A 144,179-nucleotide genomic window follows, 5' to 3' on the forward strand; every position below is an offset into this window, starting at 1 on the left:
TCCCCACTGGCACATCCAGAGACACTTTGCATGTGGCTTAGAATCAGCTCTTAAATATCAATTGTGAATCATTATTTTAATTGTATCTCTTTCATAGCTTTACTATTTCCAACAATGTTTATTTTTGTTACACTTTTTTAAATCCTTTAAATATAAATATGTCAAAATATAAATGAATATATATAAAAATCAAAGGTACAATATATAGTTTTTCTTTTAAATAATGCAGTAGAATATAGAAACTTTTTTTTTCAAATTGCATTTCTTGTAAACAGTGTAATGGGATATAGAAATAATATTTATCCTTTACATTCTTAGTAGTTAATATGTAAGATTAACCTCATAACCAGTTACTGAATACAGTGTGGTGATTTAATTGTTGCTGTGAACAATTTCACACTACCACTGTATTCAGTTTTTCAGTGCTTTATTCAGTTGATAATGGGCCTAATTCAGAGTTGTATGCTATTGCATCGCTGCTGCGTCTTTGGATGCAGCAGCTAAGCAAAATAATGCTAATGGAGCAAGTGGCGTTTGAAGGCAAAAGCCACCCATTGCCAGCATTCGAGATCTGAATTCTGCAACGAATCACAATCATGCAACCATTGGGCATTTCAGTAAGCCACGAAATCTACATCGGAAGACATAGACCCTGACTTTGAGATGCCTACAAAACAGGGGAGACTGATTTTTAAAATGGTCACTGTTGTTGCCTTCGACCTGCCCACAAATGTTCACGGCATGTCAATCATGCTGCAGCTTAGGGGGCACTGTGCAGTACAGATCCTTCACTTGATGGGGAAACATCAGAGTTGTGTGTAAACCATTGGGCTTACATACAACTCTGAAACAGGCTCAAAGAATCTAAAATGTTACAGTACTTCATGGACCTATTTAGATTTATTTCTGATGATCTTCAGACATTTTTCCTTTTCTATTTTTTCATAGTTATTGAACATTAAAAGACAAATTAAAAATGACCCTATTTAAATTAAATTCCATGTTTCTGGGTAATGTAGAAATAAATTAGAAATACTGTAAGTCTAAATTGGGAAAGGACTTGAAAAACAAAATCTTAAAATCATTAAAATTGATTGAATCATTTGACATGCAGGCAACCAAGACATAGCTAATTATTTTTAGAAATTGTAATATAATTTAAAAACAATTCAATAAAATATATTTAGCATAATTAAAAAAGCTTTACTTTGAAAGCAGGATAAAGTCTTACATTTCCTGAATGACCAAATTCAGAAATAAAAGAAGCAACTGTTATAGAAAAAAAAATATAAAAACAGTTCAACCATTTTAGGTATTTATGTTTTTTCTGGGTACAGATAAAGCCACTTTATATACTAGTTCTAATAATAAAATTATTCATAAAATTATTAGATCCTATACATGTAAGTAGTTTGTTTTAGATATTTAACTTGTGTACAACAGAACCAATTATCATATCACTTTATCTGATTACATTATACAGCATGCGCAGTGCTATGCTTTGTACTGAGTTAAGGCTCATACACACTAGATGATGTGCTGTATGAACGATATTGGTGAAAGGTCTCCCTTGAACTTTCTGTAGTGCAGGACAAACAATGTTGGGATTACACACTGAAAGATATCTTTAAAAATATCTTTCAGTGAAGTTATCCTGCCACATTTCTAAACAGACAATTATTAATGATATCTTCAGAATGGCCTGCATGTATGGATGACAAAAGACATCATTAATGACCCGCAGGAGCGTGCATTGTTGGCCGTTCACTGCATACACACTTAACGATATGAATGATATATCATTTAATGATATCATTATTCGTCTATATCATTCATGAAATTCGTCTAGTGTGAATGCGGTATTACAGTGACAATAGTCAGAACATGTGTTAAATAATTTATCTTAACAATGTGAAACAAATTGACCACACACAAAGATGTATGCAAACACATACATTTGCATGTGTGCTCTGAAAAAACATGCAATGGGATTATGCAATGAGATCATTACATGCTGAGATAACCGACTTCTAGATGTCCCCAGCAAAGATAAGGTACAGAGTTAGAAAACTATTCTTCCTAAAAATTAGGATAACACACAAAATACAGATACTGAAATATAATAGGAAATGTAGGCTTTTGTCTATACAGTACCTTAAACATGAGCTATGATGAGCAATGCTAGCCCATAAAAACTACCATTCAGTAAGATACTGTAGCATGGTTATAAATTAACATAGCCTCTAAACCAGTGACGCAAGCTGACACATTTCAAGGGCCTCATCTGTAACCCTCTGACATTCAAAAGGGTCACATAGTACCCTTAGAGCCTGATGCTGAGTTTGACTGAATTTGCTTCTACATTTTATGCATGGAAAAAAAATATTCTCTATATGCAGAATTTTATGCATTTTGTGTGTATCCATCCTGTGTCCTTAAACTTACTAGTTATCATCATCATCAGTGCACACTTGTGCAACCCCTATACCAGGTACAAAAGACACTTGTGAAAACAGATGTAGCTCCACTTCTGTCCAATTTGTATAGCTCTTACTGAACTTTGACTATGGGGTATATTTACTAATGTGTGTTTTTTTAGAAGTGGAGATGTTGCCCATAGCAACCAATCAGATTCTAGCTATCATATTCTAGAATGTGCTAGATAAATGTTAAGTAGAATCTGGTTGGTTGCTATGGGCAAGATCTCCACTTCTAAAATCCCACACTTTAGTAAATATACCCCTATGTGAGAAAACCTAAGAAAGAAAAAGATATTTGTTGCACTGGGAACAAATATTATAATAACTTCATAATGATGTCCCGTATTATCACAATCTTATTGTTATTCTATCTAGTATTGTGCAGAGAGAGAGCTACCACAGACCAAATATAGCACAATTTTGGAGGAGGAGAGAAAAATGAAGACTGTATTTGGTGCACAGAAAAAAACAAATTAAATATAACCTTTATTTAAAATCAATGAATTGTGAAAAAGCCATGTTAAAGCCCAGTTATGCCTTGTCTCTTCTAACTGTAGATTCAATAGAAATGTGTATGACTCTACATCGCCTGTACTTGTGTATGATTGGTTCCAGACCATGAACAGTGTATAACTTGTAAGATGTGATTCACAAAAATCTATATGTTAATCTTAGGATCAGGCACTTAATCTTAATAATAAGTTAAAGAAATACATTTATGTACACACACAATTCATTTAATTTTCTCTGGCTACCTATTACTCCCTCTGCATCTCCAGATCTGGCCATCCCCAAAAACAAATATATTTTTTATGAAATGCAAAATAACAAATACTTTTGCACTCCTACATACACTTAGACCCACACATTTGTCATTCCATGCCCTTCAACTATGCCTTGTAACCCACAAACTCCAATGTTGGTGAAATCTTAGACATTTTACCATACTTTGAACTTTCTATTATAAGTGAGAGCAGAGTTGTAAAAATTATAGGAAAAAAATGAACCCAATGTCTGCATCCAATGAACAATTGTTGTCTTTCTATAGGCCCATAGAACAGAAAGCCTATCAATCATGGGAAATTTAAATTTGTCAGGGCTTTCTAGCTGGTATACTAATGTGTATGTCTAAAATTGAATAAATATGGAATTGGTGGTTTACTTTACTTGTGGTTGATTTTGCATGGACTGAGCAACTTGCCACAAAATGTCTTATATACTTTCAGATATTACATATATTCCTGAACCATTTGTAGACATTTTTACCCCTAGTTAACAACTAATGTCAACTAAATAACAATTTTCACTAGTTCATACTACAGTACGATGCCAAAAATGTGCACTTACCTTGTCAGTCAGGATCAAGAATCATGCTCTTTCTTGTAAAAGTAAAGAGGTACATTACATGGTGCTGCCTGCCTTGGATAATCTTTTCATCTGGTCTATACTCCCTCTTCCCTCTTGTGCAGTGTGTGGTCACATGAGAAGGAAGTGGTTGCTCCAATAATATGACACTGAACTTTACCTATGGACCCATATCTGAATAATTCAATTACAGTCACAGTAAATTCATAAAACCAGATGGAGCCTCATCTAAAATGCTCTAATCAATGTCTAATATTTTTTTAAGTGCAAGCAATTATGTGCTGTACTCCGTAGTAACCAATGATTTTTTGTTTACTATGGATTACATGACATTATAAATCTTTATACAGTATAGTACTGCTGAAACACCACACAAAATAATAGATACAAGTTTAAATTTGTTTAATAGAATATAAATTATAATTGGTTTGTGAGCTGCAGTCACTTAACTTTTTTTACCTAATATTTTTTTAATTATGACTTAAAGATACATATTCATACAACTGTTTTCAGAGGTTGTTTTCCGGTCAAATACCAATCAAATTTTATGTACTCTGGGTCTTAAATGGTGCAAAATATCTATCTAAATTAATTATATTAAATAGTAAAATAATAATCTAATAACACTAATCTTAAAATTAATATAAATAAATCAATAGCTAATAATCATACAAAGAAAGATGAATATTATAAACATTTAAAGTAGGGTTTATTTATTATTTTTTGTTCTTAATAATAATGTGGCACTTTTATTGTGCATTGCACCAACAACTGAAAGGTATAAATATGAGTAAATATATATTTTATGTTTTTCAAATTGAAGACAATGTAAAGCCTATTTCAACACCTGGCAATTAAATCAACAGTAAGGAAGCAAAATTAAAATGAAGGTTTAGGGACAAAAAATCATGTCTATTCATTACAGCCATTTTAGAATCAGAGCATATGATCAAAACAATGTAACGTTTTTGACAAAACTGTAATTTATATTTAATTCAACAGTGTTGGAATTTATGCCATGATGCAGATAGGCAGTGGGGCTTGTGTTGAATGAAAAGCAAACCAGAAAACATAACTCACTTACCTACCACATATGACCAATGGTTACACTCCCCCCATAATATAATGGATAATAGTTTAATGTACTTGTAGCTGAACTAGCAAGTATCAGGTGCTATCTAGAGAAGATTTCAATGCAAACAAATAAAGCCCACTTACACAACTAAATATATTATCTGTAACAGAGATTTACATATAAAATAAGGGATATAGTGCCTGATTCAGCACGGATCGCAAGTCTGCAATCACACGCACCCGCAAGGAGCAAAAATATGCAAATGATTGCTATTGCAGCACTATATCAAGACACCCCTCAGCTTATAAGGCTGCCCACTTCCCATTATATACATCTGCAAGTCAGTGCAAACATTGGTAATATCGAGAAACATCAGACCCATACGCATAGTTGTGGTTAAGCTTGACATGCCGTACAACCTGCAAAGCTTCCTGTTGCCATGCAGAGCTCTGGCTGCATATACCATCATTGAGGCTTAATTATGCATGCCCCTGTAATGGTGTTTAAATTCACAAGCATACCTGCGTTCCTTTGACCACCCACTCTCTCCACCCCTAAATGGCACTTCCTGGCATTCATTTCTTTGCGCAGAATGCATACATCGACTGGTTGCATGTGTCTGTGGCCTTGCGATCCAACCTGAATCAGGCTCATAGAGCAATGCAACTATGGGGCTAGTTTCACTCTAACAGGTCTCTAGGATATCACCTCAACATTTTCTGCTCTGACTGCATAAAAAAGTTCCAGTACAGCAAAAGTTTGATAACTTATTTCTTACTACAAATAGAGATGCAGAAAAACTTTGAACTGATTAGAAATTTGATTAAATTCCACCAGTTCCTTTGCCATAAAAATGTATGTGGTATCACACCCAATTATTCCTGCTATGAATGTGTGGATCATAATTTGGGACTTGGGGTTGCCAACGGCATTGGAAGTTTGATTTTGGTTTTGTTATTCACAATTTGTGTTTTGGCTTTTTAAATATATTTATCTTAAACACTTTCATTTTAAATATATATATATATATATATATATATATATTGTCTATATGCTTATATATATATATATATATATATATATATATATATATATATATGCAAAGTGACTGCCGGCACTCCAAATACTGAGGGTATAGCATGGGTGCACATCCAAAGGCCCTCGTCAGACCTGTAGCATAGGCATAGATAGGGAATCGTTATGATTTACTGCTGGAACCATGCAAGGCAGTTGGAATCACGACAGCGGCATCCTGGCAGAGGAGGAAATCCCGATCATCAAAGGTAAGTTTATAGTAACCTACTTCTACCCCCTAACCCTCCCTTAGGGGTGCCTAACTCTAACCTTCCCCCCAGTGCCTAACCCTAATCCCCCCTCTAAGTGCCTAAACCTACCCCCCCTTCCCCCTTCCCTGCCACCTAAACCTAAGTCCCCCGGAGGGGTACCTAACCCTAAGTCGCCCCTGGGAACCCTAAACCTAACCCTCCCCCCCCTGTGGCTATCCACGCTCGGCACCCCTTTGATCGGTATGCTGGGCATCAGGCTCCCGGTGTATGTCTTATGACAGGCATCAGCATATCGACACCTGTCTTTAGACCCTTGCCAGGATGTGACAGTCGGGAAGCCGGCTGTCGGGATTAAGTCTGCCAGCTTCCCGACTGCATACCATAGATAGATGGCAGCACTCCTGGGACTTCAAAATAATGGACACAACATGCAGCTCCTTAATGCCAACATTTCAGATATTTACTACATCTTTTTTTAAGGACAAGTGAAACACAGAAAACACTCACCTATATATACACACCATCACCAACATGTAAACTGCCAGCATTCACTCTACCTCCGGTCATGGACATGACACCGGAAACAGAGAAATGGCCCAGTGCCATGGTAATAAATATACATAACAACTTCACCATAACAAATACAGGTATACATCTAGACAACACATTGAGGATAATAAAGGGAACACTGCACATACAGCTGGATAGAATAACATCATCTCATTACATTATTAACCCATAGTATACTAGTCAAAGATCCCTATCTGTAAAAAGTAACTCTCATGACTCTAATGGAGCAACTGTCAGTATAGCTCTTTAAGGCATAATCCATCTAAACTAATATATATATATATATATATATATAAAGTAGGTATTATATTGCACTCACATCTAGTACTGCACAGTCCACAGGGTGCTCCACTAGGGAGAAAAACAAAGGTGCTCCATTTAAATATCCAAACATAGGCTTTGTACAGCCAGAGAGGGCACTCACCGCAATTTAGTCAGATTTTCAAAGATATTTTTTAATATAAAAGATTCAATATCACCATTTCAGTCGACATTTCAACCCCATAAGGCTCTTTTTTAAGTCAAGTCACCATGACATCCAGCATGCTCCTGGTTAGCATGCTGGATGTCATGGTGACTTGTCTTGAAACAGACCCTCATGGGGTCGAAAAGTAAGAAAATGGTAACAGAGCAACAATAGTTGTCCAAACCACATTAAAATATGACTGAGAATTATGTTTGAAGAATATTTAATATCTAATTTGTTAAAAATAATTCAGACAATAAAATAGCATATAGCAGCAGTTCAAAGATAAAAATACATTAACATATACAGTATATAGCATAGGAAAAGATTGAATAGGAAGGTATTATAATTCGAGACTGTCGTCGACCCTCGTGCTTTGGTTTTGGATCTGCATTAACTTTCAGGTTTTGATTTTGGTTTTGCAACCATACCCGCTCATCTCTATTTACAACATAATAATACTGCAACAGCAATCATTACAAATTTAAAATCAATTACAAATAATGAATGACATTAAGGTAAAAAATTTAGCAATTTAGATTCTTAACTTTTAGGAGATGTGCAGTCTGGGAAAGCCTGATGCGTTTTGTCCAATGGACTTTATCAAAGGGGTGTTATTACATGTGGGACAGAGCTCATATTTATACCCATATCAATTAGTTAGGTGAAGGTGACATCACTTCCTGTTTGATATCACGTATAATTTATAGTGTTTAAAAACCTTGATGTGAGGTAGACATAATTCAGAAACATTAAATATAAAACCAGTGGATGGAACAATCATAGATTATAACTATGTGAATAAAAAATAAGAAGGACTTCCAGTCATTGATTGGTATCATTGCACATTCACCATACTTCCTTGTCCATGGTGCATGTTCAGGTTCCCAAAGTATTTCCTGGTTCCAGCAACCACTTAGAATGCATGTGGAATACATAGTAGCTTCCTGTGAAGCACTTCCTGTGTTATTTGGTAGGTATGATTATTGGAGTAATGGCCATCTTGGTAGAATTCAAAACATATATAATTACTGCAACGGTGTACATAGTTGGCCTTTCGCATTCAACATTTGCCCTCAAAATATTAAGAACTTGCTTTAACATTGTCATACTTTCTCAAATTTAGCAAGGGGCATATACATTTGGGAGAAAGGTTTTCTTCACAAAAAAGTAATGTGTATCTTATGGCCAATTTAAAATACCATCGGTATGCGTGCTCTCGATAACCACAGTATTCAATTTTTTTTTAAAATGCAGGGTTTTCAGCACTGAAAACCCCATGGTGTGAGAAAAAAAAACTACTTACTGACCTGTTGGACTTCTGTGGTCTCCACGGCTCCTGGTAATCTCCACTCCATCTTTGTACTTAGTAGGGGTCTGCTGGGAGTCAAGGGGGCTGCTGGGAAGGGAGGGGGCTGCTGGGAGATGTATTTCTCCCTGCAGCTACCTCCAGGGGTGCTCTCTCACACACACACACAATCACTTACACACGCTCACACATACTTACACATACTTACACACACTCACACATACTTAAATGCACTGACACAACATACTTACACACACAAGTGCTGCAGGAGACTGGGTCCAAACGCTGGAGGAAGAAGACAGTGTTTCAGAAGGTGAGTATTTACTGACTAATTATGGTAATTTGAATTCCAGTTTCTTAATTAGTCATTAGGAGGGGTCCTAGAGCATTTCCCGACCATTTTTAGCCAAAATTTGGATTTTAGGAACAATTGGTCATGCTCTTCAGGTGCGCAGAAAAAACCTCCCAGCACTCAAAAAATCAAAAACCATGCATGTATTTAAATAACAAAAATATTTGCTATCCTGTCACCTAATTGAATATGCCTCTAATAATTTAGTTGATCAAAATTTTATAAGTTCTCTAAATAGGAGCTGATATCACTGCTTAGTAAAAAAGACTAACATGGGCAATGTTCTTTATAAAATGGACAAACTGGAAATGAAAGAGTTAAATGCTTTTTCCATGGCACACCAAACAGGGCTATTTGGAGAAATTTGAGGATAGCTGTATGTGGACACATCTCTAATTTCCACTTTAAATCTTAGAAAGAATAGTGAGGCTGGATTATACAGCAGAAACTCTACCTGAACTGTATCATAGCTTGGTAAGAGAACAATGAACACATTTATCTGCTTTAATAAACTAGTGTAAACTACAATATCTTATAAACTCTTTGGTTTTGACATTCAAATTGAGGCAGCTGAGGGCCTGATTCTGACAGCGCGCGCAAGTGGGTCCATGGTGCCCAAGTGCGCATGCGCACGATGGAGGCGGCTCCATCGTGCGCATGCGCGAGACCCGAATAACGACGGCCAAGCCGTCGTTATGGGTCTAGCACCAAAGGGGGCGTGCTGTCGATGGTGATTGACAGCACGCCCCCTTTGGTGGGTGTGCCGGGGGCGTGGCTGCCCAGACAGAGGCATTCCCATGGGAATGTCTACTGTCTGTGTCCAGCCCCACTGACATCATTAGTGATGTCAGTGGGAGTGCTTTTGGCTCTGATAGAGCCAAAAGCACTCCTGGGCTTACGGCAGCGAGACCCTACCGCAGGGTCTCATCGCAAGCCCGTTGGTCACGATGGTCTTGACCATCACGACCATCATTTTGTCCGCTCTCTATAGCTGTGGGTGGTAACCCACAGCTATGCGAGTGGCCAGGAGGCCGCTCCAAAAAGGAGCAGGGACAGCCCTGATTCAGAGCGAGCGCTCTGTTAGAGCGTCCGGCTCTGAATCAGGGCCTGAGTTTAATATAGTGGATTAGCTTGAAACCTGCAGAATCTGGAGCAGGCTATTGAAGAGACCACATGTGTTTAGTTACTTATACCCTTCATTCCACTCACTTAACTACCTCAATTGCCTCCTCTATGCTAAATTTTACTTTGGGGCCCAAGAGTGCCTTAATTATTCCTTTTGTGTAAAGTGAATTCTATAATAATTAACCTAATATTAATAGCACTCATTCAGATGGTCTAACACCACTATCCACAAAATAAATCCTCCATGCACAGAGGCCCACCACAATTTTATTTTAATGTTCTGATTACCATTTTTTTTAAATAAAAACAATAAAATGAAAGTGTGCAGTACTATGCTATGCTATCAGAGCAAAAAGAAACAGTAGCAGGTATTTATTAAAACAGGCATAGAAACAGTTGCAGTGCTGTTATGGTATTTGGTAAAATGAATCAATATACAATTCTTCACCTACCACATATCTTTCACAGGCAATTATGTACCATTACCCTCTTTCACACATTGGATCCTAAAGGCAAAGACACTAGTCTAGATATGGCAATATGTAGTGAGAATCAACACTGAGACAGGCATCTTAAAATGTTGCTCACCTGTTTTAAAGTATCCGGTCACAAACAATTTGTATACACACAGTACAGGGTTGGTTCACTAGCATGGATCAGCAGACAAGGGTTAGGCAATGCAAGGTCCAGTGACAGGTTGAATAGTGTGATACATGGGTAGCTAGTAGAAGTACAGTATACAGGAAAAATGCAAGAGTGGAATCCAGAGACAAGTCCAATATTTGGTATACAGTGGTGAAAATTGCAGAAAATTATATTAGCTAACAAAGGTCATGTAAGAATCAAAGCTACAGTAGTACATGATAATACATTAACAGAGCAGACAGTCAGAAGTCGATGTTTATTCAAAATTCATGGGGTGTGCACGTGTGCAGGTTCACAGAACACTCATGTAGCACTGACTGCTAGTTTAGGTCTCATTATAAATGCTTTGAAGATGAGTTTTGCTCACAGACAGTTTAGTAGGTACAGTAGCACATGTTCAAACACTTTCAAACAACATCTGAAAATGGAAACCAATTTCAGCCTACGAACATGTCTTCAAACAGCTTAGAGCCATATTAGGCAGCTAACTTCCTGGAGTAAGTGGCACATACTTTTAATGAATGCTAAGATAGCCCATCACATATTGCTAAATGTGGCAATATCAAAGGGTTTTCAAGGAGTATTAACTCAGTTTAATCAAATCTATCATCTGCATCTATGTATCTTTCCATAGATGATCGCATTTGCAGTGTGATCTGGGCACAACATTACTGCAGACTGTAACAAAACCCCACCCACAGGGACAGGGGCTCTGAAAGTAGCCCATCCCTGGAATGTGCTGGTAATGAAGTGACCACTGACGGAGCACTCGCTCTGAATCAGGGCCGCTCTTTTTTTTTTTTAGAACGGCCTCCTGGCCGCTCGCATAGCTGTGGGTGACCACCCACAGCTATAGCAAGCGTCCAAGAAGATGGTCGCGATGGTCAATACCATCGCAACCATCAGGCTTGCGATGAGACCCTTGTGGTAGGGTCTCGTTGCCGCAAGCCCCAGAGAGATTTCGGCTCTAACAGAGATGAAGTCTCTCCCACTGACATCACTCGTGATGTCAGTGGGGCTGCCCCCAAATTGAGGCGTTCACATGGGAATGCCTCCGTTTGGGCAGCCACTCCCCTGGCCTGCCCACCAAAGGGGTCGTGCTGTCACTCAACATCGACAGCACGCCCCCTTTGGTACCAGACCTGGAGCGACAGATTACCCATTGCTATCCGGGTCTCGCGCATGCGCACGACAGAGCTGGCTGGCCCACCATCGACCCGGTTGTGAGCGCACAGCGCTTGCGACCGGGTCTGAATCAGGCCCCATGTGCGCAGTCTCTTCACTTTTGTGCCGAGATTCCAGTGCATGCATTCAGACCACACATATCCTGCGGTCATTGCCATGGGAGGGTTCCTATGGAACCCTCTCCCAGTTATTATGCAATGTGTAGCCAATAGCTAGCTGTGAGGGCCAATCTCCGGAATGCATCACATTCTGGAGGTTGGTAAATTTGGCAGCATCGCATCCCCCATAGAAACCTTTAGGGGCTGCGGCTGCCAGCGGGAATGAAGGGATTTCAGCAGGTGTTGGAGATACTTGCTGCGGTCACTCTGTCATATAATCAGGGGATAATAAATATTTGCAGTTACCCCCCAAAAATGTGTGTTTTCAGGGCATAAGCTGCAAATATTTATTGAACCTGTGAGCTACACACATTGAAGACATTTTGTGGGTCAAGTACTGTATGCAACCTATCAATTTTCTAGAAATTGTGGAGGCCCTGTCTGACATAATTATGATCCCAGACTTAATGGTGAGCGGGTTCGGTTTTACTCGGTTTTACTCAGATCTTTTTATTGGCTATCGCCGAACACGTGTTTTGGATAGCGAATGAAATCGAGCCGAAATTGCGGTAAAGTGGCGATAAGAACCGAGTAAAACCGAGTAAAACCGAACCCGCTCACCCATTATGTAGTAGTGCTTCATAGTGAATTGATAGGCTATGTATAGGTCAAAGGAACCAGGTAAGTTATCACTCTGTAACCTATTAGCAAGCATGGCATTGTGACTGCATCCTCTTTGCCAACAATCCTTCTTAATGTTTAATGTATATGGATTTAGCAACATCTTCAATTAAGTCATACCCTACCCCCAAGGATGTCACCCATCCTTCATAGCCCCAAGCTATTGTATTGCGAGTGGATTTTAAAACCTCAATTACTGTAGATTGATTGGATAGACCTTTGGTAGGAAATAAAGACATTATGGGAAAGAGAAAGCACATAACCAAAGTGTATTCAATTGTGAGTTCTAATATCAAACTTTCTAGCGTCAATACAAAAATCGTCTGATAACAAAAATGTTGCAAACAGTCATGCCTTAATATTTATTTTGGAAAAATACAAAGGGTAAAACTCTCAAAAAATATTGATTTGATGTCTAACTTTTAATTTTACTGGAACGCATAATATGTTTGCATGCACTTAATTTGCTTGCTATTTTTTTGCCATTTTTTACAGGTATACTGTAGCACAAACAATTCTCTGTTCATTTTTTTTTTATTAAATGAACACTTAAAATAAAAATGAGATAATACAGTTTTCATTACTCTTCTACTACAGAATTGGGTTAACGTATGCTAGTTTGCATTTTGTATATTGCATTAATTCTAATTGTTAGTATAGCAAGAAAGAAATCACAAATCAAAATGAAAAGTGAATGGATGATTGATTGAAGAGTATTTGTCTTCACTAAATAATTACCTGACTAATATCATGACTTGGCTGAAACATGCATTTCACATAAGGGAGAAAAAAATAAAGGAGCATCTGTTGAGCTCTAACAGTAATCTAACAATTTTGAAGTTTATTACATTGAGACCCCAGCAATGAGTTTACAGAGATGCAACTTCGTCGAAAAGCCCCATTGTTTTAAGATTGACTTTGCAGTACAAGTTCTATTAACTTTATAGCACACCACCAAAAGTATAATTAAAACAGATGGTGTTATAAACCCAACTGAAAGGATAGAGGCATTTTTACAGATAAAATGCTTTAAGTTGTGTAGCACAGCATATGTTAATTTACATTAAGATGCTTATTTACTACCTTCCAGTTCATGTTTCATGGTGATCTAAGGACTGTGTGTCTGCAATTTGTGTTGTTTTTCTGCCTTCCATGTGGTGTGAAGTTGTTACAGTAGGTCAATCATTTTTCGGAATAACTAATTTCTGTCCAACTCTCCAATGTTGCTTTTGAGTGCTTGGTGTACTTCATTCTTTTCAAACAGTTGCTTACTAAATAATTAAATTAACTGGATAAAACAACACTATATATAGTTAAAGGTTCTTAAAGAGCCCTTTACACAAATGTGTAATATAAACATCTTAAATTTAAAGGGTAATTTTTCCAATGGAAACAGTAATCAATATTCTAATTTTGGTATAGAAAATACAGCATTTAATAACATTTATGGTGATAAGTGTAGGCTACCACAACATTTTAATACTACAACTGCAAACAAATACTGTGAATACTACTGTTACTACTACTACCAGGGTCGGTGCTACCATGAGGTGAGCATAAAAGGTTACTTATACCCCTTTTACACCAGAGCTAAAACCCAGGTTATTGCAGGGTAACCCGAGTAGCTCCTTGGTGTAAAAGGGACGGGGTTGGATTCCCTGATCGAGTGACCCAGCAATCCAACCCAGGTAACTTGCAGAGTTTTACATGAGAATGACCCGTGAAACCCTGCAGTGTAAATGGCGTGATCCAGGTCACGATGACCTGGAGAGCACCACATGCGGGCCGATTAGTCAGCTTCAGTGGCGCTTGGAGATGACGTCATCTCCTAGTGTCCACTTCCACGCTGGAACAGCCGGGTCACTGCAGATCTGGCTCTGTGTGAACGGCGCTGACTCAGGAATTTCCTGGGTCAGCGCCAGCTAAATTCCAGGTCTGATCTGGTTTGGAACCTGGGATCTGATTCAGACCCGCTTGCTAGGCTGCATTTGAACATAGTCTGCCGATGTTTGCAATGTGTGCATGTGTACAAGACGCAGTGCGCGTGCGCAAACTAGTCCATGCAATCAGGAAGCATTCACTTGCAGTGCATAGCCACCTTCTCTAATGAGTGACAGGACGAGCCGTTTGTGGGTGGTGACTGGGGATGGTCGATGGAAACGGGGTGTGGTGATGTGGTGGTGCGAATGCAGGTGTGTCTGAGCGTCTTAACGCCGATTCAAAGGTGTGCATAATTAGGATGCAGCATCAGAATATATGTCACATGGCTGAATTACACACTGAAGCACTCGCAGTGCTTGTGGTAGGGTATGGTCAGCCACAAGTGCTACGTATGGATCCGATGTTACTCAATGTTACCGATTGTTGCATAAACTTCCTGGAGGCAATGGGCTTCACTAAGGGAAAGTGGACATCTTAAGACAGGCTGGTGGTCATCTAAATAAACACCGTGATCATACGCCGAGACATTGTGGGCGTGCTAATGTCTTGCTAGCGATTGCGGGTTTTGAATACTCTGGCTGCAGGTGAACGCATCCAGTGAGCGGGTTTGAGTCAAGCCTCCTGTTCCAACCTCTGGGTCAGACCCGGAATTTAGATATAAAAGCAGTATTAGTGTACTAACTCTTATTCATTGTTTCTGAAACAATAGATACACTGAAAAAGTGACATAAAGTCATTCATTCAGAGTTTCTAATGTTCCTAATGGAAAGCTGCACACTGATATGAATTGGAAGCAGCTGGCAGCTTCCTACTTGAGAAGTTGTTGGTTGCTGTTCCTCAATGTCAATAATTGTCTGTGAGAGTGGCACTGGGTTATAATCTCACTACTCACTGCCACACTCCATGACTGAAGGGAGAAAGAGATGTTGCTTCCTCTCCTTGTCATCTTCTAAGGTAACAAGCAGCACCATCTCTGAAATACAGATTACTGCCTGTGGACCCCATAATGCTTTCCCATCTGTGACTGTGTCCAAAAAATGTTATTATATTTTTGAAGATACAAGTAGAAATACTGTGTCTTTGACAACTTGGTTACTGCCCACTGCTTTTGTATATTGTTGATTTCCACATTACTGTTGCTCTGAGATTATGGTAGGGTGAGGCAATAGATGGACAGTAACAGCCCAACGGTCTAAGGAGCAGGCCGTAACTAATTTGACTACTGCCCATTTGGTCATTTCAAAACAGTGCTTAAATTGAGTTAGCAACTAGAGATGAGTGGTTTGGCTTTTGAAAAAATCTGAACACTCCTGAACCTAAAGGTGGGTATCCACTAGATGTTATGTTGTCCAAACCCACGGATCGGAGCAACTTATCTGGTACACCATCTAGTGTGTACCAATGATATGCAGAATGCAGCATGACACGTTCCTCCCCAAAGTTGAAACCAGCATCAGCAAGCGTGTATGCACTTACCGCATGCCGGGTCCTGTTGCCGGTAATATCGTACTGGGTACACATCGACTAATGTGTACCCAGCTTTAGTCTTTTGGAATTCTGCCTCAATCATGTCCAATGCTAAATATTTTGTGTGCAGAGAGCATGGTTGGAGTAGTTGGCTCTTCTTGGGGGTGTTGTGCAGGTGGAGTCAAGGAAAATAAGTGAAGGCTAATGATTTATACCTCATCTCTGTCTCTAGGCCTTGCAGTTGTGTTTTGTGACTGATCCTCGATCAGGATATAAGGACATCCTGTTGGAGAGCAAAACAGGTAAGTGTAGTAGTTCTATAATGTTGTGATATTGAAACAAATACAGGAGAGAAAGTTTAAAACTTTTAAAGAGTTTTTGGTTTGTGGTCAAGTGGAGACGTTGATTACAGCAAATAAACAGAATCTAGTTGTCTTCTATAAACAGAATCTAGTTGTCTTTTATAAAGTACATTCTATACCGTATTAGATTAAAGCTGGTTGGTTGCTATGGATAACAAATTCACTTGTCCACAAAACCATTCTATAGAAGGTTTGCAAAATGTCCCCCTTAATTCTAATGTGCATAAAGGATATATTGGGCCTGATTCAATTTTGGGAATAGAATAAAGTTGGGTACGCATGTAAAGATTTTCTGTCCAACCATCCAACTAGTTGATTGGTTGGAATGAAAATCTGGTAAGGTATGTAAGCAAATGACAATCAGCAATTTGCTCCCAAACGCCGGAAAATGGACAAAAACTGTTGTTTGAACAAATTGTTTAGATCAAACATTTAACAAACTTGTCTGACGACCATTTTCATCTGTTTTCTGGCATTTAGGAGCAAATTACTGATCATCATTTACTCCCATACGTTACCAGATTTTCATTCCAACCAATCAACTAGTTGGATGGTTGGACAGAAAATCTTTACGTGTGTACCCAGCATAAGAAAGAGCAAGTAACTGTGCATCTTGGTAAAACTATGTTGCATTGCAGGTTGGGCAGGTGTAAAATGTGCAGAGAGCTTTAGATTAGGGAGGGGTGTGTCCAAACTGACATCTAAATTGCAGTGTAAAAATAAAGCTGTCCAGTATTTGTGGGCTACAGGCAAAAGCCCGATATGCAAACAATGTATGTGTTTGCACCCCTTGCATTGCAACAAGGTTTGTCCAGGTATATAGTTACTTGCTTTATCTAAAGCTGGGCATCCACTATACAATTTTCTGTCAGATATCTGTCCAATCTGGCTGGTTGGAATGAATGTATGGGAGCAAATGACAGTCGTCCATGTGAACCCCCCGTCATTGACAACCTTCACCACTGAGGACCAGATCTACCACTATCTCCTAACTGAGGGCCTGATTCAGAGCTGGACGCTATTTGCGCTCGCTCATTCAGAAAAAGGGGCCAGCTATTTAAATTGAGCGCTCACTCTTTGCGGTCTGTTGACGCCTCTATGTGTGAGCGAGCGAACGAAACATGCACTCGCTATTTTGTAAAGACGCCCCCTGGCCGCTCGCATCCTATGTCATCTCCACTATTTATTAGATTAATTGAGTACATCGAAAGGCGTCTGAACTGCTCGTAGTGCTTGTGGTAGGATTTTCCTACAGCAATCATGCGAGCAGTTCAGGATAAGAGACAACCAAGTGATATGGCCAATGACGCTGCTTTGTTAATTATGCACACCCTTAAAATGCCCATTTTGATCATTTGGCACGCCTGCGTTTGGATCACCACTCCACATTTTCAAGCACCTTCCCCTGTTACCACCCACAAACGCCTCATGCTGTCACTCAAAGTAGCAGGCACACACTATTTTGCAAGTGCTCAATTTCCACCCGCACTGACTGGTTGGCACATGCACATTACGACACATACGCATGCGCAGATGTGCAAACATTGCTCGTAGCGAACGAGCGGCTGCTTACGAGCGGCTCTGAATCAGGCCCTGAGGTCCTAACTGCCTGACTACCTAGAATTAAATCATAGTTAGGCACTTTTACTGATACCAGGGCCCCATTCTCATCGTAATAAAAACATATGTTATGGCCACACTTTGTTTTGTATGTATGGCTCTTTTCACCTCTCCTGCTCTAACTCCTGCACATCCTCCCATACCTCAGGCTAACTATCCTACTGTCTACTCCTTCTACTCTCACTCTCCATCTTAACAAAAATCAAAACTACTCTAAAACTAATACTACACTCCTCACAGGCACACACAAACAGGAACACAGAGAGGGGGGAGTGGGTACTAATTACTTGTCAGTGGCAGCAGCCTCTTACCCTAGTGCTGGGCTGCAGGTGATTCTAGGGAGACTGCTGTAGTCTCCTCTGTCTTCATGTGCGGAGGAGTGGTAAATACACTAATCACCTCCCCCTGGATCTGCCCCTTGTTGGGGGTGCACGGCACTCACCTGTGCAGTGTCTTTTCTGCTCTTTTCTGCTCAGACACCTCCTGCTGCATTAACATTGCATTAGTCCAAAGACCCAGCAGCAATGTGAACTCTGTCCATCTCTGAATCAGGTCATATGATCCTGATATTAGTGAATTTGTACAGAATATTGTGTTAATCTAAATATAGATGAAACACACTTTGTGTTGGAGAAATTATGGCCGCCATGCATTCAACTCTGTAAAGGCCCATAATATTGATTGCTGTACAGCTCATCATTGCAGAATGGAACTCAATATATTGAGGAGGTGAGTTTTGTTATATTCTGTGGGAGATTGGAATATGCTGCAGCTATTGCAACTATGGTTCCAATGCTCTCATCTAAGCCTCCATCCTAAATAGAAGGCTATAATTTTAAGGGTAAATCAGAAGGCTTGAAAAAGTACAGTACAGTACTCCTGGAAATAAGTATCTTTGATATTTAGTACTGACTGAATACAAAGCTCAGCTTCTAATGGTCTGTATACTGTATCCAATACTGGCCACTTGTTCTTATTCTAAATGCCTTATAAGTAACTGTTTTTTAGTACCTCTGTTATGTCTACCTACAGTAATTTAAACACCATGGGCCTGATGCAATTCGAATACAATCATGATGTTCACATACTTGAGTGGCTGTTTGCAACTATGCATGTGCAATAACCCCTATGCAATAAATGTGTATGCACAAAGAAGTTGTTGTGATCGGGTCAGATGGTACCAGATATGGGGTGGCAAAGTGAAAGGGATTCGTGGGTGATAAATAAGAGGTTGCCTAAAGTTAATGCAAAAAAAAGTCTGTGTCATGGGCATATTATAGGAGTGTTGCGAGTGTGTTAGTGAAAGTGGCTGCATTCTCAGATGTAGAGTCGCAGCTACAGAAGCCATGTTCAGATGATGCAAGTGCTGCTGCTGATGGTGGCATCTCAAGAATAATAATAACCTATTATTAGAATTTAGAATAACCAGCAGTATTACAGCATGCAGAAGTGCTAAAAGTGGGAGTTTCAGGGCTTGCTCATTCAGACACAGGCTACTAAACCAGGGGAAGCTTATTCTAGCATTTGAGACTCTGGCAACAGATGCAAGAGCAGATGCAGCAGCACCCACCTCTGAATTTAGGCCCCATTTAATTTGTTTATCCTCAACTGTAGACGTCAAATATGTCCCTATGAAATATTTTCAAATATTAGCAAATATTTTATTGTACATTGTCATTTCCACTTTTTTTTTATACTGTTTGTATTAAATAAAATGAAAAGGCTGGTGTGTTCTTTCCTTTATTATCCTTTATTTTCCTTCTCTCTCATATCTCTAACTAGCTACTCTTAGAGGCATATTCAATTGTGTGCAAGAATAGCAAAAAGCCCGCACCGGCAAAGTTTTTCCTGCAGGTGCGGGTTTTTTGCTATTCTGTTAGGTGCGTGGTTTTTTAAAAAAAAGCTTGTCTTTTCCTAAGTATCCAATTAGCTTAATTAGTCCTTAATTACTCACCTTCCGAATCGCTGTCTTCTGCATCTTCTTCTGCATCCAGCGTCGGGAGCCGGCTCTTCTGCAGCAGGGTGAGTATGTCAGTGTGTGTGGTGTATGTAAGTGTGTATGAGTGAGTGTGTGCATGTGCATGAGTGTGTGTGACCCCCAGTGCGGTGTGTGTGGCCTCCCCTGGGATGGGCACTAGGAGAACTACATCTCCCAGCAGCCCTTGCTCCTCCCATCAGCCCCTGGGACTCCAGGGGCTGATGGGAGAGGGGAAGAGAGAGGGGAAGCCACTGGGAGCCGGGGAAGAGAGGGGAAGCCACTGGGAGATTGGAGACTCCCTGCCAGGTAGGTGTTTGTTTTTTTCATTTTATGCGGCAGAGGGTTTTTGGAGCTGAAAACCCTGCGACCACTATTTTTTTAATTGAATACCATGGGTAGCGGGAGCGTACATACCCGCAGTATTCCGGAATTGGGCGCGAGGTGCGCAAGGTTTTTAACTCGCTAAACCTCACGCCCAATTGTATTAGCCCCTTAGTATATCTGGACAGTTTCAATATTATTGAATCTTACACAGAATGTCAATTCAGCCACCTTACAAATGTAGCATGTAATTTACGGTATGTAGTCAGGAAGCCGATGGTCGAAGTGCCGACTGCCGGCTTCCCGACTGTGCAATCCCGACAGGGGACAAATGATAGGCATTGAAATCCCAATGCCTATCACTATCCCTATGCCGGGAGCCCGACGTCCGGCATACCGAATGAAGGTAAGCCGGGTGGCGGGGGTGGACAGCCGCGGAGGGGAGGCTTAGGTTAGGGGCTCCCAGGGGGACTCAGGGAGGGTTAGGCACCCCTGGGGGGAGGTTAGGGTCAGGCACCCCCCGGGAAGGTTAGGTTTAGGCTGAGGGGATGGGGGTTAGGTTTAGGCACTTACGGGGGTTAGGGTTAGGCACTAGGGGGTAGGTTAAGGTTAGGCAACCCTATGGGAAGATTAGGGTTAGTGGGGAGAGGGTTAGGTAAAGTTAGTGTACTTACCGATCAGGATTTTCATTGGTGCCGGTCTTCCGGTATCGGGATTTGAACTGCCGATCATAACTCCGGTGGTCATTCATACCTATCCCGTAATTTACATAACTTCTAATTTCATTGAATAATAATATTAAATGTATCTTTTACATTAGGTTTCAGTATAGATTATATGGTTTGTGAGTCTATAAGATATATACTTGTAGCTGTATGCACAAAAATACTAACTGGTCACTTACAAATGTAATTAGCTTTTCACTGGAATTTCTGTGCATTGAAGTTGGTTACTTATCAAAGTTATACCCCTTTCACACTACCAAAGTAACCTGGGTTGTTGGTGGGTTGACCCAAGTAGCGGCTTTGTGTGAAAAGGTCTCTGAAAAATAACCCAGGTCTAGTGTCCCAGTAATCCAACCCAGGTACAGTAGCAAGCAGGGTTGAACATGGGAATGACCCAGGTCACAGTCCATTGTGAACAGTCTGACCTGGGTTATTTGACCTGAGGCAAGCCTTAAAATGAGCTGATTGGTGGCTGTGGAGCAGTCACCATCCACTTTTTATGACCTCACAAATTTAGCAGGGCAGACCCGGGTTCAATGTGAACAGGGCCTACCTGGGAATAACCCAGGTCGAAGGTGCAGTGCAAATGGGGTTTGACCCAGGTATCACCCAGGACTGGCCTTTTTTCATAATGCCGGGTTGGACCCGCGGTTTTGTTATGAAAGGTGTATCAGTCTGCTGTAAAATCAGAAACCACAGTCGCCCAGCATATTTCACTGAAAAATTATATGCTACATCTTCACACAGAAAACACCTGACATTAAAATGAGAAATGTTAAATTTCTAAATAAAATGCTATCATTGATTAGCATTATCTATCAGTATTATAGTAATTTGTATGGTATGAACAATATTATTCATCACATTTTCTGTACCTTTGCTCAGTGCCAGAGTAAAAAAAATATAATTAAAAGAAAAAATATGCAGAATTATCTGGATAGTTGTTCACCTTTATAACATTATGTAGATAAAGTGCACTGTAGTTCTATGCAGTATATAATGGTTCTCTGCAGAGTGTGATTGGGGATTGATGATTGATGTCACATTTCTATTCCTCAAGGTCTAGCCATGCAATCTCAGACTAACTGCCTACTACAGGGATAATTTCTAACCACTGTAACTTGTAATAATTGATTAAGTGCTTAAATTATATCATTGGCATACCATGAAACAGGATTTCCATAGGGGTGCATTAATTTTAGAAATAAATGCAAAACAGCTGCTTATGTTGCTAAATGCAGTAAAGCAATACAAGTATGTTACATCTCTCTGTACAGCAATGCATATTTCCTGAGGCTTGTTCTTTATTATTAGAGCAAGGTGGTCATTTACTAAAGGAGGGGTAATAACTGCTATTTCATATCATCAGCAATTGACGTCACTCAAATATCAAGCAATACTTGTTTTTGTTTCCACAATGCAATATTAAGGATCAACAGTTTTTCACTGAAACTAACAGTTAGTTTTATAGTGAAATGCTATAGAAAATCACACAAAGTTAAAATTAAATGCATAAAAATAAACAGTATAAAGTTAACAGTGCAAACAATAGTAGTAAACAAACGTATACTAACATTAAAATGTATTGAGTAAGGAGGACCCTGACAAATCAAGCTGACAATCTTGATTGTATTTTTCTAAGTCCCATTGTTCACATTCTGTTGATTTAAAGCAGAAAAAAAAGTTGCTCGTCTTTTCCCAGTCCCCCAAATGGTGGAATCTGCAGAGTTTGGAGTTTGAATTTAAACTGCCCTTCCAACATATCTTACATTTAATAGATAGACAGACAGACAGACAGACAGACAGACAGACAGACAGACAGACAGACAGACAGATAGATAGATAGATAGATAGATGCATTGCAGAGTCTAACAAGATGTACAAAAACTTTATTGATGTGTACATTTCTTATATTTACAACATATAATTTCCTTATTAGTCCTGTAAACGATTAAAATGAAAATGGAGAGATACAGTTTGGAATGTTAAAGACTAGTTTAAAATGCCATTGTGATTGTGTCTTAACTTTTGGACCACACTTACCATTGAAATAGCAGCTTTAATAAAACTCAAACTGAATGATGGTAGACAATAGGCAATGACAATTAATATTGATAATTAGGACTGACAACGCTATTTGCTGGCAATAAAAACCCCAGAAATACTGTAGTAGTGAAGGACAAAACAGCACTTCTGAAATGAACAGTACTTTCAAGTCAGTCTAAAATAAACAACTGCAGTACTTTAAATTTGGAAATTACAGCTAAATCAAAAGAGACAGGGCAATTTTTCATTTAAATGGAAAGGCTATTTACTTTCTTAACCGATGCTTAGTACACTGATGTATAATGTCAAAAGGTAAATGATTTTGAACTAAATTCAATTTAAATTTCATTACATATATGCTTGAAATCATGGTTTTACTTATTTTTTGCTTTCTCTTTGAGGATCTTTCACTTTTAATAATTTTCTAGACTAATGCCATGATCTATTTTACACTGCAAGTTAACATGAATAATGCCTTTTTCATCCACTATAAACAGATTTACTATGTCTGTGAAATAGACTTATGTGGTCAAAATGGCTTTTTCATCTACTATTCTGGTGCTTTATATTGCTGTCGTTTTTCGTTCTAGTACTGTGGTAAATTGTACCACTGGTAGAAATACAACAGCCATAGTTCATTTTAGCCCACTTTAATAAAATCCACACAATATCTGTATTTAGAAATTAATATGAATTACAATTATCATCTGGTACTCTCTTTGAGTTAATAAAACTTACTATACTAAAATATTTTTAGTGTTTTTATTATTAGTCAGCAGACATGGAAGCTGAATCAGTATTGCATGCAAGTCAGTTTTGCAGATTGGTCTTTAACCCTGCATGCTAAGCAGTAGAACATACACAACTAAACATCTATGGATCTCAGCCACATCTCCATCTGCAGATGAGTTCAGTCTGATTTCAGTCAAATTTCTTGCACTAGGGACAGGGTTAATAGTGATGACGACTTATTTCAAAAGCTGGTGCAGTCAACTCTTAATCCAGTCAGAGATCCATAGCCTATATTATTATTTATTTATAAAGGTTTTTGTGACAGATGTATCAAGCCTTCTAAAAGTGAACAGGTGCGGATAAATGCATACTTCTAATTTTTTAAGACTAAATTATAATGAAAAGGCTATTGTAGTGCCACTGCCAGTGTGCCAAACTGTCATGTTCTGCCTCTTATACGACAATACCTGAATGATAGTAGTCAACCATCATTTATGATCAGTTTATCTCAGTAGTCAGTAATATGTCAAAAAGAAGGTGTCAGTACTGTATAATCACATTTTCACTGATATTTTAGTACACATGGAATGCATACATTGGTAGATGGCACAACTGGCAAAAGCCTTTCCTACTTGGCAACATCTAGGATTCTGTGGGGAAGGGTGAAGAAATCACACTTGCATGACCAACCACCTCTATCAGTGTGGTCATTTTCTTCAAATACACCTGGAAACTCAATAAAACAATGAATATTTACCATTAAAATTATGCACATCAGTTGAACTGTTTCTTTTAGAGGCCAGAGATCACCTTCTCTAGATTACCTCCTATGTATACAGGCAGGTTAAATAGCTTTCTATGTGTTCTTCGACTCTAAACATAAATTCACAGTTCAAACGCTGGCATCAGTGCTGTTGAGAAAAGCATATGTACAATTGAGAAAGTATTATTGAATCGTTGTTATATATTTCCTGTTCAGCCTTCAAGAGTTTAATGTCATGTTGGAGCTTGCAGCTTTATATGGAATAGTTAACATGTTCCTAAAACAAACTCAGTTTCTAGATTTAATGGTAAATGGGTTTATGCCATAAGGATGTTTTATAATATTGAGATGAAGTACTGAATATTAGTCACTTTTTGGTTAATTTGCAGGTTTCAGCATAGCTTGGTATGAATTCTAGAAGATGGGTGGTTTTTCCTTTTTAGTGGTCTCATGTTCAATACCTTATCATCTTCTTTTACCACTGGACAGATTGTATGGGTTTGGAAGGAGGCTAAATAGAATGGTTTTCTATGTGTCTGTGCCATCTGGACATATTAATGTTGAGCTTTGTTTAGACTATACTGTATATCAAAAAGAGCAAGCCAACTTCACTAGTTATTATGTCAGTTACTAGGGGTGCTAAGACAAAGGATCTGTATTTAATTTAGATAGTTCAGATGCTTTATTTAAGTACTATATGAGCAAATATCTGCACATCTACTTTTCTACATCTATATTTTGAATTGCACAAATAAAATGATGTCCAGTATGCTACCTTAAATCTAGTCTAGAGATTAGTTGATAGCAAAGCTGTTTCAATAATCATCATCAATATCAAAACTTGCACATGGTTTATGCTGGTGTAAATTGTACAGCTTGTAGCTAATAGTATTTCAAGGTCTGTGTAATGAAAAAAAAGTGCACCTCAAAGAGCTATATGCATACTTGCTGTACTATACTGTTAGAGAAACAGCTCTGATCTGTCTCTCCATGTGCAAGGGGATGCAAGGGCAATGAACTCTAAATATAGAAGCAAGGGCATCAATTTTGCATTAAGACTCATCTTTATGTCGAAAACAATAGAAGAGGTATATTTATTAAGAATCATGTCTGGTCAAGATTGCAATCACGGGTGTGTTTGGCCATTTTTTAAAACTCAGAAATTTACTAAAAGGAAGCATGGGTGTGAAATCATGATTCTCTCTGCAAGACATGTGTGGAAACACAAATAGAAATAAATACACCATCAGCCATACTTGCAAGTACATTCTATAGACAGGAATACAACACGGGAATTCAACAAGAATCATGATTGCAATCATGGGTGTAAATGTAGCAAACTCGGTTAAAAAATAGAAGTTTAAAATAGATCCCTTCTGGAGCAGCGTGTTTTCTCAAACATGCACAGATCAGTGTGATCTGTGCATGTTTCTGCCTGTAATAAAGCAAAGAAAGGGCTAAAAAAAATGGCATATGGTCTCCCCTTAAAAGCATAATCAGCCTCGAGCTCTGTGAGCCAGTTCTGGTTAAAAAAAAAACAACCAGCCCAGGGCTGGTTATGCTTTTGAGGGGGGACCCCACGCCTTAATTTTTTTTTCACTTTTTAAAACTTTCTTTTCACAATACACAGATGCAACCTGCACATATGCAATCTGCACATATCTCACTGACATGTGCAGACTGCATGTCCGGAAGTGTTAGGCTATGGCGAACACAGGGATAAAACACAATCACATACACCATCGAAAAACATGATTCTTGGTAAATTTTGAGTGTTTCAGCTGACAAAGTCGCATATGTACCTGCGATCCTGTTTGTTAAACTCTTGGACCAGACAAGATTCTTAGTAAATTTACCCCAAAGTCTTTTAAAATGTGTGTATGTAAACCCAAACCCAAACTGAAAGATGTGTAGCTAACCATAGCTTACTATATTTCTCATTAGGTCTGCAGACATGTATTAAATAGGGATGAGCAGTCCAGATTCTGTGGAATCCTAACTGCTCCAAACAGTGGGGATCCGAGTCCAGTGGCTCGAGTGTTCCCCCCTGACTCGGATCCCACTGCGAGGCCGAACGTCAGCCTTCTGATGTCGGATTATGTAGAGTTCGCCTCTACATAAGGTGCCAAGACTGGGACTCAGCACCATTTCACTCCCACGCTCCTCACACTGCGCACTGCTCTGCTGATAGTGATACTCACTGGCTGTATACAGGGACTCACAAGTGGCTGTGCTGGCAAAGTGACTGTGTAAGGGGGCACACTGTATGCTGATGTATGCTGCGCTATACACTGCTGATTAAGTGGCTGTGTCCAGAGACTCACAAGTGGCTGTGCTGGTATAGTGACTGTATAGGGGGCACACTGCGCACTAATGTATGCTGCACTATACTCTGCTGATTAAAGTGACTGTGTCCAGACTTACAAGTGGCTGTGCTGGCAACATGACTATGTATAGGGGGCACACTGATGTATGCTGCGATATACTCTGCTGATTAAAGTGTCGAGACTTGCAAGTGGCTGTGAACAAAAAAAAGTTTAAAAAAGTAAACTGCACTTTTAAAAGAATGTAAACTTTAAAAAGAAAAAAAAAGGACACATTTTTGGTGCTATATCCCACTGTGTATACAGGCACTGTGACTCCTTGAGCCTTAGCCCTCTGTGTATATAAGCACCGTAACTCCTTGGGCCTTAGCCCATTGTGTATACAAGCACCATGACTCCTTGGGCCTTAGCCCATTGTGTATACAAGCACCGTGACTCCTTGGGCAGTAGCCCTCTGTGCATAAAAGCACAGTGACTTCTAAGGCCTTAGCCCTCTGAGTATAAAAGCTCTGTGACTTCTTCGGCATTGAGACGCTCAGGCACACCTGCATTCACACCTCCACTCCACCGTTTTAATGGCCAAACCCTGTTACCACCCACAAATGACTTCTGCTGTCACTCATTATGCTGGGCAGTTTATGCGCAGTGAGCGGACGCTTACCGATCGCTCGAATAGGTTTGCGAATGCGGACTGCGATGCATACACATGCGCAGAATGCAAAAGTCATCTGGCTGCGTGCAAACACTTCCTAGCGAATGAGTCTGAATTGGGCCCTTAGACCTCTGTGTGTACAAGCACCATGACTCCTTGTGCAGTAGCCCACTGTTTATAAAAGCACCCTGACTCCTTGGGCAGTAGCCCTCTGTGTATAAATTAAAAGCACCATGACTCCTTGGACAGTAGTGCTTTGTGTATAAAAGCACCATGACTCCTTGGGCCTTAGCCCTCTGTGTATAAAAGCAACGTGACTTCTTGGGCCTTACCCCTCTGATTATAAAAGCACAGTGACTCCTTGGGCAGTAGCCCTCTGTGTATGTAAGCACCATGAATTATTGGGCAGTAGCCCTCAGTGTGTGTAAGCACCATCAATAATTGGGTAGAAGCCCTCACTGTGTGTAAGCACCATGAATAATTGGACAGTAGCCCGCAGTGTGTTTTCAAGTTTCATCAATATGGATCACGACAACCAACTGAGTGTAGAGCAGAAGCAGAAAGATAATGCTAGCAGTGCAGCTGCTGGAACCAGTCATGATGATAATTCTAGTCATTCACTATCATCTAAAACTGTTGCTCAAGGGTGTATAGGCTTTCAAAAAATGAGGGTATCTGAAATCAAAAAAATTTCACACAGGTACACAAAAAACCTCTAAAGGTTAGTGCAGAAAAACAGAAAATTGGCAATATACCATTCACCAATCGCAGTGGCAAGGAAAGGCTCAGACCTTGGCCTTTATTTTTTAGTGGTGGTTCTGAACCTGTCAGTGAGGCATCTTCTGACTCTCATGATGATAATGAAAGACCTTTAAGAAGAAGTGTAAAAAAACTGAAAACCACTAAGGCAGTAGTGCATTCAGAAACACAAATGGCAGAAATCCCTGAGGAGAGTCTAAGGGATACATTTACTAAAGTGAGAGTTTTTAAAAGTGAGTTTTAGAAGTGATGTTGCCCATAGCAATCAATCAGATTCTACTTAACATTTAACTAGCACCTCCTAGAAGATAATAGCTAGAATCTGATTGGTTGCTATGGGCAACATCACTTTTAAAACTCACTTCTAAAAACTCTCACTTTAGTAAATTTACCCCTAAGTGTGTCCATGAGAGCTATGTGTGAGCCTGACCTTTCAGAGGACCCACCTTCCTCAGTTTCTGCTCCCTCTGTATTTGTGGGGATGAGCAGCTTAAGTATTACAGATGACATATAAATTGAGGATGCCAATGTGGAATTGTAAGAGGATGAGGGAAATATTTTTGTGGCTGACACTGGCACTAATGAGGATATTGAGGATGAGGATGTTGTTTGTTTAAGTCAGGCATTGGTGGAAGCAGCTCTTGGCTATGACACGAAGAAGGCCATTGTCATGCCTGGGCATAGGAACAACAAATCCACCTCTTATGTCGGGAATGATTTTTACCCAAATCCTGACAACATTTGTTAAGCCATTTGTAGCCATTGTGGACCCACTGTAAGTAGAGGTAGGGATGTTAAGCATCTAGGATCCTCCACGCTATTACATTATCTGCGCAAGCTCATGACAAGTATTTTATAACATCAGAATCTGGTGCTAAAAATATAACAACAACCAGTCCAGCATTATTTATTTATTACCAGTTTTTTGTATAGCGCATACATTTTCCGCAACACTTTACAGAGAATATTTGGCCATGTACATCAGTCCCTGCCCCAGCAGAGCTTACAATCTATATTCCCTATCACATGCTCACACACATACACACTAAGGTTCAATTTTGTTTGGGGGGCAATTAACCTACCAGTATATTTTTTGGAGTGTGGGAGGAAACCAGAGTACCTGGAGGAAACCCATGCAAGCACAGGGAGAATATACTAACTCCACACAGTTAGGGCTGTGGTGGGAGTCAAACCCACAACTTCAGTGCTTTGAGGCAGTAATGCTAACTACACCATCTGTGCTGCCCAATAGGGAGAAGGGAGCTAGCATCAGCTAGCTCCCTTCTCTCTATTATATCCAAGCATCTGCAATCTCCACCACCAACACCCTCATCCACAATATCCTCAGTAACGATCACAAGTAGTCCTGCATCCAATTTGCTAGGTTTCTCATCCCCTTTCCAGGACTCCTCAGAAGAATCCATGAGTGCTAGGCCTGCTGCTGCTGCTGCTGGGGGTGGATCTTCATGGCAGAAGTGGACCAAGAAGACTACTAGTAGTAGCTTAACAAAACAATTGACTGTTAAAGAATATCTTGCAAGGGGAAGCAAGTATGACAGCTCTCACCCAGCAAATCACTGATGCCATGACAACTATGCTGGTATTAGATCTGCGTCCAATATCTGCAAGTAATGCAGTGGGTTTAACAAAGTTAATTGAGGTCCTGTGTCCCCGGTACCAAATTCCATCTCGGTTTCATTTTACCCAAATAACCATTCCTCGGCTGTACCAGGACATTAAAAAGAACCTAATTATTGCCCTACAAAATGCCATTGTAACAACTGTCCATTTAACCACAGATATGTGGACAAGCGGTAGTGGGCAAACTAAAGATTACATGACTGTGACTGCCCACTGGGTGGGTGAATCACCTTTAGCAGCAGCAGAAACAGTATCTAACAGTATCTAACAAACAATGCCAGCTCATTATGAGGCAGGCTACTCTGTGTATCACCGGATTCGATAAAAGGCATAACGCTGACAACTTCTTAGAAGAGATGTCATAGACCACTGGCTTACCCCACTTGGACTCTCTTCAGGATTTTTTATTTCTGATAAAGCAACAAATATTGTGAAAGCATTGCAGCTGGCTGAATTTCAACACATCCCCTGTTTTGCTGACACAATCAACTTAGTGGTGCAGGTTTTTTAAAAAATGACAGTGGAGTGCAGGAGATTCTGTCTGTGGCTCGAAAAATGTTGGGACATTTTCAGAATTCAGCAGCAGCATGCAGGTGATTGCAGTGCCTGCAAGTACAGTTTAATGTGCCCTGCCATCAACTGAAGCAAGAGGTGGTAACAAAATGTTTCAGCAGATGGAGGAACAGCAAAAAGCAATGCATAGCTATACAACAAGCCATGACATTGGGAGAGGAGGGGGAATGTACCTTAGCCCAACACAGTGGAGAGTACTTTCTGTCTTGTGCAAGGTGCTCAAACCATTTGAAGTAGCCACATGTGAAGTGAGTGCTGACACTGCTAGCTTGAGTAAGGTGATTTCCATAATTAAGCTTTTGGAAAATCAGATGGAGAAATTAAAGGAGGTGATTAAACAAAGCAAATCAACAAAGTTTCCCGGACTTGTAGATTAAGTCCTTTATTTGCTTCACCAGGAACCATGGGTGGATATGATCTTGAAATCTGATCACTACATGTCCCTTCGAGTACTGGAAGAAAAAAAGGCAATTTGGAGGTCCTTGTATGAACTGGCTTTGCATTACTTAAGGTGCCCACCCTCCAGTGTGTACTCAGAGAGAGAGTTTTCAGCACAGCTGGGAACTTTGTGAGCAAACGGCATAGGAGGATACTTCCTCAAAATGTGGAAAAGATGATGTTCATAAAAATGAACTGGAAATTCCATGAGGAAGACTTTCCCAGCAATTATGTCACAGTACAGAGTCTTCTGTAATGGTGGATTCCACCGGGGATGAATTAATATTGTGTGACGATAATGTACACACTGATGAGGGTGAGGATGACAATGATGATGACATCTTGCCACTGTAGAGCAGTTGCCTTAAGCTGATTGGTAGCTTGTTTTGTGGGGGCCCAAACAAACCAAGCACTTTAGCCACAAAAGTGTCAGTCCCTGTTGCTGAAGTGCTTGGTTTGTTAAAGTGTGCATGTCCTTTTTAATATCCAACATAAGGGTTTATGGGAGAACCCAAGGACAATTTCATCTTGCACTACATTTCATTTCTGCCACTGCTGTATGGCAGTGTTTCATAGATGTGCTTTAAAATGTGGTTTCTATGCTGCTGCACCACTATTCTGTCACTTAGTAACCAGTCAGCTCACTGCAACCTTTGGCCAATAATAGTAAAAACAATATTATAAGCTGTGAGGTAGTCTAAATTGACTGAAATGACTGGAAATTAATGCTATTGAGGTTAATAATACTCTAGGAACAAAAAAGCCCAAATAATGTGATTTAACTTTTTTTTGTAAAATTTTGTAAAAAAATCCAAATCCAAATCCAAAGCCAGTCACGGCAGGTTTGGCAAATACAAATCCAGACGATGAATCATAGCCAAATCCAAATCCAGATCCAGCAAAAATGGTCCGCTGCACAACCCTAGTATTCAATTATGGGGGGGCTATAGAACTATAATGGTGGGATGGAGGGAGTTGCAAAATATCAAAGCAGGAAAATATAAATTACATTGTTTAATTTAGTAACTACTGCTTTTTCAATATCCAGTGAGTTACTTACTATGGATGTCAGCTGGAAATAATAATAGTTAAGGTAGTGCCTCCATCCAAGCCAATTTAGGATCCACTCAGGGCTGTCTTGAGATAACCCTGAGGAATTATCTAGATACTAGGATGTTTGATTGTGTACAAGCATATTGTTGAATTATACAATTAAATCAATAAACAATATGAGTTTTTATTTTCCTGCATCTCTTGATGTCCGCTACTAAAAAGGCTAAATGATAAGGTAAGTTATGCCATTTAGCAAAATAACATCTACTGTATTTACTTATAGAAAAAAATGGAAATCTCCATAGAGAATTCTGGAGGGAGGGGCATGGTGTTTATGGGGCTACACCTCAAAAGCTATTGGAGGTACCAGGCTGAAATTTGTTTCAGGCAGGTAGAACTGTCGCTCGGTGCTGCATGCCAACTTTCAGGGCAAAAAATAAAAAAATTAGGATTTGGAAACAATCTAAATTTCCAACTGTCAGTATTTTCTGACACTCTCAGGACCACTTTTCTGCTGTTCTCTATGGGGGATTTTTGGGAAGGCATAACTCAGGGTAGGGGGCAAATTTAGACTTGGGGTTTATTTTATTAGGTATCTATTTTTTCCAGGGTAAGGATTTTGGTGTTCAGTTATTGAGAAAGTTACAGTTTTTAAAGTATTACCTCAAGAATGTGCCATTATAAAGATAAGAAGATTCAATACCTTGTGAAGCCTCAGTAGGTGCCTTCAGCAGGTATACTCACTGTGGCTCCACCTGGGTGCACCAAGATGGCTGCCTTTAGTGGTGGAGCGACCCGGCAATGAAAGCGGATGGTGTAAGCAGGCAGTAGCAGAGGTGGCAGTGCAGAATTCAGCAGCGGCAGTGCAGAAATCAGTGGCGGCAGTGTGGACATCAGCCACGGTGGTGCTGGTATCAGCAATGGAGGCAGTGTGAGTGTGAGCAGTGGTCAGGAAGGCATCAGGGGTACTGGCAGCAGTGCGTGCATTAGTGGTGGGCTTGGATCTGAGAGGATCCAGTCCTTGCCTGCCATTCTGCAGAGTTTGGCAGCGGAGCCCTTTTCAAAAATGGCACCTCAGCGCCATTTTCAAAATTCAAAGATGGCCACTGTGAGCCAATAATGGCTCGAGAATGTCATAGCTTTGCCACCTCAGCTGGCTTATATAAGAGCTGCTGAAGAAGAAGGACACTGGAAGTCCTAGTGGGCGGTGACCATTAAAAAGAGCTAACACAGGCTGCCGCCCACTAGGTGAAGATGCTAAAGCCCTGGCGGGTTGGTACCTGCTAGGTGAAGATACCGAAGCCCTGGCAGGTTGGTGCCCAACCAGGTGAAGACACCAGAAGTCCTAGTGGGCAGCGGCCATGAAAGAGCTGACAAAGCTGCTGTCCACTAGGTGAAGATGCCAAAGCCCCGGTGGGTTGTCGCCCACCAGGCAAAGATGCTGAAGCCTTGGTGGGTTGGCGCTCACCAGGCAAAGATGCCAAAGCCCTGGCAGGTTGGTGCCCACCAGGCAAAGAAGTCCTAGTCAGTGGCGGCCACAAAAAAGAGCTGACACAGGCTGCCACCCACTAGGTGATGATGCCGAACCCCTGTTGGGTTGGCACCCACCAGGCAAAAATGCTGAAGCCCTGGCAGGTTGGCACCTTCCAGTTGAAGATGCCAAATTCCTGGTGGGTTGGTGCCAACCATACGAAGATGCCAAAGCCCTGGGGGGTTGATTTGATGCCTGCCAGGCAAAGATGCCGGAAGTCCGAGTGGGTGGTAGACATGAAAAAGAGCTGACACAGGCTATCACCCACTAGGTGAAGACACCAGAGCCCTGGCAGGTTGGCGCCCACCAGGCAAAGATACCAAAGACCAGGCGATTTGGCACCCGCCATTCGAAGATGCCAAAGCCATGGCGGGTTGGTGCCTGCAAGGCAAAGATGATGAAGCCCTGGTGGATTGGCATCCATCTGGCAAAGATGTCTAAGTCCTGGGGTGGTGGAGCTCCACAAGAAAGAGCTTAAAGCCCGCCACCCCCAGGTGAAGGTGCAGACAAAATAAATTTTATTTAAAAATTCAGTGTAGTTTGTTCATTTTAATATTACCATTGGCCTCTAAATGCCAGTGGTTTTTCAAGTACCAGCATGCGGGGGAGGCTTGCTGAGACCTATAGTTAACTGCAAAAGAGAATATTCCTTAAAATGCACCACATTACACAATCAACCTGGCACCCACTGCCCAAGGGTGCCGTGGATAGCCCCGGGTTATCAGCTTGGGCCTGGGGTACTCTTGAGAGGGGGACCACTTTATTGGGGGGTCCCCAGCTCCCCAGGGATTCCTGGCCTGGACTGACTAGTGGTCAGGGTTAATGCTTTGGCTGGGGGGCCCAGTGAAAGGGCTCCCCTGGCAGTGGTATCAGCCCCCCACTAGAAAAAGTCTGGCTTGCCACCTGCCATGTGAAGATACTGAAGCCCTGGCAGGTTGGTGCCCACCAGGTGAAGATGCCGAAAGTCCTAGTGGGCGGCATCCATGAAAAAGTGCTGACACAGCTGCTGTCCATTGGGTTAAGATGCCAAAGCCTTGGTGGGTTGGCACCCACCAGGTTAAGATGCCGAAGCCCTGGCAGGTTGGTGCCCACCAAGCAAAAATGCTGGAAGTCCTAGTGGCAGGCAGCAACAAAAAGGAGCTGACACAGCTGCTGTCCATTAGGTGAAGATGTGAAAGCCCTGATGGGTTGGCATCCACCAGGCAAAGGTGCCAAAGCCCTTGCAGGTTGGTGCAGACCAGGCAAAGACGCCAAAGCCCTGGTGGGTTGGTGCCCACCAGGCGAAAATGCTGAAAGTCCTAGTGGGTGGTGACCATGAAAAAGAGCTGACACAGGCAGCCACCCACTAAGTGAAAACACTGATGTCCTGGCAGGTTGGAGCCCACCTAGCAAGGACACCAAAGCCCTGGCTGTTTGGCACCCACAAGGCAAAGGCCGAAGCCCTGGCGGGTTGGAGCACATCAGACGAAGATGCCAAAGCCCTGGCAGGTTGGTGCCCACCAGGCGAAAATGCTGGAAGTCCTAGTGGGTGGCAGCCATGAAAAAGAGCTGACACAGCTGCTGTCCCCTAGGTGAAGATGCCAAAGCCCTGATGGGTTGGCACCCACCAGGCAAAGGCGCCAATGCCCTGGCAGGTTGTTGCACAACAGGCAAAGACACCAAAGCCCTGGTGGGCTGGTGTCCACCAGGCGAAAATGCTGGAAGTCCTAGTGGATGGTGGCCATGAAAGAGAGCTGACACAGGCTGCCGCCCACTAAGTGAAGACACTGAAGCCCTGGTGGGTTGGCGCCCACCTAGCAAGGACACCAAAGCCCTGGCAGGTTGGTGCACAGCAGGTGAAGATGTCAAAGACCTGGCAGGTTGGTGCCCACCAGGCAAAAATTCTGGAAGTCCTAGTGGGTGGTGACCATGTAAAAGAGCTGACACAGGCTGCCGCCCACTAAGTGAAAATGCTGTAGCCCTGGCAGGTTGGAGGCCACCTAGCAAGGACACCAAAGCTCTACCAGTTTGGCACCCACAAGGCGAAGGCGCCGAAGCCCTGGCTGGTTAGTGCACATCAGACGAAGATGCCGAAGCCCTGGCAGGTTGGTGCCCACCAGGCGAAAATGCTGGAAGTCCTAGTGGGTGGCAGCCATGAAAAAGTGCTGACACAGCTGCTGTCCATTAGGTGAAGATGCCAAAGCCCAGGTGGGTTGGCACCCACCAGGCAAAGGCGCCAAAGCCCTGGTGGGTTGGTGCCCACCAGAAGAAAATGCTGGAAATCCTAGTGGGTGGTGGCCATGAAAAAGAGCTAACAAAGGCTGCCGCCCACTAAGTGAAGATGCCGAAGCCCTGGTGGGTTGGCGCCCACCTAGCAAGGATGCCAAAGCCCTGGCAGGTTGGTGCACACTAGGTGAAGATGCCAAAGCTCTGGCAGGTTGGTGCCCACCAGGCAAAAATGCTGGAAGTCCTAGTGGGTGGTGACCATGAAAAAGAGCTGACACAGGCTACCACCCACTAAGTGAAGATGCTTTTGAAGTTTGAGTGGCAGAAATTCAATAGGTGTTGTGAAATTTCAGATCATGTCTAAGAAGCCTTAACAGGAGACGTGAAATCATAAGGGTTATTGTCTATGGAAAATATATTCATATGCATCAGTTGTGGATTCTTTATTTTGCAGCCCCAAGGGAAGCCAAGCTTATGCCTTCCGGCACACAGAGTCTGGGTGAGGGGCACACGCTGCTCATCACGCATGCTGCATAGCAGAGAGCCTGTCACCTGTGGGACGATTTGAGTGAGGATGAGAGGAGGACACTGCTTCCTCCTCTCATCCTCACCCACAGTGTGTTCCCCATTTCCCCAGGCATCCCGGCCTGGGCTGACTAGCGGTCAGAGGTAATGCTTAGGCCGCTGGACCTGGTGAAAGTGTTTCTGTAGCTGTGGCATTACACCCCCACTAGGTTTTTCTAAAACCAGGACCGGCTTGGCTGAGCCAAGTGCTGTTTGTGCTAAATACAGGGGACCCCTACATCTTTTGTCCCCTGTGTTTTGACAACTAGGACTGGCTCTGAAAAGCCCGATGCTGGTTGTGCTAAATACAGGTTACCCCTATATTGTTTGTTCCCTGTATTTTCACAACCAGGACCAGCTGTTAAAAACCCAGGGCTGGTTGTTCTTTGGGGGGGAAGGGGCATGCTGTTTTCTTTTTCACTATATATTTTTTTTTTAACACAGATGCACTAATGGATCTCACTGATCCATCTCTGCATCTGTGTCTTATTAATTTTTTTTTTACAAAGATCCATGTAGCACAGACCTTTCACAATAGTAAGGAGTATGGCATGTCTGCAGGGATTCCTCAGTTTCTGTAGTAAATCCTATGTATTTGAGACATTTGCGTGCAGTACACAGGTGTTTTATTGCAGACCAGTCCGATGACTGCCACCAGAAAAGGGACCTCTACGATTACTGTGTCCAGAGACTTAGTATTGAGCTAGCTACACACTGTAAGATTGTTTTGATCGGAACAAGCACAATATCTGTGCTACACACTAAGCAATTATTTATTAGAAGCTACTGATTTTCCACCACACCACACTGATTTTGCACATGTTCACCCACAAGGAGAATGGCATAGTGACAGGAGAACACAGGAAATAGCAGATTATTGAGAATGCATACACACTGTTTGATATTAGAAAATTGTGGCCTAGATTTTCATTCATGGCCAATCGATTGGATAATCGAAACAATGCATTCGTGGATATTTTTAAATTGTTTTATCTTTGAAACACTAAAATGATCGTTCATACATATTACACAATAAATCAGGCTGATTACCTGATTATTAGCAAATTGGCCCAATAATTGTAAAGTGTGTAGCTAGTTTTAGCGTCAAATCAACTCATTCATCTGCATCCCCTTATCCTTTAGGCAGAGTATGCAGTTTAGCAAGAGACTTCCATGTGAATGGGGAACTTTCTGTCTCTTCCCCCTATCCACACCATTCTTTTCCCATCTGCGCAGCTCTATCTTCTGCTCAGACCTCAGTTGCATAGACTGCATGTGTGTATTCCAATGATCACACAATGCTGTGAATTAGCAGCTCCACCATTTTGTGAGTGACAGCAATCTCACACTGTGAGAGTGCTGAATCTGCAGTTAACCACAGGGTATGATGGCAAACCATATCTGTATTGCACAAGGAACATGTCCATTAAGGCGTCAGCCTTAGTGATTGGAATTTAATTGCTTTTTTTAGTTTGAGTGGTAGAAATTGAGTAGTTTTTGTGAAATTTCTGATCATATTGAAGAAGCCTTAGGGCTGGATTAAATTAGAGGCGAAAAGTTGCGGCCGGTGATATGTTTTATGCCCCTGCAATCTTTTTGCCTCATTTGCCTGTTTGTATGCAAAGGTATCGCATACTTTTACAATGTGCATTCCCACTTTTCACCCTATTCAATTCCAAAACAGGTGCAAATGCAGCGAAAGGTGAAACTAGCTAAAAGGACTGCTGTTTTTGGGGATATCAGTCTGTACCCCATAAAAAGCCTAACTGACTCTGGAAATCAATTTAGAAGTGTATTAATAGACCTAATACAAATATTTTAGCTTCTTAAATTGAGTCAAAGGGCTGTTATTTGCACACTTGCTTAAGTGTGGATAAATTATAAAAAGCTATTTCTTTTGTGAAAAATAATTGTTGTAGTTAAATTGGGGGTTCATTTAAATGGGTACTACATGTTGAGTCTTCCATATCCAAAATTTTTGGAATCAGGAGTATTTTGGATAACGGAATATTCCGTATTTTGGAATATTTGCATACTACTATATAATTAAATATCTTGGGAAAGGGACGCAAATCTAAACACAGAATGCATTTATGTTTCATATACACCTTATACACACAGCCTGCAGGTAATTTTATACAATATTTTCAATAAATTTGTGGCACAAACAAAGTTTGTGTACATACATGAAATTAATTTAAGCTTCATATAAACCTTATACACACAGCCTGAATGTAATTTTATACAATATTTTTAATAATTTTGTGCTTTAAACAGAGTTTGTGTACATTGAACCATCAAAAAAACAAAGGTTTTACTTTCTCAATCATTCTCAAAAAATTCTGTATTTTGGAATATTCCATATTTTGGAATATTTGGATATGGGAGACTCAACCTGTAATATATTTTCATGTCTATAAAGTGCATTATAAAAAAAAAGGTTTAAAAAAACACCTGGTGCAGCCACCTGCAATCCTATAAAAACACCTGTCGTATCCATACAGCACCCCAAAATACCAGACCCAGTAGTTTATACCCATTTTCAAACACTTTTGCCTTTTTTGCCACAAAAATAACGTGTATTTTGGGGTGAATTTAGATAATTTTATTTATGCCTAATTAGTCATTAGGAGGGGGGGTGTGTCCAAGTCCTCACATTTTTAGGCAAAAATAGGGATTTTGCACATCCGAAAACCGTGCTGGAATTGAAATAGGGCAATACTTTGGAATGTGGCAAAACCATCTCATTGGCGAATGTTGTTCGCCGATCATGGCTTTTTGCCTCTAATTGACTATGGCCCTAAATGGGACATGTGAAACTATACATTTTTTTTGGTCTATGGAACTACTACTATAGCTAATTAAAGAAAGTTATTGCTGGAATTCTACCCTACAGCATTAAACAAGTTCAACAAATACATGCTGTATAAGCAAAGCCATCTCCAAGTTAAAAGTTTGAACAGTGATTTTTTTATGGCCATTTCAGGCGGTGCACATTAAGATGAATTAATCCAAAGCAATGTACTGTTCATAAAGAGCTGCAGATGCTCACTATGTTTCAGTGTAGTTTTTCCTGGAGTTAGATTGCAATGGTGTTTCAGAGTCCAGGAGCCTAGCAGAGTAGAATAACTATTTCTCGTATAAGCATTTTTCTGACAGGCATCAACTTTGCATATGTATCTTTTATTATAACAGTTTATAATTCTGCTTTATGAGTGGTTTATTTATAGAATTTAGTCATATATTAATATATGTTTATTAAATTCTATGAAGCAATCCAATTTATATGCTCGTTGTGGTTTACTTTAAACTTCTGCAAATATTGAATTAGTTTGCTGCCTTCTGCAGCCGTTCACTTTTAGTTGTTTATATAGTAGGTTAACTGATGAAAGATACTTTACCCAAGTAAGACCTTGAAAGTTTTGGGTAACAAAATTGTTAATTTATTGTTAAGTAAGTCCGCTTTGAGCAGTGAAAGAGTGTATTATTTCCCTGTTTCATATAGTTTACTGCCATATGGGCTAGACTGTCACTAACTGAATGAGGTGTGCTGATTTTACATCTACACCTTTCTTTTTCCACAGTATTAAGGCCCCAGAGTCCTTCTACAAACACACACACACCCGTCTATCTTGGAGGGTGGTGTCCAGATTTTTATCCACCCCTTAGTCAGCGGAGCAGTCCCCTCCCGTATGACCACTACCGCTTGTTTAGAGATGACGGGCAAAATTTACCCAGCGGCGGTTTGACTTCGGTTTCTATTCTAAACTCTGGCAGTTTGGTGGTGGTTTCTATTCTATTCTAAACCCTGGGGGTTTGGTGGTAGTTTTGCAGTGGTTTCTAAAGGACAGCCCTGTTCTATTCTATTCTAAAATGTGTTTTGATGGCAGTTTTACAGCAGCTTTGGCCTTAGTAAGTCAGCAGAAAGCAAAACCACCATCAAACCACAATCAAAACACATTTTAGAATAGAATAGAACAGGGCTGTCATTTAGAAACCGCTGCAAAACCGCCACCAAACCCCCAGGGTTTAGAATAGAATAGAAATCGCCACTAAACCGCCGGGGTTTAGAATAGAATAGAAACCGCCGTCAAACCGCCGCTTAATACATTTTGCCCGACATGTCTAGCAGCAGCTCCACAAGCCTGGCTGTAACTCCTGCCTCTCTTCATCCAAGTCCCACAAGCACTCTCCCCGTGTCAGAAAGGCTCCATTCCTCACCTCCTCCCACAGTGTAGCCACTAAGTATATTGCATCTTCTTATTTGCATCACCCTCTTCATATAAATAACAATTTATAAGACATAGGGTTCTATTCATCATTACATAATTATCATTAGTGATAATTATGTTTTGAACTTTCTGCGAGTACAAAGTACAGTCCGGAGTTGTTCACCATGCCTCTTTGCCCAAAGTATCACTTCCGAAAAACTGCTTTTTTTGCGGGGTAAGTTTTTCGGAACTGTGATACTTTCCTCCTTTTAGCTTCCAGCCCACAGTCCTTTATCTCCTCTCTCCCAGCCAGCAGTCACAGCCCTGTGTCTCCTCTGTCACAGACCCCGCCCCTGCATGATCTAACCACTTTTCCCCTTCTTACTGTATGTAAATCCTCCCCGGGCCCGGTGTCTGTCCCTTTCCCCTATCACTCTCCTCCTTCCTCGCTGGTGTCCATCCCACTGCCTCTCTATATGTAAGTCCTCCCCTGGTGTCTGTGACCCCATGGCCGCCCTTCCCCCACCAGACATTACTGATGCTCCCCACTCTCCCACTTCTCTGCAAGATGTCACTCTGTCCCACAGCTGTACCGCTGTATGTTCACCTTCACTTCACCCTTCCCTGCTGCGACAGTCCTCCTGCACTCCTTCAGGAGAAGCATAGGACAGACCTGCTTGGAGAACCAGACAGAGCAGCCAGAGGTAAGGAGAGAGTTACAGCAAGAGGGCTCAAAGAAGATCCCTCTGCTGCAGCAGCTGCCTTGTAATTCTTTGTAAACAGCAGCCTGGGAAGATTATCTGGGGCTGAATGGCATCTCAGGGTGGCGTTCAGGAACATCATCAAGGTCCGAAAAAAATGTTTTTTCGGAACTTGATGAATAATCCTGACACTTATTTTTCACAATAGTATGAGGAAATGTAAACCTTCACCTGCTTTTGTGAAAAATAAGTGATGGTGAGATGGGATGTAGTCTGGAACCCGATGGTCTAAATGCCTGACCGCTGGCTTCCAGACTGCTTTATCCCGACTAGGGACAAATGACAGGTGTCTAAATGTAGACACCTGTAATTTGCCCAACATCTGGAGACCGGCGCCCTGTATTCCGATCGAGAGGATGCCGGGCGCCGCAGTGGACAGCCGCGGGGGGGAGGGTTAGGTTTCGGGCTCCCGGGTGGGACTTAAGGTTAGGCACCCCCCCGGGAGGTTAGGGTTAGGCTGGGGGGAGGGAGGGTTAGGGTTAGGCACCCCCGAGGGGAGGTTAGGGTTAGGCACCCCCTCGGGGGACTTAGGGTTAGGCAGTGGTGAAGGGGGGGTTAGGTTTAGGCACTTAGAGGCACTTAGGGTTAGGGGGGATAGGTTAGTTGATACTTACCTTTAGGACGATCAGGATTTCCAGCACTGTCGGGTAGCCGTTGTCGGGAATTGAACCGCCGGCCATGCGCCCGCTGGTAATACATATCACAACAAATGAATAGAGGGGGCCTATTCATTGGGTGTGATCTGTATTACTGGTGGGCGCATGGTCTGTTACATTGTTAATATTGTGCACTTAGGGCATGGTTCATTATGTTTCGCTATTGCGATCACGGCTGCGATTATGCAATTGCAAAGCTGTTGCACAGCCATCATATAGACGTCCACTACCACTATCTCTCATCTGTAATACCTTGTAGTCCTGCATATGCATCGGAAACATCGATGACATCTGCCCCTAAAACAGAATTACAGCAGGTCTGACCTTACTCAGAAATTGCTAACCTCATTGCATGCAGTGAGCACTCAAGCTGCATATGTCATTGCAGTGGCTAATTTATGCACACCCATGCAACAGTGTTAAAATGGGCAGGCACACCTGTGTTTCTCTGACCACTCCCACATCACCACCCCCAAATTCAGACCTCCCTTCACTCACTCTGCAATGGCTTTCTTTCTATATGCATGATTGCAGAGTGATCGCAATGCTAACTCATGTATATACATGCACAGTGCGCACATTCAACTGATCTGCGTACGCTGTTGCAATCTGTTTTGATTCAGGCACTTAGTTCACATGTACGTATGGTATGCATGGTGGAGTAGACTTGAGAAATCTAAACAGCAAAATGCATGTTGATGTTTCTTGTATATCCAATGCACTATGGGCCTGATTTGGATTTGGGAATAGAGTAAGAAACAGCAAGTAACTGGGCATCTTGGTAACACTATGCTGCACTGCAGGTATTTATATTTGGGAGGGGTGTGTCCAAGCTGAAATCTAAATTGCAGTATAAAAATAAAGATGTCCAGCATGTGTAGGCTACAGGCAAATGCAGCCAGTATTTACCCTGTGTGCAAAACTGTAAGTATTTGCACCCCCTTGATTGGAACATGGTGTATCCAGGTACACAGTTACTTGAGCTATCTTACTCTATTCCCAAGTCTGAATCAGGCCCAATGTACCCAGAATGAATAATGCAGAATGAGTGTAGAGCTATTTCTTCAAGTATGACTGCACACAGGACTGAATAAATGGGAGTACAAGAAAACTATCAGTCACTGTGAGTAACGGTGAACTACTGATATCTATCCCATTCAACGGTTACTTGCAACAAAATCTGAGACTACTGTACAATCATAATCACACAGAGACAGTTATTTGTGAAACATGTATGCAGTGCAGGCTACAAAAAATGGGCATTGGTGAAACTGGGGGGTGGTCCAGGGGTGAAATGGACCACCCATTAGCCCAGTTTGCTGATTTGCTAGGCCCAGAGAGAGAGGTAGGCAGCAGTGCGAATTTGAGCCGGGCAGCCTACTGCATCCGGTCATAGTGAAACAGCTGTGATTGGCTCATGGCCAGTGCCATGTTTGACATGGCGCTGTTTCACCATGCCTGGCTAAAATTTGCACTGCTGCCACTTGGGTCCCCTTCTCTTTGTGTTCTTACCTATCGTGGGCCCCCTTACTTTAACACCTGCAATGACATGCAGCAGCATTACTGCTTTGATGAGCTGCCCTCATGCCCTCCACCAGTTCCCTGAGACTGTGGTTCTCATCCAACAGTATCTGGAGCTCATGTTCTGCTCCAGTCATTCGTGGAGTCTTCCTTCCTCTCAATGAGTAATGCAGTTGGATCTTAGCCTGGATGTGTTCACTTTCCTGTCCCATAGGGAGGCAGGGTCCTCTCACTTTAGAGCTGAAGTATCCACAGAGCCTGGCATGGAAGTGTCAAAAGGTGAGGCGCTCTGGAAGATTATCCAGCAACTTCTCACACTCCTTTATGCCCGACTCCAATGCCAGTACCCAGCACAAAGTACAAAACTCCTCCCTGGAGATGGTGCCTTCACCCTACCAACCATCATGTCCTGTCCTGCAGTAGCATCAATCCCTGCCTTTCCATATGCAGACATCACTGGTCTCAAATATATACCACCCACCTTTCCCCTGTGCCCTTCAAAAACCACTTTTACTCTTGCCCTGCACCTCATCCCACCACCCCCTTTCATCTTTCCTCTCCTCTTCTGCTGAAGGTGATGGAGTCCTACTGGCTGACAATTAAAAGCAACGTGGAGAAACCTAGGCATGGCAGGTAAGCACAATTGTTTTACTTAAATCATTTTTTCCCTCTAATTCTGCTATTGCTGGTGAAAACCCTGATGGCTGTAAAATTTGCCAGTTTGTGCCAGTGAAGGCTTCACAAGTGTTATGGTGGTACTTTATGTGAATCTGGCCTTTTCATTTTTTTTATGCTCCTCTGGGATAGGAACTGATTTGAAGGCCAAATACTCTCTGCAAAGTGCTGTGGAGTAGCCACGCCACTTATTTTGAGAGCAAGCCTGCGGCGTGTGCAAAAGTTATCTTTTCTGTAGTAGTAGCACTTGCCGCTGCAACTCTAGAATATATATATATATATACATACAAGCAGTGACATCACAAGGGAGGTCTGGGCTGCACCCAGGTGTCACCCGCCGAGGGGTGACACCAAGGTGCAGACTCCCACTCAGGGAAAGGAGCCGGGTGATGCACCATATAATTAAGTGCAGCACTTGGCTCCTGTCACTGTGAGGGAGCCGGCTGGCACTGCACACAGGGCAGTTCACACGTCTGGCACCCCCCCCTGCACCCCAGTAATAACGGGACCATGGGGGGTTGCTGCGAGGCCACTCCCCCTTTTCATGTGGACATGCCTGTCCATGAGGCCATGACCCCTTTTTGGTAGGGCGATATGGCATCCCTCCCCGGGTGTCACTGCGGGGAGGGACACCACTGTATATATACATATATAAGTCCAAACACCAACACTCCACAATTATCCAAAAGAAAAGATTACCTTGCCTTGGTGCACTCCCCAGGGATCTCTCACCATATACAGAATAGATGTGTGAATCGGCTGCACTCTCAGGACTTATAAACATGTAGATAAAAGAATCAACTCTAGGCCATGCAGTTATAGCCTTAGATTCTACAGCAGGTTCATTCTCATGCTTACAGTATCAGGTTTTTGGTTATCTACCATGTTATATATATTATTTTGTAAACATTTTATTGTTGGTGATGGTCCTTTTGTCACTATAGCAACAAGGATGCTGTCCGTGGTGTGAGGATGTCTGCAGCAGGTCGCGGCACTATGAAGTCACCTCCCCCGGCCTCCAGTTGTTTGACATGGGTGAGTTCTTCTTTTCTTTGTTTATATAAATGTATGTATTGTAGTGGTGTTGTTGGTCCCTGAGGAAAATCTCCAGTAAAAGAGTTTGAAACATTGGCTTATATCATGGCCTAGAGTTGATTCTTTTATCTACATGTTTATAAGTCCTGAGTGTGCCGCCGACTCACACACCTATATTAATATATATATATATATATATATATAAAAATCACAGGGGCTCTGCACTCATCATAATAACTAACAATAATAATAGTAATACACATAATAAACAGTGGGGTTTTGGTTCATGAATTGATCTATGCATTTAAGCTTGCAGCCCCTGTCATGGGACCCCGCTTTACTGCAAGTCCCTACTCTATTGCTATGAATTATAACATGGAACTAGCCATCACATTAGTGTTAAACCTTTAAACCTTTTAACAAGGTTTAAAGGTTTTCCTAGGTGCTTTGCAACAGGTGTGCTTGGTGACTGTCTCACATTTAAAAGCAAAGTTGCTGTGAGCTTTAAACCTTGATAGCATACCCTGAGTTTAACACTAATGTGTTGGTTAGTTCCATGTCAAAATTCTGAGCAATAGAGTAGAGACTTGTAGTAAAGTGGGGACCCGTGACGGGGGCTGCAAGCTTAAATGAATTGATCAATTCATGAACCAAAGCCCCATTGTTTATTATGTGTATTATTATTATTGTTAGTTATTATGGTGATTGCAGAACCCCTGTGATTTCTATTTAAACAATGTGGTCACATACCATGTTGCACCCCAAATCTAGAAATGGTGAGTGCCGTGGATTAGTGCTATATATATATATATATATATATATATATATATATATATAAATATATTGTGACACAGTTAGGGAAGGGGGTCCCTCTCCTGGGTAGAGGACTCCTTCCTTACTCACACACACACCACCAGGGAAGCAGCTCACCAGTCTGGATGCAAGTACAAGCTGGTCGGCGCCAGTCTTTATTGTACAATGTCAGAAATAACATAAAGAAAACATAAACATAAATCCTAGCCCTGTCGGGGCACTAACTTCACAGGTGGTTCCCTCACTACCAGAACCTGGCAGGGCCTAATGCCCGGACCAGCAACAAAGGCATAGCACAACACTCACAGTTAGGTTTTCAAGTGTCTCTGAGCAAACTCCCTGCCTGCTCTCCCAGGTGAGACAATCAGCCCTCAACACACTAGGCTTATATTGGACACCCTCAGGTGGGAACCCAATCAAGCCTGTTACCAGGCTGTGAGAACCAAAACCTGGAGTGGCCGTGGGTGGAGCCCTCCCTCTCCTCTCACCCACAACCCCCAGGTCCCAAACCGGCTTTTCAAAAAGCCAAAACTCAAGCCTGCTACACTGCAGACTTTCTCCTGGGGGTTTAAAACACAAAAGACAGGAATCTGGGACAAATGTACCTGCCACAGACCACTTTACCAGTGATCCTATCATATATCCCCCCTTTGTTTCGACCTGTGGGGCGGAACAACTGAAGCCCCCAAACAATGAATGCGTGAAAACGCGTCAGCATTGGCCAGCTGGCTTCCTGACCTGTGTTCCACTGAAAATGTAAAAGTTTTTAACACCAAGAACCATCTTGTAATTCTCGCATTACTGTCCTTTTTTTCAGACATCCACTTCAGAAGGGCATGGTCAGTGATCAATTTGAACTTTCTTCCGACCAAGTAGTACCTGAGAGCCTCTAACGCCCACTTTATGGCCAACGCCTCCTTCTCCACTGTGGCATAGTTTCTCTCATGTACATTCAACTTTCTGCTAAGATAGAAAATAGGGTGTTCCTCACCCTCCTTGTTCTGGGACAGGACCGCTCCTATACCTACTTCTGATGCATCGGTTTGTACTATGAATTCCGTTTCAAAATTAGGAGTCATCAGGACTGGTTGGGAACACAACGCTACTTTCAACTCCTGAAAAGCTTTCTCTGCCTCAGGACTCCATTCTACCATGACTTTTTGTTTGTCTTTGGTCAGGTCAGTCAGTGGGACTGCCATGGTGGCAAAGTTGGGTATAAACCTCCTGTAGTACCCTGTAATTCCCAAGAAGGCTCTCACCTGCTTCTTATTCAGAGGCCGTGGCCAGTTTTGTATGGCATCAACCTTATTGAGCTGAGGCTTTATCAGGCCTCTGCCAATGGTCTATCCCAGATATTTTACTTTCTCCATGCCTAGACAACACTGTTTTGGGTTGGCTGTCAAACCTGCCTTATAGATGGAGTACAATACTGCTTGTACCCTGGGTAAGTGAGACTGCCAATCAGGACTATGAATGACCACGTCATCCAGATAAGCAGCCGCATACCGTCTATGGGGCCTTAGAATCCTATCCATCATTCTTTGGAAGGTAGCAGGTGCCCCATGTAGCCCGAAGGGCAACATCTTGTACTGAAACAAGCCCTCTGGCGCTGAAAAAGCAGTCTTTTGTTTGGCGCTCTCGGTTAACGGTACTTGCCAATACCCTTTGGTTAGGTCAAGAGTGGTTAAATACCTTGCTGTCCCTAGTCTCTCAATCAGCTCATCCACTCTTGGAATCGGGTAGGCATCGAATTTTGAAATGCTGTTCAACGCACACTCCCGTCGGGCTTTGGAATCAACACAATGGGACTTGACCATTCACTATGTGATTCTTCAATAACCCCTAACTCTAGCATATTTTTAATTTCTTTCGACACCGATTCTCTTTTTGCTTCTGGTAACCTATAGGGCTTTAGATTAACTTTAACCCCTGGGTCAGTGATGATGTCATGTTTAATGACCAAGGTTTTCCCAGGTACGTCAGAGAACAGCACCCTATTTCTAATCAGAAACTCCTTGACCTCTTGTTGTTGAATTGCCGACAGGGTTTTTGCCACAGTCACTTCGGGAACTAAGGGCCCTGGATTTACTGGAGGGGCTCGGTTGGCCGACAATACCGTTCTATCTTTCCAGGGCTTTAACAGATTTATATGGTATATCTGTTCCGGCTTTCTTTTCCCCGGCTGGTAAACTTTGTAATTGACCTGCCCCACTCTTTCTAAGATTTCAAAGGGCCCTTGCCATTTAGCCAAAAGTTTATTTTCCACAGTGGGAACCAATACTAACACTCTGTCCCCAGGAGCAAAGCTGCGTAACCGAGCATTGCGGTTGTATACCCTCTGCTGTGCCTGTTGAGCCTGTTCCAGGTGCTCTCTCACTATCGGCAATACCGCAGCAATTCTCTCCTGCATTTGAGAAACATACTCAATCACCATTTTGTAAGGACTAGACTGCCCCTACCATGTCTCTTTGGCAATGTCTAGTAACCCCCTTGGGTGTCTCCCATACAACAAGTCGAAGGGTGAAAACCCGGTGGAGGACTGGGGAACTTCTCTTATGGCCAACAATAAATACGGCAATAAGTAATCCCAATCCCTACCATCCTTGTCAACCACTTTCCTAAGCATGTGTTTTAACGTCTTGTTAAACCTCTCGACCAGCCCATCGGTTTGGGGGTGATAAACCGAAGTTCTTAACTGTTCAATTTTGAACAGGTGACATAATTCTTTCATGACTTTTGACATAAACAGTGTACCCTGGTCAGTTAGTATCTCCTTAGGTATACCCAGCCTGCTAAAGACATGAACTAGCTCTCTGGCAATGGTCTTGGTTGACGTATTGCGCAAGGGGATCGCTTCCGGGTACCTGGTAGCGTAATCCATTATGACCAGAATATACTGGTGTCCCCTGGCAGACTTCATCAAGAGTCCAACCAAATCCATCACTATTCTTTCAAACGGCACCTCTATTATAGGCAATGGAACTAGTGGACCCTTAAAATGTGGCCTGGGAGCATGATACTGACACTCAGGGCAGGATGCACAAAAGTCAGAAACCTCTTTATGCAGCCCGGGACAGAAAAACCTCTGCATTATTCGCTCAGTGGTCTTCTCTACCCCTAGATGGCCTGCCGTTATATGACCATGGGCCAGATCCAACACTGTTCTTCTGTAGGCTTTGGGAACTATTAGTTGTTCCACAACATCTTCCCCCTTCTTAGTCACCTGATATAACAAATCCTGCCACATTGCCTTGTGGGGATAGGACAAAGGACTATCAGGGTCTACAGGTTTACCATCAACTACTTTTACATTCTCCCTGGCTTTTACCAAAGTAGGGTCATTCAACTGCTCCACGGCAAAGACCTCTCTTCTGACCTCTAAGTCAGGCAGACGATCACCTGGCCCAACAACACTTCCCACCTCAATGGGAGGCACATCAGTTGGCGGGCCACCGTCACGCTCCGCATTCTCTAGTTCACCAATCATAGTAGAAAAAGGGAATAACTCTGACTCAGAAGAAACTCCCTCCTCCACTACATTGACAACCTTCTCAAATGGATCGGGGTTGTTCACCTCTGGAACAAAACGGCTTTCCCACAACTTCCAGAAGTGAGCAAAGTCTCTCCCCAATATTGCATCATACATCAGACCATGCACCAAACCCACAGAAACTATAGCAGAACCACATGGTGTCTCGATGTTCACCTCGGCAGTAACATAATATCGAGTATCCCCATGTATGCAGGTCACAAAAAACAGTTTTCCCCTCACGCCGCAAGGGGTTCACCAGCTCAGCTTTTATAAGTGTCACCAAGCTACCAGAGTCTAACAGTGCCTCTACTCGGTTGCCATCTACAGTGAGTACACACATGTGCTTATCAGTCTCAGCCTGCCGGTCAGCCGTACAGGCTATCTGTGCAAAGAAAGACCCCCTGCGGTAGACATGAGCAGAATCACATTGCATAGGTTCAGTTGCAAGTGAGCAATTAGCGGCAATATGGCCGAAGCCACCACATCGGAAACACTGAGTCATATTAATGTCTAGTTGTTTACGGGGCAAGAACCTTCCCGGCCTGGCAGGCCTATCTCCAGGTTCTACACCCTCTTAGGTACATTCCACCACCCAGCACCCTTCTCCCCTGGAACAGTCTTACCAGTGTCTGTGGGAGTTCGCCGGTGCGCCATCGGGGCTCGGTGGGGCATACTCATCAGCTCCTCAGCCACCACGTACCTCTCCACCAGCTCGACCAACTGGTCCGCGGACTTAGGGTCTGCATGGCTCACCCACTTGCGCAGAGTCACAGGTAATGATCGCAGGTACCGGTCCATCACAACCCTTTCCACGATCTGTGGTCCCATCAGCGTCTCGGGCTGTAGCCATTTTGAGGACAGATGGACAAGGTCATGCATCTGTGAACGTGGAGGCTTGTCCTTATGGAACTCCCAGCGGTGGCCCCGTTGGGCACGAACAAAGGTGGTGACTCCCAAGCGAGTTAGGATCTCCTGTTTTAGTTTTTTATAGTCCTTGGCATCAGCCAGGCATAATTCGAAATAGGCCTTTTGTGGCTCCCCAGACAAAAAAGGTGCCACCAGACTTGCCCACTGCTCCTGGGGCCAACTCTCCCTTTTGGCCGTTCTTTCAAATGCGGCGAGATAGGCCTCCACATCATCGCCCGAAGTCATCTTTTGGAGGAAGTGACTGGCTCGTACGGAGTGAGTGGTGGTGGGAGGACCAGTAATAACATCTCTGGGCCGGGCGACCAGGTGCTGTACCATCTCTTTTATGGCCTGGCTGTTTTCCGCTAAGGCCTGGTGGGTTTCCTCGATGGCAACCTGTTGTTGCCCCTGGACTATCTCCAAGGCCAACAGTTGCACCCTAGTGGATTCCTGCTTAGCCCTGCTAGCTTCCTGCTGAGCTGCTGTAGCTTGGAGCAAGGCCTTAATTATGTCCTCCATTTTGTCCTGGGGTGTAGGTTGGAAGCTGAACCTTGCCTCTCTAAGCATTGGCTGACGCCTCCTCTATGGGGCTCCAAGGACACAGCGTTATTTCCACACAAATTGGGTGTCTGTCCCTTTAATTTTTAAATGGAAAGTTTTCCTCTCGCTGCGATTTCAGTGTGTGTGGGTGCCCGCATTCTCCACCATATTGTGACACGGTTAGGTTAGGGGTCCCTCTCCTGGGTAGAGGACTCCTTCCTTACTCACACACAGCAGCAGGGAAGCAGCACACCAGTCTGGATGCAAGTACAAGCTGGTCGGCGCCAGTCTTTATTGTACAATGTCAGAAATAACATAAAGAAAACATAAACATAAATCCTAGCCCTGTCGGGGCACTAACTTCACAGGTGGTTCCCTCACTACCAGAACCTGGCAGGGCCTAATGCCCGCACCAGCAACAAAGGCATAGCACAACACTCACAGTTAGGTTTTCAAGTGTCTCTGAGCAAACTCCCTGCCTGCTCTCCCAGGTGAGACAATCAGCCCTCAACACACTAGGCTTATATTGGCCACCCTCAGGTGGGAACCCAATCAAGCCTGTTACCAGGCTGTGAGAACCAAAACCTGGAGTGGCCGTGGGTGGAGCCCTCCCTCTCCTCTCACCCACAACCCCCAGGTCCCAATCCGGCTTTTCAAAAAGCCGAAACTCAAGCCTGCTACTCTGCAGACTTTCTCCTGGGGGTTTAAAACACAAAAGACAGGAATCTGGGACAAATGTACCTGCCACAGACTACTTTACCAGTGATCCTATCACAATATATATATATATATATATATATATATATATATATATATACACACTGTATATGTGATAAAAATGTTTTCCAAGAAACAGTAACACAATATCTGACAAAGTGCTAAAACTGGGACCACCCATTACCAGATCTCTAGTTTCACCTATGGAAATGAGTGCATGCTGTCTCCTAATAACATATTGGGCCTGATTCAGAGCCGGACGCTATATGCGGTTGTTCGTCGAGAAAATAGGGGTTGCTATTCAAATGAACCGTTCGCTCTTTGCGGTCTGTTCACGCCTCTATGTCTGAACGAGCGAACAAAACTTGCGGTCGTTTTTTGAAAAAATACGCCCCCTGGCCGCTCGCATCCTACGTCATGTCCACTATTTATTAGATTAATCGAGTACATCGACCAGCTTATGAACTGCTCGCTATTCTTGTGGTTGGTTTTTGCTACCACAATCTTGCGAGCAGTTCTGGCTTTAAAATAACCCAGTGACGTGGTCAATGACGCTGCTGTATTAATTATGCACACCCTTAAAACGCCCGTTTTGACCTTTAAGCATGCCTACGTTCAGATCTCCACGCCCCGTTTTCAAGCACCTTCCCCTGTTAACACCAACATACGCCTCATTCTATCACTCAAAATAGCAGGCATTCGCTATTTAGCGAACAAACGATTTTCGGCCGCACTGACTGGCTCGCGCATGCGTATTATGATCCGCACGCATGCGCAGTTGGGCAAACATTGCTCGGAGCGAACGAGCGGCCGCTTACGAGCGGCTCTGAATCAGGCCCATTGTTCCTTAACCTTATCTGTAATGTATTCCAAAATACTTGGTTGTGGATCATGGATCTGTGAATTAGTACATGTTTCTGTGACACTCACAGAGTCGAATTTCTGTCAGGTTTACATTGGAAAGTGAATGTGTAATTGCACAATCTGACAATGTAGCAAACAATATGGGGTGTATATACTCAGCCTTATAGAGTGATAAAGTGGAGAGAGATAAAGTATCAAAAACACAGCTCCCAGCTGTCATTTTTCAAACACAGCCTGTTAAGTAACAGTTAGGAGCTGACTGAATGGTACTTTATATCTCTCCTCTTTATCTCTCTCCCGGGCTTAGTACATCTCCCCTTATATGTCTTAGAAACTAAGGGCGAGATAGTTCAAACATTCTAAAGAGCACAAATGGAGAAGCTGTCCATAGCAACCAATCAGCATCTAGCTATCTTTTTATATAATGCACTGCATAAATGATATTTATGAGCTAATTGGTTGCTATGGGAAACATCTCAACCTGTTCTCTTTAAAAGTTTTACTACATCTCCGCCTAAGTCAGTGCAGTATAACTTAAATATAGCTACTGGAAATCTGATGAATCCCTGAATTCTGATTAATACCATTTCAGCTCAGAATCATTGAAATTCAGAGAGCCTAGAAAAGTGCCAAATTGCTGTAATCACTGCTACTGTTGGAAAGATGGGTGGTTTTAATGTAGACTTGTGAGTAGAGAATATAGTAATGTTGAAATGCATTTACATAGTTGTTAACAGCCTACTCCTCGTCATTGTCATCTATACCTTTTGTATGGGCTATAGTGCTATACTCATTTTTGATAGTGTTAAAGCTGCATCATTACCTCAGCCATAAAAGACATCAGCCTATACAGATGATCCTTTATTTATAGACCTCTCCTTCGTATCTTATCATTATTAACTGTTATAATTTTCATTAAATACTAATTTTGCTGTAGACGTATTCTCAGCACATCAACATCTTCACCATTAGCTGTTGTGTAATGACAGTAAGGGTAAAATCGGTTTTACTGCAAGAAAGGATACATTTTGGATATTTTTTGCTTTGGAAGGCTAACTCCCATCTAATGTTTTTTTTCATCAGTGGTTTTTGGTAAACTGACCAAAGTGAATGCCAAGTAATACATTTGGAAGTCTGATGCACTTTATTTAAATAAAAGGAGATGCACTATTCAATGCATGAGAGACATGAATTAGTACCATCATGATAAGCTAAACTAACGGATCTATGCAGAATTCATCATGCTGTACAATGTATATGATAAATGATTAGGTAAATTTTTCATTGGATCTATTGGTGCTGAAAAAAAAGAAGACATATTGGAGTCCAATGTGCTATCATGTCATGAGAGAAGAAATACATTAACCAATACGGGAGTGAGCATAAAATCATAAGTCTAGTAAGTGTCACTTTAAAGGCATTGATATTGTAGTTAAGTGAAAACTTTTACAAACTTGTAATGCAACTTTAAAAGTTGTTCAACATGTATCTAAAAGTGCCGCCATGCTTTAATGCAACATTGACAATAACAATGCTGCGGAAGTATGTTATATGTCTTGTCTTCTCTCAGAACATACTCAAATGCATAAATCTTGAGTGTTTTATATATAGATATATAATATATATTAGAGATGTGCGCCAACTAGAGATGAGTGGGTTCGGTTCCCTGAGAACCGAACCCACCTGAACTTAGGGGATCCAAGTCAGATCCAAGCCGACTCAGATTTTCCACCTGACTCGGATCAGAAAAGGAGGCAAAATGTCATCATCCCACTGTCGGATTCTCACGGGTTTTGGATTCTATTAAGGTCCCGCGATCGCAGCCAACTTTCATTCTGGCTGTGAAGTAAAGAGGGATGGAGCTGGGAGCTATGCTGTGCTGCTGTGCATGCTACAGTTGTGTCTACAGTTGTGTTGCTTTGCTTAATGTCCATAGGGGCTGGCTCTTGTCCATATAGGGGCTGACTGTCTGTTGTTGTGACTGAGGTTGTCCTGTCCATCCATAGGGGCTGGCTGTCTGTTGTCCATATATAGGGGCTGGCTTTTGTCCTGTCCATAGGGGCTGGCTGGCTATAGTCCATAGGGGCTGGTTGGCTGTTGTCCATAGGGGCTGGCTGTTCTGCTGTGTTGTCCAGGGGGTGCTCTGTCCAAAAGGGGTGCTCTTCACCCCCAGTGTGAAAAAAACAAACAAACAAACAATTTTTTTTTCTGTGTGCATGTTAGCCACACTTGTCATCAATGAAGGTGCGCAGGGGTGCTGTACAGCTGCCTGTCAAGGGGCTGCTGTCTCTTTCAGGGGTGCTGTTCACCAGCAGTGGGAAAAAAAATGCGTGTGTGTGTTAGCCTGCCACACACTACCAGTGTTCAAATAAAAACTATTTTTTGTTTGTGCATGTTAGCCTGTCACACAACCAGTGTTCAAGTAAAAACATTTTTTGTGTGTGTGCATGTTAGCCTGTCACACACTACCAGTGTTCAAATTAAAAAAAAAAATTTGTGTGTGAATGTTAGCCTGCCACACCACCAGTTTTCAAATAAAAACAATTTTTTGTGTGTGCGTGTTAGCCTACCACACCACCAGTGTTAAAATAAAAACAATTTATTTGTCTGTGGTCGGTTGTGTGCATTAGCTGCAACTTAGCTACACTATAATTGCTTGGTGACACTGCTGTAAGACCGCAGTGAGTATGGAGGACAGTCACATGACAGGAGAGCAGGGTCCACATACCAGTCTTGTAGCTGCCGGCAGCAGTCATGATGATGATGCAGGGCCGTCAACATCATCTATGAAGACCAATGTGACAGGGCGTAAGTCAGGCCAAAAAGTCAGGGTAAAAAGAACTACTTTTACCCTGTTAAAGAAAAAAAAATCTAAAGCTAAGTCAGCTTTAGAGAAACAAAAAATTGGCAATATGCCATTCACTACCAGAAGTGGCAAGGAAAGGATAAGGCCTTGGCCTTTTTTATTTATGACTGGTGGATCTAGTGATGATTTAAGCCCCTCTGCTTGTAGGAGTGGTACCAAAAAAATTTAAATTGTTAAGACGAATAAGACACCGGAACCAACTGTGTGCTCTGAAAAATAACAAATCCCCGAGGAGTGTGCAAGTGTGTCCGCAGTAGCCTGACCTTTCTAATACTGTACTTGAAGAGGAACCTCCTTCCACCATTTGTGTGCCCTCTGCAAATGTGGAGATGAGCAGCACAAGTCAACATGCTGACAAAGAAATCCAGGATGCTTCTGTGGAATTGCACCAGGAGGATGAGGAGGATATTTATGTAGTTGGTGATAACAACAAGGATGATGAGGATGTTGATGAGGATGATGTTTGTGTAAAAACTGTAAATGAGGCAACAGTTGTTGCCCATGGTGGGAAAATTCCCATTGTTGCCATGCCTGGACAAAGGACCAAAAAATCCACTTCCTTTGTGTGGAATTATTTCCTCCCAAATCCGGACAACCTTTGCCAAGCCATTTGTAACCATTGTCAAGTAACAGTGAGTAGAGATAAGGACCTTAACCATCTTGGAGCTTCCTCCCTGTTACATCACTTGCAGCACATTCATCAAATTGGAAAGGGTATTTCAAATTCTAAAACTTTGGGGACAAAATACCTAACAACAATCATCCCAATGTCACCTAGACCCAATGTCTATCTGGATCCAAATGCCTGCAATCTCCACCACCAACACCTGCATCATCATCAACATCCTCATTCATGATCTGAAGTAGTCACGCATCCAATTTCAAAAGGACTGACTCCTCTCCTATCCGTTGTTCCTCAGAAGGATTCTTGAGTGCTACGCCTGTTGCTGCTGTTGGGGGTGGATCTTCATCCCAGAAACAGACCGAGAAGACTACTAGTAGTAGTAATTTAAAAAAACAATTGACTATTAAACAGTCCTTTGATAGAGGAAGTTAGTATAACAGCTGTCACCCAGCTTCACAGCAGATCACTGACTAGCCATGATGGCTAGTATTAGATTGTGAAATAATAGAAAATGAGGATAATAATGTGGAGGAAGTGCAAAAGGAGAATGAGGGGGAAATTTGTGTCCTATCTGACTCTAATGAGGATGTTGATGATGAGGATGTGGTTTGTGTAAATCAGCCACCTGTGGCAACAGCTCTTGCTCATGATAAAAAAATATCCAGGGAAACCACGTCTTTTGTGTGTAATTATTTTAATCTAAATTCCTCCAACAGTTGTGAAGGCATCTGTTCCATTTGTAAAGCCAAAGTTAGCAGAGGAAGGGAGTTAACCATCTAGGCAACGCCTCCCTGTAACGTCATTTGCAGTGATTTCATGCTCTGTTTAACAAAATTATAATAATTTGTAAATTAATAACAAGCAGTCCAGTATCAGCTACCAGCAGTTTGGACCAGCACATGCAAACTCCACCACTAATTGAAGGTAGTCCTTCCAAAAAATATTTTGTGGGGGCCCAAACAAACCAAGGAGTTCAGACAACGAAAGTGTCAGTCCTAGTCGCTAAACTGCTTAATTTGTTAAACTGTGCATGTACTTTTTAATATCCCACATAAGTGTGGGTGGGAGGGACAATTCCATCTTGCACCTCATCTCTTTACATTTTGCACAATTTGGGTCAAAACTGACTGACATTATTATAGTTTATTAAACTGCCATCCTGTCTGCCACTGCTGTGTGGCAATGTTTCATAGATGTCATATTTTTTTAAACTGCCGTGCGTTTGTGCCGCTGCTCTGTTGCTTACTTTAGCCAGCCAGCTCACTGCAGCCTTTGGCCTATATTGGTGAAAAATAGTGAAATCAATATTGTGAGGTGTTTAAAAATGCATGAAAATTATTTGTTATTAGGTTAATAATACTGTAGGAACAAAAATAGGCCCACATTATGTGGTTTTAGCTGTTTATATAATTTTTTGGGGAAAACACAGATCCAAAACAAAAACCTAAAAACAAAACAACTAGGAAGAAGATCCAAAACCAGATCCAGATCTAAAAGCAATGGAGATAAAGATCCAAAACCAAAACATGGGGGTCAGCGCACATCTCTAGCGCCGACCCCTGTGTTTTGGTGTTGGATTTATATCTCTGTGTTTTGGATTTGGTTTTGTCAAAACTGCCCTTGTGTGTTTTGGTTTTGTTTTTTATAAAAAAAATTATAAAACAGCTAAAATCACATAATTTGTGCCTGTTTTTTGTTTATACTAATCTCAATTACATACATTTCCAGTCAGTTTTGACCATCTCAAAGCTCACAATATTGATTTCATCCAGTTTAGGCCAAAAGGTTGTACAGAGCTAGCTATCTGACTAAGTTAAGCAACAGCAGTGGGCATCACAAACATGTGGCAGTTCAGCTTCCAACATGGAACATCCAGGAAACAGAGTGGCACTGCAGTGGAAGACATTATGGCAGTTTAATAAACTATACGACCCCATAGAAAGAAACCAGGAATGTTTGAAGGCAGGGAAAAGAAGGAAGGATTGATTAGTTTGTAAATTTAATTTAATATTTATGAGGGAGAAGGGGATAGTATGGAGGGAGGAAACTAAAGCAACTGGAGGTAACCCTCACAAGCACAGGGAGAAATACAAACTTCACACAGTTAGGGCTGTGGTGGGAATCAAACCCTAGACCTCAGTGCTGTGAGGCAGTAATGCTGACCCTTACATTGAGATATGTGAGCAAGTGGTACTTGGAGATGCTGGCTTTGGACTGAAACATTTCTGGACCTTTTCGGTATTTAGCAACGACACAGATTTTAGCAGCTGTGACAGCTCAACTTGAAACATAGCACATCTAGGAAACAAGAGTGGCACTGCAGTGGCAGACAAGATGGCAGTTTAAATAAACTATACAACCCCATAGAGAAACCAAGAATATTTTCAATAAATAAAATCTTAATCAGAGGCACGAAGGAGAAGGTGTATGTTTATGGAGTAGTTGAAGGCAGTCAAAGGAAGGAAGGATTGATTAGTTTGTATATGTATTTACATTTTTTGATTCTGAAGAAAATTTATGAGGGAGGATCAATGTAGGATCAAGTTCTTAAGTTCCTGGAATACATCTTTGATCTGGAGAAGGATCACTATTCAAGCGTGGAGAGTTTGTCAGAAGATATTATGTAGTGTCTGCACCATCGCACAGAGATGCTTGGGGCGTATATGGGAGCAGGCTCACTGAAGCCCACTTGTGTCCAATCCTATGTAAACCAACCACCTAAAACCTGATCACCTGAGTGACATCTACAGAGCACATGTCGCCAACACACATTGAGATCAGCCATTTTGTGCCACATCCTGACTGAATACTGATTCAGCCCATACATGCTGTATATTTTTTATACATCTAATAGAAATGTGGTGGCCTTGCTTGTGGAGGTGCTGAATACTACACACTCTAAACAGATGTTTACTTTGTGGTCAGTGAGGTTTTGGGTATAATGGGACCAATACTTACTGTTTACATCAGAGGAAAGCAGCGTGTGGCTCTCTGGCTAAACTACAACTCCCAGCATCTTTGCTGTTTGCCGGGCCTGCTGGAAGTTTTTTGTCAAGAATGGGCGGAGTGCCTCAGGTTGCCTCAGCCTGCTTTACGCATGGTATGTACCATGTAAATATGTATGTATGTGACCAATATACACAACACATTTTTTTATTAAATGTATTTGCACTTTATTGCACAAATCCTGGCAGGAAGATGCTCTGTGCTGCTGTTCATATTTCTGGTCTCTTGCATGACACCCACCATCTACATTATCCAGTTATTCCACTTAGAGTCACTTACATACAAAGGAGGCAGGTGTTTATTGAGCTCAACCATTATTTATAACAGCCTATCAATTCACCAGGGTCCTGGAGCAACTGGTTGGGGTTGAGGAAGGGAGGAAAAATTTTAAAAAACAACTGGGTAAATGTTAAAATCTGTCATGTTTTGCCCACCCAATCAAATTGGTGGTTCAGAATATTTTTAAAAAATGAAAGGGGCATGCAGGAGATGCTGCCTGTGGCCATAACAATTTCTGGACATTCTTGGAAGTCATCAACTGCATGTAGAAGATTTCACCGGCTGTGGCAGTGCAACTTTCAACATGGCACATTAAGCAAACATGAGTGGTACTGCATTGGCAGACAGTATGGCAGTTTAATAAACTATAAAAATGTTTATTGTCTAAGCAAAAAGGCAGTCTGCAATGCTTCAAACAGTGCATAATGCAAAGAAAAGAGGTGCAAGATGGAATTGTCCTTGGGCCCCCCCACCCACTCTTCTGTAGTATATAATAAAAAGGACATGCACAGTTTAAAAATCCAATCACTTCAGTGAGAGGGACTGCCACTTTTGGCTGAAGTGATTGGTTTGTTTGGGCCTCCACAAAATAAGCTACCAATGGGCAGCTGACATTGCTGGCAATGATCTCATATGTACACAAACTGGCACTACAAAAGCAAGATGTTGTTGCCATCATCATCTAATTTCTCACCTTCATCAGTGTGTACATCATCTTCACACAATATTAATTTGTCCCTGCTGGAATCCACCATTACAAGTACCTCTGTATTTTGTGGATGTAATTGGCAGTAATGGTCTTCCTCATGGAATTTGTAGTTCATTATGATTTCCACATTTTGATGAAGTAACCTCCTACGCTGATGGCTGACAAGGTACCCAGCTGTGCTGAAAACTGTTTCTGGGTACACATTGGTGGGTGGGCAGCTCAAGTAGAGCAAAGCCAATTTGTGCAAGGGCTTCCAAATAACCTTTTTTCCTGACAGTAGTCAAATGTACTGTCTGACATGACTATTTGGATGCTATCATTAAAATAATCCTCATCCATTCTTTGATTGGTGACCATATCAGATAGAGTCAAGGTAGAGATGTCATTAATTGTAGGCAATTCTTTTAGACCCGACCAGATGGCAAAAGGTTGTGTTGACTCATCTGTATCACCAGTAGGTCTCCTAGGAAAGCTGATTTTTTTTCCTGGCAGCCGGACTTGCCGGAGAAACTGAAGGAGGAGCCATTGCTGCATCACATGCCGCTTGAGTTGACAATTTGTTCGCCAACAACTGTTTGCATCACTTCAGATCTGTGTCCATTGGGAAAAAAGACACAATGTATGACTTAAACCTAGGGTTGAGCATGGTCTCCAAATTGTATAGGTCCAATTTGAAGATCCTTGCAACCCTTGGATCCTGGTGAAGCGAATAAAGGACTTGATCTACAAGTCCGACATACTTCGCAGAATTGCTTTGGTTCAGCTCATCCTTCAGTTTTTCAAGCTGCTTTTCCAACAGTCTAATTAGGGGAATTACCTGACTCAAGCTGGCAGTGTTTGAACTTACTTCACAGGTAACTACTTTGAAGGGTTTCAGCACTTTGCACAACACAAAAAGTATTTTCCACTGCGCTTGAGTAAGGTAAATTCCCCCTCCTCTCCCTATGTCATAGGTGGTTGTGTAGCTTTGGATGGATTTTTGAGTTCCACCTTGTTGCTGCCTCTTGCTTCAGCTGGTGGCCGGCCAAATTCAACAGGTCTTGCAGATGCTGCAGTAATCTACATATACCTGCTGAATGGCAAAAATGTCCAAACATTTTTCAGGCCACAGAGTGCATCCCCTGCATGGCCCTATACTTTTTTTTTAATTTTGCACCACCAAGTTCATTGGCTGAGCAAAACATGGGATGTGTTGGAATTCACACAGCTATAATGTTCTAATATTGGTGGTGTTGTCAGAAAAGAAAAATCCAGAGGAGAGTCCAAGCAGGGTAAGCCATTTTGCAATGACTTCCCTGAGGTTGTCAGTGTTATGCCTCTTAGTGACATCGGTGATACACAGAGTAGCCTGCCTCTGAATGTGCTGCTGTTTGTTAGATGCTGATGCTGCTGTTAGTGCTGCTGAAGACAATATGACTTTGCAAATGCTACAGATGGCTTGATAATTGTTGTCTGGATTTGGGCAGAAATAATACCACACATAAGAGGTGGATTGTTTAGTTTTATACCTAGGCATGACAATGGGCTTTTTCTTGTCATAGGCAAAAACTGTTTTAACTGGTGAATGACTTACACAAACAACCTCATCAACAACATCCTCATCAACATCTTTATTAGCACCAGTGTTAGCTACATAAATATCCCCCTCTTCCTGGTGCACTTCCACACTAGCATCCTCAATTTCTACGTCAGCTTGTTGACTTGTGCTGCTCTTCCCCACATTTTCAGAGGTTTCACAAATGGTGAAAGGAGGCACCTATTTGAGTACAGTATTGGAAAGGTCAGTGTCACACATTGCACCCTCGGACACACTTCTACTCTCCTCAGGGATTTGTGACATTTCTGAGCACACAGTTGGTTATTCTGCATTAGTGATTTTCATTTTCTACACCTCTTCTAGAGTGAAAAGTGTTTACATCCTCATGAGAGGCAGAAGATGCCTCACTGACAGTTGTGGAACCACCACTAAGGCCTCAGGTTTTCCTTGCCACTTTGTATGGTGAATGTCATGTTGACAATTTTATGTTTTTCTGTACTATACTTTCCTTTTATTAGAAATGTTTTTTTCTTTACCATTGTAAAATATTGGTTCTTTGATTTTAGATGCCCTAACTTAAACCCTCTATGCCCTTGGACATCGGCTTTAGTAGATGATGTTGAAGGACTAGTATCATAACTGATGGCAGCAGCTGCAGCAAAAGTACTTGCTTGCTGCTCCTGCTCTTCTCTAAATTGATCTTTATCCATTTTTCAATTTGCAGCTCAACTCACACTGCGGGGATTCAAAGGGCTTTTTAGTTTTACAAACTCACTGGGGTATAGCACACCTAACAGTACCAGTAACAAACAATATAGATTCAAAAATATATTTTTTTTTAACTGTTTTTTTACAACAAAATGACACTGCTGGGAGTCACAGTGCTTATTCGAAGCTGTTGAAGACAGTGGGATATGGCCTGCAGACTCACTACAGCACCAATGTGTGACAGACACAGCATAGCTAGATGGACACAGCACTGCTGGATGGAACAGTACAACATCAAACCAGCAACTATATATATTTTTTTACTTTTTTATGTTTGTTTTTTTCCACTTTTTAAATTTAAACAGGTGTTTTTTTAACTGACTCTGCTCTGAGTCACAGTGCTGCATATTCAAAGTTGTTGAATGCAGTGGGCTATGGCTTGCAGACTCACTGCAGCACCAGTGTGTGACAGTGGACAGGGACTGGATGGACACAACAGCACCACTGGATGAACACAACAGCACCCCTGGATGGACACAGCCCATGTATAGAACAGTACAGCCCCTGGATGGAACAGTATAGCACCTGGATAGAACAGTACAGCCCCTGGATGGACTCAGCACAGCCTTAGATGGACACAGCCCCTGGATAGAACAGTACAGCCCCTGATTGGAACAGTATAGCACCTGGATAGAACAGTACAGCCCCTGGATGGACTCAGCACAGCCCCTAGGTGGAACTGTACAGTCCCTGGATGGAACAGTACAGTCCCTAGATGGACTCAGCACAGCCCTGGATGGACACAGCTTAGCCCCTGGATGGACAAAGCACAGCAATCAGGCGGACACAGCACAACCCCACACAGCAGAGTATCACAGCAGTGAAAAAAATGGCGCTGATCAGGGCCCTATATGTAATCCAAAACACGTGAGAAACTGGGATTGGTGACGTTTTGCCTCATTTTTTGGATCCGAGTCAGGTGGGAAGAGTCGAGCCTGACTCAGATCCAGTTCAGATTCGCTAGGTTTGACCCTCTCATCTCTAATTTATATATATATATATATATATATATATATATATCTCAAACAAGATTTCAAACAGTAGTAATTGTAATTTATCAAAATGTCCTTCTAACATTGCAGATATATATAGACTGGTGAATCTTTAATATAATATCCTCTTAAGGAAACCTCAAATGTGGACTCTCTGTTATTACAGTCTTGTTCTATTACTGTTTACTCCCAATTGCTGGAGCTATATAAGTGATTGGTAATAATGTGTGTATCTGCAATACAGACCTGATGCAAAGTTGTACATAAATCATTCACAGCAAATATTAAACAGAGCTGTATGCATCTTGCAATATGCCAGCAACACTAGCGGTAAATTTGGTTTGCCGCTCATCATCTTCATCATTAAAGCACACTTGAATCAGCATATTATTTCTACAAATGATACACCTGAAAACAGGCATATCTATGGTTTCAGACAAGTGAAAGATCAATCAGCACCACCTGGATTCTCTCTATATAAATATACAACCTTACTGATAACTAGTTGCACTGTCCCAATCGGTTCTGGGTGTCAGCTTAAAACAAGAGGTATAGAAATAGCAGTGGTAATATGCTATTAAGTAAAAAGGTATTAGAAAAATAGACTTGGTGCAAAGTGACAATAGTACTAAATAGTGAATAAATTAATATGCATAAACACTATATCTTATAAAGTGTCTGTGCAATAGTGCAAATTGAATGTTAGTAGACCTCCATATATAAATGGCTCGTATACATTACTTTAAATAAAAGGGCAAATAATTAATATACACAAAAAAAATTATTTTTAGAAGTATGTTTAGCCTTCAATTAATAAAGTGTCAGTGCAATAATATGGTTAAGTGCTAATAGACCTCCATGTTTGAAAACTTAAAAATAGAAAAGGCGAATATATTATATACACAAAAATATACAAGATTGTATTTAAACTAGGGGTGTGCACCGGCCACTTTTCGTGTTTTGTGTTTTGGTTTTGGATCTGGATCTTTCTTCGTGTTTTGGATCTGGATTGGTTTTGCCAAAACCACCCTTGCGTGTTTTGGGTTCTGGGTTTTGTGTTTTGGATCTGTATTTTTTTGAAAAAAAGCATAAAAACAGCTAAAATCACAGAATTTGTAGGTTTTTCTGCTCCTATGCTATTATTAACCTCAATAACCTTAATTTCCACTCATTTCCAGTCTATTCTGAATACCTCACACCTCACAATAGTGTTTTTATGTCCAAAAGGTTGCACCGAGGTAGCTGGATGACTATGCTAAGCGACACAAGTGGGCGGCACAAACACGTGACCCATCTAGGCGTGAAACTGCAGTGGCAGACAGGATGGCATTGAAAAACTAGGCCCCAAACTGTACATAATGCAAAGAAAAAAAAGAGGTGCAAGATGGAATTGTCCTTGGGCCCTCCCACCCACCCTTATGTTGTATAAACAGGACATGCACACTTTAACAAACCAATCATTTCAGCGCCAGGGTCTGCCACACAACAGTGGCTGAAATGATTGGTTCGTTTGGGCCCCCACAAAACAAGCTGGCAATTTATCTGTCCCTGCACAAACTGGCTCTACGGAGGCAAGATGTCATCCTCATCCTCCTCATCCACCGATTCCTCACCCTCTTCAGTGTGTACATCCTCATCCTCACAGAGTATTAATTCATCCCTGCTGGAACCACAGGTCCCTCTGTACGTTCTGGAGGCTGGTCTCCCTGGAAGAGTTGATAATTCATTTTATGAACATCATCTTCTCCACATTTTGTGGAAGCAACCTCCTACGCCTTTCGCTGACAAGGTTCCCGGCTGCACTAAACACTCTTTCGGAGTACACACTGGAGGGGGGGCAACTCAGGTAAAATAGAGCCAGTTTGTACAGGGACCTCCAAATTGCTTCTTTTTCCTGCCAGTACAGGTACGGACTGTCTGACATGCCTACTTGGATGCTGTCACCGATGTAATCCTTTAACAGACAGACGCACGCTTGTCGCTGCTGCTTTGAGGATTCAAGTGCGGCTACAGCCCACACAATTCACAAAGACAGAAAAAAAAAGAATATTTTTATTGTTTGTGGAGCACACTTTGAGGGTTACACCACCCTTTAACAGACAGACGCACGCTTGTCGCTGCTGCTTTGAGGATGCAAGTGCGGCTACAGCCCACACAATTCACAAAGACAGAAAAAAGAGGAAGAATATTTTAATTGTTTGTGTAGAACACTTTGAGGTGTCACCACCCTTTAACAGACAGACGCACGCTTGTCGCTGCTGCTTTAAGGATGCAGGTGCGGCTACAGCCCACACATTTCACAAAGACCAAAAAAAAAAGAACAATATTTTAATTGTTTGTGTAGAACACTTTGAGGTGTCACCACCCTTTAACAGACAGACGCACGCTTGTCGCTGCTGCTTTAAGGATGCAGGTGCGGCTACAGCCCACACAATTCACATAGACAGAAAAAAAAATAACAATATTTTAATTGTTTGTGTAGCACACTTTGAGGGTGTCACCACCCTTTAACAGACAGACGCACGCTTGTCGCTGCTGCTTTGAGGATGCAAGTGTGGCTACATCGCACACAAGTCACAAACACATTAAAAAAATAGTTTTTTATTTTTTGGAACACTTTGAGAGTTACACCACCCTTTAACAGACAGACGCACGCTTGTCGCTGCTGCTTTAAGGATGCAGGTGCGGCTACAGCCCACACATTTCACAAAGACCGAAAAAAAAGAACAATATTTTAATTGTTTGTGTAGAACACTTTGAGGGTGTCACCACCCTTTAACAGACAGACGCACGCTTGTCGCTGCTGCTTTAAGGATGCAGGTGCGGCTACAGCCCACACAATTCACATAGACAGAAAAAAGAAGAATATTTTTATTGTTTGTGTAGCACACTTTGAGGGTGTCACCACCCTTTAACAGACAGACGCACACTTGTCGCTGCTGCTTTAAGGATGCAGGTGCGGCTACATCGCACACAAGTCACAAACACATTAAAAAAATAGTTTTTTATTTTTTGGAGCACTTTGAGAGTTACACCACCCTTTAACAGACAGACGCACGCTTGTCGCTGCAGCTTTAAGGATGCAGGTGCGGCTACAGCCCACACATTTCACAAAGACCGAAAAAAAAAGAACAATATTTTAATTGTTTGTGTAGAACACTTTGAGGGTGTCACCACCCTTTAACAGACAGACGCACGCTTGTCGCTGCTGCTTTAAGGATGCAGGTGCGGCTACAGCCCACACATTTCACAAAGACCGAAAAAAAAAGAACAATATTTTAATTGTTTGTGTAGAACACTTTGAGGGTGTCACCACCCTTTAACAGACAGACGCACGCTTGTCGCTGCTGCTTTAAGGATGCAGGTGCGGCTACAGCCCACACATTTCACAAAGACCAAAAAAAAAAGAACAATATTTTAATTGTTTGTGTAGCACACTTTGAGGGTGTCACCACCCTTTAACAGACAGACGCACGCTTGTCGCTGCTGCTTTAAGGATGCAGGTGCGGCTACAGCCCACACAATTCACAAAGACAGAAAAAAAAAGAACAATATTTTAATTGTTTGTGTAGCACACTTTGAGGGTGTCACCACCCTTTAACAGACAGACGCACGCTTGTCGCTGCTGCTTTAAGGATGCAGGTGCGGCTACAGCCCACACATTTCACAAAGACCAAAAAAAAAGAACAATATTTTAATTGTTTGTGTAGCACACTTTGAGGGTGTCACCACCCTTTAACAGACAGACGCACGCTTGTCGCTGCTGCTTTAAGGATGCAGGTGCGGCTACAGCCCACACAATTCACAAAGACAGAAAAAAAAAGAACAATATTTTAATTGTTTGTGTAGCACACTTTGAGGGTGTCACCACCCTTTAACAGACAGACGCACGCTTGTCGCTGCTGCTTTGAGGATGCAGGTGGAATCTAGACGGGATTTGGAACCGAGGACACACTACCTCCATCAATTGTCTAAATCCCACTGCACTAATGTCGGATACCGGACGCACGTCTAACACCAACATAGCAGTCAAGGCCTCAGTTATACGTTTTGCTTCAGGATGACTGCTGTCGTACTTCATCCTCATCGCTAGGGACTGTTGGAGGGTCAATTGTTTAGTAAAAGTAGTGATGTTCCTACTTCCTCTCTGGGATGATGAACAACTCCCAGCAGCAGCAACAGCACTAGGAGGAAGTGGTTCTTGATCTTTCCCTATTTTATTTTTATCGGAGAAAGTTTGGTCCTCCATTTATGTTATATTGATATATATACGTGCGGCTAAAGCGCACACAAACACAGAAAATATTATTTTATTTTTGCTGGAGAGTAGTGCACTTTGTGGGTTACACCACCCTTTAAGAAATGAGCCAGCCGGCTCTTTACTTATGGGACACAGGCGCACGCTTGGCGCTGCTCCTTTGTTGATGCACGTGCAGCCACAGTGCACACAATTCACAAACACAGAAAATAATTTTTTTTTTGGTTTGGACTGGAGTGTACTTTCGGGGGTTACAGCACCCTTAACGGTCAAGCCAGCCGGCCCTTTACTTATGACACAGGCGCACGCTTGGCACTACTTTGTTGATGCACGTGCGGCTACTGCGCACACAATTCACAAACACAGAAAATAATTTTTTTTTTGGTTTGGACTGGAGTGTACTTTCGGGGGTTACAGCACCCTTAACGGTCAAGCCAGCCGGCCCTTTACTTATGACACAGGCGCACGCTTGGCACTACTTTGTTGATGCACGTGCGGCTACTGCGCACACAATTCACAAACACAGAAAATATATTATTTTTTTAGCACTTGGGGGGAGCACCCCTGATGGACAGAGCACCCCCTGGACAACACTGCAGCACTCCTTTAGGACTGGGACACTGCACAGGACTTTGGAGTGGACACAGCCCCTATGGAGAACTGACTGCACAACACAGTCCAGCCAGCCCCTATGGACTTTGAAGTAGTGGACACAGCCCCTATTAACAACAGCAGCACAGCACAACACAGCCAGCCCCTATGGACTTTGAAGTAGTGGACAACAGCAGCACTACACTACACCACACTACACAGCCCTAACTCCCACCCTCCCTCTTCACTGTCCACAGCCGAGTGAGAAAATGGCGCTGACGTGGGTACCTTATATAGGATCCAAAACCCGCGAGACTCGGAAGGCGGGATGATGATGTTTTGCCTCGATTTCAGATCCGAGTCAGGCGGGAAAAGTCGAGCCTGATTCGGATCGGACTCGGATCGGGGGGGCTCGGGGGGGTTCGGATTTCAGAAATCCGAACCCGCTCACCCCTAATTTAAACCAAAAACATAATTAAAACATAGAATATAGGAGACATAAAATACTGAATCAATAAAAAAAGTGTTTTTAGAAATTAGCCTAGTAATAAATATAGTAGGTATTTCCAAGTGCAATATATGCAAAAATAGGATAAAGTGCCAAATGCTTATCTTATTTAAAATTTTCAGGCAAGTTCATATAGGACAGTTGAGGAGCTTCCCACCTGTCCTATATGAACTTGCCTCAAAATATAAAAATATATTCGCCTTATCTATTTTTAAATTTTCAAACATGGAGGTCTATTAGCACTTAACCATATTATTGCACTGACACTTTATTTATTGAAGGCTAAACATACTTCTAAAAATATTTTTTTGTGTGTATATTAATTATTTGCCCTTTTATTTAAAATAAGGTATACAAGCCATTTATATGTGGAGGTCTACTAACATTCAATTTGCACTATTGCACAGACACTTTATAAGATCTATTGCTTATGCATAATAATTTATCCACTATTTAGCACTATTGTCACTTTGCACCAAGTCTATTTTTCTAATATCTATAGTTTCATCAAACTCTGCACAGCCTGTAGTTTCATTGACACATCTTTACTGAAAGTTGTTTACTTGAGAATGCCTTGTTATAACTTAGGCCCTCATTCAGAGCCGCTCGTTAGCGGCAGTACGCTCGTTCCGAGCGATGTTTGCACATCTGCGCATGCGTACGGTTTTTAGTACGCATGCGCGAACCAGTCAGTGCGGCCGAAAATCGTTTGTACGCTATATTGCGAGTGCCGGCTATTTTGAGTGACAGAATGAGGCGTATGTGGGTGGTAACAGGGGAAGGTGCTTGAAAATGGGGAGTGGAGATCCGAACGCAGGCGTGCTTAAAGGTCAAAACGGGCGTTTTATGGGTGTGTATATTTAAAACAGCAGCGTCATTGCCCACGTCACTGGGTTATTTTATAGCCAGAACTGCTCGCAAATTTGTGGTAGCAAACACCAACCACAAGAATAGCGAGCAGTTCATACGCTGGTCGATGTACTCGATTAATCTAATAAATAGCGGACATGACGTATGGTGCGAGCGGCCAGGGGGCGTTTTTAACAAATAAACGAGCGTATGTTTTGCTCGTTCGTTCAGACTTAGAGGTGTGAACAGACTGCAATGTGCGTACGGATCATTTGAATAGCCACCCCTTGTTTTTAAACGAACGACCGCAAATAGCGAACGGCTCTGAATGAGGGCCTTAGTTATCACATGCATATGACTCTGTATTGCCTGAAAACAGTTATGGAGCATGCTCAGTGCGAAAATATATAAGATAAGCTCCACAACCAGACATGTTAATTTCTTCATAAGCCCATATGTGTCTATGCTGATTTGACCATAGATGTTCTGTATGCACTCTCATGTGGTATAACTCTGTTATGATTTAACTTCTTTTGCAATCTCTTTACTCTTCAGATGGATCTTGGGAATTTTTCCAATCAAAAGGTTTCCACCTCACTTCTGTGTATGCTCAGAGAAAATATCCAAACATACAGATGACCTGTGATCCTGGCTTATTATCTTTTGACATTTATTGAGATAATTAAAAATAGGGAAATGCATTTAGAAACATTGTAAAAAATTGGGTGTGGTATATTTTGTCAACATTCAAAATGTTGACAAACATTAATGTCAAAATGTCAAAATTTTGACAGATTCATGTCGAAATGTTCTGAATATCAAACGTCAGGGTGTCAACATGTACAGAATATCAACATGTCAGATGTTGACATTCGTAATATCGACACTTAAATAATGTCTACATTGACAGATTGTCTACCGTCATCATGTCAACAATGGGATTTTCCATTAAATCTTAAGGTGCATATACACACGATTTTTAGAACGATTATCGTTCACTTTCTGAGTCAAACGATGAACGATTATTGTTCATGCGCGTTCACGTTTGTAGTTTGTAGTTCAGTCAGACTTGTCAACTCAACGATTTTCATTAAGTTAATATGCAAAAATCGTTTGTAGTTCATAAAAATCATTCATTACATTTAAATGAACATAGTAAATGAACAACTTTAGTAAACGATTTTAGTTCATTTTTTCAAGGTAGAAAATCTTTACTAAAATCGTTCATTAACTCAATCGTTGTGTGTGTATGCAGCTTTAGGAGTATATTTACTAGTTTAATTGGGAATGGGGATTTAAGGAGACACCTCTGCACTAGGTTTTGGTTTAAACAAAAACATTTTTGTTTATTTGTGTAATGGCCCCAAATAGCTGATATGTATCACATGGATAATTAATCTCGGGGGGTGCTGTCAAAGACAATAAGAAAATGATCATATAAGATGAAAGAGAAAAGTATTGTCTATTTGTTGGCGCACATAAGAAGAAACACATATTATATAAAATTTAACTTTTATTGCATTAATGCTTAAAATTCACTTTACCTTTTAAGTGAAATATAAAATGATCTTTATGACTAAAAATAAATTGTTGAAACAAAAATGTGTCTTTAAATATTATTTTATGTATTGAATTATTAACAATAGATAGAAGTGTAGACCACCTGGCAACAGTATGAGTGAGTGAGGTAGGTGTGTAATAAAGTTTTACTGCATACAGAGTGTGTGTACTGTCTTTTTTTAACTATTTCTTTTACAGTGAAAGTATGGGTGCTGGCTGCCTGCTGGCACTTGTAGTTTCACAAGTGCAAAAGGGCAGGCATGCTCGCACCTGTAGTTCTACTGTAAAATACAATAGTTTATAACTATTTAACACATTATTACCCCCAAACCTACAACCCAGGGGTGTGGGGAAAAGCCCTGGGCTTCAGACCAAGCCTGCAGTTTTGGGAGAAGGGGGACCCCTTCTTATGGGGCTCTCACCTCCCTTGAGATTCCCAGCTTGGCAAGACTGTCTTGGGGTGCAAATTATTTGGCCATGCAGACCCATTAATAGGGTCTCCTGGCTGTGGCATTACACCCTGGTCGGCTTGGGTCCGATGCTGGTTTTAAATATAGGGGGTCCCCTATGCTTTTTTCCCCCCTACATTTAAAACCAGCACTGGCAATGCAGCCAGGTGCTGGTTCCTAAATTATGGTGGAACCCTACTTGTTTTGTTCCCCATAATTTTTGGAATCAGGACTGGCTGAGCAGTCCTGGGCTGGATATGCTTTTGGGGGGGACCCTACATAATTTTTTTAAAATATTTAACTATTCTTTAACAGGTATAACACACAAGCAGCCTTCACATATCTTACTGATATGTGCAGGCTGCTTGCTCGGGAGAGTTTTGCAGAGAGAAAACACTGCAATCTCGGGTGAGCAATCTCATCTAAACTTGCTACTCGGGGGAGAAATCTCGATCTGCTTCACCATCAGAAAACTCACTTTCACATAAACTCAATTCTTAGTAAATTTGTGAGTTTAAAAACGGGTAAATCACCCGAGTTTCGTTGATACGAATTGAGTTTAAAAAAAAACAAACTCGATCAGACTCGAATCTTAGTAAATTTACCCTTAGATATTATTTATTCTAAATACCTGCACTCTAGTAAATATACCCCTTAGTCTAAGCCTAACCCTAATTACAGCTTAACTCTAATCAAACTCTAATAGCAGCCTAACCCTAATTGATGCCTAACCCTAAATATAACCCTAATTTTGTGTGTCAATATTCCATCTTGACAATGTTGACAATGTCACTGTGACATTGGAAATGTTGACTGTGGTGGGTGTATTCCGGTGACCACTTGAGACTGAAATGCTTTAAAATAAATAGACTTATATTCCAGTGAAAAAGTACAGCCAGTGCATTGGCATCTTACACAGGAGCATGCAGAGTAATTTATGAACACGGCAGTATAGCATCAAAGTAGAACAGCAATATGGTAAGTCAAGGTATGCAACATCCAGTACACAGTTGTGCCAAACAGCCCCTCCTGGCGCACCTGGTCTCATGAGACTCTAATAGCGCTGGCCTTCTTTTTTGCAGAAAATGCTTCTGATGCAACTAGGACGCACCAGGAGATGGTACTAAATAAATTGAAATGAAACACTTGCATATCTGTGTGTGGCTGAGTCCCTGAATCAGCATGCAAATTGCTACAATGTAATGGCCGCAGCATTTTTCCACACCAAGTGCTATTTACATACTCAATTGCACACAGCCATGAAAGTGTTGCATATCAATCCAATAAGCACAGTCTTCTGGTGCATCCTAGTTGTATCACTTTGCGACTTAGATGCATTTTCTACAAATAAAAGATGCCCAGTGCTAGTAGAGTTGCACGGGACCTGATGGCTCACTCAAGACAGGCTTATTGTGCTGCTTTGCATATTGAGCCTAAATGTACAAGGACACATATATACAGTATGTGTTTTAAGCATAATGGTCTTTCTCAAGGCAGTGGAGACCACATAATAGTATGCACAGCAAATAATCAGCTTATTGGCATCATGGTATCATTTATCAAGTATATTCTATAAAATGATAGCAAGAACCTGATTGGTTGAAATGGGAAACTTCTCTAACTGTCCTCTTTAGAATGTTTCATATCTCCCCCTTAGTTTCTAATACCCCTTTTACACCAAAGTCCCGGGTCTGACCCAGGATTTGGAACACATTTCCAACCCGGATCAGACCTGGGACAGACCCCCTTTTACACTGTGGCGCTGACCTGGGCTACGTGCTTCAGCACAACACGCTGCTCACAGGCTCTTCTATTGATTTTTTCTATTCTGCTCTGTGTTCTATTGTGTTTTTAAACAAGATTGATTCTTAGAAAATCCATGAGTTGTATTTGTGTTTATGGAAAATACTCGTGTGTTGGTTATTGTTGGTCTATTGACTTCTATTTGTATGTTTAGTCATCTATTTGTGTGTGGCATCATCTTTTTACATGAGTGTCTGTCTTTAGTAAATCTCCAAGTTGCAAAATCAGGATAAACTCACACGGTAATACAATCTTGGCCAGACACGATTCTTAGTAAATGTACTCCCTTGTCTCCAATATTCCATGAGTAACTGATATTTTAATATTTTTTTCATTTTCTGGCTATATTACATTATAGTATATCACCAAAGATACTGATACATTTTGCATTAGTATCATTTTAAAAATAAGAAACAAACCAAATACAATTATTTCAAATTCTATACTTGTTAGTATCTAAATGTATGCTCAAATATGTTAATATTGGCACAATTTGTTTTTTCTTTCAATATATGCCAGCAAATCAAAATTTGTTTCATTTTAGTGAATCCCAGCTCTCATTTGTTCTGTTACTTACAGTGCAATTAGCCAACTGCATTATCTATAAGAGTGGCAGGTACAACAACACAGAAGGGTCTATTTACTAAGCAGTGTTAGGAGAAGTGAAAAGTGAAGAGTGATAAGTGATAAGGTGCCAGCCAATCAGCTCCCAACTGTCATTTTTCAAACACAGCCTGTGAGATGGCAGTTAGGAGCTAATTGGCTGGCACCTTATCACTTTTCACCAGTGGCGTAACTAGGACAGGGCAAGCAGGGTGCATGCCCTGGGTGCCATGGGACCGGTGGTGTGGGGGGGCAGACTCTCATTGACTGCTGCGTGCCCACTGCAAGAGCCGGGCTTCCGTCCGGCTCCTGCAGTGGGTAATGGGAGACATCATGAGGTCATGATGTCTCTCCCATAATGCATAGCACACCAGCCTGGGAGGACTGATGTGCGGCGGTGGGAGCTGTGGCCTGAGCTGGAGCATGGATTCAGGTAAGTGTATTTTTTTTATTTATTTTTTTGTAACTTGTGTGTCTGCACTACGGGGGGGCTACTACTACTGGGGACACTATCACTTGGGGGGCTACTACTACTGGGGACACTATCACTTGGGGGATGCTGCTATTACTACTGGGGACACTATCACTTGGGGGGGCTGCTACTACTGGGGACACTATTTACTGGGGGGGCTGCTACTACTGGGGACAATATCACTTGGGGGGCTGCTACTACTGGGGACACTATTACATGGAGGGACTGCTGCTACTGGGGACACTATTACTGGGGGGGCTGCTACTACTGGGGACACTATTACTGGGGGGGCTATTACTACTGGGAACACTATTACTGGGGGGAGCTACTACTACTGTGGACACTATTATTAGGTGGGAGCTACTACTGGGGGCACTATTACTTGGGGGAGCTACTACTGGGGGCACTGCATCAGGAGGGGGAACATCTACTGGGGGGGACTACTACTGGTGGCACTATTTAAGGGGCTTACTACTATGGGACCACTACTGAGGGCACTAAATAGGGAGGACCACTACAGGGGGCACTGTATAGGGGGATCACTGCTGGGGGCCTGCATAAGGGGGACCACTACTAGGGGCACTGCATGGGGGGGCTACTGCTGGGGGCACTATATAAGGGGCTTACTACTAGGGGATCACTACTGGGGGCACTAAATAGAGAGGACCACTACTGGGGGCACTGTATAAGGGGCACTGGATAGGGGGGGATCACTGCTGATGGCCTGCATAAGGGGGACCACTACTGGGGGCACTGCATGGGGGGCTACTGCTGAGGGCACTATATAAGGGGCTTACTACTAGGGGACCACTACTGGGGGCACTAGATAGGGAGGACCACTACTGGGGGCACTGTATAAGGGGCACTGGATAGGGGGGGATCACTGCTGAGGGCCTGCATAAGGGGGACCACTACTGGGGGCACTGCATGGGGGGGCTACTGCTGAGGGCACTATATAAGGGGCTTACTACTAGGGGACCACTACTGGGGGCACTAGATAGGGAGGACCACTACAGGGGGAGCTGTATAAGGGGCACTGGATAGGGGGGGATAAGGGGGACCACTACTGGAGGCACTGAATAAGGGGAACTAATGAGGGGCTGCATAAGGGAGACCACTACTGGGGGTACTGTATAAGGGGCACTACTATGTGCCTGCATAAGTGGGACCACAACTGGGGACATTGCATACTGGGGGTACTGTATAAGGTGCACTGCTGAGGTTAAGGTGCATATGGAAAGTAATGTGATGATAAAGGGGTGTGTCATGTTGACACGCCCCATTTTTAGATGACCACGCCCATTTTTCACTGCACGCGCCTTCATAGGGGGGAGGGGGGCTCCATTTTTACATTTGCCTGGGCTCCAAATACCCTAGTTATGCCACTGTTTTTCACTCTTCACTTTTCACTTCTCCTAACACTGCTTAGTAAATAGACCCCAGAGAATGAAAGGGAGAATTTTTTTTACTATCATTGCATATGGCAGGTAGTTTTGTTTCATAAACAGTATTCCATTTTGCACAAGCCACCAATTTCTGAGACAGAGCAGAGGGCCTGATACAGAGATGGACAATATGCAAATGCAGCTGGAGGTGCCTCCTTTCTGCATCTGCGATCAGAGTGCAACATCTGTAGATGCTGCCTTGGATCACCATAAGAACCATCGCAACCTTTCCCCTAACTGACTCCCCATTGCTTAACTTGCCTAAAGAAAAACCCCACTATCTGACTTTTGCAAAGCTCAGCAATTGCCTCAGGATTTTACCGCTATCAGGCTGAATGTGCTTCTCTCAGCCAAACATTAAGTGATGAAAACAGCTTTATCTGTTAACCCCTCCTATCAGCTTGATTTGTAAACCCTTTCCTATTGTGTGCTGTAACAATTAGATTTTTGGGTTAGCAAATGTTTCCCTCTTTTCTAGCTGCTGCAAGTACTGTAGGTATATTAATGACTGGTGAATATGGATCCATTAGTCCAATTCTAGTGCATATGGATCCATTAGTCCAATTTTGGTGGTTGGGATTGATTTTTTTCATAATAGAAAACTGAAAATTCACACTTGGCAATTGACAGCTGCTAGTCCTGTACCAGAACAATCAACTTGTACATTGTTCTCCAAATACTAACCTATGTTCAACCTTCCCTTTGCCTCTAAGATTCTGGAGAGGAGTCTCCATCTCCACCTCACTTCCTTCCTCTCTGGCCACTTACTTCTTGGCTCTCCACTCTATTGAAAGTGCACTCATCAGGGTCACACCTAAGGGTCACATCTTTCTACTCATTCTTCTTGATTTGTCTGCTGCCTTCAACACTCACCATGCTGTACACTTTCACATTCTCCTCTCCATTGGCCTCTGTCCTCTGTCCTGTCATCCTGTCATGGTTCATATATAACCTCACCTTTTCAGACTATATCTCTGTTTCCACCTCTCCCTCTACCTGTAGGAGTCACCTATGAGTCTCTTCTTGGCCTCTGCTCTTCTCCCTCTATAAATGCTCTTTTGGAGACCTCACCATCTCCTTTAGCCTTCAAGACCATCTTAATGCTGATGATACCCAGATCTAATTCTTCTCCCCAGACATCTTTCCCTCCATCCTCTCTTGTGTTTTGAACTGCCTGTCTTCCATCCTTTCCTGCATATCCCATTGCTTCCTGAAGATCAACATGACCAAGACTGAACTCATTGTTTTTCTTCCTTACAGGGTCCCTCCATCTCTCCCCTTATCTCACTTTCTGTAGATAACATCATCATCTCATCTGTCCCTCATGTGCGCTGCCTTGGCATCATCCCCAACTTTGCTTTTACTTTGACCCCCCCAGGACCCCCACACTCTATGATCATTTTCTGCCTTGACTATTAAAACCTCCTGCTCTCTGGTCTCCCTCATTATTACCTCTCTCCATTTCAAAATATTCCCAACGCTGCAGCTCATGTTGGTTTCATTTACTGCCATATGGCACATGCCTCCCCCCTCTACTAGTTGCTTCACTGGTTCTCTATCCCATTGAGAATCCAGTGAAAACTACTCAACCTCACTTACAACCCAGTTTGTGGTGTGATTTAAGTTTGGAACTTACATTGTTCTATGTACTTATACTATGGTAAGCTATTGTATACTGTATTCTAGTCTGTTTCCCAGTTACTACTTTATATGGTTACCCTGTATGGTACTCCATGCATTCTGTGGTGCTTTAACAAATAAAATTTTAATAGAAATTACCATCAACACTTGGCAGCTATGACAACCATGCTAGGTGTACAATTAACATATATATTTTGTTTAGGAATTTCAATTTGGTTTATCAGGTCTTTCATTGGAGTCGGTATGTAATCCCGGCAACTGAATAGCCGCTGGATCAAATACTGACAGAGGATGACAGACAGATCAAAATCCCGACTGGGTCTGGTAAGCACCCTAACCCTCCTCTCTCCCTACCCTAACCCTCCCTTAGTGGTGCCTAACCCTAACCTTCCCCCTAGTGCCTAACCCTAACCTCCCCCTGTTGGTGCCTAACCCTAACCCTCCTGGGAGGGGTGCCTAATGCTAACCTCTCCCTAGTGGTGCCTAACCCTAACCCCCCTTTCCCTAGCCTAACCGTCCAGGGGTTCTTAAACCTAACCCTCCCCCCCGTGGCTACAACCTAAGATCCCACGTCAGGATTTCATCGTGGGGCTAATGATAGGCATTAGGATTTTGACGCTTATCTTTAGTCCCATGTCGGGCTATCAGTGTTGGGATTTTGGGGGCCGGGATACCGTCCGCTGGTAACCTGACTACAACCCCTTACTTTTTCCTTCCGAAGGAGTGCACAATATGATATCTTTCCACCTGCTGAATCTAAGCCAATATGCTTTGAAGAGTGACCATAAGTGACCTTTTCTACTCAGTGAATTTGACAATCACTGTTACACATAAAAAAAGTTTCCAAATGTAAGATTTTCTGATCAGATTTGAGCATGGGAGGAGAGATAGTTATCGTAATTATTCCTCTGTGCATGACAATTACATCACAATTCTATTGTCTCTTCATACTCAAATAGTGTAATAACTTAATTACAGTTTTAGATGTACTTTGTTTTCAACAATGCTAGGGTCTGACATCTAGTGAGTCTGCAAAAATTTGACTTAATAAAAAAAAGCTCTTTGTCCAATACATATATTTCTGTGTTTGACACATATTAACAAAACCACTGCTTTGGTTTAAGGGGAGCTTTTAAGAAGTAACCATTCTCTAAAAAGTAACATGTCAATATAGTAAAGTTGGTATTGTGATTTGCCAATATCACACAATATAATCTGGGTCTGTGTTTTAACTATAGGTTTAATAACTTGTACAGAGACAATACATTTACAGAACTGGAAGAGTTAAAAAAGAGACATGCAGATTTGGGCACTATACAGTATATCTACAATGGAAACTAAATCCACACAATTGAACAATAGATGGCGAGTCAATACAAGGTAAAATAAATGTGATGTTAAGCACACTGAGCCTTATTTACATTTAGGAGCAAAGCAAAAAAAACAATAAACAAATTATCTTTCTGACTAACCATATTGCAATTCAAGAGGGTGCAAACAAATGTATTTATTTGTTTTATGTACAGGGAAAATATGTATGCATGTAGCACACAAATACTTGCCAACTTTATTTTTACACTGCAATTTAGAGTTGAGTTAGGCCATGCCTCCTCCAGACTCTAAGGGTTAAATTTACTAAGCGCCGGTTTTGAAGTAATTTAGAAATGGCCAGAAACCACTGCCAATTGATGGCGGTTTCTATTTCTAATTGACAGCATTTACTAAAGGTCGGTTTTGATGTCTAAACAGAAACCCCCGTCGGTTTCTAAATGACAACCCGCCATGGCGTGTTCTATTTGGCAGTAGTTTCTATTCTATTTACATGTTGAAACCACTACAGATTAGAATCTATTCTATTCTTATTCATTTAATAGTGCTTTTATAGAAATCACATTCACCTGACTCATCATTATAGAAACAGACCACTGTGAAATAGAAGCTATTCTAATGATAGTCATTCATTTGTGCTACTCTATTTGTCATATAAAGCAGCAAAGTATTTTTATCATAGAAACAGACCACAGTGGATAAGATGCTATTCAATTCCTATTCATTTAATGGTGCTTTTGCAGAAACAGTATTTACCTGACATCATAAAAAACAGACAGCCGGCTACTGTCACTTCATACTTGCCTACTTTTGAAAAAGCATTTAAGGGAGATTATGAAAACACCACCTATGAGCGCATCGGTAAAGTGAGCGTGTACTGCTCCATCTGAGAGGCGTGTCATAACAATGATTTACATACAAATGTAAATGAGCTGAAAGCAGTTAGCAAGATCTACTTATTGATGAAAACACACTGATACTTTTCAGAAAATGCATGTAGCCATAGGGATAATTGTGCCTTATAACCAATGCAGGGAAATGATACTAATGATCACAATTGAATGTATATATCTATGTTTCATTTATATATATATATATAACAGCTAAATAATGGGGGTAAGGTGTAATCAGGTAGTCTGTTACTATTTCAGGGAGTCTCCCTGACAATCGGGGAGAGTTGGCAAGTATGTTTCACTTTGCCAGTCTGTGAGGAGTGTTATGGTGCGTACAGACAGGACAATCGACAACGATAATGATATCGTTGTTCGATCTCCCGGGAGTGCTGGACAATTGATATCAATCATCCAGTACACCACCAACTCAACGACTATAGCGATCCGTGATCAATGATCGCGGTTCCCTATAGTAACCTGCTCGATATTGACCAGGTTGGCCTGCATGCACAGGCGATGGTCTATATCGATATCAACAATATGTGCCCGCACATCGCAGGTCGTTGGGCACTGAAAAATTCAGGCTATGAGTGATAACGATATTGATCAATATCATTATCATTCATATCATCCATTTTAATCATACCGTATGTACGCACCTTAAGTGGAGAAGGAGAAAGTTGTAGGAAAGTATAAGGAGAAAGATATATAACGTGATTGCTAATTGTAATGATATTTTTTATAAGCTGTATTTTTCTTGGTCTTTATTTATCTATTTGAGCTGTGTTTTCCATATAGTCATTTTTTTTTAAGTCGTGTGTAATTTTTTTTTTGTGTGAGTGCAGTGTGATTGTGTTTTTGTGGTTTTTTTTTGTTTTATATTGTTATTTGTTTGTGTATATTTGTTAAAGACCAGTCAAGTCTAGTAAGAGACAGCATAATATTCTATAGTCCAATTGGATGATATTCCTGTCAAAATTGCCTATTGAAATCAATTAATTTACCTGCTGTTTCAGCAAACACGACTGTCTAAGTATAGTCAATTTTTTGAGTGGGTTATCTGCCACTTTTATGGTGGTTTTGAAGACCCCTGCTTGATAAATCAGGGGTTTCTATTCTATTCTTTTCTTTCTATGGGAAAAAATTAACTAAGCAACGGTTTGACGGCGGGTTCTATTCTATTCTAAACCCCGGCGGTTTGGTGGCAGGTTCTATTCTGTTCTAAGCCCCGGGGGTTTGGTGGTGGTTTTGCAGCAGTTTCTAAATGACAGCTCTGTTCTATTCTATTCTAAAATGTGTTTTAATAGCAACTTTGCAGCGGTTTTGGCCTTAGTAAATCTGCAGATAGCAAAACTGCTGCCAAACCACAGTCAAAACACATTTTAGAATAGAATAGAACAGGGCTGTCATTTAGAAACTGCTGAAAAACCACCACCAAACCCCCGGGGTTTAGAACAGAATAGAACCCACCACCAAACCGACGGGGTTTAGAATAGAATAGAACCCGCCGCCAAATCGCCGCTTAATGAATTTTGCCCTATGGTCTAAAACATTGATGGTCCTTGGTATTCAATTGTGTTCTATTCTGTTCTAAAGTGTGCTTTGACGGTGGTTTAGCTGTGGTTTTGGCATTAGTAAATCTGCCAAAACACCAAAATGATTTAGACCCAAAACCAAAACAAGTGGGTCTGCACACATCTCTATTATATACATGTGATAATTATTGATCTTTGCTGATTGGCTTCTTTATGCTCCATGTGATTCTCCTGGTGAGGTAAATGTTATGGAAATATTGTAAAAGTTAAAAAAAATCTGTACTGATTCATGAATTTTTGAATCAGTGAAATTTGATTGCATTTAATAATTGGCAAAATTGATTTACTCATATGTAAGCATTAAAAAATATCAGAAAGTTACTGGGCAACGAAAAAAAATGGGTAAATGATGAACTATGCATGTTGAGAGTGAGGAATTTTTCACAGGTGTGGTTCATACATTCAGGACCAGCGCTAGGCTTCCATTCGCCAAGCGCCATCCTGTGCTGCATAGCCATGCCCCTTCCCTCCCCCTGAGTGCTTACCCAGTAGTGTCAGCAGAAGGTTGGGGGGCAGGCTTTTCCATTGGAGCCAGCCGATGGTGAGCTTAGGCAGGGAGCAGGGCTGCGCTCCAGGTGACGGCCCTGCTAGCCCATGCCTAGAGCCGCCACTGTATACATTAAGCAAATAACATTTCTGCATTGTCAGCATCAAGTATAATAATGTGGGACTAAATGGTTGCTGGTAGCTTTGGTTAGAATTACTGCAAGAGAAGGACACTGCAACTTCGAAAGTGGGGTATGTTTGACATAAGCCTCATTAAAGTTCAATTTGCTTATGTTTCATGAGCAATGATACCAATTGTGATTTCAGCACTTTACAAAAATGAGGCCTATATCAAAAGTAAAATGCAGCAATTAATATTCTATCTATTTCCTTAGTGGCCAACACATTATATCCAGTATAGTACGTATAGCCATTATAGCCTATTATATCATATACAGCAGAGTACTGCATGATAAAAACAGCAGTATCATATCTAACAGTGCCAGGCATATTACACTTCACATTGACATCATATTACAGTATGTCCAGAACTAGCAAGAATAGATAAATCACATTTAATTGTACATATAATGTTAACACTGCCCTGGTGTAGTCTGCCTTCTTGTCTATAACAATGGTAAAATCAATAGAAAATTCCATAAGACTTACTGGGCTGGATGTATCAAGCATCGAATTTTGTATGCGATACATCCCGCCACTGATCACGTGTAGAAAATCACTATGAAAAGAGCTGTCCTTAGCAATGAGAGGACTTCCGAGTTTATTATCTGGCAGTCCTTCTGTGCAGGTGTGGCCATCAGCTAGTGCATGTGCGAGAAGCAGGGGACCCTGGGAAGGATTATATTGCATTCCTTTCAGGCAATGCTTTGAAAAGAAGCCCATAGGCTTCTATTAGACAGCGCCATCTATAGATGCTGTTGCCTACGGGGTAGCTTTGTACATATGGGTAATGCAGTCAAACCTTCAAAAATTGTAGTTTTTGGAGTTATTATAGCATTTTAGCATTAGTACACCCTGCTCACTGACTTTAAACATATAACATTACATTTTGCTGCTGCTACATAGTGATTTTGTTAAGACTTCATTCTATCTATTACATTTTTAGTCAAAGACAAATTATTATTATTGTATTAAAGTACTTTCAATTTCATCAGTAGATGCAGTATTCATTTTTGCTTCTTATAATATGTCTTTGACGTCAAACATCTACCTACTGTATTCTGTAAAAATTTTTATAAGGACCAAAACCATTTGTTTGCATCACATTATTTAACTTGCAGTGGTGAAGTCAGTTTATGACCATCTGTGATGAACACAATCTAAATGCAAAATAACAGACAGTAACATTTGCTACAATGAAAGACAACATCAGTTTTTACACACGTTCATGGTGGATGATTGTGCACCATTTACTGCTAGAAAAAAATTCTTCCATAATACTGAACTTTCCTTGAAAGTATGCAGCTAAAATTGATTAAAGATACACTAAATATAAAGGGTAAATTGCTTTACATTAAAGGGGAAATAGTAATTTAGATAAACAACATATTCCAGAGGCCTATAAAGTTAAAGGTTTTGTCCACCAAGTGTGTTGCAAAAAAAGTATGCAGGACTACTGTCTGGTGTCTTACTACAGTAGCTACACTTATCTGGTCTATAGCACAAAGTATTATGGCAGGAAATTATTGTCAAATCCTGGAAACCAGAAATTTGTCTAATGAGGGAGCAATCATTTTAAGAAAGGAGGTGAGTGATTGTTTCTGCTGAAATAATTAGTTGTTAATTTGTGAACTTTTTTTTTAAGTAAATACCACTTTTGCTTTCTATAAAATCATGTAGTATTCCCATGAAAAACAAAGCTGAAGCAGGGGCATCTTAAGAGAGGAGGGGGCCCGTGTGCACACCCCATACGGGGCCTTCTCCTCTCTCCCCGGTGGCCAGCAGCCGACTGATGCGGCTAGCCAGCCACCGGAGCCTTAGTAGACTCCGGGCACTAGAGTGCACCCATTATAGATATGCCACTGCACCCATTATAGATAAGCCACTGAGCTAAGGTTATACAATTCATCACTATGTGATAAATTTACAGTAGGTAACAATACTTTTAAATTATAATGCTTGCAATTGTATATTAATATAATAAAGAAAAAAAGTTAATGGCCTTTTCATGGACCATCTGTATAGTGGATTCAAATAGACACTCAATAACAACATTACCCCCTGCCATTTGATATATAGGTGTATATATTAGGCAAACTGCACACACACCTTGAGATAAAAATTGAAGGAGTGCCTAGCAAATATATACGCTACAAAGTAGAAGAAAATAGAGCCAGCACATCCAAAGTTCATGCAAAAAACATTTATCTGAATAGAAAATCTTTAGTAGACATCACATAAAGTGCAATGAGAAGGATATCAGGCAACTTAGTAGCAATTTACATAGTGGTATGACATAGGGCTAATACTTATCAGCATCCAAAAGTGTTAGCATCAGATGATATAGCGCCTTTTCCTCATAAGCAAAAATGGATGGTGTATAAATGACACCATCAATAGGAGCTAACTGATCAAGTGTGGTATAGCCCCATATATACCAACCTGCTAGAATAGATAAATATACTCAGCTGTACAAAATAATGAAATCAGAACCATGTGTCAGAATCAACCAGAAGTCAATGTCGGTTACCAAAACAAATGCTAGCCGCAATCAAGGAGCCTGAGGTGACATACCGACCACACAAACACAGCCGGAAGGTGTTACTTGTCACCCCGGCAACATGAGGAGACAAATATGCCACATACAGGAAACCGGAAATGGCGAAGCAGACAGTCTTGCAAAAGCTAGAAATAATCGTGCATCACCTAGGCAACAAGACACGGCAATGTAAAACATGGTAAAGGGCACAAAGGAACATATTGCAGTGTGGATGATTCAATCAAATGGGTTGACACAAATGTCATAGTAACTTCAACAAAGTATACTTAAATAGTGGTATATTAACAACCCTGCTAGGATCAAGTCATGGCACTACTTAATAAAAATAGCCACCCAACATTTTGTAATACAAGTTGAGTCTCCATATCCAAAATGCTTGGGACCAGGGCTGTGGCGGATTTTGCCTAGGGGCTGCGAGGCTGCAGCCACCCCAGTAAAATAAGCCACTTCAATGTAAAGTGAGTGCAGTCCGTAACTGCACTCTCTACACTACTGTGACTGGCAGTGGCTTCCTATTGGAAATGCCACCTGCCAGTCAGATATACAACAGGCAGTCTCAGGGGGAGGTGTCTCTTCCCCCTGGGACTGCCAGTCCGGGCTGCTGTTAGCAGATAGCCGCTTCCAGTAGGAAGATAATATTCTGCCTTTTGACCAGCCCTAACAGGCTCCTAGGGGCTGCAGATGATGCATCCCTTTGGAGACTGGTTGCATTCGCGGGTCCTAGCCGCTAGTGCACATGCGCCAATCCTGGCACCTGACAGATTGACGCCGGGACCCGCATAAAGAGGTGAGTGACCTTCACATTTTCAGCAGCGGCAGCCCCTCTCATCTAAGAGGGTAGGAGCCACCACTGGACCAGGGGTATTTTGAATATTGGAATATTCCGTATTTTGTAATATTTGCTTACCATAATGAAATATCTTGGGAATGTCTAAACACAGAATGCATTTATGTTTCCTATACACCTTATACACACAAACTGGGTTTCTTTTGGCATAGATGTCCAATGGTCATATCCATTTGGATAATGTGCCAATGTTTTAAGACCACATCACGAATATGTTTGGATGTAGTGGAATAGAATGTAATTGTATTAAATGTATTAGACTACTCAATACGATTTTTTCTTATCAAAGCTTGTGACTTTGTCAAAGTTCTGCAATAGTAGATTGCCTCTTCAACTTCTTTGGGGGAATAACTCCTATTGATAAATTTATCACCCATCTTCTTAAGAACCAATGGAACTTCAGAACAATCAGAGGTGATACTGTACGTACTATTCTCATTAATTAAGATAATGGAAAACCACTCTTAAGTGGCAATGGATGAAAGCTCTCTCCTGCCACTAGAAGGTTTTTATCTGTTGGTTTTCTGTAAATTTTGGCAGCGAGTTTGTTACCATTTTTGAATACACATACATCAAGACCATTTACAGTCACAATTTTCAAACAGAAAATAATTTTTACTCAGAACTATCTCCATAAGTAATAACAGATACTCCACAGTAGGACCTTTGTAATAGTGACTATTAGAGATCAAGCTACTGACTGCATTCAGACCTTCAACATGTTTGATATTGGTATACAAAATGATAATGTCTAACATTACCAGTAAGAAGGATTCAGGGAGTGGTTCCAGTCCATTTAACTTAAAAATAAAGCCGATGGTGTCCCTAATGTAATAAGCAGTGTTTTTTTTACAACTGATTGAAGCCAAAAATCTGCCAAAATGCAGATTTTTGGCTTCAAGGCTGCCAAAATGAGCCACACAAAGAAATAATTAGCCTGCCAGGCAGTTTCATTAGGTTTTTATGTACCTTAGGCAATACATAGATGATTGGAACCCTTGGATGATTGTGACTGTAGGTCACAAAAATGAAGTTGTTTTAACAATCCAACCATTAACTAATCAAAGTTTTATAACAGCATCAATTTCCTTCTTATACACAAATGTAGGAATACATGAAAGAGATTTATTTACATCAGAAACTTGCCTCTCGATTTCTAATATATAATTTAATTGGTCTAAAATCACAATACCGCCCCCCTTATCAGATGGATGGATGGATAATGATACTGGTATTGTCTCTAAGAGAATCAATGGCTAAATTCTAATCTCTGGTTTAATTATAAAAGGAAATACATATTTTTGCCATAAAGGGAAGCACATCATGTTTGGCCAATCTCACAAAAGTCTCAATGGAGGGATCAAATTGTGGGGCTCAAAAGAAATCTTTGATTCAAATTTACCATCAGTATTAGAAGTCTGGGAATGTTTAATAAAATGGTCTCTAAGTTTTAACAAGCGGTGAAATCGGCATAGTTCTATTTCAAAATCAAATGACTGTTGTCTATAGCTTCTAACAAATGAGAGTCCTTTGGAAAACAGAGACATCTCAGATATAGTTGGTGTGTAAGAGGACAAGTTGAAGATCACTATTTCCCCTGTCCCCTCTGTCCCTGACCTCTGTTGTTTACGGCATCTAATTCCACCCATTCTACAGGACCCTTACCTTGTTGTTTTTTTATTTTGGAACTTGTGGTACTTCCATTTAAAAAAGCTTGTGACTGTAATTTATCCAAGTCACTGGCTGAAGTGTAAGTGTCTATGTTAGAATGAATTCTATCCGGTCTATCTCGTCTACTCCTTTTGGAAATACCACCATCCCTCCATGAAAACCTGGAACCATCTCCCTGAATCCAAATATATACTTTTAATTCCTTGTAATCATCCTTGACCCTCTTATATTTGTTCTTTATGAATGCTAATAATTCATTGTAAAACTAACCAACAGCATTGCCAATCATAGAAAGCCAATCAACCCTTGTATCTACCTTTATAATATCCAATCCTGTATTCTCACAGGTAACAATTTCCTTGTCAAGCATTTCTATATCTCCATTCACTTGTTCAATTATAAATGAAAAATCATTGAGAATTTCACACCATTGTTTGCGGACAGTAGTGTTAGATCTACCATTGGCAGGCTGGTTATGAATACAGAAACCTATAGGTATGTGTTTATTTAGAGTCTGTGTAAATTGAACTCAATCTTTCTTTTCCACAACTCCAACAGATCAGATTATACCTCATGGGAGTAATATCCTTGTTTCCAAATCTTTTCACACCAGTGAGTGCATCAGACAGAGCTGCTGTAGGAAAAGGAATAGGAATCTCCTTTTGGTTATTGCTTGAATTGTTTACATGATGTTGTGCAGCTGCTTCTCTTGAGAAAGTTCCCTGTTGGTGACCGAAACTTCAACCACTTTTATGATGCAAGACCACTGAAGAATTGCTTTTATTGCTCTGTGAAAACCCTGGTGAGTGCCCCTCATTTTCCTCTGTTTCTGCTGGACTTTTGCTGGAGTCCTTAGTGTGAAATGACACCCCATTTGCTGGCAAGGACTGCTATATCAGATGTGAGTGTTGCCTATATTTCTTGGAATATATATATATATATATATATATTTTTTTTTATTTTTTTTAACTGCATCCGTAGGAACATTAATTGTAAACCAGCACACCGGCATTGTAGCAAACAAGTTGATGCATTTATTTCAAGACAGATAAAAAGCAATTTAGATGCATACAATAGTATTCAATTGCTACTTAGTACATATCATAGTGGTGCAGTATCAGGCATAATGATAGCTCCCAGCCCCGACAGCTGTTTCGGTGTTACCACCTTCATCAAGGATCAGCTATACTAACTCAGTCAGCAGAGGCCATATATATATACCAGACTACCTAATGGTGAAGACACTTACCTGTGTGTGCACCTGGCGCATGTCACCCCACAAAGACCGGATGTCCACCCCCAGACAGCGGAACCCATGCAGCTTCACCATCACCTCCATGGTCAGCCGCAGAGTTCCGTCTGACCGGAAGTGACGTCCCGGACACGACATAACTACTGCAGCTTCCCCACTAACACTAGCTGCATAGTTCTGTCTAACCGGAAGTGACGTCCCAGCCACATCCAAATTATTATTATTATTACATTTTATTTATAGGGCGCCACAAGAGGTCCGCAGCGCCTTACATACAGTAAAGGGTACACAGAACATTACATTACAATACAGTAACCAACTTATAAACAGAGCACAAGTAGCAATTCTCCATACACAATACAGCTGGGAAAGTGAAGGGTGTCATAGAAGTGCTAGAGAAGAAGTCTGTGAGACAGTGGGGAGGAGGACCCTGCTCCTAGGAGCTTACAATCTCCATCCAAATGTAAACAAATGACAAGTGTCTGGTAGCATGATCTACCCTGGTCACCATGGTAACAGGAAGCGGTCCGAAAGGACAGCCCCACTGAAACACAGGGCATCATAGGCTGCAACCCCACTCAGATCATAAACATACACAATATGCACAAAAAAATATCAGCAATGACAATCATTAAAGGACAAACAGTATATAGGAAAATACCCTTAGAAAAATACATACATCACATACACCATATATAAATCATAAATTTAAATTGAACATAGATTTAAATCCCCAATATGGAAAGACCATTTATTGGGATATTAAGATAATTTGGGGCGATAATGATAATCGTGTTTATATGCTAAGATCTTGTGGGCATATCCTCATAATGTATATTTAAATTCAGCCCTTGATTATATGTGTATTTTAATCATACTTGAATAATCTAGCTTTAATGCCAGTCATTGTTATAGGTACACACATTGTAAGAACAGATCATTTAAAGAAGGATTAAGTAAAGAAAAAACTCTGTTTATCCCACAGTTATAAACAACTCCTGCAATTCCACTCAATGCATCCCAAAAATGGTGAAAAAGTAAATTCCTCATCAAGGGGTCTATGTACTAAGCAGTGATAAGAGACAGAGTGAAAAGTGATAAGTAAGTGATAAGGTGCCAGCCAATCAGCTCCCAACTGCCATCTCACAGGCTATGTTTGAAAAATGACAGTTGGGAGCTGATTGGCTGGCACCTTATCACTTTTCACTCTGTCTCTTATCACTGCTTAGTAAATAGACCCCTAAGTCCAGAATCAGACATGGAGTCCAATCTGTATATACATTCGCATTCACGTTGTAGAAACAGTCTATGCCTATCGCCACTCTTTTTTAGTGGTGGTATATGATCTATCAGCATGAAAACAAAGTCCTTCATATTGTGGCCATGGCCAATGAAATGCCTAGCTACAGGCGGTGTGCTGGTGTCAATATAAGTAGCAGCTTTTTAATTGAGGATAAATGGAGCACAATGCTTTCCTTGACCATTCATATGGTCTTACCCACATATATTTTCTTGCATGGACATATGATTAAATAGATCACAAACTTTGACTCACAAGTCATGCATTATCGGAGCTGGTAATGTATGCCAGTAGTGGGATGACAAAAATATTCTCCCATTTGTAGATGTCGACAATTAATACATCCACACATTTAAAGGCTCCTGTCTTGGGTGTGAGCCACTTAGTATGGGTGCTGACCCTCAGACTTACATCTGAAAAAGTGATGCATTCTATCAGAATTGGAGTGTGTTTATAGCAGAAAAGTGGATTTTGCTGGCAATGTGGGCCCACTATAGGATCAGTTCGTAAAATGTGCCAGTGTTTCAAGATGACTTTCCTCATAAATGTTGATGAGTATGTACTTGAAATGATCATCCTTTCAGGTTTGTCCAATTTTATATCAGGGTTTATTAGATCCTCTCTTTTCAACTTTAGGCATTTATGAATGACTCCCTGCACCTCTTTCACATCATAACCCCTGTCAATGAAATTTTGACCCATCCTTTGTAGGGCTTCTGGAATTCTATCCATATTAGAGGTAGTTCTCATCACTCTCACCAGTTGTGAATATGGTAATCCCTTTTTTAAGGGTTAGGGATGAAAACTGCTTCCTGTTTCAATCGAAACCAACACATCCAAAAATTAAATGCTGAGTGAACTGCAGGAAAAAGTGAATCTAATGGAACCAGGTAAAGAATTCAAGGAATCAACAAAATTTTCCAACGCAAGGGCACTACCAGTCCAAATCAAAACCAAATCATCAATATAACATAAATAAAATGAAATGAATTGAGAATAAGTTCGATTTGACATTATGTACTTGCATATTTAAACAGGAGATAGTTTTTATGCAGAATAATTTCCATGAGAAGGAAAAGAAATTCACTGGGTGGGCCATTGTAGTGAGAACTTAAGCCCACTACCCTTCTAATGGCATCCATATGCTCAGTGTTATCAATATTTGTGTAAGACTACTAATGTCCAATGTTACAAGTAGACATTGCTCCGGTGGCTGTCCAAAGGATTTCAATTTATTTCAATTTATTAATAAAATCGGTAGTATCCTTCACATAATAAGGAATTTGTTGTACAATTGGTTGTAAATAATAATCCAAGTATTGTGAGAGGGTTTGACTTAGGGAGCCCCTGCAGGAAATTATGGGTCTGCCAGGAGGTTTAGTTAATGACTTGTGCACTTTCCAAAATATATAAAGAAGGGGTATCTTTGGAAAATCCTGTCAAATGATCTTAATATCCCAATAAATGGTCTTTCCATATTTTGGATTTAAATCTATGTTCTATTTAAATTTATGTTATATATATGGTATAGATGGTGTAAGTGATGTAATTTATTTTTCTATGGGTATTTTCCTATATACTGTTTGTCCTTTAATGATTGTCATTGGTGATAATTTTTTTTTGTGCATATTGTGTATGTTTCTGATCTGAGTGTCGTTGCAACCTACGATGCCCTGTATTTCAGTGGGGCTGTCCTTTTGGACCACTTCCTGTTACCATGGTGACCCGGGGTAGATCACGCTACCAGACACTTGTCATTTGTTTACATTTGGTCATGGCTGGGATGTCACTTCCGGTTAGACGGAACTCTGCAGCTAGTGTTGGTGTTGGTGGGGAAGCTGCAGTAGTTCCATCGTATCCGGGACGTCACTTCAGACAGAACTCTGCGGCTGACCACGGAGGTGATGGGGAAGCTGCATGGGTTCCGCTGTCCGGGGGTGGATGTCCAGTCTTTGTGGGGTGACACATGCCAGATGCACACACAGGTGAGTGTCTTCACCATTAGGTAGTCTGGTATATATATATGGCCTCTGCTGACTGAGTTAATATAGCTGACCCTTTATGAAGGTGGTAACACCGAAAGAGCTGTTGGGCTGGGAGCTATAATTATGCCTGATACTGCACTACTATGATATGTACTAAGTTGCAATTGAATACTATTGTATGCAGCTAAATGGCTTTTTATCTGTCTTGAAATAAATGCATCAACTTTTTTGCTAGAAGGCTTGTGTGCTGGTTTACTGTTACTGTTCCTGTAGATGCAGTTAAATAGTCTTTTTTGTATGAAGAATTCCTGACCCGGCACCCATTTATTGATAATAATGTGTGAGATTTTCTATGGACTGCTATATATATATATATATATGTATATATGTAGAGGATTATGAGCACCACTTGAGTCTAGTTGTACCTATGTTTTACAATAATAACGTAGTAGCTAAAAGAGATTTAACAGTGCACTACCCCAGGGTTATGGGTGTCAGCTGAATCAAGAGATTTAAAGTGGTGATCTGCAATGTGCATAAGAAGAGTGAGCAGTGGACTTGATAACCAACACCAAACAATGCTTCAAATCAATATAATATAAGAATAACCTTTTGTTAAATAAGGTATCATGTGCAAGATATTTGAAGTGTCAGTGCTAGAAAGGTTACTACAATCTGAAAATGCTGTGCAATAAAGTGTGTCCAAAATGAGGTTAATAGTGTTAAAGAAGGGGTTAAAACCTTCTTAATAAAATGTTCAATATATCACATAAATCAGTTGATGTGGGTGCATGTAAACAACCGGAATCGGTATGAAATACCACTGGCAACGGAAGCCCGACAGCGCTGGAAATTCCGATTGTCGATAGGTAAGTATTGACTAACCTAACCCCCTAACCCTAACCCTCCTTAGGGGGGCCTAACCCTAACCTCCCCCCCTCAAGTACCTAACCCTAATCCCCCCTCTAAGTGCCTAACCCTAACCCCCCCTTCCCCACTGCCTAAACCTAAGTCCCCCGGAGGTGCCTAACCCTAACTACCCCCCGAGGGTGCCTAACCCTAACCCTCACTCCCCCTAGCCTAACCCCAACCCTCCCGGATGGTGCCTAACCCTAAGTCCCCCCCGGGTGCCCTAAACCTAACCCTCCCTTACTTTCTAGCTAATTTATTAGGTACCAATGACAATGCAAGAAATTGAAAAGTTAAAAACACATTTATTTAAACTATTTTCATATAAAGACAAAAACAAATCACAGGAAAATAATTGTGAAAATACTGGCAGCCTAATTGGTACACTCAAAGCATTTTATTAAATATTTTCATAAAAAATGCAAAGATAAAAACAAAGGGCCTGATTCAGACCCACTCGCGAGCGGCTGTCCGCTCGCAAGTAGGTCGATGTTATGGACTGAGCATGCGCACGACGGAGGGAGCTCCGTCGTGCGCATGCGCCAGACGCGACGAGCGAAGGAAAGTCCTTCGCTCGTTGTGTCCGATCAAAAGGGGCGTGCTGTCAATGTTGATTGACAGCACGCCCCCTTTGGTGGGCGTGCCGGGGGCGTGCCTCCCTGATGGGGGCGTTCCCACGGGAACACCTCCCGTCAGAAGCCGCCCACTGACATCACTAGTGATGTCAGTGGGAGTGATTTTGGCTCTGATAGAGCCAAAATCACTCCGGAGCTTGCGGTTGAAAACCTCAACCGCAGGCTCCGGCTCGCAATTTCGATGGTCGCGATGGTCTCGACCATCGCGACCATCACAATGCATGCTCGTATAGCCTGTGGGTGGTGACCCACAGCTATACGAGCGTCCAGGAGGACGCTCCATGAAAATGGAGCCCGGCCCTCATTCAGAGCGTGCGCTCTGCTCAGAGCGTACGGCTCTGAATGAGGGCCAAAGTGCTGAGTGTAATAAGAGTATGAGGTAGGTTCATGAAAGGTAAGATCATGAACCTACTGTGGATATATATATATATATATATATATATATAGAAGCATGAAGGTGCAGCACTCCCCTCTCAATAAATCAAGCAGAGACCAAAGGATCTATTGATCCTTTGGTCTCTGCTTGATTTATTGAGAGGGGAGTGCTGCACCTTCATGCTTCTATTTATCCCTATGTGAGGGCACCCCTGCAGGATTTGATTTATTATCTGGAGTGCCGGAACTGGAGACTTTATATATATATATATATATATATATATATATACACACACAGTTTATCACTTAGCATAATGCAAAGGGAATTAACAGAAGAGACATCTAAATCAATATTTGGTGTGACCACCCTGTGTCTTCAAAACATCATCAATTATTCAAGGTACACTTGCAAACAGTAATTGAAGGACCTCGGTAGGGAGGTTGTTCCAAACATCTTGGAGAACTAACCATAGATCTTCTGTGGATGTAGGCTTGCTCTAATCCTTCTGTCTCTTCATGGAATCCCAGACTGACTCGATGATGTTGACATTAGTTCTTTGTGAGGGCCATATCATCACTTCCAGGACTCTTGTTCTTCTTTACGCTGAAGATAGTTCTTAATGAAATTGGCTGAATATTTGGGGTCGTTGTCCTGCTGTAGAATACATTTTGAGCCAATCAGACACTTCCCTGATGGTATTGCAGGATGGATAAGTACCTGCCTGTATTTCTCAGCATTGAGGACACCATTAATCCTGACCAAATCCCCAACAACATTTGCTGAAATGCAGCCCTAAACCTCCACCATGCTTCACTGTTGCGTGCAGACACTCATTATTGTACCGCTCTCCAGCCCTTTGGTGAACAAACTACCATCTATTACAGCCAAATAATTAAAATTTTGACTTATCAGTCCAGAGCACCTGCTGCCATTTTTCCCCAGTTCCTATGTTTTCGTGCATAGTTGAGTTGCTTTGCCTTGTTTCCACATCGAAGGTATGGCTTTTTCCTCCAAAAGACCACTTCTGGCCAGACTTCTCCAAACAGTAGATGGGTGTACCTGGGTCCCACTGGTTTCCGCCAGTTCTGGGTTGATGGCACTGCTGGACCTCTTCCGATTTCAAAGGGAAGTAAGCATAATGTGTCTTTCATCTGAGTTTCCTTGGCCGACCACTGCATCTACGGTCCTCAGCATTGCTCATTTCTTTTTGCTTCTTCAAAAGAGCTTGAACAGCACATCTTGAAACCCCAGTCTGTTTGAAATCTTTGCTTGGGAGAGACCTTGCTGATGCAGTATTACTACTTTGTGTCTTGTTGCTGTGCTCAGTCTTGCCATAGTGTAGGACCTGTGACATGAAACGGTCTTCCACAACCTCACCTTTGTAGCAGAGTTTATCTGTTCCTCATCCAGTTTTAAGCTTCCTACACAGCTGTTTCTGTTTCAGTTAATGACTGTATTTCAGCCTACATATGAAAATGATGACCATTATCTCCTGTTTGGTATGACTGATTAATCATACTCCTGACTATGGGCCTGATTCATTACCGAATGCAACTACAATTACGCATGCAGATGGGCAACTATTGTGTTCTGCGCATGCATCGCAGAGCATGTGCATGAAGGCCTCACTGCGACCGGATTGCGATTACAGTGACTATGCAGACCCATCGCAGAGTGATTGACAGGAAGTGAGCGTTGCAGTGGTGATGGGGGGTGGTCAGCAAAAGCCAGGTTTCCCAGTGCATTTGTACGTCATTATAAATTAGGGACATGCATAAAGCTTGGTCAGCCCTTGTGCAAGTGTGCATGAGGCTCTGATGGTACTCTATGTTACCAATGGTTTTGCAGACTAGCTATGTATTATGGATGTGTGTAAGGTGAAGTGGATGTCCTTATGTTAGGCGATGACATATTTTCACAGTGAGACTGCTTGCATAATCACAGCTGAGATAGTTGCGATCCATAATGAATCAGGCCCTATAGTCCTACAAAATCCCTGACTTTGTGCAAGTGTACCTAGAAGAATTGATGCTGTTTTAAAGGCAAAGGGTGGTCACACCAAATATTGATTTGATTTAGATTTAGCTTCTGTTCATTCATTTTGCATTTTTTTATTTGTTAAAAATAAACTATTAACACTTCCATTTTTGAAAGCATTCTTACTTTGCAGCATTTTCTCCACACCTGCTTAAAACTTTTGCACAGTACTGTATATGCGCAAACCAGTCAGAGTGCCCATGCATATCCCTGTCTACTCCCTAAAGGACCTACAATGGGCATGTGAGCAGCAGAACTGGATCATGGAGCAATGGAAAAATGTGGCCTTTTCTGATAATTCATGTATTCTTTTACATTATGTGGATGACAGGGTGCATGTGCATCATTTACCTGGGTAAAAGATAGCACCAGGATGCACTATGGGAAGGAAGAAAGCCAGTAGGGGCAGTATGATGCTACTTGCCATGTTCTGCTGGGAAACCTTGGGTTTTGACATTCATGTGGCTGTCACAAGTACCACCTACCTATATATTTTTGCACACCAAGTACACTCCTTCATGGTAATGGTATTCCTTGATTGCAGTGGCCTCTTTCAGCAGGTTAATGTGCTTTGCCACACTGCAAACATTGTTCAGGAATGGCTTTGGGAACATGACAAAAGGCAAATGATGCACACGCACCCAGTCATCCACATGATGTAAAAGAAAACGTGATGAGACAAGGCCACCTACTTCCATTGCTCCATGGTCCAGCTCTGATGCTCATGTGCCCATTTTAGGTGCTTTCAGCAGTGGACAGATAGCAGCCCCATATGCAGCAAGCTGTGATGCACTGTGTGTTCTAACACATTTCTATCATAGCCAGCATTTACTCTTTCAGCAATTTGTGCTACAGTAGCTCTTCTGTGGGATTGGACCAAATGGAATAGCCTTTGCTCCCCACATGCATCAATGAGCATTGGATGCCCATGACCCTGTTGCCAGTTATCTGGTTGTCCTTCTTTGGATTAGTTTTAGTAGGAACTAACTACTGCATACTGGGAACACTTCACAAGACTTGTCATTTTGGAGATGCTCAAACCCAGTCATCTAGCCAGCACAATTTGCCCCTGTCAAAGATGCTCAGATCAATAAGCTTACCCATTTTTCCTGCTTCCAACACATAAACTTTAAGAACTGGGCATTCACTTGCTGTCTAATATATCCCACCCCTTGACACTTACCAATGTTACAAGATAACCAATGTTATTAATTTCACCTATCAGTAGTTTTGATGTAATGTCTGAATTATATATATATATATATATATATATATATATATATATATGTATATATTCCAGTGCACTCACCAGGCTTCGTAGTTAAATGAAAGGGGTGTTTATTGGCTCATATTTCAAACACAGGTTGATGTTTTGGATTGCTCGGAGACCTTTGTCCAGCTGAAAAGTATAAACACCACCATTGTGAACGTATAGAACTATAAGTACAGTACTCTCTTCACTCACCTGGTTGTGAAACATGGGTAATGCCACCAAAAGTGACGTCATCAGCCACACTTCAGGTGTTGACTCCTGAACTACTAGAGAACAATATTTATAGTGTATCTCCAGAGTAAGGGTTATTTCTAACTAAAAAGCAGCCACACTGTCTCCAAGGAAGGAAACAGAGTCGAAAGTGACCACGGGATCACTGCACTGAGCCAGTTTCAGTTTGCATTCCAGCAGAAAACAGCAAAAACCATAAGTGCCGGTAACTACCTATATCCATTTGCTTCAAAGAATGGTAAGCATTGTTCCTATAGTATTTGGACAAATAATGTCCATGAAGGACTATATCTATTTCCATTTTGCATAGTCTGTTTAATTTGTGGAAAAGGTTAAGGGCTGTTGGCGAGGTTAATTAATTAAATTCAACCTGGTCAAACAGCACTCTATCAGTGGCAGTGGCATCATTAAAACTAATTTGACTGTGTTCTGCTTCACTCAACAACACCTTATCAAGGAATCTCCCAAGCACAAATATTGTCACAAAAAGACGTGCTCTGAGTGAAGCAAAGAAAATAAATAAAGGAAACTTAAAAAAATGAAACACACTACTGTTATCAATATGTATTAAGTACTCTGGGCTAAATGTAATAGAGTGTGGGCCAGCATTGCTGCAGGAATATCTGCGAGTATTCCTGGTAATTTAAAACTGCAAGCATGTTAAATGCAAAGCAGAGCTAGTTTTGCCTTGAACATGCTTGCTCTTTTAGAAAAATTGGGCATACTTGCATGTATTCCCACAGTGGCAACTGCTAACACTCTGTTACATTTAGCCCCAAATGTTTGATGCACAAAGCATAGAAAGAACCAAAAAAAAGTTGCAGGCAAAAACATATACTTATACTGAATCACACAAAGTATATTTCCAGGTGTTCACAATAATTCACAATAGCAGTAGTAAAGACAGTTCAGCAAGTCCAGAAAGGAGCACCACTACTATATTCCAATAAAAATAATACCCCTTTTACACCAGAGCAAAAACCTGGGTTTTTTGCTGGGTCTACCCGGGTCGCAGCTCAGTGTAAAAGGGTTCCTGAAAAATAACCCAGGTCAAGTGACCCAGCAATCCAACCCAGGTAGCTACCAGTGTTGGACCCAGGATGGACCTGGGTAATGGTGCAGTGTAAACGGTTCAACCCAGGTTATCTGACCTGGGTCATGCCTAAAATGAGCTGATTGGTGGTTGTGGGGCATTCACCTCCCACTTTTTATGACCTCACAGGTTTAGCAGGGCAGTCCTGAGTTCAGTGTGAACAGGGCTGACCTGGGAGTAACCCAGATCGAAGCTGCAGTGTAAATGGGTCTGACCAGGGTTGGCACCATGTCCAAAAACCCAGGTCGGACCTGGGTTTTTGGTGGAAAAGAGGTATAAGAGTGCACTCAGCAGGCTTCATAGTTAAATAAAATGGAAATTTATTGTCTCATATCACAAACACAGGTCGACATTTTGGTCTGCTCAGAGACCTTTGTCAAGACAGAAAGTTCAGCTAAAAAGTACAAGCATCACCATTAAGAACCTATAGAACTATTAGTACAATCTTCACTCACCTGATTATGAAACACATGTAATGCCACCAGTAGTGACATTACCAGCAGCACTTCAGTTGTTGTGCAATCACTCATGAACTAGTGGAGAACAATATTTAAAGTGTTTCTCCAGAGTAATCAATATGTAGCAACAGGTAATAGTGCAATATAGTGCAAAAAGAAAAAAGTAATGAAAAGACAATTAATAAAAACCATGTGAGATAAGCACTCAATGGTGTATCTTACTATATATATAAATTTCATTGGTCTGTTTGTTTGTCTTTTTGGGAATAAATCAATGTGAGGTGGTCCAGTTGGATCCTGGTGGGGTTTTATGGGGGTTAGGGTCTTGGTTTAACCTCCTGTTGGTGTACACTGGGCTGAAATTTGACCCGGGGAGCCTGTTCTGAGCCTTCCACTAAATGGATTATAGAAAAACTTCACTGAGTGGTAATTTTGGATCCATGAATACATACCAGGGGGTTGAGGAACAGGTTGGGCATCCCGTTGGTGTACACTGGCAGAACTTTGACCTGGGGAGCCTGTTCTGGGCCTTCCACTGGAAGAATTTTGATGAAATCTTCACAGAGGGGTGGCAATTAGTCTGGGGTGCCTAATGCAGTAGTTGTGTTCCCGGTTGGACCTCAAAGCAGAATGCACTGGGCAAAACTTTTCTCAAGAGTTGGAAGAGCTTCTAAGCTGCTAATTATTTCTTGACAGTTCATTTAAGTGGACAGCCTCTACAGTGCCTGATTAATGTCTTCATGGGCCTGGAGCTGAAATTTATGAAGGGCCTATTGTGTGCTGCCGCAAGGGATGTAATAACTGATACGAGGCTGTGACTAGTGATATGAGAATGTAACCAGTATTGTGGACGTGTGGTCTGTACTGTGGGGTGTGGCTAGCACCATGGAAGGTATAGCTACTCGCCTACCTTCATCCACCTCAATCTCCCTCCCCTCTTTGCTAATATGAAGCATAGTTCACCTGTTATATTATTGACCACTGAATAAAAAATAAATAGTAAAAATACAAACTATGGTTATAAATAAAATACAACAATTTTTATTTTATTAACAGAAATATACCCTATAATAATAACTTTACCTTAGACATTGGAGCATCATATAGACTGCATTTAGCAGACTGGCAGAGATCCATTGGGTCCACTCTCCCCATTCCCCACAAAATAATTAACTGTTTGTCAATACCCAGACTACATTTCTGATGCAAGAAATCCAAAAGCTGACACAGACCATATTTGTGCGCAGCAATAGCCACCTCCCAGTCACTGACCAGGAACACTTATCACTTTCCCAAGACAGTTCTGATACCATGCATCTCAATCACAAAAGCGTTTTTTGCATACACACAGTGTGACGCATGCGTTGTACCAATTTATAGTGATTTTCGTGAATGCGCAGTAGCAAAACATCACTCAAATACGACAACATCTGCATTCTGTGCAGCCCTGATCAGGTACATAATGTATTATATACACACATGTATTACACACAATTAAAAGCCAAAATTAAACATACTTTGGATAAGAAATGGCTCACTTATCAGTGACCGTTACCAGCCATCCATTAATGCCAGATAATCACCTTGACATAAATAGGAAATTGTCTTTCAATGGGTACTATAGAGTACCCAGAGGACACAAAGACAAGTACTGTTTAGAGAGAATATTCAAACTCCACACAGTAGGGGCCATGGTGGGAATCAAACCCTGGAACTTAATGCTTGGAGGCAGTAATACTGACCGTTACACCATCTGTGCTGCCCCAGAGATATATATATATAATTGCCAGTATACACACCATTGCACCCACATATGTAATATTCAGCATATTACACCCATGCCATCAGTATACAAAGTATTGCCCCCACAGAAGTAATATACAATATATTACCCCCATAACAACAGTATATACAGCATTGCCCCCACAGATTTAATATACATAATATTACCCCCATAACACTGATATTGGGGTAATATTATTGTGCATATTACATCTGTAGAGGGATTGCTGTGTATACTGCTGTTATGGGGCAAATATTGTGTATGTTATATCTGTGTGGGCAATGCTCTGTTCGTTTTAAGAGGCTTTTACTCCTGATATACACCTTGCCACTTTGCTTCATACCCAACCTACTTTGTTACCACAAGAAATTAGGAATAATGTACTCCTTGCCATAACTATCAGCATTTGGAGGTAGCTCCGTACTTCATTAAAAATGTCTCCCTTTTCCTCCCACTGGTGGGAAATCCTGCTTTCTTTGGTGCTTGCTCCTCACAATATTTTAAAACTTGGTCTCTCCAAGGATTGAAATACTTGTATCAATTTTTAGATGTCAATACGTTACAGCCTTATACCCTCAGCCAGCTTCAAAACAACTTTCTATATCTTAACATCTTGCTCCTTCCCTATCTACAAGTGATGAGTTACATTCAAATGACATTAAGATTGATGACTGATGATGATAAACAAGGTAGACTGGATGGTGTGCTATGTTTCTCTAGAATCCTCTTCCTCCTCATATATATATATATATATATATATATATGTTTATTCTTCTCACTATTGATTTGGAGAAGGTCACTGGGGGCTTGACCAAATGGAAGAGACCTTTCCAGATCTCACTCTAACCCAGATTGTAACAGCTACCAAGAAACTAAGGAAAAATTTAGTTGCTACATCTTACGCAGAGATGATTTACAAAATATGACATTGAGCATACTATACTCCTGAATTAAAGTTTTTGAAAGGGCAATCTGACAACTCAAACTGTTATAAGTGCTTTTCTTCTTAAGTGGACATTTACCACTGTCTATGGTCATTCCCCAGAATTAATACATTTTGGGAATGCACACATTATATTAAACATACCTTACATAAAGATGTCCCAATCTTCGCCTAATTGGGTGTTCTGTGGAAAGTTCTGACCAACAGTCTCCCAAACCATCACTAAAGGTAATAAACTGCTTTTAATTAAAATTGCTGGGGTTGCAAAGAAAAAGATCCTCTCATTTGTAGTGGAGTCTGATTTGCTGTGTTTGTCAGATTGTATTGTAAACCTGTGATAGGAAAATCGGAGCATTTTCAATGAGATGAAAGCTCAAATAGATCAACAGTCTAACATGTTTCACTGTATTTCACAGCTTCTTCAGAGGGTGCTGGGTATGGAATCTCAACGGTCAGGATGCCGATGGTCAGAATATCGACAGCGGCATCCTGACAGTCTGAATCCCAACAGATTTGTGTAAATATTGTAACCCTTACCCTAAACCTCCCTTTAACCCTAACCCACCCCTCCCACAGCCTAACCCTAACCCTCCCCTCCCACAGCCTAACCCTAACCATCCCCTAACCAGGGCTGTTGCTAGTGGCTGTGATTTCTTAGTTGTTTTTTTTAATTAAATTTGCAAAAATCTAAAAAACATTTTTACACTTTGTCATTATGGGGTATTGTGTGTAGAATTTTGAGGACAAAAATTAATTTATTCCATTTTGGAATAAGGTTGTAACATAACAAAATGTGGAAAAAGAGAAGCGATGTGAATATATATATATATATATACACATACACACACACATACACATGTAAAAACACTTGCATAAGCGTGCATGGTACCTATAATGCGGGTGCACATAATAGCCATACATGCATTTATATTAGGGGTGTGCACCGGCCACTTTTCGTGTTTTGTGTTTTGGTTTTGGATCTGGATCTTTCTTCGTGTTTTGGATCTGGATTGGTTTTGCCAAAACCACCCTTCCGTGTTTTGGGTTCTGGGTTTTGTGTTTTGGATCTGTATTTTTTTGAAAAAAAGCATAAAAACAGCTAAAATCACAGAATTTGTAGGTTTTTCTGCTCCTATGCTATTATTAACCTCAATAACCTTAATTTCCACTCATTTCCAGTCTATTCTGAACACCTCACACCTCACAATAGTGTTTTTATGTCCAAAAGGTTGCACCGAGGTAGCTGGATGACTATGCTAAGCGACACGAGTGGGCGGCACAAACACGTGACCCATCTAGGAGTGACACTGCAGTGGCAGACAGGATGGCAGTTAGAAAAACTAGGCCCCAAACTGTACATAATGCAAAGAAAAAAAGAGGTGCAAGATGGAATTGTCCTTGGGCCCTCCCACCCACCCTTATGTTGTATAAACAGGACATGCACACTTTAACAAATCAATCATTTCAGCGCCAGGGTCTGCCACACAACTGTGGCTGAAATGATTGGTTCGTTTGGGCCCCCACAAAACAAGCTGGCAATTAATGTGTCCCTGCACAAACTGGCTCTACGGAGGCAAGATGTCATCCTCATCCTCCTCATCCACCGATTCCTCACCCTCTTCAGTGTGTACATCCTCATCCTCACAAAGTATTAACTCGTCCCCACTTGAATCCACCACCACAGGTCCCTCTGTACGTTCTGGAGGCTGGTCTCCCTGGAAGAGCTGATAATTCATTTTGATGAACATCATCTTCTCCACATTCTGTGGAAGCAACCTCCTACGCCTTTCGCTGACAAGGTTCCCGGCTGCACTAAACACTCTTTCGGAGTACACACTGGAGGGGGGGCAACTCAGGTAAAATAGAGCCAATTTGTACAGGGGCCTCCAAATTGCCTCTTTTTCCTGCCAGTACAGGTATGGACTGTCTGACATGCCTACTTGGATGCTGTCACCGATGTAATCCTCCACCATTCTGTCAATGGTGACAGTATCATATGCAGTGACAGTAGACATGTCAGAAATTGTTGCCAGGTCCTTCAGTCCGGACCAGATGTCCAAACTTGGTCCTGCCTGCCCTGCATCACCGCCAGCGGGTTGCTTAGGATACCTAAGTTTTTTCCTGGCAGCCCCAGTTGCGGGAGAAAATGAAGAAGGAGCCGTTGACGTGTCACGTTCCGCTTCAGCTGACAGTGTGTTCACCAGCAGGTCTTTGCACCTCTGCAGGCTTGTGTCGGCCGGAAAGAGAGACACCACATAGGCTTTAAACCTAGGATCGAGCACGGTGGCCAAAATGTAGTGGTCTGATTTCAACAGATTGACCACCCTGGAATCCTGGCAAAGCGAATGAAGGGCTTCATCCACAAGTCCCACATGCCGAGCGGAATCGCTCCGTCTTAGCTCCTCCTTCACTTTCTCCAGCTGCTTCTGCAAAAGCCTGATGAGGGGAATGACCTGACTCAAGCTGGCAGTGTCTGAACTGACTTCACGTGTGGCAAGTTCGAAGGGCTGAAGAACCTTGCACAACACGGAAATCATTCTCCACTGCGCTTGAGTCAGGTGCATACCCCCTCCTTTGCCTATGTCATAGGTGGATGTATAGGCTTGTATGGCCTTTTGCTGCTCCTCCATCCTCTGAAGCATATAGAGGGTTGAGTTCCACCGCGTCACAACCTCTTGCTTCAGGTGATGGCGGGGCAGGTTCAAGAGTGTTTGCTGGCGCTCCAGTCTTCGGCACGCAGTCGCTGAATGGCGAAAGTGGCCAGAAATTTTTCGGGCCACCCAAAGCGTCTCCTGCACGCCCCTGTCGCTTTTCAGAAAATTCTGCACCACCAAGTTTATTGTGTGAGCAAAACATGGGACGTGCTGGAATTTGCCCAGATGTAATGCCCGCACAATATTGGTGGCGTTGTCAGATATCACAAATCCCCAGGAGAGTCTAAGTGGGGTAAGCCACTGGGCGATGATTTCCCTCAGTTTCTCTAAGAGGTTGTCGGCGGTGTGCCTCTTACTGAAACCGGTGATACACAGCGTAGCCTGCCTTGTAACGAGCTGGCGTTTCTGAGATGCTGCTACTGGTGACGCTGCTGCTGTTGCTGCGTAAGGTGATACATCTACCCAGTGGGCTGTCACAGTCATATAGTCCTTAGTCTGCCCTGTTCCACTTGTCCACATGTCCGTGGTTAAGTGGACATTGTGTACAACGGCATTTTTCAGGACACTGAGGACACTTTTTCTGACGTTTCTGTACAGTCTCGGTATCGCCTGCCTAGTGAAGTGGAATCTAGACGGGATTTGGAACCGGGGACACACTACCTCCATCAATTGTCTAAATCCCACTGCACTAATGGCGGATACCGGACGCACGTCTAACACCAACATAGCAGTCAAGGCCTCAGTTATACGTTTTGCTTCAGGATGACTGCTGTCGTACTTCATCCTCCTCGCTAAGGACTGTTGGAGGGTCAATTGTTTAGTAAAAGTAGTGGTGTTCCTACTTCCTCTCTGGGATGATGAACGACTCCCAGCAGCAGCAGCAACAGCAGCAGCGGCAGCAGTAGGCGTAGCAATGCAGGATCCTCCGGAGGAATCCCGGATAGGAGAGTCAGTCATGCCAGTGATATGGCCTGCAGGACTACTTCCGATCCTGACTAAGGAGGAAATTGATGAGGAGGGAGTTGACGGTGTGGTTTGCAGGCGCTTGGATACAACAGGACAACGGGATTTAGGTGTCCCTGGACTGCTTACGGTCTGAGCCAAAGTTTCTGAACTTGACAGTAACTTTTTATGAACGCGCTGCAGGTGCCGTATAAGGGAGGATGTTCCTAGGTGGTTGACGTCCCTACCCCTACTTATTTCACCTTTACATATGGTACATATGGCAAGACAGTTGTTGTCCGGATTTGGATAGAAATATTGCCAGACCAAAGAGGTGGAATGTTTGGTCTTCTGCCCAGGCATGACCGTGATGGGCTTTTTCATCCCACGGACAACAACTGTCTCCCCCGGAGCCTGATTTAAACAAACCACATCACCATCAGAATCCTCCTCGCCAACTTCCTCCTCAGCGCCAGCTACACCAGTATCCTCATCCTGTTGTACTTCAACAGTGACATCTTCAATTTGCATATCAGCAAGTGGACTGTGGGTGCTCCTTTCAGCACTTGCAGGGGGCGTGCAAATGGTGGAAAGAGCCACCTCTTCCCGTCCAGTGCTGGGAAGGTCAGGCATCGCAACCACCACCACACTTGGACTCTCCTTGGGGATTTGTGATATCTTCTTAGAAAGCACAGTTCTTCGCTGTGCTTTTGCCAGCTTAACTCTTTTGATTTTTTTAGTGGGAGGAGTGCTTCCATCGTCATGTGAAGCTGAACCACTAGTCATGAACATACTAGGGATCGACCTTAGCCGTTCCTTGCCACTCCGTGTCGTAAATGGCATATTGGCAAGTTTACGTTTCTCTTCAGCTGATTTAAATGTCTTTTTCAAGGTCATTTTCCTGAACTTTGCCATTTGGGATTGTATGTGCCCTCTACTATGACATTGGGCATCGGCCTTGGCAGACGACGTTGATGGCATGTTATCGTCTATGTCATGACTAGTGGCAGCAGCTTCAGCACTAGGAGGAAGTGGTTCTTGATCTTTCTCTATTTTATTTTTATCGGAGAAAGTTTGGTCCTCCATTTATGTTATATCGATTTGATATATACGTGCGGCTAAACACAGAAAATAATTTTTTTTTTGGTTTGGACTGGAGTGTACTTTGTGGGTTACAGCACCCTTTAACGGTCAAGCCAGCCGGCCCTTTACTTATGACACAGGCGCACTCTTGGCACTACTTTGTTGATGCACGTGCGGCTACTGCGCACACAATTCACAAACACAGAAAATAATTTTTTTTTGGTTTGGACTGGAGTGTACTTTGGGGGTTACAGCACCCTTTAACGGTCAAGCCAGCCGGCCCTTTACTTATGACACAGGCGCACGCTTGGCACTACTTTGTTGATGCACGTGCGGCTACTGCGCACACAATTCACAAACACAGAAAATAATTTTTTTTTGGTTTGGACTGGAGTGTACTTTCGGGGGTTACAGCACCCTTTAACGGTCAAGCCAGCCGGCCCTTTACTTATGACACAGGCGCACGCTTGGCACTACTTTGTTGATGCACGTGCGGCTACTGCGCACACAATTCACAAACACAGAAAATAATTTTTTTTTGGTTTGGACTGGAGTGTACTTTCGGGGGTTACAGCACCCTTTAACGGTCAAGCCAGCCGGCCCTTTACTTATGACACAGGCGCACGCTTGGCACTACTTTGTTGATGCACGTGCGGCTACTGCGCACACAATTCACAAACACAGAAAATAATTTTTTTTTAGGTTTGGACTGGAGTGTACTTTCGGGGGTTACAGCACCCTTAACGGTCAAGCCAGCCGGCCCTTTACTTATGACACAGGCGCACGTTTGGCACTACTTTGTTGATGCACGTGCGGCTACTGCGCACACAATTCACAAACACAGAAAATAATTTTTTTTTTGGTTTGGACTGGAGTGTACTTTCGGGGGTTACAGCACCCTTAACGATCAAGCCAGCCGGCCCTTTACTTATGACACAGGCGCACGCTTGGCACTACTTTGTTGATGCACGTGCGGCTACTGCGCACACAATTCACAAACACAGAAAATAATTTTTTTTTGGTTTGGACTGGAGTGTACTTTCGGGGGTTACAGCACCCTTTAACGGTCAAGCCAGCCGGCCCTTTACTTATGACACAGGCGCACGCTTGGCACTACTTTGTTGATGCACGTGCGGCTACTGCGCACACAATTCACAAACACAGAAAATAATTTTTTTTTGGTTTGGACTGGAGTGTACTTTCGGGGGTTACAGCACCCTTTAACGGTCAAGCCAGCCGGCCCTTTACTTATGACACAGGCGCACGTTTGGCACTACTTTGTTGATGCACGTGCGGCTACTGCGCACACAATTCACAAACACAGAAAATAATTTTTTTTTTGGTTTGGACTGGAGTGTACTTTCGGGGGTTACAGCACCCTTAACGATCAAGCCAGCCGGCCCTTTACTTATGACACAGGCGCACGCTTGGCACTACTTTGTTGATGCACGTGCGGCTACTGCGCACACAATTCACAAACACAGAAAATAATTTTTTTTTGGTTTGGACTGGAGTGTACTTTCGGGGGTTACAGCACCCTTTAACGGTCAAGCCAGCCGGCCCTTTACTTATGACACAGGCGCACGCTTGGCACTACTTTGTTGATGCACGTGCGGCTACTGCGCACACAATTCACAAACACAGAAAATAATTTTTTTTTAGGTTTGGACTGGAGTGTACTTTCGGGGGTTACAGCACCCTTAACGGTCAAGCCAGCCGGCCCTTTACTTATGACACAGGCGCACGTTTGGCACTACTTTGTTGATGCACGTGCGGCTACTGCGCACACAATTCACAAACACAGAAAATAATTTTTTTTTTGGTTTGGACTGGAGTGTACTTTCGGGGGTTACAGCACCCTTAACGATCAAGCCAGCCGGCCCTTTACTTATGACACAGGCGCACGCTTGGCACTACTTTGTTGATGCACGTGCGGCTACTGCGCACACAATTCACAAACACAGAAAATAATTTTTTTTTGGTTTGGACTGGAGTGTACTTTCGGGGGTTACAGCACCCTTTAACGGTCAAGCCAGCCGGCCCTTTACTTATGACACAGGCGCACGCTTGGCACTACTTTGTTGATGCACGTGCGGCTACTGCGCACACAATTCACAAACACAGAAAATATATTATTTTTTTAGCACTTGGGGGGAGCACCCCTGATGGACAGAGCACCCCCTGGACAACACTACAGCACCCCTTTAGGACTGGGACACTGCACAGGACTTTGGAGTGGACACAGCCCCTATGGAGAACTGACTGCACAACACAGTCCAGCCAGCCCCTATGGACTTTGAAGTAGTGGACACAGCCCCTATTAACAACAGCAGCACAGCACAACACAGCCAGCCCCTATGGACTTTGAAGTAGTGGACAACAGCAGCACTACACTACACTACACTACACAGCACTAACTCCCACCCTCCCTCTTCACTGTCCACAGCCGAGTGAGAAAATGGCGCCGACGCGGGTACCTTATATAGGATCCAAAACCCGCGAGACTCGGAAGGCGGGATGATGACGTTTTGCCTCGATGTCAGATCCGAGTCAGGCGGGAAAAGTCGAGCCTGACTCGGATCGGACTCGGATCGGGGGGGCTCGGGGGGGTTCGGATTTCAGAAATCCGAACCCGCTCACCCCTAATTTATATCAACTAAAAGCTAGAATTGACGTTATATCTATTACAGCTAAGGATCAGGCTGACTTTTCATTACTGCTTTAAGATTTGGATTGACTGGATTGATAAAAAAATAGAAATAGAAAGGAAAAATAATATTTTATGGGTGGAGCAATTAACCTATGTTAAAATATAACATTTAATATACAATTAAAAAATGGTGATGTCAAAACAAAGTAGAGGGTGGAGTGGAGTTTTCCATTAATAAACTTCAAAAGGTGGACTATGTGTATTGAAAGAGACAATCCCAGTTTAATATTTGCTTGAGGGTATTTCAACTATACAAAACAACTTTACTTATAGAATACACTGCATCTGAGGTGGTGGCAATCAAGCACCAACTTTTAAGGAGGCTACATCCATCCAAATTTTATATGGGAAAGTGAATCTGTATGCAATTAATAAAAAAAATATTATTAAAGAACCTGATTGAAAAAAGAAATCGGAGTGGCAGCTGTTAAAAGGAGGGTGTTAATCTCCTAAAAATAGACAAAACAGATTAAAATAGATGCAGCGCTAATGAGAGGCGTATTTGGTCATTTATAAAGTGGGGTTCAAAAAATTTGACCCTATAACCAAATATAATTTACATGGCTTGATTAAAAAAACATTTAATAGACACAATAATATCCTATCTTCTCCAAAGAGAGGAATAATAATATAAACACATAAATAAAAATTGGTTTGTGCTTAAATAAGAACAAATGATGATATTAGCTTTTGCTTGTTAGGATGTCCCACACTTCTATAATAATCACTGTTGTAGAAAAGGTTTGTGAAAGGTTTTTCAATAAATTTTAGAAAGGTAGAGGTATTACCAAGTACACAAGAATAATATCCTGTGATGATGGAGGTAGTCCAGTTTTTATTCTTGCTAGGACACCTTGCTAATGCTGCTGGAGATGGTAATACCACTACCTTTCTAAAATTGATGGATAATATACCGGGAAATAAAAACCTTTTTTACAACAGTGATTATCTCTCTCCAGACTTTATTAAATCTCCCCCATAATCACCAATGATTCTCCACAGATTGGAGTGTTTTTCAAAACAAGAATAGCAGAAAAATTCCCTCCTCTATATAGGTGTGTTTGCAACTTGAGCCCGTCCAATGTAATGATGAAGAAAAGGATCTTACACCTGGTTACTTTACCAATTGCCACTGTGATCAAAGTTGTGACTCTGCAAGCTCTAGGAAAAGTGTTGTTGTACATATAGGTGTATTAACAATAAAATAGGAAGCCATCTGCATTCAGACTTGTTTGTGACTCAGAATCAGGCCCATAGTGTTTAAACTTGCCAGACATTGAGGGGAACTTAATTCAGTGTGATGTATGCTGCTTCTGAGTCCTGACACAACCAGGTGAAGTCACATCAAGACAAGTAAAAGTACTAATTTTCTCTCACACCCGTTAGAACATGGGTATGCATTCGGCATCCTGGCGGTCGGGATACCGACGCTTACAATACCAGCACCAGAATACAGTCACTGGTCAGAATCCCGGTGCCTGCATCCTGACAGTTGGGATGCCGAAGGTAAGTAACAGGGTTGGGGGGAGGGATAGGTTTAGGGGTTAGGTACTAGTGGGATGGTTAGGGTTAGGTACTAAGGGTTAGGGTTAGGTTTAGGGTACGGGGAGGTGGAGGTTAGGTTCAGGATCTAGGGGGGTAGGTTAGGGTTAGGCACCAAAGAGGGAGTGTTAGGGTAGGGCGAGGGGGAGGGTTAGCATACCAACTAACAAGTGGCAGTATTTTAACCCTGTTGGGATCCCTGCTTTAGAGATTCTGACCACCAGGATCCCGACTGTTGGTATTTCATACCGATTCCAGAAAATTATTGGTTACAATAAAGGTGCTGTGTGCAGCAAAACATTGCAGAAGCACATTGCACTGAATTGAGTTCCCCCATTTCATTTTTAATTTCTTTTTAATTTCTATTGATTGTATGGGCTCTTGTTGGATTATTGTAAAATTTTGGGATTGTTGGATTATTTAAAGTTTTTGTGATGAGTAGCAGTGTATTTAAGTGATATGTACCTAAGTGGTATGTTATGTACAGCTTGTTGGTAGGACACTATCTTCTTAGTCTCTCCCAAATCTATATATCAACATTTATTTGAATGAAGCAAGTGAGTATAGCACCTTATGAGTCCTGGTAAAAAGAAACACAATTGCTGTGATATCTTATTTATACAATTCATTGGTCTGTTTGTTTGTCTGTCAGGTTATGCATTCAGACATCCCTGCACCGACTGGGATGAAACCAACACAAGGTTGTCCAGTTGGCTAGATTTTAGGGGGGGTTAGGGTCCTGGTCGGACCTCCCATTGGTGTATGCTGGGCACAACTATGACCCGGGGAGCCGGTAATGGGCCTTCTACTGGATGGATTTGGATGAAAACTTCAGAGGGGTGGAGATTTTTTATGGGATGCCTAATGGAGTAATTGGGGTCCTGGTCAGACCTCACAGCAGAGTGCGCTGGGAAGAAATTTGACTCAGGGAGCCTGTTCTGGGCCTTCCACTGCTTTGATTTGGATGACTTCACATAATAAAACTTAATAACTTGAAGATTTAAACCTGGGTAATGCTAGTTTTACCTTAAATCACCCAATAGCTAGGAATTTCAGTGTATGGATGTATATTATTTATTTCATTAACACTGCATAAAGCTGAGGACAGTATTCTCTATTATATGTTTTAGCATGTTTCATTAAAGTTGATTGAATTTGTGTTAAAAAGTTTTGCTTGTACTTATTCTACATTTAGTTTGTCTAATTATTCACAAATAATTAGTTTACATGTTTATTTTTCTTTAGTGTCATTAGGGTTGATTGATCTTTTTTAATTACAATGTTTCTATATATATATATATTTCAAGCGCAACAGTCTCTTTTGAGTTTCTGCAAGTTCCCTACTGAGCACAAATTCACATTTCGTCAGCAGATAATCCATTTTCATGAAAAAGAATAATGTATGCAATTTTTAGGATTCCTTATATTAATGTAAACAAAATCATCATTGTAGTCATATTATCTTGGTTCTATATATAGTGCAATATTCCCAATTCACAGGATTGTAATGTCCTCTTTTACAGCAAGTTTTTTTTATTTCTGTAAATAGTTATACTGTATATACAATAGGTTGAAAAAATACACACTAACCTCATTGTTTGCCGTTTGTACTTACAAATGTTTTGCCATATGCTTTGACAACTTTATTCATTTGAAATTATTTGCTCTCTGTGCTATTATTTAAGAGAACACTTCCAAACAATGCCCTTCTAATATTATATATCTACTGTACCAGTAAAATGTTGCCATCTTGTGATCTCTATTCTCTGAATGCCCACTCATCTGTCAATTACCATAGATAAAAGAGATTAAATAACTCCAAGTACAGCAGTGATTTAACACTAGTTGCTTATATCACTAAAAGTATTGTAAAATAATGGTAGTCTAGTGGTGTAGATTTTTCCTGGGTTCTTCACACTTTACAAACTAAAATGGTGCAAGCTTTGAGATGTACTGTAGGCAACAAGTCCACATACACATTTGCATTTCCCCAAGGGGACATCATGAATTCCCCCCATTCTGTCTGAGGGTGATGCAACAATCAGCTTATACAGTATGTCTGTGTCCAGGTGTTGAATACAAACAGTCTTGAATCTGGTAAATGTGTATGTATTCAGCAATGGAATGCAAATATACCATCAATAATGTGTTCATTCCTCCTCGATATAGGAAAGCCTTATGATTGATACCCTGGTTAGATTATTGTGCTGTATAAGCCAGTAAGCATGTCTAGCTTTAAAAGGGAAAAAGGCGAACTGCTAGAGTTTAGGGGCACAATAGCTGAGTTACTTTTTTATGGTGGACTAGCAAAAGTTTATTGACGTTACTATATACTGTATAGTCAGAATATAAGACGTGCAGAAAAATTTGTATCTTCATTCAGATGCCACCTGAAATTTTGATTTCTGTATTCTGGACTCCAGCCTCCTACTTGATGTGCAGCCAGAAAAATTGCAAATGGCTAAAAAAACTGACTCTCTAATACTACAATACTAATTTTAAATTACACTATGCATGGATCAAGATTACTCCTCTAATCCTTGATTGTTTGTATTTAGTAAGACTATTGCTATAATAGAATGTGAATACTAGGTAGCATCAACGTGGTTTATCCAGCTAGTATTAGAAATATACTTTACAAATCCTCATGGAATAAAAGAACAAAAAAGATGAAAAGGGATTTCCTATACTTATCTCCTCTTTTTGTCAGAAAGATTATGTATTTAGCGTTGAAGGATTCTCAGTAGAGTTTTACAAAAATGCAGCTTTGCTAGAAGTGAAGTGATCACTCTGTTCCTTAAACCTTTTTGGAGATTACAGCATAGTGAAGACAAATTCTAATCTAGGTCATTACAAACTGTAAAGCACTTGTCAAAGATATAGTAACAAAATGTGATGCTGAAAGACTAACACAATATTCTCAACTCACATTCACAATTCTAGAAGAACAGTGCTGAGTCATAGACAAATGAAAGGGAACAGAATAAAGAATTCTTTCAAATATCTAAAAATATATGTTAAAACTAAAGAGACACTATTAGATCAGATTTAAGGCCACAGCTAGTACATGCATATATACAGATTTGTCCTCATACATTTTTGCTTTTCGGCGCACAAAGTCCTGGAATACTCTGCTAGCGCCACATGTCTTTTCACATCTTTCTTCGCAATGCAACTAGGACGCACCAGGAGACTGTGCTGATTAAGTTGATATGCGATATATATATTTCTTTGTGCTACTGAGTCTCTGAAACAGCATACGAAGTGCTACAATACAGTGGCTGTGGCTTTTATCTATGCCAAGTTCCATTTACAGACTCAGATATATAAGTGTTGCATATCAAATTAGTCAGAACAGTCTCCTGGTGCATTGTAGTCACATTGCATTGTGATTTAGACACGTTTTTGCCAAAAAAAAGATGCCAGATACTAGCAGAGTTGCACATGACTTGGTAGCTCACTTAGACCAGGCATGTAATGCTGGGTGTTGTATTGAGGATATATGTAGGAGAACACATCTGTGTGTGTATATATATATATATATATATATACATATATATATATATATATATACACATATATATATATATATATATATAAATATCTACATACACACACACATAAATATATATGTATTAGGGGTGAGCGGGTTTGGATTTCTGAAATCCTAACCCCCCCGAGCCCCCCTGATCCGAGGCCGATCTGAGTCAGGCTCGACTTTTCCCACCTGACTCGGCTGTGTAGTGTAGTGTTGTGCTGTGCTGCTGTTGTCCATAGGGGCTGTGTCCACTCCTCCAAAGTCCACAGGGGCTGTCTGTGTTGTGCTGTGCTGCTGTTGTCCATAGGGGCTGTGTCCACTCCTCCAAAGTCCATAGGGGCTGGCTGGACTGTGTTGTGCAGTCAGTTGTCCATAGGGGCTGTGTCCACTCCAAAGTCATGTGCAGTGTCCCAGTCCTAAAGGGGTGCTGTAGTGTTGTCCAGGGGGTGCTCTGGCCATCAGGGGTGCTCCCCCCAAGTGCAAAAAAACTAAATATTTTTTCTGTGTTTGTGAATTGTGTGCGCAGTAGTCGCATGTGCATCAACAAAGTAGCGCCAAGCGTGTGCCTGTGTCATAAGTAAAGGGCCAGCTGGCTTGACTGTTAAAGTGTGCTGTAACCCCCACAGTGCACTCCAAACCAAATAAAAAAATATTTTCTGTGTTTGTGAATTGTGTGCACTGTGGCTGCACGTGCATCAACAATGGAGCAGCGCCAAGCGTGTGCCTGTGTCCCATAAGTAAAGGGCCAGCTGGCTTGTCCATTAAAGGGTGCTGTAACCCCCAAAGTGTACTCCAAAAAAAATAAAAGATATAATTTTTTTTTGTGAACTGAGTGCGCAGTAGCTGCATGTGCATCAACAAAATAGCACCAAGCGTGCGCCTGTGTCATAAGTAAAGGGCCAGCTGGCTTGACCGTTAAAGGGTGCTCTAACCCCCAAAGTGCACTCCAAACAAAATAAAAAAATATATTTTTTCTGTGTTTGTGAATTGTGTGGGCTGTAGCTGCACGTGCATCAACAAAGGAGCAGCGCCAAGCGTGTTCCTGTGTCCCATAAGTAAAGAGCCAGCTGGCTAATTTCTTAAAGGGTGGTGTAACCCACAAAGTGCACTAGTCTCCAACAAAAATGACAAATTATTTTCTGTGTTTGTGTGCGCCTTAGCCACACGTATATATCAATATAACATAAATGGAGGACCAAACTTTCTCTGATAAAAATAAAATAGGGAAAGATCAAGAACCACTTCCTCCTAGTGCTGAAGCTGCTGCCACTAGACATGACATAGACGATAACATGCCATCAACGTCGTCTACCATGGCCGATGCCCAATGTCATAGTAGACGGCAAATACAATGTCAAATGACAAAGTTCAGGAAAATTACCTTAAAAAAAACATTTAAATCATCTGAGGAGAAACGTAAACTAGCCAATATGCCATTTACGATACGGAGTGGCAAGGAACGGCTAAGGTCTTTCCCTATGTTCATGACTAGTGGTTCAGCTTCACATGACGATGGAAGCCCTCCTCCCACTAAAAAAATCAAACGAGTTAAGCTGACAAAAGCACAGTGAAGAACTGTGCGTTCTAAGAAGATATCACAAATCCCCAAGGAGAGTCCAAGTGTGGTGGCGGTTGTGATGCCTGACCTTCCCAGCACTGGACGGGAAGAGGTGGCTCTTTCCACCATTTGCACGCCCCCTGCAAGTGCTGAAAGGAGCACCCACAGTCCACTTGCTGATATGCAAATTGAAGATGTCATTGTTGAAGTACAACAGGATGAGGATACTGGTGTAGCTGGCGCTGAAGAGGAAGTTGGCGAGAAGGATTCTGATCGTGATGTGGTTTGTTTAAATCAGGCTCCGGGGGAGACAGTTGTTGTCCGTGGGATGAAAAAGCCCATCACGGTCATGCCTGGGCAGAAGACCAAACATTCCACCTCTTTGGTCTGGCAATATTTCTATCCAAATCCGGACAACAACTGTCTTGCCATATGTATAATATGTAAAGGTGAAATAAGTAGGGGTAGGGATGTTAACCACCTAGGAACATCCTCCCTTATACGGCACCTGCAGCACATTCATAAAAAGTTACTGTCAAGTTCAGAAACTTTGGCTAAGACCGCAAGCAGTCAAGGGACACCTAAATCCCGTTGTCCTGTTGTATCCAAGCGCCTGCAAACCACACCGTCAACTCCCTCCTCATCAATTTCCTCCTTAGTCAGGATCGGAAGTAGTCCTGCAGGCCATGTCACTGGAATGACTGACTCTCCTATCCGGGATTCCTCTGGCGGATCCTACATTGCTACGCCTACTGTTGCCAATACTGCTGTTGCTGCTGCTTGGAGTCGTTCATCATCCCAGAGAGAAAGTAGGAACACCACTACTTTTACTAAACAATTGACCCTCAAACATTCCTTAGTGAGGAGGATGAAGTACAACAGCAGTCATCCTGAAGTAAAACAGATAACTGAGGGCTTGACTGCTAAGTTGGTATTAGACCTGCATCCGGTATCCGACATTAGTGCAGTGGGATTTAGACAATTGATGGAGGTAGTGTGTCCCCAGTACCAAATCCCATCTAGATTCCACTTCACTAGGCAGGTAATACCGAGACTGTACAGAAACGTCAGAAAATGTGTCCTCAGTGTCCTGAAAAATGCGGTTGTACCCAATGTCCACTTAACCACGGACATGTGGACAAGTGGAACAGGGCAAACTAAGGACTATTTGACTGTGACAGCCCACTGGGTAGATGTATCACCTTACGCAGCAACAACAGCAGCGTCACCAGTAGCAGCATCTCAGAAACGCCAGCTCGTTCCAAAGCAGGCTACGCTTTGTATCACCAGTTTCTGTAAGAGGCACACTGCCGACAACCTCTTAGAGAAACTGAGGGAAATCATCGCCCAGTGGCTTACCCCACTTAGACTCTCCTGGGGATTTGTGATATCTGACAATGCCACCAATATTGTGTGGGCATTACATCTGGGCAAATTCTAGCATGTCCCATGTTTTGCTCACACAATAAATTTGGTGGTGCAGAGTTTTCACCATTCAGCGACTGTGTGCCGAAGACTGGAGCACCAGCAAACACTCTTGAACCTGGCCCGCCATCACCTGAAGCAAGACGTTGTGGAACTCAACCCTCTATATGCTTCAGAGGATGGAGGAGCAGCAAAAGGCCATTCAAGCCTCTACATCCACCTATGACATAGGCAAAGGAGGCGGTATGCACCTGACTCAAATGCAGTGGATAATGATTTCCGTGTTGTGCAAGGTTCTCCAGCCCTTCGAACTTGCCACATGTGAAGTCAATTCAGACACTGCCAGCTGCCAGCTTGAATCAGGTCATTCCCCTCATCAGGCTTTTGCAGAAGCAGCTGGAGAAAGTGAAGGAGGAGCTAAGACAGAGCGATTCTGCTCGGCATGTGGGACTTGTGGATGAAGCCCTTCATTCGCTTTGCCAGGATTCCAGGGTGGTCAATCTGTTGAAATCAGACCTCTACATTTTGGCCACCGTGCTCGATCCTATTTTTAAAGCCTATGTTGTGTCTCTCTTTCAGGCCGACACAAGCCTGCAGAGGTGCAAAGACCTCCTGGTGAAAACACTGTCAGCTGAAGCGGAACATGACACGTCAACAGCTCCTTCTTCATTTTCTCCCGCAACTGGGGCTGCCAAGAAAAAACGTAGGTATCCTAAGCAACCCGCTGGTGGTGATGCAGGGCAGGCAGGACCAAGTTAGGACATCTGGTCCGGACTGAAGGACCTGGCAAAAATTTCTGACATGTCTACTGTCACTGCATATGATACTGTCACCATTGACAGAATGGTGGAGGATTACATCGGTGACAGCATCCAAGTAGGCATGTCAGACAGTCCATACCTGTACTGGCAGGAAAAAGAGGCAATTTGGAGGCCCCTGTACAAACTGGCTCTATTTTACCTGAGTTGCCCCCCCTCCAGTTTGTTCTCCGAAAGAGTGTTTAGTGCAGCAGGGAACCTTGTCAGTGAAAGGCATAGGAGGTTGCTTCCACAAAATGTGGAGAAGATGATATTCATAAAAATGAATTATCTACTCTTCCAGGGAGACCAGCCTACAGAACGTACAGAGGGACCTGTGTTGGTGGATTCCAGTTGGGATGAATTAATACTCTGTGAGGATGAGGATGTACACAACACTGAAGAGGGTGAGGAATCGGTGGATGAAGAGGATGAGGATGACATCTTGCCTCCGTAAAGCCAGTTTGTGCAAGGACAGATTAATTGCCAGCTTGTTTTGTGGGGCCCCAAATGAACCAATCATTTCAGCCACAGTCGTGTGGCAGACCCTGGCGCTGAAATGATTGGTTTGTTAAAGTATGCATGTCCTGTTTATACAACATAAGGGTGGGTGGGAGGGCCCAAGGACAATTCCATCTTGCACCTTTTTTTTTTCTTTGCATTATGTACTGTTTGGGGCCTAGTTTTTCAAACTGCCATCCTGTCTGCCACTACAGTGTCACTCCTAGATGGGCCACGTGTTTGTGCCGTCCACTCGTGTCGCTTAGCATAGTCATCCAGCTACCTCGGTGCAACCTTTTGGACATAAAAACACTATTGTGAGGTATGAGGTGTTCAGAATAAGCTAGAAATGAGTGGAAATTAATTTAATAATAGCATAGGAGCAGAAAAACCCACAAATTCTGTGATTTTAGCTGTTTTTCTGCTTTTTAAAAAAAAAAAATACAGATCCAAAACACAAAACCCAGAACCCAAAACACGGAAGGGTGGTTTTGGCAAAACCAATACAGATCAAAAACACGAAGAAAGATCCAGATGCAAAACCACAACACAAAATACGAAAAGTGGCCGGTGCACATCCCTAATATATATATATATATATATATATTTTAAATAGTGTGCTACAATGACTACTAGCAATTCCACTAACATGACTGGACACACTAAATCACATGACCATGCAGTATTACCCAATGACCACATACCTCTCAGCATAACCACATGGCTGAACTACTTCCAACTGTCACTCCATAAGTGTAAACAATAGCATCACTCACAGAGAAACTATTCAGAGAAAAATGCCTGTCAGTAACTTCATCATACATTCACTTATTCGGGCATATAACTGATATCACATAGTCATCACATAGACCACTTACCACAAGAGAAGGACTAACATTCTGTATTTTAATGGCATCAAAGGGTAATGTAATTCTAAAAAGTACCATGCTATCGGTTGTTCACTAAAGCCATTTGCCAAGGCGGCACAAATGGACAATCTATGGATGCCATTCTTTCTTAAATTTTCTTTACGTCTTACCTATATAAGATAATCCACATAGACAAATTAGTTTGTAAATGACAAAGCAGGAGTTGCATGTTAGGTGGTGACAAATGTATAGTTTCTTAACCATATGTGGGTGATTGAAAGAGGCACTTGGGATAAGAAATTAACAGGTAATACATGTACATCTAAAACAACAAAGCTTCTCTGCTGCCAAAAAATGGTTTGCTTCTGAATGGGCACTAGACTCAAACTAGGATTTAACTAATATGTCCCTAAGATTGTTACCCCTTGAGAAGCATGGCCTTAAATGATGATTTGATAGACCCAATTCTGGGTCAGAGGTGACCAAAGGTCACAGTTTCTTAGAAACCCTATTAATGACAGATTATTAAATCTGGTAACCCAGGTGAATTTATTAGATTTATTGTTGTCTATCCATAGCAAGAACTTGCATTTTGGTCTGTTCAAGATGCTGTCTACGGTACCTCCTACAAACAAATTTATTGATCATCTCATAAATCTGGATACTAGCTATATTACTATCACTGTTGATCTGGAATACCCTAATAATCTGGTAGTAGGGCAAGTCCAACTTTAGACCCTTAAGCTGGCAACTCTGGTAGTGAAGGAGGGTGTTGCGGTCTGTGAGTTTCTTGAATAGGGTTGTAGAAAATTTTTCCCCATCTTCGACAATTCTTACATCTAAAAATGTAATGTATTATTGGCTCATAGAAAATGTGTATTTAACTAGGCATGTTATGGCATTATGTGTGTTTATAACAGAAAGAAATGCTTCTATTGAGCACTTCCAAAAATAAATACATCATCAATAATTCTTGAATAAATTAGGATGTTAGAAACAATGGCCTGATCATCAATAAATACCATATTCTCAATATAAAACATTTAGGTATTACCATAAGAAGGGGCTATGGGCGACCCCATAGCACACCCAGTCTTTTGCCGATAATAGAACCCATCAAACATAAAACATATTTTTGTTAATATCAATTCCGAAAGTGCTAGGTAGATGTTGATGTGACTAGAAGCAAACATTCCACTGGAGATTAAAAGATTCTGAACCGCCAATAAATCCTCTGTATGTGGGATAACTGTCTGAAGACTAGAAACATCAACCATGATCAACCACAGTCCCTCAGGAATTGAATCAATTGTTAGCAATTTATTCAAAAGCATAGTGGTGTCAAGAAGAAAGTGAGCCTTTTCTTGAACCAAAGGCTGAAGGATGGAGTATAATAGGATAGAGGTAGGTTGGAATAATGATCCTGTGGCCGAGATAATTGGATGGCCAGGCGGGGGTTAATACCTTTGTATAATACCTATGTTTATAATACTGAAGTGACTGGAAAAGTTGGTAGTAAAATCGAAAACACCTCATCATTAATCAGACCTGCATCCTTCACCATCAGCAATAAGTCATTAAGTTCTCTCATAAAACAAGAAGTAGGACCACAACTCAATTTAATGTACACTTCAGGGTATTTAATTATTTTAATAAATTGTGTCTTGGAGTACAATACCCCCTCCTTTACCCACTGGACAGATAATTAGATTGCGATTGTTGGAGAGTGAGTGTAAAGCCTCTCTCTCCAATTTAGTCAAATTTGGATGAATGGGAGGACATTGTTTGAGAGTCTCAGCTACCTCAAAGTTCAAAGAGAGGGCAAATGTTCTGATAGTAGCATTATAGGAAATGGGGTCAAATGTTGATTTCTCCTTAAGGCCCCTTAGATTAGTGGGAACCATATAAACTCCCTCTTTGGGTCTCAGATTTTTGTTAAAGACTTCTTTTAATCCTAGATTCCTCTGTAGTTGGTACTTTTCAATTTGCCACCCAAATTTATCAAACTAGCAGGATGGTATAAACTATAAGCCCTTTTTTAGTAAGCTTAATTCACTGTTAGATAAAGTATGAGATGATAGGTTAAAAATTACTTTGTCTTCGGAAGCAGGGACCCCCATATCTGGTGTGCGTTAATATCACACCTATGACGTCATTATCGCAGGTTTTAGTTTTACACTGTATTCAATTTCAAAGACTTTTCGCAGGTTCGAAAAGTCTTTGAAAAAAAACTGGGATAACTTTTCACCACTGTATAGGTGGTGAAAAAAAGTGCTGAATTGGGGTTTAGGGGTGCAGGCTTAAAAAAATAGCCTGCACCCCTGGGAATGACATTTTAAAAATAACTGTCAAAAAACATTAAAAAAAAATAGGGACTCCCCAAAAAATTTATTTAAAAATTGGGGTGAAAAAAAAATGGGAAAAAAGTGTTTAAAAATAGGAAAATAGGTTCAGGGCTATTCTGCAAGTATGCGGCAGGTGTATTCTAGAATAGGCTATTAGCGGCAGGTGCATAGTTGCAAAATTTTAAAAACTTATTTTAGGGACATAAAAATATGATAGTACCTATTTTCATGTACCCCAAATTTGATGGGACCACTTAAAAAAACAAAAAAAATAACCTAAGTGCTCTTCTGCAACACTGCTTCAATGTCGGGAAAAAAACACCAGCTGCGGCTATTTAAATCCCCGACTTTCATTTGCAGGCTAAAACGGGGGTACCCATAGTGATACCCCATGTTTTTACAACTTTAGGGGGGTACTACAATTTTTTCCAGGAAAATTTCGTAGTTTATCACAAATCCCACTTCGCCAGGTCCCCTTTTCGTAGACTTTATATTGTATACGGGGATAATGCGGGCGCGCGCCCAATACTTTATCCCTGAAAAATCTCCGATGTGGAGCGAAAAGTCCAGCATGGACTTTTCGCTCCCATATTGAATACCCCTCTTAGGATTATAATATCTGTGAAAAAATGTTTTTGGTTATGTGTTTGTATTGTAATCAGACTGATTGCCCGATAGCCACTAGTAAACCTAATGTCCATCTCCACTTTGTGAAGTTTTTCTTTTTTGAACTTAATCAGTTCCTTTTTATACACACTGATTTGGTTATATTATTTTTCAATCCAATCAATATCATTGTCAGCCTGTAACAGTGATAGATGTACTTTCTCATAATTAATATTTTTTCTTGTATTGATGTAAATTCCTACTTGGATTGCTCTATGACTAGTAATGAACATTTGTTCAGAATTGCGATTCATTTTTTGCAAAATGCTGGATATTTTTTTGGACTTAAAATATTTGCTTAAAGAGATGCCATGTAGATTAAAGTCAACTTACTTCTTTTTTAAACATAACAAATTGTGATAATGTCCATAGACAAATATTCAGCTTGATCTTGCAGACATTCCTTATACAATCTATCCTCTGCTTCTGATTCTGATTTTGAATATTTAAATGCATCCCCAATGGGATAATTGGAAGGATTATATAATGCATCTCCCTAATCCACTAATGATTCTGCCATTACTGCCAATGAATCACTATAGAACATCTCCAATAGTCAGATAACCATAAGAAAAAAAGTAAATAAACTGTACCAGTGCAGATGAATCAGCCCAGTGAAAAAATGTGCAAAATTAACACAAAAAACTAAAAAGGTTGGTCCATAAAAACAAAACCTTGTGCAGACAATAGTGAAGACCATAATGTTTTCTCAAAAGAGGAACCTGGGTGCCATGACATGATATGTAGTAGGAGAAACAATACAAATATAACACAAGTAAGGATCCAGCACTCCAATAAAATAAAGTGCCAACCAATCAGCTTCTAACTGCCATTTTAAAGGCTATGTTTGGAAAATGACAGTTAGATGATTGTTTGGTAGTTTATCTTTCTCCACTTTATCTCTCTCCAAAGCTTGATACATCTCTCTGAGGGGGAGATGTACTAAGCTCTGGGAAGTGATAAATTGGAGAGTGATAAAGGACCAATCACTCACCTCCTAACTGTCATGTTACAGGCTGTGTTTGAAAAATGACAGTTAGTAGCTGATTGGTAGTTTATCACTCTCCAGTTTAGCACTTTTCAGAGCTTAGTACATCTGCCCCTGAGAGAGATAGAGAGAAAGAGAGAGAGAGAAAGAGAGATAAAGAGGACAAAAAGAAGAGCCCTCATGGTGCAGTACATGTTTTTAAAACCATGTAGTCACTCAGTTTTATATCTGTGTACTTTATGTTATTATCTATAGGTTTATCTGTTGGTACCTTTGGAGAGTGGATGATATAGTGATAACCACAGCATGTAGGCTGATTCTCTGTAGTGTACAAATCATTCTAATAATCTATAAAGTAAAAAAGGCTGAAGCAGGCTTGCCTACCTTCTTGATTTGGTCAGGAGACTCCTGAATATCGGGTGCCGCTCCCGACCCCCTGGAAAGGCAGGCAAGCCTCCCGGCTGCCACCTGCCCCCCTGACTACCTACTAGAAACCCCCGCAGCGGGGGGGGCCCGATGATGCGATTCGTGCTGAATCACATCATTGTGGCTCCGCCCCCTGCCTCACAATGCCTTTATTTTCAGCATTGTGAGGAGGGGGCAGGGCCACAATGATGCGATCATACAGCCCCACCCCTGGCCACGCCCCCAATACTGACCCATTGCCTGGCCATGCCCCCCACTGTATGCAGGCATTCAGCTCACTCCCGGAAGGAGGGAGCTGAATGTCGGCTAGTATGGGCTGAAGAGCCCAGCATGTGTAAAATCTTTATAATAGTGCAGCTTTATTTATCGTTAATAAAAACTTACAAGATCAAAGACAACACAAGGATCCCTTCATATTTTTATTACTGCATATGTATTATTAACAATGTGTATATTCAACAAACTTCTGCATACTTCTGTACATTTCTGCACACTTAAACTATTGTGAAACCTCTATTTGCAACTTTTTGCAACCTTATTTTCAAAAGCAAATGAGACATGCAGTAAGTGTGTGTGCAGTAAATAAAAATTGCATGCACATATGTCTCATTTGCCCTTTAAAATAAGCTTGCTAAAAGTTGCAAATAGAGGTGGTACGATTGTTTATGTGTACTGTAATAGGCTTGCTATAAGCAATACCAAGTTAAATGTAATCAATATGCTTATGAATATATTTATTATGCTGTACAAGTACTGACATGTACAGTAGAAGGTCATTTATGTGGTTTTGGACCAAATTTTATAGGAAAGAATACAGTAATTTCTGTAGAGATTACTTGGGTTGTAGCTACAATGAATGAGATTTGGAGGTCATAGACATGATCTACAAAACAGAGTACCTGAATGTTTTTATCGTCAAGAAATAATTTACTGTTCAGGAATAAAGAAATTAATGAACAGATACAGTACATACAATGAATGGTGGTCTTGTTACAATAAACTCATAGCAGTATCTAGTGTAACTCAATGTCACTAGCAATGAAAGAAGGGGGTTTTACAACTACATTGAAAGTTTGCCTACATTAGCAAAGATTATAAACAATGTTACAATGTCATATATTATAGATAATATAAAGTAACTTCTAAATGTATGGTTAATATAAGATCCCAGAGTAAATAGTGAATCAAGAAGTGTGTATTTCTGTAGATTTTGGCTAGTTGTATTTTAACCTGAAGTAATTTGTACTTCTCTAATGTGTCATACATTGCATTGCTACAAAGAGTGTTTTTCTCTTTATAATGATATAATTCATAAATCTTAATATGGAAACTTTGTCTAGAATAATACATGCCATTGGTAATATTTTACATTTTAATTAAAATGTATGTATAGAATAAAACTAAAAACTGTGCCTGGTGCAACCTGGCTTTTTTCGTAGTTTTTTTTAGATTTTTTTCTGTCCAACCTCCTGTTTTCATCACCTTCTCCCAGCTTTCTCCATCTCTCTCTGTCACCCAACCTCTCCTCACTTTCTCCCCACCTTTCTCAATCTTTCTCTGTTCCCCCATTTCCCCTCACTTTCTCCCACATTTCTCAATCTTGCAATATCCCCCACCTCCCCTCACTTTCTCCAATCTTTCTACATTTCTCTCTGTACCCCCACCTCCCCTTTCTTTCTCCCACCTTTATCAATCTTTCTTTGTCCCCCTCATCTCCCCTAACTTTTTCACACCTTTCTCTGTATCTCTGTGTCCCTCCCACTGTTTCCTACCATTCTCCATTTCTCTCTGTCCCCCTTTATCCCCTCAATTTATTCCAGGTTTCTCAATTTCTCTGTCCTCTAGAAGTGTTAGGTGTGTTTTGCTCAAGTTTTTTATAGTAATAGTCAGACCTAGTGTGGGGAGTGTGTCAGGAAACTACAGTATGTCTGATAGAATGAAGTCAGCATGGAACTGATTAGTGCAGTAGTGGGGTGTCAGGATCCCGGCTCCAGAATGCCGACCTCCGGCCTGCCGAAGGTTAGTACTGGGAGGTTAGGTTTAGGGTTAGGCACTAGCGAGAGGGTTAGGGTAAGGGAGAGGGTGAGGGTTAGCATAACAACCAACAAGTGTCAGTATCTTAACCCTGTCAGGATCCTGGCGTCGGGATTCTGACCACTGGGATGCCAGACTGTCAGCTTTACATACCCATCCTGATGCCGAGTGATTATTAATTTTATTCTATTATATGTGAGTCAACAATTAAAGTATTATTATTCACCTGGTTATCAGTGAGATCATATAAAAGTAAAAATTATCACACTGCGCAAAATCTGTAGTTTGCTGCTTATAGGACCAAAAAAAAGAGGCTTCATATACTCCCAAAAACTTGAATCTTAAAAACAATGGGCAAGATTCAGACCCACTCGCGAGCGGCTGTCCGCTCGCAAGTGAGTCAATGTTCTGGACTGAGCATGCGCACAACGGAGGGAGCTCCGTCGTGCGCATGCGCCAGACGCGACAAGCGAAGGAAAGTCCTTCGCTCGTTGTGTCTGATCAAAGGGGGCATGCTGTCGATGATGATTGACAGCACGCCCCCTTTGGTAGGCGTGCCGGGGGCGTGCCTCCCTGATGGGGGCGTTCCCACGGGAACGCCTCCTGTCAGAAGCCGGCCCACTGACATCACTAGTGATGTCAGTGGGAGTGATTTTGGCTCTGATAGAGCCAAAATCACTCCAGAGCTTGCGGTTGAAAACCTCAACCGCAGGCTCCGGCTCGCAGTTTCGATGGTCGCGATGGTCACAACCATCGCGGCCATCAAAATGCACGCTCGTATAGCCTGTGGGTGGTGACCCACAGCTATACGAGCATCCAGGAGGACGCTCCATTTTCATGGAGGCCGGCCCTCATTCAGAGCGTGCGCTCTGCTCAGAGCGTACGGCTCTGAATGAGGGCCAATGTTCCATAATAGCGCTAAACACAGTTCCTTTAGAGAAGTTTAATGTATCTAATTAAAATAAAGGTAAGATTTTTACTTTCCTTTTGTTATATAGGACACTTTACCATGTTCCAAAACTCTTGTTCTTTTTCTTTCTTTGCTACTGTCTCTTTCCACGTATACCTTTGATCCACTCCCAATATATCAGAACAATTTCTCAAAAGTAAATAGAGACAGGAAAAAATTGTGCAGCATTGTTGAACACATGGATAACAATTTATTAATACATGACAATCACAAAAGTAATAATGATAAAAGCATATCACCACTCCAAGTGGTTAAAGTAGGGTTCCTCAATCTTCTTGCTTTAGATTGTCCAAATGGTCTTTAGGTACAAATTCCACAAGATAACAATCCCCCCAAGATGGATACCAGCAAGAACACCCCACAGTTTGGGTAACAGCCACCGGTGCAAAGAGTTTTGGAACGTGGGAAAGTATCCTACATAACAAAAGGAAAGTAAAAATCTTATCTTTATTTTCATTGGCTATGTTAAACTTCTCTAAAGGAACTTTTTTTAGCGCTATAATTGGACATTGTTTTTAAGTGTCAGTGAGCTCAGTCTGCCTGCTTAGAGCCATGCAGGCATTGTTGTGGCCACCCCTTCCCTCTTCTGCATTGGGGTCCTCCGTAGCCTGTTAGTCACAAGCTCCACCCCTCAGACTACACAAGGAGCTGCTGCTGGAAGAAGACTAGTCAATTATCTCTGTAATGGCTTCCTTATGAAGAGAAGGGATTGGTGTGAGTGTGTGTACAGCCTATGTTACTCAGAGGATCTCAAGGAATATTTCAGTGAAAACTCGATCAAAATTGGTTCAGTACTTCTCGAATCTATCTCAAACATACAAACAAATGAACAATTATATATATATATATATATATATATATATAAATATATATGGATGAGCGGGTTCGGAACTCCCCCGAGCGCCCCCGATCCGAGTCGGGAACCAAGTCCGGCTCGGGTTTTCCTGCCTGACTAGGAACTGAAATCGAGGCAAGACGTCATCATCCCGCCTTCTGGATCTCACAGGTTTTTGGATTCTATAAAAGGTCCCCACGTTGGCGCCATTTCTCACTCTGGCTGTGGAAAGTGAAGAGGGAGGGTGGGAGTTAGCGCTGGCTGGGCTTTGTTGTGCTGTGCTGCTGTTGTCCATAGGGGCTGTGTCTACTCCTCCAAAGTCCATAGGGGCTGGCTGGGCTGTGTTGTGCTGCTGTTGTCCATAGGGACTGGCTGGACTGTGTTGTGCTGCTGTTGTCCATAGGGGCTGGCTGGGGTGTGTTGTGCAGTCACTTGTCCATAGGGGCTGTGTCCACTCCAAAAGTCTATAGGGGCTGGCTGGGCTGTGTTGTGCAGTGACCCATAAAGGCTGTAGTCCTAAAGGGGTGCTGTAGTGTTGTCAAGGGGGTGAAATGTTCATCAGGGGTGCTCCCCCAAGTGCAAAAAAAAACATTTGTTTCTGTGTTGTGAATTGTGTTTGCTGTAGATGCACGTGCATCAACAAAGGAGCAGAGCAAAGCGTATGCCTGTGTCATAAGTATGTTAAAGGATGGTGTAACCCCCAAAGTGCACTCCAAAATTTTTTTTAAATTCTTCTTTACTGTGTTTGTGTGTGAAATGTATGTGCAGTAGATGCACGTGCACCAACAAAGGAGCAGCACCAAGTGTACACCTGTGTCATAAGTCTATTAACGGGTGGTGTAAGCCCCAAAGCACGCTCCACAAAAAATAAACAATTCTTTTTTTGTGTTTGTGTGCACCTGTAGCCGCACATGCACAGTAGCCCATTACGGTCATGCCTGGGCAGAAGACCAAACATTCCACCTCTTTGGTCTGACAATATTTATATCCAAATCTGGACAACAACTGTCTTGCCATATGTACCATATGGAAAGGTGAAATAGGTAGAGGTAGGGATGTTAACCACCTAGGAACATCCTCCCTTATATATCACCTGCAGCGCATTCATAAAAAGTTACTGTCAAGTTCAGAAACTTTGGCTAAGACTGTAAGCAGTCAAGGGACACCTAAATCCCTTTGTCCTGTTGTATCCAAGCGCCTGCAAACCACACCATCAATTTCCTCCTTAGTCAGGATCGGAAGTAGTCCTGCAGGCCATGTCACTGGCATGACTGACTCTCCTATCCGGGATTCCTCTGGAGGATCCTGCATTGGTTTGCCTACTGCTGCCGCTGCTGCAGTTGCTGCTGGGAGTCATTCATCATCCCAGAGAGGAAGTAGGAACACCACTACTTTTACTAAACAAATGACTCTCCAACAGTCCTTAGCGAGGAGGATGAAGTATGACAGCAGTCATCCTGAAGTAAAACAGATAACTTAGGCCTTGATTGCTATGTTGGTGTTAGACATGCATCCGGTTTCCAACATTAGTGCTGTGGGATTTAGACAATTGCTGGAGGTAATGTGTCCCTGGTACCAAATCCCTTCTAGATTCCACTTCACTAGGCAGGCGATACCGAGACTGTACAGAAACGTCAGAAAAAGTGTCCTCAGTGTCCTAAAAACTGCGGTTGTACCCAATGTCCATTAACCATGGACATGGTGACAAGTGGAACAGGGCAGACTAAGTACTATATTACTGTGATAGCCCACTGGGTAGATGTATCACCTTATGCAGCAACAACAGCAGCGTCACCAGTAGCAGCATCTCAGAAACACCAGCTCGTTCCAAGGCAGGCTACACTGTGTATCACTGGTTTCAGTAAGAGGCACACTGCCAACAACCTCTTAGAGAAACTGAGGGAAATCATAGCCCAGTGGCTTACCCCACCTAGACTCTCCTGGGTATTTGTGATATCTGACAATGCCACCAATTTTGTGCAGGCCTTACATTTGGGCAAATTCCAGCACATCCCATGTTTTGCTCACACAATAAATTTGGTGGTGCAGAATTTTCTGAAAAATGACAGGGGTGAGCAGGAGATACTTTGGGTGGCCCAAAAAATTTCTGGCCACTTTTGCCATTCATCGACTGTGTGCCGAAGACTGGAGCAACAGCAAACACTCTTGAACCTGCCCCGCCATCACCTGAAGCAAGAGGTTGTGATGCAGTGGAACTCAACCCTCTATATGCTTCAGAGGATGGAGGAGCAGCAAAAGGCCATTCAAGCCTAAACATCAACTGATGACATAGGCAAAGGAGGGAGTATGCACCTGACTCAAGCGCAGTGGAGAATGATTTCTGTGTTGTGCAAGGTTCTCCAGCCATTCGAACTTGCCACACATGAAGTCAGTTCAGACACTGCCATCTTGAGTCAAGTCATTCCCCTCATCAGGCTTTTGCAGAAGCAGCTTGAGAAAGTGAAAGAGGAGCTAAGACAGAGCGATTTCACTCGACATGTGGGACTTGTGGATGAAGCCCTTCATTCACTTTGCCAGCATTCCAGGGTGGTCAATCTGTTGAAATCAGACCACTACATTTTGGCCACCGTGCTCAATCCTATGTTTAAAGCCTATGTGGTGTCTCTCTTTCCAGCTGACACATGCCTGCAGAGGTGCAAAGACCTGCTGGTGAAACCACTGTCAGCTGAAGCAGAATGTGACACGTCAACAGCTCCTTCTTCATTTTCTTACGCAACTGGGGCTGCCAGGAAACAACTTAGGTATCCTAAGCAACCCGCTGGCAGTGATGCAGGGCAGGCAGGACCAAATTAGGACATCTGGTCTGGACTGAAGGACCTGGCAACAATTTCTGACATGTCTACTGTCATTGCATATCATACTGTCACCATTGACAGAATGGTGGAGGATTACATCGGTGACAGCATCCAAGTAGGCATGTCAGACAGTCCATACCTGTACTGGCAGGAAAAAAAGGCAATTTGGAGGCCCCTGTACAAACTGGCTCTATTTTACCTGAGTTGCCCGCCCCATTCAGTGTGTACTCCGAAAGAGTGTTTAGTGCAGCTGGGAACCTTGTCAGTGAAAGGCATAGGAGGTTGCTTCCACAAAATGTGGAGAAGATGATGTTCATAAAAATGAATTATCAACTCTTCCAGAGAGACCAGCCTCCAGAACGTACAGAGGGACCTGTGGTGGTGGATTCCAGCGGGGACAAATTTATACTCTGTTAGGATGAAGATGTACACAACACTGAAGAGGGTGAGGAATCGGTGGATGAGGACGACATCTTTCCTCCGTAGAGCCTGTTTGTGCAGGGACAGATTAATTGCCAGCTTGTTTTGTGGGGGTCCAAATGAACCAATCATTTCAGCCACAGTCGTGTGGCAGACCCTGGCGCTGAAATGATTGGTAGGTTAAAGTGTGCATGTGCTGTTTATACAACATAAGTGTGGGTGGGAGGGCCCAAGGACAATTCCATCTTGGACCTCTTTTTTTTCTTTGCATTATGTCCTGTTTGGGGCCTAGTTTTTCAAACTGCCATCCTGTCTGCCACTGCAGTGTCACTCCTAGATGGGCCACGTGTTTATGCCGCCCACTCGTGTCACTTAGCATATTCATCCAGCTACCTCGGTGCAACCTTTTGGACTAAAAACAATATTGTGAGGTGTGAGGTGTTCAGCATAGACTGGAAATGAGTGGAAATTAATGTTATTGTGGTTAATAATTGCATATGTGCAGAAAAACCCACAAATTCTGTGATTTTAGCTGTTTTTATGCTTTTTTAAAAAAAAATACAGACCCAAAACACAAAACCCAGAACCCAAAACACGGAAGGGTGGTTTTGGCAAAACCAATCCAGATCCAAAACATGAAGAAAGATCCAGATCCAAAACCAGAGCACGAAAAATGGCCGATGCACACCCCAAATATATATAGATATAGATGCTGAGTGAATATTAAATTTATTCAATGATACTGAATCGATGATTAAAATATTATGTGGATGGGAACTCTCCCACCTGGTTGTCAGTGAGATCAGTCAGTCTGCCTGCTTAGAGCCATGCAGGCAGTGTGGTGGCTACTCCTTCCCTCGACTTGAGCCACCAGGTCCCGTACTACTCTGCTAGGGTCGGGAGTCTTTTGTAGGTGAATATCTGTCTAAGTCACAGTGCGATGTGCCTAGGATGAACCAGCAAACTGTACTGATTAATTTAATATGTGACACTAGCATATCTGTGTGCACCTGAGTCTGTATATGAACCACAACTCAACTTGGAATGAAAAAAGCTGTGGCCACTACATTATAGAACTTTGCATACAGCCTCAGTGACTCAGTCACACTCAGACAAACAAGTGTCACAACCAAATTAATAAGCTCAGTCTGCTGGTGCATCCTAGTTGCTTCCCATTGAAAAAGATGCATTTTTGGTGAAAAAGATGCAAAAAAGACGCCTGGTGCTAGCAGAGTTTCACAGGGCCTGGCACGCCAAGAGGGACTTTTTAGCATGATGGCAGCAAAGATGTATAAAGCCACATCTGTAGTCACATTTTACTATAGTTTATGCCTTAACCGCAAGGTTAATGTTAAAGGTGGCATGCTTTAATAAAGTCATTAATGGTTTGGTTTAATGGTTTTACACATATTAATTCACAGTTTATTTTAAAGAATGTATTTTTTTACCTATGGGGTTTGATTAATTAACATTAAGAAGAGTAGCGGTTTGCATATCTTTGAAAGTCTGGAGTTATATTAATTTAGCAATAATATTAACACATAAGAGCATCTTGCTTCTGCTTCCCTGCAATTTTACAATTAGTCATTATTTTCACTTTCTACATATCAAAATGTGTCTCTTTTGCATCTTGATAGTAATTATCATAGGAAAGAAAATGTAATAAGTAAATTAAATGGTTATGGTTCGAGCCTCTTAGCACTAAAATCAACTCAATTAAATAATTGATTCAAAGTATGAGAACGTGATTATACACAGGGAAAGTGTACAGAAAATAAAGTGCTGTACATCAGTAACATTACCAGCAAAGAATTACATACTGCAATTGCAAGGCAGCTATGTCTTATTGTGTCATTAAGGACTAAATTCAATTATCCTCTATATGTTACCACGTGAGGAAATGGGTTGTAGCCTCAATTGTTAACACCCAGAGTTATTCAATTTTAGAAGGCCTTTTTCTCAAGAGGTGAATCTGCTACTAACACATGTTAACTGAAAGATTCTGGAATAAGCCCCAAGAGCTATCGGTTAATGTGTTTGCAGTGGCTGCAATAAGGGCAGAAAGCCCAACTTAAAGAAGATTTTTGTTCGTGCCTCAGGAAAAGGTAAACAAAAATCTGCATAGAGTTCAGCCTGCAGACTGCTGTGGGCTATAATTGAATAGCCCCAGAAACTTCATCGCAGCTAATCCTCACTTCGAGGACAATTGAAATCAGTCCTAAGACTGTAAAGTATTTAAGCATGCACTTACATGTATTGTTTTTGTTTTGTTATTTTTAAATAGATATTTGTATTATCTGAAAAGTAACACTAGGGCTAAAAACAAGATAAAAAAAAATTACTAATAGAAAAAGTCCAATTAAAAAATATGTATTATAAATCAGTGCTTAAAAGAGGTGTGTTACTTAAACAGAATACTGGAGTTTCATGAGCTGTCACCAGTGTTTTTACAGTATATCCTGTATTTCACCTTAAATGTACACACCAGAAATTATTTTCTGTTACACTTTTTTTGTTCTTACATTCACCTGGAAACTTTTGTGACGTGTCAGTTTATGGTTAAAATTATCATCTCCATTACTTTTTTGATATTTTTGAAAACACTTATTCTGTATCATTTATTTTCATCACATCTGTTAATTTATTAATGCTGCACTATGTGTGTGACATCTTTGATAAATAATAAATTCCAAAAAGAGAAAAATCCTTAATTTCAATCTTTCCTGAAATGTTATTGCAAGCATTAAATTCCAAAGACATCTACACTATAGTGCAAATTAATTCTAAATCTGTGTTACAAGTTGAGCCTTTAAAAAAAATACATTAATCATAGTATTATTACCATTTGAAGGTATTCAATCATTCCTTCTCCACTTGAAAGCTTTGGGCAATGCAGGTAGTTACACAGCCTACCATCCTTTGCAGCAGGACTGTAGATGTATAACATTTACAAATTACATAGTCTATCTTAGTGTCAAATGTTGAGAAGACCTAAATTTAAGACATCGAGTTATAAAGTTGATTTTATATGGAAATCCTGCTCAAGTGAGTTCCTAACATTTTTAGAATTTAATAAATGGAATTTTATTTTTACTTTTTGACAGCATTTATTTTCATTGCCTTATTCAAGATGCTACAAATCAGTTATATTTCCACCTAATAAAAAACTTTTCAGGGAGCAGCAAGTAAAACCTTAGTTGAAATCTATAATACTCTTAATTTTATTATTGGGTACATGATTTCCAGTATACTGTATGTGCAATATCTGCTGGTTACAATGATTTGGGGTAGACCTGTGTGCAGACTGTTTAGTACTCTCATTCCTTATGTATGTATATATATATATATATATATATAGTCCAAATAGGTCCACACTCTCGTCTTCAATAATAAATTGCTGGGGTGACAGACCCATATGGGATCACAATAATCCTCTTCATGCAAAAGTAGAAAAAAAGGGGGGGGGTAGCACTCACCAGTCTTCTTAAAAACATTTCTTTATTACATCTCAGTAAAAATTTTACAGCATATCAAAATCCGACGTTTCGGTCCTGTGCATGGACCTTTGTCAAGGTTAAAAATCAAGTGAAGTACAGCACATATATACCCATGTAGTTAATCAAAGAACTCCTCCCCCAATCATTAAAAATATTTCACCTGTTGAAAACAGCAGATAACTTTAACCAAATAATCAAAACAGCTAAATGAAATGCCCTGCTGGCATGCATTTCACATACCTTCCACTTCCTGTGGTTTGAAACACACTACATCTGGTTGTCAAGGTAACCAGAACACAACTTCCCCTGCACCAGCCCTCAGAGTCAGTGACAGAGACACTATCTATACCAGAGAACTTAAGGTCATGATAAGCAACTACAACAGTGTCTGATCTCAGTCACATGTTGCAAAAGAATCTGCACTATCATAAAACAAACAAGGAACTAATACACAGCACCCATGTGTCCCAGTAAATGTCTTGGTCACAGTTGCACTGTCAGGTAGTCATGGCAACCAGTATACAAATTCCTGTTATGCATTAGCTATATCAGCTATATCAGCTGTGTTCAAATTCACTGCCAGCAAATTTAACTCTATTGAGATCTCATTAACCCCCACGATATTTATAGGCATAATATTGACAAAATACAATTGCCCTATCCAGATCTAACATCAAAAGCTTAAATATCTCACAAGCTGATCAACACAAAATATTAACACATATAAACATTTGAATTCAAAGCCACAGACTCCACAGGAAAAAACCAGCTGCTAAAAAAATATAAAAAATTTCAAAAAAATATCAAAGTGTATCAAAAAAATAATATTAAAAAAATATATATATATATATATAAAAAAATTCCAAAAAATGTGTGCTGAATAGTATATTGAGTCCTGGTAGTGTACCCCCAATATATATCCGCAATCTATTAATCCAGAAACATTCCCAAATGCATGGCTTTGTTAAGGCCATGAGGATAGATCGTATCCAGCTTGTGTGTCCACATTGCTTCTTTTTGCAGCAATAGTTTTGCCCGATCTCCACCTCTCCTTGGCAAAGGCACCTGATCAATAATCATGCATTTTAAGGATGATAAGGCGTGATGTGCCTCATAGAAGTGTCTTGCCACAGGTTTATCGGATGATCCATTAGATAACGCAGCTCTGATGGAAGATCTGTGGTTAGCCATCCTCTCACGAAAAGGACGGATGGTTTTACCCACATAATATAAGGAGCATGGACACGTCAAAATATATACCACATGGTCACATGTACAAGTGACACGATGTCGGATTTGGATCTTGCGTCCTGTGTGTGGATGGTGAAAGAGCTGTCCAACCATCATGCTCCGGCATGTGGTACAGTTAACACACCGAAAGCAACCAGGTTTAAGTTGATTAAGCCACCCTTGGTTGCTATGTGATCTCTTCATATCAGGTCGCATTAGAATATCCTTCAAATTCTGACCACGTTTGAAGCTCATCAATGGTTTTTCAGGTATATGTCCTTTCAACGCAGGATCTGTAGCAACTATATGCCAGTGTTCACGCACTGCATTGCGAACAATCGAACCAGCAGTGTCAAAGGTTGTGGTAATGACAAAAGGGTTGGTGACATCAGGATACTGTCTATTGCTGTTGCCTTCCATGAAAATCTTTCTTGCTTTTCCCAAACATTTGTTGGTCATTTTCAAACTATATCCTCTTTCAAGGAAACGCTGTTGCATCTCCATAAGTTGTGTATTGGCCATTTCAGAATCGGAGTTATTTCGAAGAACTCGCAAAAATTGAGAAATTGGTAAGTTGTTCTTTAAAGAACCTGGATGATGACTCCTGTAATTTAAAAGTGTATTGCGGTCGGTCGGTTTCCTGTAAAGTCTGTAGCCATACCCAGAGTCAGTGGTAAATATGGTAATGTCCAGAAAATCAATCTGGGCACTATAATAGGTCATGGTAAATCTAATAGGAGAGTCCACCTGATTTAAATATTCAAGCATCTTTAATAAAGCATCCTCAGAACTCTTCCAAATCAAGATGATGTCATCGATATATCGACGGTAAAAAACGATACTATCTCCAAACAGCGGGGCCAGGTGGTTCCTCTCATAGGCATCCATATAGATATTAGCATACGCCGGTGCGATGTTACTGCCCATCGCTGTCCCAGCCGTCTGGAGATAGTATCGGTCACCATATCTAAAGTAATTGCATGTTAGAGTCATCTCCAGCAATTCCATCAAAAATTCAATGGGTGGATATCCCACATGTGTATCAAGGAGAGCCCTCCTAACAGCCGTCATACCCTCTGAATGGGGGATCACAGTATATAAAGATGATACGTCTAAAGTAACTAGAATACCATTTAAGACCATAGGCAAGGATCTCAGTTTGTCTATCAAATCCTGTGTGTCCCTAAGATAGCTGTCTATAGTGGTGACACATTTCTGTGTATCGTCAAATTTGCTGGCAGTGAATAAGTCCATGTATTATTATTATATATTGTACTGTGAGGCATTTAAGCTTTTAATGGTATATCTTAATATTATGTTTAACTCATTGGGGTTAATGAGATCTCAATAGAGTTACATTTGCTGGCAGTGAATTTGAACACAGCTGATATAGCTAATGCATAACAGGAATTTGTATACTGGTTGCCATGACTACCTGACAGTGCAACTGTGACCAAGACATTTACTGGGATACATGGGTGCTGTGTATTAGTTCCTTGTTTGTTTTATGATAGTGCAGATTCTTTTGCAACATGTGACTGAGATCAGACACTGTTGTAGTTGCTTATCATGACCTTAAGTTCTCTGGTATAGATAGTGTCTCTGTCACTGACTCTGAGGGCTGGTGCAGGGGAAGTTGTGTTTTGGTTACCTTGACAACCAGATGTAGTGTGTTTCAAACCACAGAAAGTGGAAGGTATGTGAAATGCATGCCAGCAGGGCTACACATGATTGTTGAAATGTATGAAGTTAGATTTTTTACTTTATTGACCTCACATGATGCTTATTTATATTGGCATTTCATTTAGCTGTTTTGATTATTTGGTTAAAGTTATCTGCTGTTTTCAACAGGTGAAATATTTTTAATGATTGGATTTTGATATGCTGTAAAATTTTTACTGAGATGTAATAAAGAAATGTTTTTAAGAAGACTGGTGAGTGCTACCCCCCCTTTTTTTCTTCTTTTTTTCTACTTTTATATATATATATATATATATATATATAAAATTACATATACACACACTATATGGACAAAAGTATTTGGATGCCTGACCATTACCCCAAAAGGGACTTTAATGACATTGTATTCAACTACATATACTTTAATATAAAATTGGTCACCATTTTGCAGCGATAACAGCTGCCACTCTTCTTTGAAGGCTTTCCACAAGATTTTGGAGTGTTTCTGTGGGGATTTGTGCCCATTCATTCTGTAGAGCATTTATGAGGTCAGGCACTGATGTTGGATGAGAAGGCATGTCTTGCAATATTCGTTCCAGTTCCTCCCAAAGGTGCTTGATGGGGTTGAATTGAGGACTCTGTGTGGACCAGTCAAGTTCTTCCACACCAAACTCATCAAACCATGTATTTGTAGTCCTTGCTTTATGCACTGGGGCACAGTCTTGTTGGAATAGAGAAGGGCTTTCCCCAAACTGTTGCCACAAAGTTGGAAGCATAGCATTGTCCAAAATGTCTTGGTATGCTGAAACATTAAGATTGCCCTTCCCTGGAGATAAGGGGCCTAGCCCAAACCCTGAAAGACAGCTCCATATCTCTCCTCCATTAAACTTCACAGTTGGCACAATGCAGTCAAGCAGTGTTGGTGTGCTTTACACCACTCCATCCGATGCTTGATATTGGACTTGGTGATGTGAGGCTTGCGTGCAGCTGCTCAGCCATGGAAACTCATTCCATATCCTGCCGCACAGTTTTTGTGCTTACATTTATGCTGTGAAAATTTGGAACTCTTCAGCTATGGAATTAGTAGAGCATTGGTGACTTTTACGCACCATGCACCTTAGCAGTCGTTGACACCGCTCTGTGATTTTACGTGGTCTTTTGCTTTGAGGCTGAATTGCTGTTTTTCCAAAATGCTTCCACTTTCTAATAATATCACAGTCGACCATGGAATATCCAGTAGGGATGAAATTTCACAAACCGTCTTATTGCAAAGGTGGCATCCTATCACAGTACCAAAATGACCAATTTTGTATCATAAACGTTTGCAAATGGAGACTACATGACTAGGTGCTAGATTTTATGCACCTGTGGCGGGTCTGATTAAAACACTTCAATTCAATAATGAACAGGTGCGGCCAAATAATTTTGTCCATATATTTTATATATATATATATATATATATATATATATATATATATATATGTTGTAATGAAGAAATGAAGGGAGAGTGCTGGGCAGAGGTGTAATATTTATATTTAATATCAGTTTAGACAATTAAAAAATACACAATAAATGCAATAAAAAAGCAATGACAGAGTGGTATAACTAGAACCAGGATCGACCAAATAAATAAACTGAAAAATCAGTAATCATGAGCACATCGAGGATTGGAGATGATCAGTTTGTTAGTGCAGATCAATTGGTGGTAAATAAAGATAGCAGCAGATGTTAGTAGAAGCAAAGCTTGATGGAAAGCATAATGCACTTAGAGCAACTGTATCAGCCGCAAGCATATAAATGAAGCTGCATGGGTGTGAGGCAACAAGTCTTGGACATATAGCCAAACTCCAGTTAATTAGATATAGAACTCCTACAGGTGGAAGAGCAGGGTATGGTATGATTCATACAATCGTGTCCCCATGGGGAAATAAAGATGCTCTATGTATGTCCACTGTGTGCCGGCGTCCCAGTCAAAACAGTGATAGATTAGTTACCTGTGTTCCTGGAGTCTCCAGCATTGTGGCGGCTCTCTGTGAGCTGGGAGGGTAGAGCTGCACTGACAGCGTGTCCAGCAAAGTGTTGTCAGTGGCGGGTAAGCTGTCTGTGCCTCCATGGGCCGCAACAAGTGAGGGAGGGAGGCTGATGGAGAAGAACAGCGTCCCCATCTCCAGTGCTGTATCTGCGTCTCAAGTGCTCCAGTACCTCCGGTTGGAATGGACAAGGTGGAGCATGCTGGCACAGTGGATGCGACCAATCAGGTGATCTCTAGGTCAGGATCCAGGGATGATCACCTGATGTGTTTCTCGGCCAATGAGAGGGGCCATTTCATCAGAGGTGCCTATATCATGATATGCCTTTTTTCATGGATTGAGGTCTGCTAGCTCATAGGCTTAATGTGAGTGAACCTAACAAAGCGTGTCAATTAATGGGCACCTGAGGAATTTGGCTACCAAGAATTGGATTGCATATTGTATGAGAAAATTGTGTGAAAGAGAAAATGCAATCACAAACTTTTATTAGGCTTTAATCCACGGCACTAAACTATCTTTAGTGCCTGAGGTATGTAACCATACCATTCAAATAAAAAAATCATATATACTCTCCATTTACCTAATTACACTTCAAACTGTATTTCATTTAAATTCACAGAATGTGCATCCCAAAATATTGCAATAATTTGTTAAGCAGGCCAAATCTGTCATAGTATTCCCTTCTGGTCAGTTCCTACACTGACTCATATATATACATACACACTTATATTTTGGACTCATATTTCCCCTCTCATGAGTAACTTGAATTTTAGTTTTCCATACTGTAGCACTGCACCCCAAATATGCTCTTACCTGTAGCACTGACCTTGCAGCACTGCACACCAATCAGCTCTGCTCTTTCCATCCCTGCTCAAGCCTGATTCACCTATGGTTCCTCCAATCCCATTCACACTGAAGCATTGCACTCTACTTCCTCCCTCCATTTCCACTTACCCTGCAGCATTACATTCCACTCACCTGTACTCCCACTTGTCCAACTCACCCTCCACCACTCTGCTTTCCACAATCCCACTCACCGTGCAGCATTGCTCTCTGCTTCCTGCCTTTAGTCATGCTTCATTACATCACACTATCTTCCTCTCTGCTCTCTCAAGACCCACTCACCCTGCTGCACACTGCTCTCCCAACAATCACCTGTGCTCTCTCCAGGTCCATTCACCCTACTTTGCACTGCTCCTTCCAGTTTATCTTATTTTGGTTTATATCTGTGCAAAACGTAACCATCTGCAATCATGCTTATTGCTGAAGTGCAAGGTCATGCTTGAACCAGTGTATGAAAATGCAGAAAGAGCAGATTCCATAATAATAATTTGGTACAGTATATGTGTTATTGGAAAGTGAAAGATATGCAAGTGGCCATGGCAAGCTGACCCAAGATGGTGATTGCAGGTGTCACTGGTAGCAGTCGGTGTTGTGGGTTAGGCACCTCATTGTTCTTTTCTTACTGTGCACATCAGGGAAAGACATTTAGCATCATAAATGTCTGATAGAGATTGGCCAGGAGCGAGTATAACCCTGCAGTGCAAGGTACACTACAGGGTAAGTATAGCAGGGTGGGGGTGGGCTGAAGTTAATCAGCATATGTTGAAGAGTGAGATAATTTTGACCACAGTAGTTGGTGTATGTTAATAGATGAACTTGTACATTTCCATACATTTAATCAAATTTCTATTTTCCAAATGTAATGACAGAAAATAAAATGGCAGGTGCTGTGTAACTATACAAATTGTACATGTTCATGGAAACAAAGAAGAATGCACTCTATGCCCAGAAAATTAAACTAATACATACTGTAACTTTTATTCAATATTGGTAAAAATTACGTAATATGATATATGGTCACCGATTCTTGAATGTAATCAAGCCTTGGGTAATAAATGAAACATTTACCCACAGATGATTGCAATTTGCACTGGTGGCACTCAAATCTTCTGGTAGGTGTTCTTCAGGATACTCAGAAAGGGATACAGACCAGAAAAAAATGTATTGACTACTGTTGCGTATGGTGAATTGGACCAAATAAATCTGCAAAGTGCCTGAGGAAGCAAACAGATATCTGCAATACAGTATGCGTTGCAGCTATTTTGAAGTTACTATTTTCCCATTTGCCCCTACATTTCTTATTTTCTATTTCAGAAATATTTTTTCAAATTGAGATTAATTTTGAAAATTTTGCATGAAAAAATTAACCACCAATTGTAAACATTCCCGCCACCCACCACCCACCAAACCCATACAATATAAAAAAACATCAGCAATTAAACAGAGTATAGCTAATGCCATAAAAAAATACAGGAAATAAAGAAGCATAGTCTAGATCAAAGTCTAGATAATAAGAACATTTAAACATTTATTAAGAAAACTAACATGATAGAACACAAGCAAAAGACTGGGAGTGCTGTGTGAGGTTCTGAATTTGTTGTGGACCCGATGTGGTGATAGGAGCAGACACAGAAGCAGACTTAAATGAAAAAGTGGAGTTATTAATAAGTTGCTTAGAAGACATGGGAATGGCAAATAAAAAGTCCATGTATAGCACTAAAGTGCACTTGATAACTGTAGTGGGATTTAATGGGAAATGTCCAGATAGTGACAGGCAGGAACAGTCCAGTAAGCAAATATGGTGAGCTGTAACAGAGTGCAGATATGATGAGCTGTAACAAATGTAGGCTGAGGTAATTCAGTCCAGCTGAGTGTGAAGGGAGGCAAGGTTCAGGGAACAGCAGGTTCAGGTACTCAGGCAGGTGAAAGGTATGTAGAGGGTGCAGGGTAAATCCAGCAGGTTGGAGCAGGCAAGGTTCAGGCTAGTATTGTAACAGACAGGCAGGCAGGTAAGGCACAGTCACTCTCTCTCTCAGCCGCAGCTGAGAAACACATTGCACTGGCAAGGAAGGAAGGCTCTGGGCCTTCCTAAATACTCAGTGCCATGCTGTGACTGGCTGGAATGAGCACATGACCTACCAGGATTGGACAGCCGGAATCACATGGCCACAGGCAAGATGACGTCGTCCATGCCTAGGGAACGGAAACCCCGCCAGACCTTGCCAGGCCTAGTGACAATGTGCCCACACAGAACCACATGCTGCCAATGCCCCTCGCCAAACACCAGCACAGCTACCAGAGACCCCCCGCCATAATGACCTCACTGTTAATACCCGCTGACTACCATGCCGAGAAACCCTGGCCATGACAGTACCCCCCCCTTATGGGTGGCCTCAGGATACTCACCAGGCTTCTCCGGATGGGCAGCATGAAACCTCTGGATGAGTGCAGGAGCATGGACATCTTGGGCATCAGTCCAACAATGTTCTTCTGGGCCATAGCCCCTCCAGTCCAGTAGGTACTGCAAATGTCCTCTGCAGAGACGGGAATCCAAGACCTGGGAGACCTCAACTTAATGCCCCTTTCAGTATGGACATGGGGAGAAGCAGGCAGGACTCTGTGAAATTTGTTTAGCACCAGGGGTTTCAACAGGGAGACATGAAAGTAATTGGGAATTTTCAGATAAGGGGGTAGTTGAAGGCGATATGCCACATGGTTAATGACTTCTATGATGGAGGGGCCCGATGAAGCATGGAGCAAATTTCATGGATGGCACTCAAAGTCGTAGGTTCTGGGTGGACAACCAGTACTGGTCTCCATTTTGCATATGTGATATTTTCCTACGCTTCTTATCAGCTTGAAATTTGTAACGGGAGGACGCCTTCTCCAGGTCAGCACGAACTTGAGACCAGATTGAAGCAAATCTCTGTGCAGTGTCTTCTACAGCTGGGACATCAAAGACGGGCAGTTTTTGAAATTCAGGGACCTGAGGATGATGGTCGTAGACCACTTGGCATGGTGTTTGGTTCATGGAAGAGTGGTAGGAGGCATTATGAGCAAATTCAGCCCATGGCAGCAAAGCAGACCAATTGTCCTGGGAAGATTTTGTGGTGTATTGGTGAAACCGGGCGCTCCTGTTGAGGGTAAGCGGGCCGTGAATGGTAATGGGTTTTCCCTAGTGAAAACCAAAGTCTGAATTATGTGTCTAAAGGTAGGTAATTACCATGTATTTAGGCGCTCCTCAACATAAATGCTGTGACGGAGTCGACCGTATAGATGACATAGGTCAGTGTAGACATAAAATAAAATTTATTAATGAATACAAGGTGATGCATGGAATATAAATGCATACAGTCAAGACGTGCTGTAGATTCAAAAGGGATGAGAATTCACAGAATCAGTTGATAAATACTGGGTGAGGCAGAAAAATGGTATCTGCCATGGACATTAGACATATGCAATAGGTGAATTATATATATTGTGGATGAATCAAGGCATGAAACATAAGACAAATGACAGGTCTGGTGAGTTCTGATTGCAGCAGGAAATGTGACTCCTGTTTTTAAAATAAGCACTATCGTGCAATGTACAAATAAATGGTAATAATTGTACACTTGGTAGTAGGCAAAAAAGTACAGGATATCATACCCGGTGGGTGATGGGGAGCCAGCGGGTGTTGAATTGCAGGGTGCCCGGGTTGCCCTGCAAGGCTCCTTATGCTTTACCCAAACGGAAATCAGATCCTGTGGAAAAAGTCCAGAGTCCTTGGAAGTGATTACAGGTGTAGCTTTCCGACGCGTTTCGAGATACTGGGTCTCTTCTTCAAGGCTGTAGCATACCTGTATTGCTGGGGGTCTTTTATAGCAGTCTCTGGGTATGAGGTGCACTTGCTAAAGCTTCCTCCTTGCCCCATTTCCGGTTTTGGGCGGAAGTGATGTCATCAGTACTTTAGATCTTCTTTTTAAGGAATCCTGGCATCTTTCTGTGCGGCCCAGGATAGCAATGTGTTGATTACCAGAGTAGGTATCTTTATTGAAGGCTGTTGATGATGGTTATCATATCAATGTGTGGTTATGTTCGCCAAACCGGAAGTGCTCCAGCGGCCATCTTGGTAGTGCAAAAAAAAAAAAAAAAGATTTTTTTTTTTTTTCTTTTCTTTTTTTTCTTCTTTTCTTCTTTCCTTCCCCCTTTCTTCCTTCTTTTCACTTTTCCCCCGTTCTCTTCCTCTCTTTCTTCCTATGTCTCCTTTTTGAAAGCTGACATTTTGTAGGAATAGAAGAATGTGTCCATATATGTTATTGTTAGCTTGATTGGTGTTCTGTATTCCACTTGTAGATGACTTTTCTTGGTATGTGAAGCCTCGTGAAAGGAAAGAAGGTGAGATTAGTTAGAGGATGTATCAGGTGACATGAAGTGGGGA

This window comes from Taudactylus pleione, unplaced genomic scaffold, assembly GCF_031769625.1.
Source record: "Taudactylus pleione unplaced genomic scaffold, aTauple2 ptg000041l, whole genome shotgun sequence".
In the NCBI taxonomy this organism is placed as follows: Eukaryota; Metazoa; Chordata; class Amphibia; order Anura; family Myobatrachidae; genus Taudactylus; species Taudactylus pleione.